Here is a 110,429-nt window from a genome sequence, read left to right as displayed (position 1 = left end):
CTCTCCTGTCTAATAGTGAAGAGTTGATACGGAAGGGTGTTCCGCTTCACAAACACAGAAGTGTTTTCAATGCACAGTGTTTCACTGAAGCTTTTTCCTGGGTAATTATAGCAGGACTGGCCCACAGCTTTTTCTTTACTGCTTTGGCTCTTTTTTAGTTTATCTTCATTTCAGTGTCTATGACACTGTGGGCTATGGTTATTTTATGAACATTTTTTCTTAAACAATAGTTGCTTTCTGTAACCAATACAGAATTGTGTGGCTTCTAGGTTAGAACTTGGTTGATTTACTTTAAAATTAATCAGATCCTGGCCTAAAGGATAAAGCTAATTCACCACAACTTAGCAAATTTTTTAGCAAGAGATCTTCTGCTTGCTTCACAACCTCTTTGAAATTAAATTCTGCATGCTCAGTTAGGGTATGACACGTATCCTTAGTAGGAACCACATTTTCAAAATAAAAATAAACAAACATTTTATTGTAATGACTGCATCTTCAATTTTTCCCCTAGTAGACTGGTACAATGCTATATTGTCCAAAAATTCAAAGTGAAGTACTGTTTTAGAAAGAGGAACATAAAGGTCAGAGCAAAGGTACCTGTTTATAGCCTTGAGTAATAAATGCAGCTGAGGTCTAAAAAGAAGGTGCATTATTTGGTGATCAGGGAGAAGTGTCTCTCAGTGTCCTGGGTATTCAATTCTGTATTGAAAGCTGGAGTTTCTTGGGCTCTTCAGCAGCTCTTTACAGCCTACAGTATCTCCTCTTCTGCCACCATCCCTCTCTGCTGCAGTCTCGTGTACTTTGTGCTGATGGCAGTTATGAACAAGTGGATGGCACTTGAACATGTGGAAGGAGCATTCTTCTCTGGGAATGTGCTGCAGGTGAAATGAAGCCTACCTCTGGGATAAAAGAGTAATAAAAAAGGAAGAGATCCTCTAACTTATCTCACAGAAAAAGCCAGCTCAGAGCAGTAGCTTCTTGCTGAGAGAAGGAAATGCTGAACTACCTGATGCTGTTGATGTTAACTCTATATGGAAAGCAGGAATGAGAATGCTTACTTAAATCTCAGCAGTAACTCTGCCAAAGTCAGGCTTACTACCAAAGCTTATACAACAGCTTTCTTTCTATGCAATGATTTCTAATGCAATTCAGCTTGTTAAGCCGAATGCTGAAAACAGCATTCTCTCATTGTTCTGTATTTTTCTCTCAGCACTAATGGGATTTCTCTGAAAACAAAGATAGAGGCGTGACCAAGGCATTTCTTCTTACAAAAGGTATTATAAGGGTGCGTAGCATTATACTTACATTATACCCGCAGTGCTGAATCACCCAAACTTTTTAATCTTAGCAGAAAAAGATTATTGCATCACATCTGTGCCTAGGAAGATCATGGAGCAGAATCTCCCAGAAAAGATGTTAAGGTATGTGCGCGATGTGGAGGTAATACAAGACAGCTGGCACAACTTCACCAAGGGCAGATCATGCCTGACTAATGTGGTGGCCTTCTGTGACAGAGTGATGGCATCGATGGGCAGAAGAAGGGAATTGGTGTAATCTACCTGTACTTGTGCAAAGCCTTTAACATGATCTCGTACCATATCCTTCTCTCTAAATTGGAGAGAAATGGATTTGAAGGCTGGACTGTTAGGTGAATAAAGATTTGGTTTTGTCATCATAGTCAGATAGTTGTCTATGTCTCTAGGTCCAGGTGGAGGCCAGTCATAAGTGGTGTCCCCCAGGAGGTCCATCTTGGGACTGGTGCTCTTCGACATCTTTATCAATGACACAGATTATGGGATTGAGAGTAGCTAACTGTATGCTGAGCTGCTTCAAAAGATGGTGGCCAGGAGGGAGAGGGAGGTGATTGTCCCCCTCTAATCTGCCCTCATGATGTCCTACCTAGAGTACTGTGTCCAAGCCTCGAGTACAAGAAAGATGTGGAGCTGTTGATGCAGATCTAGAGGAGGCCATGAAGATGATCAAAGGGCTTGAGCACCTTTTCTATGAAGATAGGTTGAAGGAGTTGGGCTTGCTTAGCTTGGAGAAGAGAAGACACGGAGGAGACCTCACTGTGGCCTTCCAGTACTTGAAGGGAGTTTATAAGCAGAAGCGGGACTGACTTTTTACATGGTCTGATAGTGATAGGGCAAGGGGAAATGGCTTTAAACTAAACAAGGACAAATTCAGCTTAGATGATACAAATTTTTTTACCCAAAGAGTGTTGAGGCACTGGCATAGTTGCAAGGCTGTGGATTCTCCATCTCTAGAGGTGTTCAAGACGAAGTTGGATGGAGCCTTGAGCATTCCACCCATGGCAAGGGGATTGGAAGTAGATGGTCTTTAAGGTCCCCTCTGACCTAAACCATTCTATGATTCTATGAGCTTTTTCAATTTGAAATGGATATAGTAAACTTTCAAAATTGTTTGAGTCCAACACTCAAACTAGAAACTCTCTTGATCCCTGTTTATAATAAATTTTCATTTGGAAATTTCAGCTAATACTAATACTAATAAGAATACTAACTTAAAATATAAAATTGTTAAAATTGGAAGTGTCTTGAAACAATGAGCAAATTTAAAAGTTGATGATTTTCAGTGCACGCACACTACTGTGTGATTTTGACTTTCTGCTGTCTGAATAATAAGAATTTTTTAAAGATGTTGCCACACAGGGAATGCTATCATTTCCTTAATTCTCTTTATAAATGGTAAACAATTGCAATTAATATTTGCAATCAATTGATTAATTTGCAATTAATTAATTAAACAGTTACAATTAATGTTTGAATGAAAAGTTCGGCATTGCTCAATGTTCCTTCTACTTCTCTGTGTTTCTCCCATTTGTTTTTCAAAAAGGAAAAATAAATGAATCCTGAGTGCATGCTGACAAACAGGAGACAAGGGCTTGGCAGTCCTCTGCAAAACTAAGAGAGTAAACTATTAATAATCTACCTGGAGCATTAGTCTATATATTTAGTTTGTCTCTGTCTGCAGACAGGGCTGCTTCTAATGTGGTGTTTTCCTTGGAGCTGGAAGGATTACCACTAGGCCATCTGTTCAGTCGGTTAGAAAAAATGTGATTGACAGGCACCACTGACCTAAAACAAGACATCTCCTTTTGGTACTGTCTGCAGAGTACAACCACATAGTGAATTGCTTCTTCCTGTGTGATAGAATGTGTTTCATAGTTGTTACAGCCCGTTTCTCTGACAGATATTTAACCACTACATACCGTTCTTCCTCCTTTTCAACTTGCTAAAACCCACAGAGCAGTAAATCTAATCTCTAAGCTGGTGCAGTGCTCAGGGGATGAGGCATTGCAGATATCTGAGGGCAGATAATCCTGTTTGTCTCCAGAATGTTGGGGACCTCAGGAGGAGCTGGCAAGCTGTGAGAGGCCCTGACATTTGCCCGTTGGTGTAAGGAGAGCCATCTCTATGTTGTTATCATTCAGTCCAATGTCTGGGATTTGGTTTTGTTTCATCGTTAAATAAAATCGGTGCCAAGAAAGGTCACTGCAAGATTGAATTCGAGAAGAGCCTTTTATTTCTCAATGTGGAGGCAACTTCTGCTCTACTTCAGGACTCACAGCTACCATGCAGACAGCTGTCAAGCTAAGGATGCCCTGCAAAGTGAAAATGAAGAGGATATTAAAACAGTACAACAGCTTTTCAAGGTAAGATCTTTTCAAAGGTTGCATCTAGAGGAGGAAGACAAAGGTGGTAAAAAGGCTGGGAGGCATGTCCTGTGAGGAGAGGACAAGGACACTTGGGTCACCTAGCAAGCACAAAGCTGCACCAGGGGAGAATCAGACTGGGCAATAGAGCACTTTGTCAGCAGAGTGGCCATACACTGCCCCAGGCTTCCTAGAGAGGGGGTTCGTGCTCCTTTCCTGTTACTGTTGAGAAGGTATTTGGTCAATACCTTCAAAAACACACTTTACCTTTTTGTTAGCCCTGAGGTGGTCAGGCAGTTGGACTCAATGATTTTTGTAGGTTCCTTGCAATGGAACTATTCTAATTCAGAGATAGAATTCAAGGTTTCTGAATGTTCTAGACAATGGGGTAAATGCTCTATCTGGAAAGAAGCTAAAAGAAACTGTGAATGTCATATATAACAGTTGTAGACAATTTGTCACCAAGACATCAGTAGCTTTCTTCCATTCCTGAGCCCCACCCTCTACCCTCTGTTCCTCAGCATATTATAACTACAAGGACAAAGAAGCTGGTGATCCGCCTTCTCTTTAAGTCTGCTTTCAAACAACAAATTAAATGCATCCATCTAACTCATAAAAATGATTCATACCTCATGGAGCTTATCTGTGGTAAAAGGGTGAGGGAAAACATGCAGTTTCATGGCATTTAGATGCTGAGGAGATCTGCATTTTTACTGATGCTACCTCAAATGTTTTTTAATGATCGTTAACAAAAGAAGATATCTCAAAGAAATCAAATAGTACTAAAATCTACTAGAATGTTATAGAAAAGTCTCTCTAATGAACAGATAAAACATTTTCTTAATTAAAAGCAACTGTTATTTGTCCTCTAGATTTTGTTAAAAGCCTCAAAGCTGTGTGAGGCCTGAACCAACATAATCTATGGTGAATGGCATGCTCCTGTGTACTCAGCAGAGCAAGGGAGGCAGATGTAAGAAACTATCTTATTAAAACTTTGATGCAGAAGTAATACACCCTGGTTCATGGTAGGGAAGAAAATGAAACAGAAAACTCAGACAACTTTGAAATAACATAGTTGGTTAGATTTTTCTCAAATTAATCTGATTTAGCACCAGAGTAGACAGAAAACTAAGGTAACCAGTCAAAAGAGTATATCTCTTTGGTGAAAGGCAAAAAGGGAGAAGAAGCCATTCCCTAGGATCCTTCAAGTTAGAGCAAGAACCGGCTTCTCCATCTCCCCTCCTTAGCCAACATGTCTGTTTCCTGGAGGCCATTTCACTTGAATTATACACAGGAACACACTCTTCAGAAATCCTAAGTGATAGTGCTTTTACCAAGAGGAAATATTCAGCCAGCTTTGCCACTGTCGGTTACCCATTCCTGCTTATCAGCAAAGTGCTTTTAAAATTTCATGTCGTTCTACCTAATTATCTGTCTATTTAGCCTGGTGACTTCTTGGCTTTCTTCAAGGGAATGGGAGTTCTGTCACAGGCACACCTACTTCTTGGTAGTCACTGCTTCTGAACCCTGCATTCTCCACAGCTCATGTCCCCATTCAGGCTTTGTTTTACTGCCCTATTATTCATTGTAGGTGAACTGTTCCTTTCAGCTTGTCTCTTACATGAAACTGTAGTTTATTGATGCACCTTTGAGACTAAGTGGATAGGATGGAGTCAGGGACCTAACAGAGTAGAACATATTTCACTTCTCTGCAAAGGAGTTTACAGATGGACTTAAATGACACTGCAAGGCTTAGGGTTGTTTACTGTCCATGGTTCTTTAAACCAGTGCTGCCAGCTTCCCTTCTCCTACTGGCTACCTGTCCCATTTACTTTACTTTGTGTTTATGTTGCTAAATGCTGCAGCTCCACCAGCATGGATCTGATCTCTGGAAGTAGGGACAGCCTGGGAACTGCTCTCTAACTGCTCCATGAGCTTAGCTGTGGTAAAATTTCTGACCTATCTTGTATGAGACTGCATGTGTTGGGAGAAAGTGCCTACACCACTTCATAAATCATAGCAGCAAATGATTCAGTCTCCATATGCAACCTGAGCATTGCTACTAGTAGTTACCAAGTGTCCAAAGGGACTGTGTTGGTGGTAGAAATTACAAAACATACCCATCTGGGAATGTGTACAGCCCTAATACTGAGAAAATAAAATAAATTGCAAGACTTACTTCATGTAGGAAAGCAATACTTTCCTTTTTTACTGATGGGGAACCAAAGCAGAAACGGTTGGTGTGATTTCCCAGGTCTTAGGAAATGAAATTTGTAAAACTGAAAACCAGTTTGTCACTTACACTCCCAGAATAGACAAGATGATATTAAAACTTTTTTCATGGTGACATTGAAGTCAGCAGAATGTTCAGATTCTATCTAGTTAAGTATTTCTATATGTGATACTGATCACTGTGGGCAAACTATGTCATTAGACCCATATATTTGCTTGACTGACAGGGACTCTGATCAGAATGATTCTGCAGAACTCATTAATTCTGATGTTCCCTTCAGCCTTAGATGAGGTTTTGAATGTGATGCCTCTGAATGTGAGCAGTAGCTGCTTATGAGAGCAACTTGCCTTCTAATTCAACATGGCAAAATGTTGAAACATTAAATAAATTGGGCTAAAAAAAGAATCTTTTAACAAAACACTTGGATTAGATTTATTTATTCCCGAATGTGCTTTCAAAGAGAAACTGAATTACAAGATGAATATTTTTGAAAAATGGGAAGCAGAGTTGAGTCCTTTTAAATTCTCTTTGTGATATTTAAATTAATTCAGTTAGTTATTTCTAAACTTCATTTGCATTGTTGAAAGTACCTTTCCCTCTGACATGTTTTATCTTGTTTTGTAGAAGTGTTAAAAAGCAAAAGCAAATAAACTATTTTGCCAGACTCAGCACAAAGATGCAAAGAGTCATTTTACTCAAAGCTATCATGGGTACATTTTAATGTGCCCCCAGCGTACTTTAACAACAGCCCAGAAACGCTACACTAAGCAGGAGTATAATGAGAGGGTACAAATAGGTCACAGTATTTTTCTAATGGTAACATTTGTCTAAAGTCCTATTAAACACATCTCAATGCCATCACTTCCTCAGAAGAGAAGGAGGCTGTTCTCCGCAGAGATGCCTCATTTTCATTTGTGTCCAGGTTACAGCTGAATAGGATCTTTTCACTTACATAATGTAATTATTTTTTTAAGCACATAGGCCACAGATTCAATTGATTTTACAAAAGTGGTATGCTTATGGACAACACATGACTGAAGAAGTGCAAATGAGATGGCAGTGTCAGTTGTCTGAGGGCACCAATAAGCCTAAGTGCCCCTGACCAACCTCACCTCGGGCTTCCACCCACACCCATGGGCCCAGCTGTTCTATTTAAGATCAACCCTGGGTGCTTATTCCTTGCCTGAGCTGTGTAGGAGGAGCACTTGTCTCTGGCAAAGCTTCAGTCATGTTTAATGTGGTAATGGAATCACCTGATTGAGACCATAACCCCTGGGCTAACTTCCTGTCTTGACCTTTGTTTTCCTGTGACAGTTTGGGTTTGCCAGCTGATTGAGGGACCAGTATTAGTCCCAAACAGGGGATTTAATTCCATACTGCCCTGGTATTATGATGTTGCTTTATGGTCTGGATTCTTGGTTGGACCTGGTCTGTCCTTTTTGCCTTGCCCAGGTACTGTGGCATGGGATGTGGCAGGGGAGGTACTTGTCCTGCTGGCTTCAGGATCTCCTTGGCTTCAAGCTAAACTTTCCATGGGATCAACCCTCTTGCTCTTGCAGCTCCCTGACAAGCAAAAATTTTTCCAGCTTCTCTGAGGTTATCTTACCTGCAGTACTTTCTATCTGCTGTTCCCCAAGTCTGGAACAGAGAAATGAAGGAAGGTGAAGAAAAACATTTTGGTAAATAAGGCATGTGCCAAGGAAAGGCAGAGAGCAGCTCTCCAGCCTCTCCAAACATCCACCTGTAGGCTGAAGCCTTATGAGCACCCAGGTGGCACCTTGGTTACAGTACTTTTGCCTTCTACTTCCCAATTCTCACCAGTCTGAATCACAGAATGGCCAGGGTTGGAAGGGACCTCAAGGATCATGAATCTCCAGCCTCCCTGCCACATGCAGGGCCACCAACCTCCCCATTTAATGCTAGACCAGGCTGCCCAGGGCCCCATCCAATCTGGCCTTGAACACCTCCAGGGATGGGGCATCCACAACCTCTCTGGGCAGCCTGTTCCAGCACCTCACCACTTTTATAGTAAAGAATTTAAGCTGTGCATAGTAAAGAACTTAAGAACTGAGCTGTGTGCAAAACAAGGCTGACATAAGCACACTGGAGCAGCATCCGTTGGGTTTGGAGATGTCGGACATTATTCCATGAACTGCACGTAATGTGGAAATTGCTCATGACCATGCATAGCTCATGTAGATTAGTCAGCAGCTGGTATGAATCATAATTTGTTTGGTGAAATAGGGATCCATTCACAACCCCAGAAAGGTCAGAAATCATAAAAAACTACTATTTGTGAAAGGCAGCACACCATTTTCATGATTGCACTCTTCTGTAAAACACTCTAGTGTCTTCAGGTGATAAGTGCTGTATTAATTACTGTTAACAGTCCTGCTGAAGTCAGATATTGTCACGTCTTTCATAAGAGTAGCATGAGCCCTAATATCAGTAAATAGACTTATCTTCTGCAGTCATTGTAATCTCTGCTGAGCAGATTTTCATTGCAATATTGTTTATTTGGTGATGTCCATTTTTCACACTTAGTTGCAGTAGTACTAGTATGTCATAAAGCTTGTGATTGCATCACAAGATGTTAGAAGCAAGCTGAAGAGTAATTTATACCAAGAAGAAATTATTGCTGTCCTTTTGAACAAGCATTTTGCCTAGTTAAATAGACTGAAATACAGTTTAATCGTCACATTTTATTTAATTCTAATGTTTGAGATGTGCAGGGGGTGCTAACTATATGTGTGTAGATTGAATCACTTGGCAGCTAACACTCTTCATCTTTGCCAAAACAGTTACTTTTACATAGCAGCTGTAAAATTTGAGACATGTTTAGTGCTCTGTTTTATTCATGAGCAGCATTGCTTCAACTGGAGCCAGACTTCTGGGAGGGAAATAGGAGTATTACAGGGTGTTGACACCACCAAATTATGATTATGTAGTCTTACTGACAACTTATTGGAGGATACTCTATTCTTTTAGGGGGAAAAAGGGCTGTTTTGCTGGCTAGCAATAGATAAGATAATCAGGTAAAATAATATGCCATTGTCTGTGCTGTTTAATTTTGTTTTCTTGACATGTATCTTTTATAAGAAGGGTTTATCATGTCCCTGATGTGTTTTTACTAAGGAAATGCTACTTCTGCATAATTTTAGACTATAGATCCTTCTGAGACCTGCACTGTCTATCAAAATATTGGGATCCATCTCTTAAGCAGATCTGTTACGAAGATTAAGACCCCCCCCAGCCTCCTGACCCTATAGAGAAGTCAGACAGAAACTGGCCATATTTTCTATCATTTGCAAGAGAATTCCTCCAAGTAAAAGCTTGTTGCATTAATTTCCACTTTCAGAAAGCACCCTGGGAGTATTTCAGCATTACTCACTCCCAAGTCTAGAGCAGTTATTAGGGTCACTCATGCTGTGAAAAAGACTCTAGTGGTCATTTGGAGGGTGAGAGTTCTGTTTTTCAGCACATTTATCTGAAGTGGGAGTTATTCTAGCTTAACACGCACTGTGGCAAAGACATTTTTCTTTGAAGGTCAGGTAAAGCTCCTATAGTTTTCTGTATTGAGTGAGGGAACTAAAACTAATAACTAGAAATTGAAAGGTACAGGACTGATATGCTGCTGTATGTAAGTGCACTGGTGTCCACTAAAGCCCATGGTTTCAAGGTGAGAACTTGCTATCTCACTAATGAATGAGCAGAACTGGATACATAGGAACAGGATTCAAAAAGCATGCTTCTGAAGAGGTGGCCATCAGCAAAAATACCAAATAATGTTAGAGATGGGCATCTCCTTTCATTTGTGAATCACATACTCAGACGCTGTCCTGAAATTAGGCCTGACACAGGACAGAGGAGTGCTTTCTCATTTGATAGCCCACTACTTACTGCTGTTGCCCAAATTACGGGCAGCCCCACTTGAAAACCTTTCTCTGACGTGACTTTACCAAGTAGAGATGTGAGATTCACTTTTCCTTCTTAATAGGTACTTGTTGAGCCTGAACCAAAATCCATAGGAAATTCCTGGGCAGCCAGAGTGGAAGGTCATCCCCCTCACCTCCACGTTTAGCCACATCCAAATCTGATGGGGCCCTTCTGGAAGCAGAGGCTGATGTAGGCCATCTCCTGCAGCCATGCCACCAGCCTGGGAGATCAGAACTCAAAGTGAAATTCACAGTGGAAAAAAAGATGCACCGCAAACACGTATTCCTCTGTTTGGTAGTTCCCTCTGTCCCAAGGGAGCAGCTCCTTGCTCAGTGCTTTGGAGTTTTCTGGATGGCATGTTTGGATGCCTGCGTACAGGGAGGAAGCCTGGCTCAGACCTATAGGTCCTTGTAGGAGCTCTGCTGTAAACAGTGTACTCTGAAACACTCCGCATATTACACTCAGCTTGTGAAACAAAGAGCTCCTCACAAGGTCCTTTTAAACTGTTCTGTAATTACTGAATCTAGTTGGCGTAATCACTGTTTTTTACTTTATCAAAGATTTTTCTTTGGCATCGATAAACACTGCTCAGAGAATAGATATTTATTGTTCAGTGCTCTCTGTGAGCCAGCAATAGCTGTGCTGACAAAAATCAGAGGGCATTCTTTTGTAAAAGTTGTCAAAATAATAATGTATTACACATTAATGGATGTACTGCTTGCATATTAATGATGTGCTAATTTTCTAGCCCTCGGAGATAATTTGTATTAATTAGCAATCATGTGTTTTTCTAGTTTAGTGATTTACATATTTTACCTGTGAAATAACACTAAAATTCCTTTTTTAGCTATGCACCTTCAACACGCAAAATGCCAAAGCCTGAGCAGGTTGGATATTACTGTCAGAGGAAGAATTCAGTGATCACAAAAGCTAAACTATTGCAGTACTTCTAGAATGTTGTCAGCAAAGCAATCCTAGACTGGCCTGAATTACAGAGTTTGTTTTCATTAACACATGACAACCTTCTTTAAGTGGGATAAAATACTACACTGACTAATATCTTGCCTGCTTAGCTGAACGTTAACCAGTCAATTCAATTTATAGGTAACTTAAAAATATACTCAGGATCTCCTTCTACCAGCTGGGATCAACAGTTTAGCTAAAGGATACAAAGGAAAAACACCAGCTCTTTCTCTCTGGAAAATCTTGGAAGCAGCTTCTTCAAACAGCAGGTAGTTCAGCATCTGTGAGATAGGAGGAACTAATATTTATTCCATGGTATGTCTCTCCGCACCCAGATGGATGAAAACAAATGATTGCCAATTAAAAATAAAAAGTTCAATGACACAGAATAATTAAGAGGAACAGTGGTGGGTTGGGGTTTTGTGAGTTCAGACTTCGTGATTTCTGTGTGTAGGAGGAATCCCTACGGGCTAGAATAAATTGAGCCTGGATCACAGGCGTCAGCCAATCCTCCTTAATTAACACCCCCTTCTAGTGCACAGGTGCAGTACTGCCAAGGGCAGTTTTGGGTGTGAGCTTGATAGTATCACCTGACCCTTGATGCTAGGATCAGCTCTCCTCAAACCCTTCCTCATATGGGTTTCTCTCACCTGCTCTTTAAAACCTCACTAACACAGACCCTACAGTCTAGGCGGACTGCTCCATTGCTTCATGCTCTCACCATTAAAAAACCCATTTTTAACCTAAAGATCCCTGTCTGCAGGTTAAATCCATTATTTGTTGCTGTATGTGTAGTGAGAATGAAGAGGACTTTATTCTTTCCCCATCTGGACACAGCACACGCTGCCTGTTTGCCACAAGTGAGGCAAAGACACAAAATTCATGAATCACAAACATGCTTTTTCACAGTAGTTTCTTTCCACAAAAGAAAAAAAAGGAAAAAAAAAAAAAAAAAAAAAAGACTCCAGGAACAGATAAATGTTTCTTCCAATCTGTTCAAAACTTACCCAGTCTTATGTTTTCTGACCCCTGTCCTGCAAAAGTAGGGCAGCTCTATGCTCATATTTAGTTACATCTCTTTATAAATCACCTTTGTCTAGCCAAAAGCAAGGTGTAAAAGGAAATGATTAAACCCTACCATAAACACCTTTATTTCAAAGCCCATCTCCAGGTTGCTAGGGTTCCTCTGCCAAGCCAGAATATGCAGGGAAGAGCCCATCACACTTTTCTCAGAGTCCACACAGAGAACTGGAGCACAGTGTTGTACCATATAAGGAACTGTATGCTTCATCACAAGCATAACAACTTAACTCTTAAGGCAGGCAGAATGTTGCTTTTCTCTAATAGTTACATCCAAAAGATGTGCTGAAAGCTGCCACCTGTGAAATGGAAAGGATCTGTGAACATGTGCAATGGTGGAGCCTGGCTCCTGGTGGGTGTGTGCCTCTATTCTGACTGATTGTGATTTCCCATGGCCCACCCCTGCACCCAGCACTGATTCCAAAGAAATGTTTGGGCACTTCGATTTTGAGGTCTTGGGGCTCAATAAGGGCAAAGACATCTCTGGCTGATTCTTTCAACTTACCTGTTTCCTTTGGGGGCTATCAGGATAATTAGAGCAAAACCCGTGGATCAGCCTTGGAGATAAGATAAAGTGTTTGTTCTGTAACTGAAGCATTTATTATGAAAAGAAGAGGGTTGTAATATTTTAATGTATCCAATTTCTTCAACTGCAGTGCTTAATTTTGAAATAAAAAGCATAGTCTCATTTGATGACCAAAAATGTTGGTTTAAACACAATTTTGGGAACATCTTTGGGGAAAGGAATATCCTTTCAGGGACTCCTTACCAATCCTGGAGTTGAGAATCGCAAATAAGCTCTGACACCCACACTCCTTGTAGCTTCTGGTACTTGGAACTTGTATTGAAATTCACACAAGTGGTGCTAAATAAGAGCAGTAAGGAGTGTTTCTGCATTTTCATCCAGATCATCTGGATGGTTTGGCATGGAATAGCAGGCTGGCTCTCTGACAAAGACTGATAAATTGAGTCAGAGCCTTTAAATGACAAGGACATTTCTTCAAACTAGAATTACTTGCTGTTCACTGAAATATCTGATTCTGAAGGATGATTGCTGTTCTTATGGCAGACCAGCCTTCCTTGCTGCACTGCCCATTGTGTTGGTACAGGCCCTGTGCAGATGAGTGCATATGCTTCATTTAAGTAACGGAACAGCATCTGCTTGAATGATTTACCTAATCAAGAGCGGCATGCACAGACTGCAAAATTGTTTCAGACTTATAGAAATCTGCGCTCTCTTGAGTATCAGACTGTGTGGTAAGGAGGCACCCTGTAAGCAGAAAAAAAAGCCAAGCTCCACTGGATTTCCACCAGCCTTTTCGAATCATTAGGAGAAATAACATAAAGTTGTTACGGATCATAGAAGAAAGTGCAGGCTGTTGCAGGCTGGACCCTTTTGTCTTTTCAAGTGTTTGGACAGGTTTGAAATGAACAGCAGAAAGGAAGCTGGCAGGGACATTCGGTCTGCCTAGGAGAAGGAGGTGGTCTTTAGAAACAGCAGTATCACAGAGAAACTGCCACCAATCTGATCTCTTAATGAGTTGCTTTGAACAGCAATGTATAAAGGGGAGATATAAAACTGTTTCTACCCATCTGGAGCTTCTGTTGTCCCTCTTTTAAAATATTTCTAGAATTCATAGCAAAGTGTATTGTGTTTTTGACTGTGATTACAGGGAATGGGGCAGACAGCCTATACCCTTAATACAGACGAGGGAACAAGACCGGCCTACAGGAAGGAGTGCCTGTTTCTCTCAGCATCAGATGAGAGAAATGTGACTTCATGGGAAAAATCACATGCCTTCCCCAAAAGCTCAGTCATCTGTGTCCATAACAGTACCTATGGCATTAAAGAAGGCCTGGGAACCAACACTGTTTGTGAGGCTGCCCCTAAGCCTAAATCAAACATGACATTGAAGCAGTAATTTGTGCTATCTGAAGTCACAGTTTGCGTAACCTACACGTGTGTGCTTATGTGGGCAAGTTTACATAGGGCTTCTCTGAGAAAGATTAGTAAGAGATTTTTCAAGGAAGCCACAGGGCTTTCTTCTTAATTTCATAGGAATATCTACTTAATAGGGATAACCCAGCCTCCCCAAATCTGTCCTTGTTATCTGCCATTGATAATTTAGTTTGCTGGGGCAAATACCATGTAAAGTGTTCCATTTGTCAAATAGAATCATAACTGCTGCTCACCATCATTCCTATCAGATCTGCTCCCCTTCCTCAAATGATCATTTGAAGATCTTTTTCAATATTGCAGAATCATGGGGTCATAGAATCCTTAGAGTTGGAAGGGACTTTTAAAGTTCATCTAGTTCAACTATCCTGCAACAAACAAGGACATGCACACCTAGATCATGATGGAGTAACACTAGTAGCCACCACCTCAAACTACCATGCAGTGAAGCAAACACAGGATTTGTTCTTTGTGCCAGCATCTACCAGCCAAGAGTATTCTAGTTTGTGATATGACTTCTTTTAACATCATACTCACTCTTTTGCAGTTTCTTATTGCCCTCTTTTTTTTTCTTCTTTCTTTCTTCTTCATTAAAGGAATTACGGTTTATTTTAGCCATCATGTCTTTTCACATTCTTCCCTCTGGCAAGTGAACGATGTTTTCTCCCATTGGTCTTTTAATCATTCTACATCATTCTCCAAATTCCTCCAGATTTTCTTTGGCCCAAAATTTGATTACAAATCAGTAGCACAAGTCCCGGTGTCTTCCTTAGGAATGTTGCCAAGGCGCAGTATTACAGTGCAGTCACACTGTGCAACCAGGTCTCTAAACGCACTTTGATACTGCTCTGAAAAGCCAAGCTGTTCAGGAGCACTGGTTCTAAATTAATCTATCAATCTTCCTTTCTGAATCAGCTCTGGAATATAATTACAAAGTACTTTTGTAGTTTTCCAGACTGCAGCGTCTGGTGATCGGACTCAGATGTGAATGATCCAAATCATTTATTACAAGTTCTCACATCACTTATATGCCTTCACAAGTTTTCTTTTTCTAGCTTTCCCATCCACCCCTACAACTTTCCCATCCACCTTTACATGCCAACAGAGCATTCTACAAAACATTCTTCAACCGTTCACACAGGTGCTTATCCAATCAGAGCAGTAAGATGTTTTCTTCTTCTAGAGGTGTCCTTGGTTCTCATGCTGTTTATCTTGCTCCACAGCTTCTGCTCTGAACAGTTTTTCTTGCATTCCCACACCAGACCTTAAAATTGCAGTCATGTCACTTTTGGATTCTTCTATAATTTAAACTATATTTAGTATTTTTCAATAGAAAGGAGTCTGCATAACAATTAGTTTACTTACGACACAGAATATTGGGAATACTTCTGAAGGTCATGGCTGGATATGAATCTCTTGAGTGACGTTGATACCTTTTTTTTCCTTTGCTAATCATGAAGAGAGGAAAACATTTTTTGTTCCCAGATCTAGTTTGGTTGCTTTCTACTGTGGGCAGAGAAAAAAAAAGACCCCCAATAGGAATAGCGCTTGGCACGTAACATTATTAATCCTCAACTGATGAGGTTCTCCATTCAAAGCATAGGTGCACAGTGACACCTTCTGGAAGTTTGATATGAGAGTTACTTGAGCAGCTTCCATCATCTGAAAATTCATAGGTTTTACATGTAGAAGCTAATGTTTTGTCAGATCTTTGGCATGTATTCCCTAATGTCAGTGGGATATGTAGCAGCACAGTGTTGTCCTGATGGAAGAGTTTTCCTCAAAAGTCAACTCCATAGTGTAGGGGTTTTAATTATTACAAATAATTCAAATGTTTATGCAAGGAAAAAAAAAAAAGTAGGATAGAATTAGAAATGTATGTTAAGCTCATGTTTAAAAAAAATGCTATTAACATTTCATTGTTAACTACTTATTCACACAGACAAGGGAAGAGGATCAGACAAAATACACTGGGACATCAATTGGCCTAACACAGCAAACTAAATGTTGGCATAGTAAGCTGTTGGCAAGACTAAGGAATGGCATAATTTCTTAATGCAGTCTTACTTCAGCAGAAATTTCATTTTTGTACATGTCATATTGCAATCTGTAATTAGATGCTCTTTGCCCAAGCCACCAGCTCCCTGAGTAGTCTGCCTGTCAATCTGCCAGCAACTCTTGAGTCAACGAGGTTTTTCAGCACATGGGATGTGCCCCAGACCTCAGTACGAGGGCTTGCACACCCTATGGTGCCTGCAAGCATCAGCTGGATGGGAGCCACAACAGGAGCAGAGCCATCCCTGGTTAAATAATGCTGTAAAACACAGCACTCACTGCTATTACTGGAACGCCACTCCTTATTTCTAATAGTCAATTCCGGCTCAAAAATGTTTTCTCCTTAAGCTGCCTCATCCTTAGGAATAACAAAAATGTGATATGTAGGAGTGGAAAAGGAGCAGGGTTGTGAGTGGAGACAGCAGAGGCTGATTTCCAGACTTCCTGAGACTTCAGAGTAGGCGCTGACTGATAGAAATACTCAGAGATCCACAGAACTCAATAGATCTGTGATTCACACCAGCTGTGGATTGACTCTTTAGTTTCCAAAGAGTATCTCTGACATATCTGGAGAAATGTTTTTCACCACTATCTAAAACAAAACAGTCACTATGGGTTCAGATGTAAACTGCATGCAGAGCCACATCTTCAAGTAATGAGGTGCAATTTTGGCAGAAGAGTATGTAAAAATAATCATTATGTAGCAGAAAGAAATGGAGCCTGATCGTTTTGGCAGAACATACACTGAGTCTTAGCCAACCTTGTGACAGCACATCACCCTGTAAAACTACCTTATGGAGCCATAATAATCAGCAAAGTTCTCAGCAGAGCCATCGATAGCAAACAATCCTGGCTGCACTGAGATCTAAGCAAGTGTAACAATCACAATAACTTTTCAAATTAATGCAGTCACCTGACAATGCAACCACAAGTTTTAGCACCAGTAAAAGTGTAAGAGAAACTCCGTGCTTTACATATCTCCTACAGAACACTTACACTTCAACAGTGTAAATGAAATAACCATAGGAGGAATTTCTTCCCAGTGTGAATTTCACAATACAAAATAAATTTGGCTGAAAAATGAATGCATTTCCATTAATGTTTGTGAAAAAATCAAGCACTAACATGAAGGCCCTGCATGTAGGGTATGTTTTCTCTGTGGACTGCTCCATGCAGCTGTATAGCTTGTTTTACATCCTGAAAGACTCTGGTTTATTCTGCCTCCCATCAGCCTTGAACCTAAGTCTTCTGTTTGAAGTCAATTACTAACGGGTTCTTTAAGGAAAGCTGCTTTCACCTGTAACTAATGCTGAAAGAACAATAATAGCTACAAGTTCAAGGAAGTCATTTCCCAGAATATCATTTGCAACATGCTCACTGCAAAATATGGTTAATTCAAATGCATCTTTAAAGATTGTAAATATATATTTACATTTTAAGTTTTCATTAATGAATAAAATAACTTTCATATTTTTATAGAGTATTGCTGATATTAACAAATAAACAAACAAAAAAACTAAGAAGTTCAAGTAAAGTAATTTACTTCTGAAAATATTTCTGCTCCCAAAAAAGCCTCAAAGTAATTTGTGGCAAAGGCACTTTCACGTCAATGAAAACAGGCAAACATGGCTCCTTACCTCTGTTTGAATTGCTCCCTAATGCACTATGAATCAGCTCCACTCAACAGTCTAGAAAATCTCTACTTAACAATCTAAGTGAGCAGGAAACAGCAAAATAGATTGGTATACATAAAGCAACCAGGCTACCTGTTTGTTCACATGAAAATGTGCAAAAGCTCTCTGAGGGCAAGGAGAGGGAATTGAGGAGTGGGGCCCACAGTCTGTCCTAGAACCTGAAAGTAAAGCAAACCAACAAATAAAAGCTTTTGACAATATGTCATTATATGACATTTTGGTCTGGTTGACAGAATGCTGAAATATAATAATGTTATTAAAACATGGATGCACATTCTATATTGCCTTTATTATAACATGATCTCAACATTTTCAATGGTAACAAATTTTTTAAAAGTTACAGTTCAGATTTGTGATAATAATTGCAGGCTCCTTCATTTCCACAAATGTTCATGAGATTCTAATAGGGATGTGTTTATTTATAATGCCTTATATCGTAATAGATAATATCAATATTGAAATGGAGTTGTGATTTAATATTTACCTTGTGTGTTACAAAGAGGTGCAACTATGTGGGATTAGGAGGTGATTTTATGAAATACAGAGTTCATGTGTAAATGGTGAATTTTCTGTGACGCATTTTCCAGCACATAACCAAGACCCAGACCCAGGACTCACAAATAGGTTGACGAGGTGTACACATTATGCCTTCTCTCTGTCCTAGTGAAGTAGAACTAACCTGTAGAAGTGATGCAGCAGTGGGGACTGGGTGTGCAGTCACAGAGGTGGAAATATAGCTCAAGTTTCTCTGATGCCCGAGGGAATTGCCTTCCCATAAGAACATGAAAAATGCATGCTCAAACTCATTTTAGGAAAAGAAAGGGAATGAATCTTTGTATCCCAACTTTTGAAGTTCCTCATCTTTAAGTCTCTTTTCAAAGAAGTTCTGGCTCTCATTTACGCAGTCCTGCCTTATGCAGCCAAACATTAGCCTGCAATCATTAGTCAAGGAGAAAGGAGAGGAAGATGCCTGTTTGTACCAACACTATTCACTATTGCTATTCATGTTGAAGAAACTGGCCATCATTAATTAGGTGCTAGTTGATCATGACCCTCCTCCCCCAAGAGAAACATAGTGAGACCATACCTCCCAAAGGGTTACATTGTGCCCTTGTTGAAATGGCTCTGGGCTTAGCCAGAGGGGTTAAGGGACTCACTCCAGCTTACTGCCCTGAGCCCATCCCTGCAGAACAGCTGAGAGCTGGAGGCAGAGGCCACTGGTGTTAACCAGGTGTCTTGCTGTTGATATCAAGACAGAGGAAGAGCTGGAACCCTCACTGAGTCTTTCTTTTTCTTTGCCAAGGAGTGAGGCAGGGCCATGTAATACTAATTGCCAAGCCTGTGATATCTCCATAGATCCTGACCAGGCCATGACAACTATAATTCAATAGTTAAATGTATTAAACATCCCAGTCACATGCTTTGTGCCACAACAGAAAAGGCAGAGATTTCCAGAAGACCTTCTTGCCACCATGCAGTGGAAATGCTCTTTCTATTGTCTCCTCTCTCCTGGGAACATTGTCCAGCTTCCTAGCTCACCCCTCTCAGCAGACCTAAGGGAGCTCCCTGTGCTGCCAAGCAACAGCAGACTCCATGTGTGCCAGAGTGGAAGCTTCCCTGCAGCCTCAACTCAGGCAAGCCTCTTCTCCTTACACCAACAGTGTTGCGACAATGGTGTAGGCCTTGGGGGAGAACACACCACCGCAGGGAAGGCTGTCTTCACACTAGGCAGGCCTCACTTCCTCTCTTTCTCTCTGATGCCAAGACAAATGGCTGTGGGCCAGAAAAGGGGAAGGTAGAAAGGCTGTAAATAAAATGAGCCCAGAATTGGAAAAGACAGAAATTGCAGCGAGAGAAAAGGGAGGCAGAATCTGAATGGCGTGAGTAATTTCTGCATCTTCCGATTCTGGGCTCGTACTGTAGTAGGATGACTTCCTCCCCTTTGGGACCTTGCAATTCTGCTGGGAAAGGGGAAGATCGTATTGATTTACTGCTGGGAAACAGGAGCGTCTTCGCTGAGCAGCCGGGGCAGCCCCGAGGTGGAGCCGGGCGGGTTCAGCACCCTGGACAGCGTCCTGCCGCGGTGGCTCCTGCCTCAGCGCTCCGGCCGTGCTCACTGTCCCGCTCGGTTTCCTTCTGTTACGCGGGTCACAGAATCATAGAATATCCTGAGCTGGAAGGAACCCCCACGGCTGTTTATTTTATCACGTCTTTTCTCTCTCTTTCTCTCTCTCTCTCTCACCCTCCCGCTCCCACCCCGCCACCCCGCAGCCCCCGCGGACAGCCGGGCTCCTTTCCCCGCTCTCAGCGCTGCTCTCCCGTCCCTTCCTCCGCCCGCAGCTCCCCTCCCACCGGCCCCGCCCGCGCTTCGTCTGCGCGCCCCGTCGAGACGCCCCGGTGCTCCGCCTCGGCCCCCTGGTTCGGGTGGCTCTGCCGGCCCCCGGAGGCACGGCTCCCCGCTGCCCGCTCGCCGCCCTCCTGCGTAGACGCTGGGCTCTGCCTCCCCCGGCAGCCCCCCTCCTCGCTCCACCGCCGCCACAGCCTCGCCGCCGCCCCTCCCCGGAGCGCCGGAGATGCCCGGCGTGCCACGGAGCCGCGCCGCCGCAGCCCCGCGCTGCCCTCCAGCCTCTCGGCGCCGTGAGTACCGCTCGGGGCCGCCTCCGCCCCCTCCTCCTCCTCCTCCTCCCCCTCCGCCGCTGGGAAGCCGCCGTCTTCCCACGTCCCCCATCCGGCTCCGGACTCCGCAGCACCGCGGGCGGGGAAGGAGCGGCCCCTACAGAGCGGCCCCGGGGTAGCCCGCCCGCACAGCGCGCGGGGTGAGGGGGCGGCTCCTGCCCGGCTGCCCCCGGTAGCGCCGTGTCCCGGAGGTGCCGCGCCGTAAGCGACGGGCGGAGGGGGCGGGCGGGAGGACGCATCCCTGCAGGTACTTAACGTGCGGGCGTGCTCCGTTCCCGCTTTGTACAAACGCGGCTCTCATTTAGGGAACCTCTGAAAACCTAAGCAGCCGTGCGAGCCCGGTGGCTGCATCACCTCCCCCTCCGGCCCTTCCCACCTACCTCCCCCGAGCGCATGCACACGCGCAACCGCTCCCTCCGGCACTTCTCCCCGCCGGGCGCCCACTGCCCGCCTCGCTCCGCTCCCCCGTCCTCGCAGAGCGGCTCCGGCCGGCGAGGGGCGCATGCGCAGGGCCGCGGAGCCGCCGTCCCCGGGCGGGGAGAGCGCATCTGCCGGGCCGGCAGCGGGAGTGGGAGCGGGCACGGCAGCCCCACGGGTCCCCGCCGCCGCCGACACCGTAAGTAGCGCTCGGTCCCACGGCGGGACGGGACGGGACGGGACGGGACGGGACAGGGCGGGGGCTGCCTTGCCCCGGAGCCTGCAGTCCTCACGCCGGCATCGCGGGGCTCCCCTCCTAACGCGTGGTAACATCACTCCCCGCCGCTCCTCTGCGGGTCCCGACCTCCGCCGTCATTGGCACCGCCGTCGGGAGGACGCTGCAGGTGGTGAGAGTGAGGCACGGCCGCAAATACTGAATGAGATTATTTCGGCACACGCCGATGGGAATTGCAGTCATTTACTAGCGACGCAATGTGCTTGGCGCGACCGCTCCGTCATTTCATTGTGGCTGTTGAAAAATTCGCGATCCGAACGTTCCGCGCGGTGCCGCGGTGCCCCGTGCAGGTTCCGAACCTGCGGCCGCTCCGTGCGGGGCAGCGGGGCCACAGCGCCGCCCTCAGCTCGGAACAACGAAGGGTGTTTCCGAGCCAATCGCGTGCTGTAGCGGGACGTGCGGGGTGCTGCAGGACGAGAGCATCCCACCTACCCTCCCACCCATCCTTGCCCTCGCTCTGGGTCTCGCATCTCGGGAGCACCACCGCTTAGGTGCTCCCCGTGCCCCGGGCGGAGCACCGCACCCGTTCCCGGCTGTTCGGGTCTTCCCCGGGGCCTGGGGTCCCTCCCCGTGTCTCCGCTTCCAAAAGTCCGTCCCTCTGAACGACCGCCACCTGTTGTCCCGAGCGGGCGGCGGGAAGCACCGCGAGGATCCTTCGCGCCGGGGAGCAGCGCGGTGCCCTCATCTTTCAGAGAGCGTTCTGCCCACGGAGCCGCCGCGTGATGCAAAGGAGTCCCGACAGCGTCCGGGCTGTAGCGGCGGTGCGGGATACCGAGTCCGGTACTCGGAACGGAGCGTCGTAGCGCGACCCGAAGCGAATCGCGACGGCGGGCAGCGATAGGAGCGCAGCGTCAGTCTCTGCCCCCCGGTGACTCACCCCGCGCAGCCCTCAGCGCACCGCACCGCAACCCGCTCCGGCGGGAACCGCGTGAGTCACACCCGCGCCCGGCACCGCGCGGGATGAGTCAGCGGCCGCTCCGGCTGCGCGGCCCCGGCGCAGCGCCGTGAGTCACCGCGGGACGGCAGCGCCGCCCGGGAGGAGCGCTTCCCCGTATCGCCGAGCGGCCCGCGGAGAGTGGTGGCGGAGAGCGGAGTGTGCGCTGTTTGCGTGGGGGAGGGGGTTTGTAAAGCACGGAGCTGAATGAACTCGGTGTGCGTGTGCGTGCCGGAATATCAGCACAAGCAGTAGTTGAAGCAATACTCGCTCCGGCGATAAAGCTGGAGGTGTGGCGGTTGGGGCCCGGTGTTGGCTGAGCTGGAGCTCACGATGATCCGGTTTGTGAAGGGGCTCAGTGTTGGGCAAACTTCACCCATACTCACTTTTATACCGCTCGTCTGCCATGGCACCCATACATGTAGCTGGGTGCTTTTGCTGTGTAGAAGATGTAAAATTCTCTCATCTTTCCAAATTTACAGGAGAAATAGTGACAGAGTGACTCTGCTAAGTGTATTTTAGGGCAACTTTTTCAGTCAAGCCTTACAGGATGGAGTCCAAATCAGAGGTATCATAGAATCGCAGAATGGTTTGGATTGGAAGGGACCTCAGAGATCATCCAATCCCAACCCCCTGCCTATGGACTGGGATGCCCCCCCACCAGCTCAGCTGCCCAGGGCCCCATCCAACCTGGACTTGAACACCTCCAGGGATGGGGCACCCATAGCTTCTCTGAGCAGCTGTGCCAGTGAAGGAGGAGCAGAGCACATTTAAGCCCCTGGCAGAAAACCTGTACTGAAGTGACACGATGGAGGCAGTGGCACCTGTTATTACGTGGGTGTGATGCATTTTTCAGCTGTTTCTTTTGAAATGTAAAGCAATGCTTTGATCTGGAGAGATGAACCCAGCTCTTCTGAGCTGCTCATCTGAAAAAATAAAGGAAATACACCAGGTAAAGACACTAGGTTTCTGGACCCAAAAGCACCTCATAATTGTTACTTACACTCAGGGAAATGTCCTGCTGTCCACTGTCATCTGCTGAGGCCTTTAGCAGGCCCAAGTACAGCCATGGCACACAAAGCTGCATTATGTGGTGTGGCTGCCAGCATCCCCTTACTGACAGCCATCCCTCGCTCGTACATTCTCAAAAATTGCCATCATCCCACTTCTGCTGCAAGATGCCAAATCTCTGCTAACACAAAATCTCCAAAGAGCTCTTACTAGGTACTCACTCAGCAGGTAACACAATAACTATGCCTAAAGCATGTGCGTGTGTGGGGATGTGTTCATTAACATGCATTTAATTCTTCTATATTTAAAACAGCACACTGCTTAGTGCAGGAAACCTGTGTCACTTTCCTCAATGAAGAGGAAGAAACACGACTATCAAACTTGCTGTTCATATTCCAGTTGACAACACACTGCCATAGCCTACAGTTCTCATGAAGAACTTCAAATATTCAAATATTTCTGAATTAATAAAATAAAGATTTGTGGAATCGTAGAATCACCAAGGTTGGAAAAGACATCCAAAATCACCCAGTCCAACCATCCACATACCACCAATATTTCCCCTCTAAACCATGTCCCTCAGTACAACAAATGTCTCTTGGACACCTCCAGGGACGGTGACCCAACCACCTTCCTGGCCATCCCACTCCAGCATCTAACCACTCTTTTTGGAGAAGAAATTTTTCCTATTATCCAATCTGAATCTTCCCTGCACAAGTTGAGGCCATTCCCTCTTGTCCTATTGCTAGTAACATGGGAGAAGAGGCCAACCCCCACTTCATCACTACCTCATTTCAGGTCATTGTAGAGAGCAGTGGGGTCTCCCCTGACCCTCCTCTTCTCCAGACTGAACAATCCCAGCTCTCTCAGCCGTTCCCCGTAAGACCTGTGCTCCAGACCCCTCACAGCTTGAAATTTACTGTGATCCCAGCCCCAACAGCAAGCCGTGTGAGGCATAAGTGGGCAACAACAGAATTCTTCTTCCAGTTCTGACTATCACTGTTGGGGGAGGTCTGAAGAATAAGCAGAAATTGCAATATGGATATAACTTCACTTGGAGCTACTGAAGTTGAGTGCTTCTCATTGGTTTCATGGAATTTAGCACTGCCCAAGGTGTTTACTGACAAAGGACAGCACCACTGTGTTGGCAGCACGTGGCTCCATGCTCCGTGTTCCCCCTGCAAGTCATCAGGCTGTAGCCATGTAGGTGGGCCTTAACACGTCAGGGCTGTGCTGTATATGGGGGTGAGACTATTATTTTTGTGCTTAACAGCATCTGTGTGCTTCAGTAGGCTGAGAAAATCTCGTGCTCTAGCATAAACTGAAGAAGGTGTAAAAGTTTTGTCTGCTGTCTTTTATTTTGTTTTCTGGGTATTCCTGTGACATTTTTTTTTAATATCTGACCTTCTTAGTTTATATTTTAAATATTTCTCCTTTGGGAAGGCTGTTTTCTTGGTAGGTAGATCACCTTTCTGCCGAGAGAGAAGCAAATAATATAAATGTTACGTATCAGTCCAATAGTTCTTGAGGTGCTTTCAACCAGGGAAAGAATTTTAATTCCTGACCTTCATTTACGTTCCTGACCTCCTCTTTTACGTTCATAAAGTCACACACAGAAATGCTTCCCCATCTGAGAGGTGTGCCAGGGAGTGAGATGAGTACAACAGCCATATTTTTAGGGTGAGAGGTAACAGCCTGAAGTTTCATCATGGGATTTCAGGTTGGGTATTAGGAAAAAATTCTTTTCAGGATGTGGTGAGGCAGTGGCACAGGCTACCCAGGGAGTGGTGGAGTCACTGTCCCTGGAGGTGTTCAAGAGCCATGGAGATGTGGCACTGGAGGACGTGGTTAGTGGACATGGCGGGGGTGGGATAATAGTTAGAATAGATAATCTTAGAGATCTTGTCCAGCTTTAACGACTCTATGATCTATTCCAGTACCTCAGCATTTCTCTTACAGCAGACGTTACAGTTTTTCCACTAATGTAAAAAGTAGTTTTTAAAAATGCTTCTTTAAATCCGCTGAGGTTTGGATTTGTTATTCTGTTTTTGTTCGTTTGTTTAAATTGCTCATTAGCATTCAGTAACCTGAGTGTGTACTTTTTGTTAAGAATCTCAGATGCTATCTAGCTGGATAAGAAGTAAGATAATATGATATATTTTTCTTTATTTTTGGTTCATTGCTTTTTAGGCATATTTTTATAACAGATAAAGTTTGTTGTTGTCATTAAATGGAGGAGAACATCTCTCTCCCTGGGAGATCTGGAAATTTCACATCTAGAGGCCTGTAGGATGTTACATTAGAGGAACTTGTAACGCTGAGCCAACCACAGGCAAGCCAATTATCTTGACAAATACATCCTTTCCTCAGTTAAATACTTGACTGATGTGGGAATGGGACAGTTTTGTGGATGTCTCCAAACAGATCCTTGTGTGCCCAGCCCAGTGTCTGTATGTTTCTCTGCGCTGTTTAACATCCTGGATCTGATCTTTCCAGACTCCAAGACTGCAAAAGTGACCAAACTCTTGCAAGTAGATAGAAGAAACGTGTTGCTAGTCTCTACTTGAAAGTGGTAAGAAGACACCTCCTGCAAATGCAGAAAGGCTGTTGATGTAGTCTACCTAGACTTCAGCAAAGCCTTTGACACTGTCTCCCACAGTATTCTCCTGGAGAAGCTGGCAGCCTGTGGCTTGGACAGGTACACCAAGTACACTCTTTGCTGGGTCGTGAATTGGCTGGATGGCTGGGCCCAGGGTATGAATGGAGTTAAATCCAGCTGGCAGCCAGTCATTTCTGGTGTTCCACAGGTGTCAGTGTTCAGGCATGCCCTTTTCAATATCTTTACTGATGATCTGGATGAGGGCATTGAGTGCACCCTCAATAAGTCTGCAGATGACACCAATTTGCGAGGAAGTGTCAATACAGAAGGACCTACAGAGGGATCTGAACATTCTGGATGGCTGGGCTGAGGCCAACGGGATGAAGTTCAACAAGACCAAGTGCTGGATCGTGCTCTTTGGCCATAACAACCCCAGGCAAAACTACAGGCTTGGGGCAGGAAGGCTGCAAATACTGTGTAGAAGAAATGGACCTGGGGATGTCAGCTGAAATGAGCCAGCAGTGTGCCCAGGAAGTGTAAGGAAGTGAGCATCCCTCTGTACTCAGTGCTGGTCAGGCCACATCTCAAGTACTGTGTCCAGTTTTGAGTCCCTCACTACAAGATATCGAGGCCTTGGAGCATGTCCAGAGAGGGGCAACAAGGCTGTGAGGGGTCTGGAGCACAAGTCTCATGGGAGTAGCTGAGGGAGCTAGGAGTCTGGAGGAGGCTCAGGGGAGACCTCACTGCTCTCTACAACTCCAAGAAGGTAGGTTGTGGCGAGACAGGGGTTGGTCTCTTCTCCCATGTTACTAGCAATAGGACAAGAGAGAATGGCCTCAACTTCTGCAGGGAAGACTCAGGTTGGATAATAGGAAAAATTTCTTCTCCAAAAGAGTGGTTAGATGCTGAAATGGGATGGCCAGGAGGTGAAGTTACTGTCCCTGGAGGTGTTCAACAAACGTTTAGGTGTTGTACTGAGAGACATGATTTAGTGGGGAAAATATTGGTGATATGTCAATAGTTGGACTGGGTGATTTTGGATGTCTCTTCCAACCTTGGTAATTCTTTGATTCTATGAAGTGCCTATGTGCAAAAGACTGTCCTATAGGATATAGGTAGCTGAAAAGTGCCCTATGTGTAGCTAATGATCATCCCTAGGGATGGATCAGGAATGTCTGCAGAAGTCCCATAGAGCACAAGGCAGTTGGATGCAGAACTCCACAGGAAAGCATGATCCAGGGAGACTCATCTGGTCCAGCCAACAGCACAGCAAGGAGTTTTACACCTCGTGTTACCTGGACATGACTCCTCGTGTCACCTGGGCATCAAGCAACTGTCTTGTTCAAGAGATTTTATTCCCCATACAAAGAGCAACTCAGGCAATGATAGCTTATTTTTTATTATTATTTTATGCGGTGTTTGAAGTCTCTCAGACTCAGTGCGGATGGGTCACAACTGGTGTTGCTGATGCAGCGCTCTTAAGTTCTTTCAGCTGGGACTGAATGATGACAAAAATTTGAGCATGCCATCTCCCACCACAATGACTTGATTTTAACTAACTCAGATCCCACTGACCACCCAACAGCCCACAGAATAGCGCCTTTTAGTCCTTCCCTATTCATATGAACTAGAAAGACTTCTATTAACCTGTGGCTACCCACGCTCTCACCAAATAAGTAAAGGTGTCTTTGATAGTGGGCAAACTAACAGAACTGGACACAGAGATTTATTTCATGCTATATCCAGCAGTTGGCTAAACCTGTACCCAGACTAATAATAATAATGCTGGAGATAGTAAAGTTAAACTACTTTGTTCAAGGTATCTTACCTCATTCCATCACAAATCTGAATGAATTTTTAGATCTGTTTCAGAACACATAATATGAACAATCCATCACCAGTTGTTAAATCTTTTTCCCCACTGTTTTCTTCTGAAATCCATGTCAAGCCAGGCAGATTTCTGCTGCATATGGTAGGGGACAGAGGAAATGGACCCCGATTCTCAAGATCAAGCAGCATCCAATACAGAGGCTTCCTCTATAGTTTGTTCTTGCTTTATAGCACCTCCTAAGGGGCCTGGAAATCTGAGAAGATGAAGGAGCTCACAGCACAGGGAGTTTACAGCAATGGCAATTCCATTTTGGTATAAAGAGACTATCTAGAGGAAGATAAGCAATTTCTGATTGTGTTATTTTTTCCCATCAGACCAACTTTTGAACACAGATCCCTCTTGCAGCACAGCAACCTAGTAAGGGAATTTTAGGTGACAGGGAATTAAAAAAGCATGAGAGAGTAAGGAGCATCTGAGTTTGATGGGATGCTGGCATACTGAGGATAACACATCTCTCACAATCTAGTTTGATGAATGTCCCCCTGAGCTCTCTTCACGGACCTTTCTTCCCTTACCTTGAAGAAGCGATACAGCCTTGCCCAAGATCTTCAAAAAACAAAGCTCAGCTCAGTGTGACTGCCCAAGGGACTTTCAAAATCAACAGGCCAGTAATCTGGACTTGTACCTGCGAGAGGTTGGTCATCATAAAGATTACAAAATTTCTCTGTGAGGATAAACCAGTCTGATCTATAAACTATCAGTCTGATCACTGGTTCTTTCCCACCTCAATGCCATACTGACTGAAAAGCAGGCTCCTGTCTGATGTAGGTGATCTGGATGCACCAGGTGTAGGAGGAAGCTCTGTACCTTATTTTCATCAGCAATGGACCCTCTTCTTCTACAGCCAAGTAATAGCTCCAAGGCACCCCTTACCCTTGGACACACTGATACACACTTCATCTCTCAGAGCTCCTCAAGCTCCAAAATCTTCCAGCTGATTTCTACAGCTAATGCTTTCCCTGCCCAGCATTTCTCCACAACATCACATTTGCGGTTTAGGAAAACATGGATCATTCTTTCAGTTTAAAACAAAACAGCAAAGCAAATCATTAATCAGGCTGTAAGCCACCTCTTCTGCTATGTGTGAAAAGCAGCAGCTGGAGGGGAGCAGTGCACCTGTGCCTCTTCCTCTGCTTCCTTGTGCCACTGCCTGCGAGTCTGCAAAGCGTATTCTCAGCTGGACTAGGAAGGAAACATAGTTAGCTAAATATATGTGTATCAACATCTGTACTTCCCTTTACCAACTTTATAAGTATGCTATTGGCTTGTTATGCCATTGATAATTGCCATTTTTCAGCATTAAAACAACCTGATTGCCTGCATTGTTGGTCTGGAAAATAAGGAAAGCCCTCTCGTGGCATTTAGCAGTCACACTTTTGTTTTGATTACAGGTGGTTTAAGCCCTTCAGCCTCATCATGCGGAATGATAAGTCTGCAGAGATAACATTGCTAATACTATGTACTATAGCAGTAGAATCCATGGGGCAGTAAGCAGAGCCTAGTAACTTACAGTGGGTTCAGGCCTCACGTTTGGCACTTACATGGTCTCAGTTTGATCACAGTTTCATGTTGCAAGCATGAATTTTTAGCTGTATTTCACAGTTGTGCTTAGATGAAACCACAAGATGTAGATGTTTTATACAAGACATCTGGTTCTTCTGCGTATTAATAATTCTTACGTGACCAAAGGGAGTTAGTCCCACTGAAACAGAATAGGTAACGATGTACCTGTGGGTTGGCTTAGAGCCAGAGGTTAGGAGAGTGGTGCTGCCTGGATCACTGGCTCATTGCTTGTTCTGTGAACCTGGACCAGCAGATGGATTTTTTCTTAATACGATCTGCCAAAGGAGTTTCACCTACTTGTAATAATGTGCTACACCCACACAGCACATGATACCCGCAGGTACTCACACAGAGGGGTACAGGATACTTCCTGTATCTTAACACGGTATTCCTGCTAACACAGCAGGGAAAGTCACATCCTGTTCAGTTTGTGATCCACTCCAAACCTCTATCACATGTCTCATACGGAAAAAAAATGAATTTATTCTGCTCAGTCCTTTCTTTTCCATAATATATGTGGGAAGAGATGGACATTCATAAACGTGTGTAATACCAGAAAACTAGAGTGGTGAGGCAGTGGCACAACTGTCCAGAGAAGCTGTGGGTGCCCCATCTCTGGAGGCACTCAAGGCTATGTTGGATGGGGCCCTGGGCAGCTGAGCTGGTGGGAGGCAGCCCTGCCCACAGCAAAGGGTTGGAACGGGGTGTTCTTTGAGGTCCCTTCGAACCCAAACCATTCTGTGATTCTATGAAATCTTCTAGGTGAATATTCACAAATGAACCAAAGAACTCACTGCTACCAGGTAGTTTTTACTGAACAGCTACGTCTTCATCAAAAATGTCAAAGGATAACTGTGAAGAATAAACTGAAATGGCAACAGTGGAATCCAAAAACTTTTTTTTGAGTTAAGATATAGCAGGAAGAAGTGGGGTGAAAGAGCATATTCCTCCTACACCCACCAGTCTCTATCTCTTCCCTTGAATAAAAGCACCAGCTTTTCCATACAGCACTGTCAGTTAACAGAATGGATTATTAGGGAGATGAATGTGTGAACTACCCATGTAAAACATCTCAAAAAGGAAGCCTGGATAGGTTAGGCAACATAAACAGCACATCTCTGACCCCAAGTTACTCTTCTCTTGTCAATAATAACTGTTTACTGTCCAAGGAAGCCTGAAAAACTGTTAGATGTATTATCAATCCCTCTGTGTGTGACAGTTTTTACATTCTAATTGAAACACAAAGACTGTTTTAAAAACAGGAGAGGTACCTGCAGGGAAGTTAATATTTAGTCTTTTATTCTATTACTATGAAATCTGAATTTCCAGATGTGATCTACATTTCACATTTACACTTCCACACTTTGAAATGAGTGATGCTGTGGGTTTTTTGGAAGCTGTGTTTTTTTTTCCTCATTTTCTATTTCTAGGCATTTAGTTATTGCTGCTGAGATTAGGCCTACAGATTTACAAATGGGCTATCATTTCTGTCTGCACTGTTCTTGTGCTTCATTCCTCCTGCAAAACAGGTGCATCTTCTGCTCAGCATGTCATATGTATTTTCTTTGTCAGAGTGGGTGGTTCTCACAAAAAAAAGCAAAATAGAAACTCTTAAGATCTATAAAAAGAAATTGAGCAGAAAAAAAAATAATAATAATCCAGCAGAACTGAGTGCTGTGCTCTGCTAAAATAATGCACTTATTTGTGACTCTCCTTCAGTCTGCAACGTCTCTGCATTCCTCCTCCACCTCAGAACAGCATTTCCTAAACTTGACCTAACATTTTAAACAGGCAACTTTTAACCATCTGCTCTTTGACTCTCAGATTATATTTCAAATATGGTATTAAATTATCAACACAAAACTAACCCCGAATCTGTAACTACTAATTTTAGTTTCCCCTACAGTCATCATGGCCTCGAGAGATCTCATAGAATGGCCTGGGTTGAAAAGGACCACGGTGATCACTGAGTTTCTACCCCCGTGCTGTGTGCAGGGTCACCAACCACCAGACCAGGCTGCCCAGAGCCACATCCAGCGTGGCCTTGAATGCCTCCAGGGCTGGAGCATCCACAACCTCTCCAGGCAACCTGTTCCAGTGCGTCACCACCCTCTGAATGAAAAACTTCCTCCTAATATCTAACCTAAACCTCCCCTGTCTCAGTTTAAACCTGTTCCCCCTTGTCCTATCACTATCCACCCTTGTAAACAGCCATTTCCCCTCCCGTTTATACACTCCCTTCAAGTACTGGAAGGCCACAGTGAGCCCCCCTACTGGAGCTTTTTCTTCTCCAAGCTAAATAAGCCCAGTTCCCTCAGTGTTTCCTCACAGGAGAGGTGCTCCAGCCCACTGATCATCTTAGTGGCCATCATCTAGACCCATTCCAAGAGTTCCACATCTTTCTTGCACTGGAGACCCCAGGCCTGGACGCAGTACTGCAGATGGGGCCTCACAAGAGCCAAGTAGAGGGGGACAATCACCTCCCTCTCCCAGCTGGCCACTATTCTTTTAATGCAGCCCAGAACACAGTTGGCCTTCTGGGCTGCAAGCGCACACTGCTGGCTCATGTCCAGCTTCTTGTCCACAAGGACCCTCAAGTCCTTCTCTGCAGGGCTGCTCTCAAGGTGTTCTTCCCCCAGCCTGTGTAAACAGGACTGCCCTGGCCCAAGTGCAACACCTTTGCACTTGGCCTTGTTGAACCTCATTAGGTTTACATGGGCCCACTTCTCCAGACTGTCCACGTCCCTCTGGAAGGCTTAGCTACCTGAAAAAAAACCTTACATGCAGAGGTATCATTTGGTATAGGAGTATGACTGTTACGTATCCAAGGATCAAACACAATCCAACTGAAGCATTGGAGCACTGGCACAAGGTGCACAGAAAGGCTGGCAGCCTCCTTCGCTGGAAGTGTTCAAAGACACGTTTGGATGCTTTCCTGTGTAACCTGCTATAGGGAACTTGCTTTAGCAGGGGTTCGGGCTAAATGGTCACAAGACGTCCCTTCCAACCCCTGCGACTCTGTGAAGGTGCACTCACTTTTCTACAAGCTGGTAATTCATCTACAAACACATCAGGCACTAAGACACAGCACAACCCTCTGAGTAAGAGAGCACATACTGAGTGCTGCAGAGCAAGGCTGAAGCTCACACAGGTCAGAAAGGGACAGTGCCCGCAGCACAGCTTGTCATTTCACTGACATCTTTTTTTTTGTTTTGTTTTGTTTTTAAACAATCAGCAGAACTTGGGCTCCACCAATAACTGTCGCATTGTTTGTTTGCAGGCTTGAAGCTGTAGCTTTCAATAGCTTTTGGTAGCTTTCTGTGACAGAACTAAAATGATAAAACCCAGATGTGCCTTACTTTCCCCTTGTCCTGCTCTCTTGCAGCCCATGGGATCGGAGCGGACGGAGATGCGCAAGCGGCAGATGGCAGCAACCCAGGAGACCCCAGGCACGGTGCAGACTCAGCACAGCGTAGGGAACCGCGGGCCCAACGCCTGCTGCTTCTGCTGGTGCTGCTGCTGCAGCTGCTCCTGGTACGACCCTTACCCAGCACAGAAGGGGAGGGAGATAACAGCCAGCACGTGGGACAGCAGGAAGCAAAAAAAAACACCTGGGGCATTCAGCAAGCCTGCAACTAGGAGACACTGCTTTCTGCTGCAGTGCCACTGAAATAACATTATATGCATATTTAATCTCTATGCAGTACCTTCAGAAGAGGATAAGTAGGAAAGCATTTTAAGAGATGTTTTAGTCGTTGCCTTAGCCTTTCTCTAAGCTTTGAAGGTGCGCACACACATGATCACCTTCTTAGTGAAGCCCCAGCAACACATTCCACTGAAGTTAGAAACAGAACAACAAAAAAAAAGGCAGCAAGAACATTAACTCTTACATACCTCCTTTTAGAAATCCTTATCATTGCCCCTCTGCTTACTCTTGTCAGTGAGCATCTAAGTCTATTTCAATTTCTGTAGCCATTTACCCTTAGACAGAAAGCTGTGGTACCAGGCAGCCCTCAGCTCAGGGAAACCCCTGCTTTCTGTTGTCTCAATCAGTACTCATCGTCAGAGCTTAGAACATCTCAACAGCTGAAGCAATAGGCCCAAGCCTTGCCCTTCCCTACAGAACTGCAGGTGTGATTCAAGTGAAATGTTTTGTCTAGCTCCTCCTCCCCACCCCTTTTACTTCCTTTTTCTTTATTTTTCTTCCTTAGTAGGCTTTGTTACCTGCAAGCTAAGAACTGGTTGTTCTTGGCCTTTTCCTTGAACTGGTGTATCACCTACTAAATGAACACTTAATGTATATCATGTACTAATACTGATTCTCTTCAAATTTGAGCTTCACTGGGACTCCCAGTAAAAAGCAAAAGCAATACCATAATGTGTAACAGTTCTAGATGGAGGATTGCACCTTAGAAGGAACACAGATTGCTACAGGGAGTTAAGAGTACATGTAAGGATGTGTAGGTCAGAAAGATAACAGCCAAGTGTCTGGCACTGCTTCTTTGCTGCAAAGGCGAGCAGATTTGTTGTCATTAATTAGGTGTCAACTCATGGCACCTGCAATTCATATCAAGCTAACTCTTGGGATCAGAGACTTTAAACACTGAAGTGTTCAATGCTCACTGCTCACCTTCAGTAAATAGTGGAGCAGAACATATTTTCAAAGAGCTCCTATTACAAGCTGTTGAAGAGGAAAATTTATCAGGGAAGATATCAAGACAGGAAGAGGAGTCACTGGGTTCCTTAAAAACAAACAAACAAACAATTTGTCCACCTTTACTCTCATATCAAATGCAGTTTTAAATGCATTTAAAATTCAAGCAAAGCTTGCCATATTCTAAAGTCCTGTTCCTGTCTGGGGTGCATTACTAATTTAATGGGTTAGACAAGAATTTGCACTGAAATAAAGAAAAAAAAAATCTAAGTCATAAGAATTAAACCAAAACACTGACAGCACGCTGAGTACTTCTTGTAAATACACTATCTACCATATGAACACTTCAGAGCAAGCAAACCTGGGACTGAGGTGGAAGAAAGAAGTGATAAAACAACCTGATTGACCAGACAAGAAATCCGTTCCACCATTACTTTTTCCCAACAGCAGCTGGTAGCAAATGCTTTGGAGAACATAAATTAGGGAACAGCAGGCTCATCATTCCTTTGCTATTAGTATGCAGCTTGTCAGAGCCTATACACACCCAACCCTGTCCACCCTGATGGAAACAGAAAACATTTGGTAAGGACAAAAGGCTTCTTTTTTTGCAGGATGCCAAGGACTCTAGCTCTATCCTACAGAGCCTTGCAGCAGGTGCTTAGAGATAAACTATGGTAACGCTGAGACAGAAATACCATGCTGGTCAGGATCAGAGTTTGCTTCCTTGCAGAATGGTGCCTATACTCAACCATCACTGTACAAACATCAGTATCATCCGAGCAGTTATCCAGTAAAATCTCACGTGGGTCATTTGGAACCTGCATTATTACACTTACAAATACATTTGTACACATAGAATGAAATCCCAGACATTTACCTATGAAGTCAGAGTACATAAAACTTGCATTGTCTTGGAAACTATTGATAAGCTGTTTTTTTTTTGTTTTGTTTTGTTTTAACTTTTTATCTGATATTCCTGAGGATGCTGATTATCTGTTGTAATTCACTATTCAAACAATTCAAAGAAAACAATTTACTCAATAGATGGAATTATATTACCCACATTTCACAATGTTGAAAATTCTTACTTGCACTTTAGAATAAAATAAGAATCCAATATAGGTTCCAAAACAGAGTTGCTCATTTTAGCTTTAAAATAATCCTTGATTTCTTTGAGAACAATTGTTTTCTAGTAGCAAGAAATGCAAAACAAACCATAATTAAGCTATTTTTATTCCCTGTTCATAAAGCCTTTCCTCTAAATAGCTCATGTACTTTGAACAGAAAAATTATGAATAGGAATAAAAATAACAGTCTGCATGAGTCATGCAGCTGATTTGCAGAACAGCCAATACCCAGCATACACTTAATAGTAGATTTAGAATGAAATGGTAAAATGAGTCTCTCAGCCAGATTCCCACAGCCCATGTTCATTCTGCAGCTAAAACTGAAGCCTCCAGCACACTACTCTTTGGAAACCTGAAAATATGCATTTTGAATCTTAGCTCTTTTACCCATACGTTTCTAGGAAATGAGCTAATCTGCAAGGGCATCTTGTGAGGCACGGCATGACCTCTGAAGGAAACTTAATTTCTTTTGGGTTTATTTGTCTTCTTCCCCTTTCTGCTGGATATGTTTGTTCCCCTCAATCTAAAAACAACTCTGACGAGCACATCAGTTCTTGTGTGAGGAATACATACCACTTCTCTTATTAAAAAAAGGCCAGAACCACTGGTAAAAAGAATACTTAATGTAGACACAAAAATAATATAGAAAAGCACGATATTTTCTAAAAACACAAACTCCAGTAGTTCATTGGTTTGAATGTATGGTTCGGATTGTTGCAGAGAAAAGATGTGCTTGCAATAGGTGATGTGCTTGCTCACAAATCTCACAACAGGAAAGCTTCCTTATCTCTTCAGTTTTTCTCTCCTCTATTGCCAAACCTCCAGCCACTCTTCCCAAGCCTTAAAATATTACCATTCTCCATCCTCCCACCAGGTCCCTGCAGATGATGGACCACCCGTGGAGACAGCAAGAGAAAGAATAAGTGGTAAATAGTAAGGCTGCAAATAAGGCAAAGAGCTTAAAAGGAAGAAGAAGAAGAAAAAAATTGGTTGGTTTAACAAAAAGCCTTGCTAGAGACAAATGAGATTCTTAGAGATTAAAGCAAACTGTTACATTGAGGGAAAGAAAGATACAAGTGAAGAAATAGAGTTTGGTATTTTCCTAGAAGTTGTAGCAACTGTACCACTTTATCTCAGCTGAAGTACAGATTTAATATAAATTACTGGTTGTAAGTCACTGGGATTTTTTTTTTTTTTTTTTTTTTTTGACAAACTGTTAGCAGCTTTACAGATCACAAGAGTTTGTGTGCACATACATTTCTCACTGAAATGCAATAACCTCAGAATTCAATTCCTGTTTGCTAAAAGGAGACATGCTGAAAGTCAGCGTCAAAAGAATCATCAGCAAAGAAAAGAGAACACTCAAGTCTAAGTGACATAAAATACTTGCATCAAGGGTAACTTAGGTAAAAAAAAACAATGCAGTATAATAAACCTCAATGGAGTACATATAGACTTTGTTGCAGATATAGGTTACTTTCTATCCAAGGACATACCTGATATTGTATAGTTCTGCTGCATGAACGTTTGCTAAGCTTACACAACTGAGGAGCTAGCATCAGAGTATAACTATGGTTCCTGTTAGCACTTTTTCATTCAACCTTTCCTTTCATAAAATTGGCAAAACTTTTGCTTGCTACCTTGCAGTCTTACTGTTAGAAACCAGGAAGAAGAGAGAGCAAGGAGAACGTCCCATGAACTCCAACCAGAGGGAATTCCGAACTGTGAGGAAAGGTATGGCTTTTATCATGCGCTCTATCAAACAAGAAATGAAACAAAAATTCAAATCTTACTAAATAATGAAAATCAATTATCTGACATATGCAAACAAATGACAAATAATCATAAAGCTGAATTTGCAAGTCATCCATCTCTTGCTCCTCAAAGAACCAAGAGTCTGATGTACAGCCCATTCTTTCATCCCATTCATATGCAGTGCGTAATCACATTCCAATTTTCAATGCTTTCTGATAAAATAAATAAAAACAAAGAAACACACATAGTAAGTCATAGAATCATAAAAATCATAGAATGGTTTGGGTTGGAAGGAACCTCGAAGATCATGAAGCTCCAAACCGCTCCCCCCTCCCCCCCCAAGGGGGTAGGGCCACCAACCTCCCCATTTAATACCAGACCAGGCTGCCCAGGGCCCCATCCAACCTGGCCTTGAACACCTCCAGGGATGGGGCATCCACAGCCTCTCTGGGTAGCCTGACTGTAAATATCATCTATCCTTTATCTGAAAAAAAATTAATATTTTCCCCACTCAGTTAATACATAACTGGAGCTAACTGGCAGAGCTCAGCCTTAGAAAAGGAATAAACACAAAAGGAAACTCAGATACTCTTAAGAATCAGGCATTTATCTCTTAAGAGTTGCCCAAGCAGGTAGGAGGACCTGTGAAGCTGCTGTAGACTGGAAGGTGTCTGCTGTGGTATTTGGATTGTTGCTGCTTCTTACATATTTTCATTCACTTTGTAACTCAGTGATTCAATAAGGACTATTACAAATAATAAAAGGCTTAGTTATTGCCGAGGGTTTCTTTTTCTACTGCAATTACTCTGAGCAGTAAAGTGCAATTTCTCCATCAATGTACAGGTAATCACCTTATCAAAAACGCATCTGTTTACTGCAGTTTGCACGTGGGTAGTTCCAGTGAGGAGTAAAGATGTTCATGAACTTTGCATTTTTGTTCCATCATGATGGCAGACGCCTTCTACCAGATGAAAATAGTTTGAGTAACAATTGTTCATTTCTCTCTTGTCCTCTTGTCCTACCTCCACAGCCCCGCTCCTACTCTTGAAGAAGTGAATGCTTGGGCTCAGTCATTTGACAAGTTGATGCTTACGCCAGCTGGTCGAAATGCTTTTCGTGAATTTCTACGAACAGAATTCAGTGAAGAAAACATGCTTTTCTGGATGGCCTGTGAGGAACTGAAACAGGAATCCAACAAAAGCGTCATCGAAGAAAAAGCAAGACTGATTTATGAAGATTATATTTCTATCCTTTCTCCAAAGGAGGTATATTGCTTTCCCCATTCTTTGATGCTGTTTTGCATGGTTGATGTGTTCATAGCTAGAAGAATACCTGGGGATAACTCTCTTTCCCCACATTCCACTGCTAAGAAGTAGAGATTTAAGGGTAAAATACAAACCCAGCACTGAGGTGAGATGGTCAGAACTACTTTCACCATCTGTAAGAAAATTCTTCCTATGCTGCTTTGGCACGCTGATGTGAAGGCTTCAGTTTGAGGCACAACTAACACAGAATGCTGAGTTGGGAAGGACCATAAAGATCATGGAGTTCAACATAGAGATGAAGATTTTATTCTTGCTCAACTTAAAATTTATTTGTTGGACGAATCAGTGGGGGGTTTTCTTTTGCAGTGCACGTAGATCAGGTCTCCAAAAGCACAGTAACCACAAATGAAGTGTTATTTGCACAGCACAAATTGCCTTTGTGCAAAAAGCAGCTCTCAAAATATGGCACACAACAAGAACGCTAAGTTGAGAATTTTTCAAACCTACCTGTCACTTTGCTGGTAAAAAAATGCCCCAAGTTTCAAGCAGGTCTTGGTTCATAATTTGAGTATAATTCTAGAAGAAAGCAGGAATTTTAAACTTTCTTATGTTCTTGCAAAATTTGTACACTTCATTATTTGTGGTTCCAAGTGCATGCAGATAAAAACACTGTTTAAATCTAGTCGGTCCATAGTAATGCTAACACCTTTCTACAGACTGGTGCTTGCAAGAAAAAAAAAACAAAAAACATCACTTGGATGCATGTGGAATTGTTCTATAATTATGCCTGTGGTCCACATCAATTCATCCCGCTTTTTAAGAGGGATTTGATTGAGCATCATCTTTCCAGGTTGCAGTTTGCGTCTGCATCATCCTGCTTACTCCAAAGTCAGTCTCTTTACCACAGCACTACTTCCCAAGGAAATCAGCTGTCACAAAACATTACCAATCCTCTCTGCTACAGAGCAGGAAGTCGGTCTGGAAATAATCTTCTAGTCCTTCAGGTTTTAGTAGCAACAGGGTTGCAGGCAGCCTTGTTCAAGTAATACTGCTTCTATGAGGAACTTTCTCTGATGATATTCAATACATTTTTATTGCCAAATTTCAACACATTCATTCTTGGTGTAAATATACGCATATTTAACAGTCCTTATACTCATAAAGGACACCAACTGAAACAATAAAAAATATGTACATTTTTAAGCCAACAGAACAAAAAGCAAAGAAACTGGCTACTGTACACCACTATTACTTACATGATTCTTTATTTTAACATGCAGGTCAGCTTGGACTCCAGAGTAAGGGAAGTGATTAACCGAAATATGCTGGAACCCTCACAACACACCTTCGATGATGCACAGCTTCAAATCTATACCTTAATGCACAGAGACTCCTACCCACGGTTCATGAACTCTGCTATTTATAAGGACTTGCTTCGGTCCTTATCTGAAAAATCCATCGAAGCATAGGATTCCTTTTTTCTTATGTGTATTTATTTTAAAACAAATGGGACTCTGGGCTACCCTGATCAACAGGGAATTTAGTATTCATTTACCTGAAAACAACTCAGGCAAGTTTTACTACAGACTGAATGCTTGGAACCCGCACAAGGCTCTGATACGATCAGCTAACTACAGTTTCTGATCAAATGAAGTATTACTTTGCAGAAGAGAATGAAGAACAAACACTTATGTTAAAAAAAAAAAAAAAAAAAAAAAAAAGCAGTATTTTTACATTGCAGCATACAACTTGGACACAAGTCTCTTATAATGTATATCTGAAGTACTGAGCATGAAAACTAATTTTAAGTGGACTGTCACAGTTTTCTTGAAAGTCAAACCAGTTGCTCCATCCACACTACGACCAAAGTAAAAACAGTTGTACCGTCACTCTCTGGGTTACATGAGACCAAGTTTCACCTCCTGTATGAATTGTGCTCAGTGCAGGTAAACCCCACTTGTCTTATCTGATGTGTATACAGTGTGATAATGGAAATCACTATGATCTCAAGTTTCCAAGACCTAATTGTTGAAATAATTAATGCTGCCTATAAAAACCTTTTGCTGAAAAATTGTTATTTTACTACTGGAGTCCACTGAGAGCATTTTTAAGTTCAGATTGTTCATGTTTATAATGTTAAATTATTTACTTAGTAGGAAGAAGAGTCTGGGGATTGGAATTCTTAAATAAAGCACAATTCTCACATATTTTTAACTTCCCTCTGCAGGTAGGTGTAAAAAGCATTTCATCGTTTGTTCCTGAAAGAGTAGCACTATCAGCCATCTTGGTTTTGTACACACTAATTTGACTTGTTCACTGACAGAGCTTGTAAGGCTTAGATAATGAATACTCATACCTTACACTGACAAAAGATGGAAGCCAGAACTATCTCATTCCATTGCACTTTTTCAGACTGTCCAAAAGAAAAGCAACAGCTTTATCAGCTAATAAACTTACGTTCATTACACTTCACCCAAGGCATTACACTACCCCTAATTCTAGCAGCATGAAAAGAGCACTTTCAGAAAAAAAAGAAAGGGAATAGCAAAGCAGAATTTAGGATATTGATTTGTCTGCCTCAGTGCACTAGGTAGGAGACGTGATCTCCCGATCTCCCCTAACCGTATTCACATCATCAAACAAATAAGGAGCTTTTTCATTGCAGGAGAAGACCTAATACAAGGTAAGTTTACAATAGCTGTGGACTAGTTTCTACAGTCTCCTTCCAAAGCTGAAACATGATTCAACACACCAACTTAAAAACAACAACAACTCATAAAACTAAGCACCTTGAAAGACTAGAAAGCAATGTTCTTTTTTCCTTCAGTACAAAACTGGATGACCCAGAGCACCAAGTCAAGAGGAATTCATTCTATCTACTTCTACTGCACACATGCAGCTGCTTCATTTTCAAACGCACGTTCTCTCAACTGACTTTGGCATATCCCAAAGCACTACCACTAACTACTACTTGGTTATATAAAGTATAGCATGATAGGCAACAAAGGAACAAACTAGATCTGCTGGTAAGGCAGCATTCAGGGGAGCTTGCAGTCAAACTGAGAATGCCATTGGTGCTGTTTTAATCAGACTGGGTAATGCTGCTCTAAAACTCTAAGCTGACAAAGTAAGTTTAACTAGGTCAGATTCTGCTTGCTGGAAAGATCAGACACACACATCAAAAAAAGTTCAAAGTGTGTCATTTCACTGAAATGGCCTGTTTCATTTCTTTTAAGCGTTCTCCCTTCCCTGCAAAGATACCTCATTAAAAGCTGGAAGACAGCTGGAACACTCATACTTTACAGTAGACAATGCATTCTATTATCCTGTGGGGAAAAAAAAAAGATACACTGAAATTAAAGGGGAGACAAGATGATACTGGATTGGGCAGTTCTGTGGCTAACAATCAGAGTACTAAAAGAAAAAGTAGCTATTTCTAAACTTATTTCCCATTTTCCATATCCAAATAATTAAAATACTCAAGGTAATTTTCACTTTATTTCTGCATTACAGTGTGCTGATATTTGCAGTGCTCATCTTTCTTGGAAAACCTTAAATTTTAATGCTGAGTTTTAGATTTAAGCTCACATTCAATACTGGTCCCTAGGCACCCTGAGAGTATCTCATACAAAATAAATCACTTCTCCCCTAAACAATGTTATTTTGAGGCTGTTCAAAGCTGGATTTAATTGAAGGAAAAAGAAAAGAAAAAAAAAAAAAAAAAAAAAGGCAAAACAAAACTCACACAGAAGGCAAGTTTTTAACTACACTTCATTACGATGTACTTGCTAATTGTGCACAAATCCTTTTCACAGCAAATGTGAATTATAAGTTACTATAAGCAAGATGTTATAGAAATGAGAAAACAATGATATTGACACAAGATATTATTTATAATTCATAAAGTAAAAAATTACCAGAAAGTCAACTTATCCTAGCTTGAAATTAAGCATGGGTGGTTTGCCTTGGCCTTTATTTAACCACAGGATATCATTAAGCTATAACAAGTATCCAGCCCACTGGTATTTTCTTCAATGTCTGTACTTTACAAACCAATAACTGTCACAGAACATGCATATTGTTAAAGACTGCTTTTTTCCAAGAGCCTGCTAAGTAGTATTAAAATTGTATGGCCTCCTTCAGTCAACACACTGTGCTTTATACTGACCTTTAAAAGCAATTAGCACAGTACAAATGGAGGGGATAAAAAAAAAAAACAAACATCTAAACATACACAGGCTGAAAGGTTCTACTGTATCAATTAAAATTGATCAGAGAAACATTAAGCACGCCTCCCGATTAATAACAGCTGAAACAGAAAATGTGATCAGAGTCCAACTCAATGTAATTTAAAGTATGTGATCACAAGGCGAATCCAGAACTCCAAATTAAAAAAAAAAAGGCAGTTCTTGACAATATCTGGGAAATGCCATGTGACTTCAAAATGGGATTCATAAAAGCTTAGGTCACTGAGCAGCTGTTTACCTTCTGTTTAGTGCAAGCCAATAAGCTGTAGAAACTTCAGCTTATGCTATGGGACAACTATGTTCCAGACTCCTCTTCGTTAAAAAAGTGTGCATGAAAAGCTCACTGCTGAGCACTTCTATTTTTGGATTTGGATAACCAAAATGAAGCACAACTAGAATTTAGGCACCTATGCTTTTTTTTTTAAGTCAATTTCTTGGACTTTGCTCTTCCGCTATGACAGCTCTTTATTCTGAAGTCAGAGGAGTAAAAAGTTGAGGCAGCTACCACAGCCACAAAGCTGGAGCAGGACCAAAGAAGGGCAACAAGGCTTGTGAAGGGCTTGGAGAATATGCCCTATGAGAAGTGGCTAAAGTAACTGGGGCTGTTTAGTCTGGGGAAAAGGAGGCTGAGGGGAGACCTTATTGCTCCCTTCACACACCTGAAAGGTGATTGCAGTGAGAGTGGGTTTGGGCTCTTCTCACTGGTGATGTGTGACAGGATGAGGAGAAACAGCCTCAAATTGTGGTAGGGTAAGTTTAGGTTGGATATCAGGAAAAACTTCTTTAGAAAAAGGGTTGTTAAGCACTGGAATAGGCTCCCCTGGGAGGTGGTTGAGTCACCATCCCTGTGTGTGTTTAAAATTGTTTGGATGTGGTACTCAGGGACATGATTTAGCAGAGGGTTCTTAGAGTTAGGGTAGTATGGTTAGGTCATGGTTGGACTTGATGATATTTAAGGTCTTTTCCAACCTGAGCAATTCTACAACAGAGAAAACATTACCACAGGTTTAGCTCTTTTAATTATTTTCTTACATGTGGCAGTCAGGCAGAAAGATTGAAGAACAAATAGCATTAGGAAGGTTGCATAAACAAACACTGCCTGTCCTGTATGTGTTTTGAACAGCAATGGAAATTTAGGTCTACTTGCCATCCAATTTGTGATCTTTTTTAAGTTTTTTTTTTTCCTCATTCCTCTAGAAATACACTAAAACACAGCACTCTCCTCGATAGCAAACATCTATATAATTAGTTTGCTGCTGCCTAAAGTAAATTAAATGAAAAATCTATTATGAACCTGTAAATAATTTCTAAGAAGCAATTCTGCCAAAGGACTCACACATAGGCAAAAAATATATCAAATATATCTATTCTTCTAATAGAAAAAGGAAGGCTTTCTGAATTACAGCCTTACTATCAAGTAAGTTGAATTTAAAATGTTTTTATGCAAAGTTATGCAAGAAACCTTGAAATGCTGAGCTATTTTGTGCCTAAGTGTTTAGATATGTAACTCAGCTTCTTTGATTTAAGCATTTTTCTTTCCACCATAAAAGCCACTTTTTTTTTCTATGTATAATAATAAAATAATGATAAAATACATTATGGGAATAGGATGCATATTTCAGACTTAAAAATACAATAGACGATTCGCATACTTAGGGAAAAAAAACAAACAAATTATCAAAATACTTCATTGGTAAAAGTTTAATTTCAACTTACTTACAAAAATGAAAAAATATTTTAACATTCACCATACAATCGAGCAACCTGGCCCTACTGACTATCAGCTATAGGAAGGCATTTAAGGAAATGATGGTTGTGTCAAAATGAAGGCTAACTTCAGGCATGTATGCTGCATTAAAAAAAAAAAAAAAGAAGAAAGGAAAAAAGAAAACCAAATAACCTCTTGTTCACAGGAAGCTAGCTGCTTAGCCTAGTTTTTAAAGCTAATTACAAAATCCTCTTTCATACTGGTCCAGATGTCTTGATAATTTCTTCCTCTAACAGAACTGTGAAAAGAAAAGAAATTTTATGAGGTCTCCATAAAACTTAATTCTAAATCTTTGCAAGAAGAAACAGCAATATGACACTATACTTTGGATATGGAAATTAGTATTCAAAGCATTTGCTTATATCATACAAGTATGCTGTCACTCAAGCATTTTTATATAGAGACTTTTATAACTACTACCTCAGTAGGGGATTTAAGGACAAATCAACTTTTTCATTGTGCCATATCAAACAACTTCTAAGCTTTATAAATTAGTTAGATATCTTGTATCTGTATTGAGTAACAGGAAACATAAAGCAAGACACATAAAAGAACTCCTAAGGCAGTAATCCTAATATATGCTTTGCAGCGTTATTCAGAGAAAAAAACTAACAAAACGAAGATAGCACACAATATTAAACTTAATATTATATCTTAAATAGTAAATTATGCAGGCCTTCATTTCAGTGTTTCTCTACTTCATTACAATCGTTCCCGAGACAACTTCTGTTGTTGTTTTAACATTTTTTAACTCCCATTTCTTGAAGTCTTTTTTTGTTGTTTTTTTTTTTGTTGTTGTTGTTTTTTTAAGAAATGAAAGCAAATTATCACTGTATTACACTTAGCCCAACACAGGAATATGGCAGCAGTTTCCTCTTTTTTATATTCCGCTTTTTTTTAGAGTAGAAAATAAAAGGGAAAAGAAACCTACCAAAATGCCTAAAGGAACCTATTCTACCCATCAAAGCAGAGATTAAAAATGGTTAGAAAATCCTCAGGAGAAGACTGAGAAAATCCAGTGGCTATCTTGCAACCACTTTTTAAGACAAAGCATAATATTGTACCTGGATGTCACAAGGTCTAAGTCAACGTCCTGACTTTTACCCTCAGCCAGAACTTGTGCATTCTCAACACCTTTGGCCACAGATAGCTTCATATTAGAAAACTATTTCAGAATATCAATGTACAGTATCATTTTTGGGTTAAGAAATAACAGTCAACAGAAACTCAACTGTCATTTATGGTAAAACATGAAATTAAGCACAGAGCCTGGTTGTCTGCTGTCAGGTATACAGAACAGTTGAATAGCCTTACCTTCCATCTGTTTCCACACTCATTACAAACAACAAATGTTGTCATAGGTTCATCAGCACTGCGGGTTTGAACCTTTGACAAAGGCAAAAGCCAGAGCAGGAAAGGAAAATTAGTACGTTCAACTTTTGTTAGCATGTGTTCAATGTAAAGGTTTAAAATCAAAGTTTAATGTCAAGTAACTACATTTGGATAAGAATATAAGTTAACTTTGCATCCCAGTTGAAACCACTTTATTTTGTTTGGACTATACAGTGATTATAAGCTTATGTTTTGACAACTTTAGAAGCAGTAAAATACCAATTTCATATAGGAACTATATACATATATATATACATATATATATACATATATATATACACTATATACAGTATAGGAACTGTTTGTATATTTCTAGGAAAAAAAATCTGTGGTGAAACTACACTTTAAAGCTACAACATAGGATACAGACACAAAGGCTTAAAGTCTCATGACTCAAACACAGCTTTCTGTTTGAAGTACCTAACAGACAACAATAAACCATAAACATAGCTAATCTTGTGATAAATACTACATGTCCTGCAGCACCACTACAGTTCTTGGACGTATATTATAATAAGAAAAAATTCTAAGTCAGAATCCTGCATCAGTCCAATGGTAGATGATAATATATACATACTCACTACCTCCATTAAAAAAAGGCTTACACATTGCAAACAGTGAACTAGTTCTCTTCCATGTAAAACTGTATTATTACAATTAAACCAGAAGAATTAGCAAAAACTCAGCATCACAAACTAGAATTTCAGGCAACATAACTACTATGCTTGAATTTAGATAAAATATTTGGTAAATTAATACAATTAATACAACAAACATTCTTTACATAAGCACACCTATGTAGACCCAACTGTCTCCATGTTTTGTATTTTGTTAGCATTTTGTAACACGCCATTTTGTAATGAACTCTTTTTTTCTCTGACCATGTTTATACAGGGCTTCTGCTATGAGAAAGGAAAATGAACGTCCCGAATAACCACATACCTGGGTATATGTACAGTTCTTCTTTTTGCACTTGCCACACGTAAACAGATCGGTTTGGGTACCTCCTGTTTTGGCCATCTGGTGCTCTCTGATAGCCTCTTTGGTCAGATTTTTGCGCATTTCTTTCAACTCATCACTTGCCATTTCCTGTCACAGACAAAATTTGGCAGAATTTAGTAGGAAGTTCTTGTTTTAAAGAAAATGAAGTGTGAACCATAGCTCCAATGTGCAGGATCTCAAAAATACATAGTAAGCATTATGCGCACAGTTAAAAAAAAAAAAATTGTTTCTTTTTTTTCAATAGCATTTTACTCTGCATTCTGCCTTGACGTGGAATGCAAAATTTTCTATTAATGCCATTTCCCTTAAGACATCATCTGCCTGATATAATTATATAATAAGGTTTTATAGCCATTAAATTTGAGACCTTGATCCAATATAGTAATTAAAACAAATAAGGAGCACTGGACAACACGAAACATGTTTCTGCATTTGTACTTAAACACACGTAGAATAAAAACACTGAAAAAATACACTTCAGATACAACCTACTTTTCTTTCCCCATTCCTTTGCCATCATCAATTTTTTCCTGGCCTCTATATAAACTACAAAAAAAGCCACTCCTTGATATCAAAGCTAGTCATGATTTTTGTTACTCCTAGATACAACTTTATACCTATCTGGGGCTGGGTACAGGGGAGGGTGAGAAGTAGCAGAACCCAACACATAAGCAGAACTACAAACTGAAATCAAATGCTATCCATGCTTTTATTTTTCTTTCCTATAACATTTTATTTTTCACTTCTACTTTCTTTATAAATCAAAACAAATCTAGACAGTGAGCATCTGTTTGAATGGGAGCTTCTGTTAAAGTGCTCAAAATGTTCTTTCAATAACAAACCTAATTTGATTCAAAGGCCAATTCTCCTAGCTTCCTTCCCATATCATTTATGTCTTCTATTTACTGTAAAGTGTTTCCTTCAAAATCATTTGACATAATCTGTCAAATTTCAGATAAGCTTTAAATCAACACTAAAAATGCCAACAGGACATGCACTTCAAAAGCACAGTGCTACATCTTTCATAGGAGAATAACAGCAGAGGCTAGTATTTGAAAAGCAAATGGCAAGACAGGCTAATGTGGATGGTAGTGTTTCATATCCAGAAGGGTGAATGGCTTAGCAGCTTGAAGTCAGTCACTACCCTGAGCATAAACCATCACTAACAGACCACAGAATCATAAAATCCTTAGGATTGGAAGGGAGCTCTAAAGGCCATCTAGTCCAACTCCCCTGCAATGAACAGGGGCACTATAGTTAGACTAGGTTGCAAAGAGCTTATCCAGTCTCACCCTTCAAAGTCTCCAGGGACAGGGTGTCAATCACATCACTAGGCAACCTGTTCCAGTGCCTCACCACCCTCAGTGAAAGAATTTTTTTCCTTATATCTAACCTAAGTCTACCCTCTTTGAGCTTGAGGCCCATTGTTCTGTATTTCAGAGATTCTGGCAGAAAGCTTACCTGACTCACAGAGAAATTACATTTTCAGGAACCACTAAAATACACCACTTTCATTTCCTCTGCTCTCTATAATTCAGACTGTGCAAACCATGAAAAAGTCTTATTCCTTCAATAGTACAGGCATTTTTTATTAGTTAGTTAGCAGCCAGGACATAAGTCCAGTAGGGAACCAATTCAAGAGCTATGCTTTACTTACCTCCGCAGTCATTTTGGCAAATTTGTCAGGAGGTATGTTCCCACATAACACATTTTTTCTTAGGTTTGGATTCTTTGCATCCTTGAGATTCGCTATCCTACTTCGTACCCTATTTTTGTATTTCATATCAGTGTTTTTTAATTCTTGAAAAATAGGTGCTTTGGATTTAAGGAACAAAACGAGTAAAACAGAGCACTGTGCATTGTTTTTTTTTGGAGGGGAGCAACTATTTTAAAGAAAAGTCTTTCCCCACTCTCCCATCTCCAAACAGCAGTTACTCTCTGCTCAACACAGCAGACAGTACTTCACATCTTGCCAAAGCCTAATCACTGTTTAGCACATAGCTGGCAAAACATGAATTTGGGGATAATAGGATTTTAACAAAAATTCACAAAAATCACCCAAGGACATAAGCCCAGTTCCTTGTTCTCATTTAATTTCTAACATAATTTCTGTATTAAAAGTAAAAATAGAAATCACACATACACAGATCCCTCTGTTTAGTTTGTGGTACTTTTCTAAATACTGAATTTCAGTACTGACACGTTGAACACAGTTTGCTTGTTTTTGTTTTAAATGAAATGAAATACTCAATCTACAGATTAAGTGAACTATTTTTTTTAAAACAGTATCAATGTTCTTAAATACTCTCATCCTAAAGCACAGAGATGCCCAGCAAAGGATATCTTCTTCGATCTGAGAACCCAATTCTTCCTCATCAGCACCAATAGCAATGTAATCATCTGAGGAAAACAAAAATTAGAATATTAGCACTCTGATGATCTCAGCAGTATTTTATATCACTGAGATCCAAGCTGGAACATGAAACAAATCATAAATAACTAAAATGAATTTCATTTGCTAAGGATTGGTTGACTTATAAAGTTTGTTAACAAGACTTTGAAGAAAAATCAGTGTAATGAAGAGCAATAAGAGTTGTAAAAAAAAAAAAAAAAAAGTAGAATTACCTTAAATCTTTCAGACAAAATTATCTCTAGCTGAAATACATTAAAGACAACTTTGCTGTACAGAAAAAAAACATTGTCTTCTATTATGCTTGGCAATTACCCATCTCTAAACACAGTGCATCTGTGTTTAGAATAGGCTGTTATAATGAGAAAACATTCTTTATCAAGTTTTATCAATTCTTTCAGCCCACACAACACAGCTATGTTTTGTATGCATGCAAGAGAAAGATTTCTCTAGAAATACAGTAATTAAAATATTATTGTTAAAAACATGCCAAGTAGGGAATGGTCATAAAATGTGCAAATTAGAAGAAATGAACCATAGCAATATTGAAGACAACACAACACAACCTAAAACATCTCCAGATAATTGTTTAGTGTTTCTAACCCAAACCCTTCTTCATAAAGACAGCTGCCTTTCCAACACAGCCAGGGACAAATTAGACACAATATGTGTTTTCCTCCTCCTCATTCTAACATGGGTGCACTTTGATGAGTAATAAAAACGTAGTTTCTTCTTCATCTCATGCAGAAGGCCATAGAACCAGAAAACAACCATATATTTTGTGACTGGCGTTAGACCTATGGATGAACAACTTACACATCAAACAGGAGGTGACACTACAAAAAGATTTCTTGGAAACCTAGTGAAAGTTTCAACTACACACAATTACAAAACATAAGAAGCCATATGCATCTTTCTAAAAATCTGTTTGTTTGTCCTCTGAATTACATATCTGCAGGATCAAAAGTCTATGGCCTTTAGTCAGCTCTGATTTCTGCCTGTGTCAGAATTCATGTGAATTAAAAGTGAAGTACAGAGTGAAATGAATAAAACACATAATTTCGGAAGTCTGCTTACATTGAGTCAGGTTACACTAAGCTAAGAACAGAGAAAAGTTCTTGCAGATGAGAACAACGCATAAGAAAGAATTCAGGTCACTGAGTACAACAGTTGATTTGCTCACTATCTAGCATATCATTCATCAGTTTAAAGACACACAAGTGTACAGGATGGGGAAAAGCAAAACAACAACAAAAAAAGTCAAGCAATTCACAGATGCCTCAAAGGCAGGAAGATGAAGCAGTTTAAGACTAACTGTGACTATATCCATGAAACTTCAAGGTTAAATCAAAACAGAAAGGCATCCTTCGAGATCTAGAATCTGAAGGCTCACAGGACCTCTAGAGTAAGAAAGGCAGTCATGTTTATGGTGACGTTCTCACTCAGAGATGAGACAAAAAATAGCAGTTTCCATTAATAGAGTCAAATGAGGAATTACAGAGGTAATAACTTCCTGTAATGAAGGTTCTCTGTAGACAAGATATCAGATGATTAGAAGCCACAAAATGTCCCATATCACCAGCAACAAAAAAGTAGTTCAGTACACTCTCATCTTGCCGAGATTACTCAGTTTATCGCATCTTGAGTGAACTGACCTATGGGTATGCACACACAATTGGGCATAAGAAAGGGTACAGTAAACAGAGACAGGAAAAGAACAGAAGGAAGAAACAGTTAAACCTTAAAATATTGTCTACGGAGCTCACCTCCTGTTCTGAGAGCTGCAGAGAGCATTTCTCTACATTTCACTCGTACAGAATCCGAAGTGCTTGGAGCCCGAGGAAAAGAAGGGATGAAAGAATTTGAGGGAGCGCTACCCTCCTCCTTCCTGCTGCTGGAATTGCTACTTGAACAGCTAAAAAAAAAGAAAGTAAAAAAACAAAAAACCTAATAATAAATGTTTTTTGCATTCTTCAAATCACTTTGTTTGAGGGGAACCCACAGATCTTTTGCTATAACTGTTTAATGATATTAATAGAAGAACACAAGACGCTGTCTAAAGTCAATACAAGACACCACTCCAGAGTCAAAACAATTTTAAGAGTGTCTTCAGAATATTTACCAGGGTATTCCACACAACAGAGACAACAGCAAGTATTTAATCCCACTATGTGGTTACTTATATAGTAAGTTTTTACTCTCAGTTCTCTACATTAACATGAAACCATTTTTCCCTTCAAGGAACTTTACTTTAAAAAATAGTAAAGAAATATCACACTAATGTGCAGTCTGCTTACTGTACTGAAGTGGTACTATGGTTTAAGAAAGCTTTTGCATAGTCTGAAAGTGTTCTCTTACACAAGGGACAAATAATTAGAGGTTATATTCTAATTTGAAAATGGCTGTTGTAAACAGATTTGCTACAAGCAGAAATTCGTAGAGAAACCAGACTTGCTGATACTATGCAAATATTTTCAGCGCCTCAAGTGCCATGTAGATGGGCTCATCTTTCTGACAACATATATTTTGTCTTTGCCAAAAAAAGGTGCTGAACAAGACTGTTTATCAAACATAAAAGCTAACAGACAAAAGAAGTATTCTAAACCTCTAACGTATATAATTACCACAAAGTTGTAACTGAAAGCTACACTTCTCAAAGCTCAGTACTAGTATCGAGAGAGGAAGGAGTCTCTGACAGATAAGACAGAATAAACAAAAGCTAGACTGTCCATATCTTGTCCTGTGGCTTTCATCTTTTCTTAATGCATCAGCAGCAGTCGGATCTTCTTTCTTAGCAACATATCATTTTTTGTACAATGTACATATTTCACAAAATAACATGGAAGATGTCTAATATTTAAAATTTTGGCCCAAGTGTATGTATAAATTGGTTGATTTTTCAGGTTAATCCTAATTTATAGTGAACGAGGCTACCTGTCCTCAAGGTTTAAGTACCTTTCCTCTCTTGCTTCAGGGCTGTTTTGTGAGGAAGATGCAGGCTCCTTTTTCTTTTCTTCAGAATCCTTATCAGTTGAAGGTCCATCTGGGAATACAAAACATGAGAAACTTTCACTCAGTAATCGATTTAAAGCAGTGGTACAATATCTCTGATAATTTCTTCCGAGCCAGTTAGACGTGCTGTTAGCTCCTACTCTCTGATTTGTCTCTCTCTTGCACTACAGTTTTCACCTCTCACACCCTTGCCAACCCAGCAAAGAAAATCTACGTCAGCACTTCAAATCCTTCGGGTCAAGTCCAGCATCTGCTTTAACTGGCAGTGAAGATACAATAAAAAAGATTCTAAAGAAGCTTGACACTAAATCAGCCGCCTGCTTTGGCTTGCTTTCTCCACTACCTACAGAGAGCACCCAGTGACACTGCCATCCTGCCATCACTCACCTAATTTTTGTGAATTTCTCCTTCCATAGAAGGAGATGGAGAAAGAGATTCCTCATAGATCTGCCATTACATATCTAACTCTGTATGCTGTTATTACTTGGATGAGCTTATTACAAATTTTAAAAGAGAACTAAATTCAAAGAAAAATAGAGAAAAGCCTCAGTCATGAACTGGGTATCAAAAAGGAACCTCATTTCCTGAAGGATCCTATCCCCATGTTTCTCATGGGAACTTGTGGTATAAAACACACAGATTCAGGTCTCTTCTTACTCAAGCACTTAAAGCACACATCAAGAATTCCATCTCCAGATGTAACCAAAAATTAATGCTTACAAAACAATCTGAGATCCAGGCAAGTCCACAAAATTCTCCAGAATATTCTCTACAGGGGAGTGCATATCTATACTCCCCTTATATATTACTATTATATATATTACCTTATATATTCTGAGTGATTGCCTTTAATAAACTAAAAGTGTTATTTAAAAAATCCTAATAAAGATACTGGTTCAATCAAAGTATTTATTTAAAAAAAAAAAAAAAAATCACTAAAAAAGCAAAGTGTAAGCAGAATGGACTGTAGAAGATTTTTGCTATGACACCCAAAGACAGAGAAAGGAAAGAAACCCACAATCCATTTTTAACACACACATTCACAACTAGTCTCTATGGCTACAAACACTTACATGATAAATACATTTTTAAATATTCTATTTATGCACGTTACCTCATCTACTCACATCTTAAGCACATGACAATTTTTGCCAGAGGTTTTTAGACAGATATATCAGTATGTATCTTAGGGTAAACACTTGTGAACATTTACTGATACCCTGACTGCATCTTTCACTTACGTAGGGCAGAGTATAGATGAGACCAGAGGGTAAAGTAGGAGGTAAAATCATGGCTCTTTCTAACCTGAGCAGTCTATGCAAGCATGTCTCAAACAAAAGGTCAAACTTCAGCAGCTGAGACAATTGAACCATCTTCAGCAAATACGCGTTCAAAACTATGCTACCTTTAATCTCTCAGAGAAGAGTTTATATATATTTCTCTTAAATCCAGCTTCATAAATCTGAAAATAAAAACATTCTCTGCTTAGTAGAAATACTCTTACTAAGTCACTCACTTTTATGCATCATACATTGAAAGTATCAAGAAGGTTCAGTGCCAAGCAGTAATTACTCTTAAACTCACACACGAACACGGATTACTTATTTTATTAATTACATACTGTTCTTTTGTCAACACAGTGTTTAACAGGGGAAAAAAATATTTATCTTTGAGAAATGAAAGTCTCTTGTCTCCTCCAATTAGCTTTTTTACATCCAGTGGCCAGACTCTGGAGCAAAGGAAGAATGACAGCTAATGGGAACTACAAACCACCATAAAATACAACAAAGAAAGATGGAAAAGTGGCTTGTGACATATACTTAAAAATTCAAATAAACAAGTGATTCACATCAGGAAACACACAGAAGCAGATAAATATTTAGAATTAAAATTTAAACTATCTAAGTTCCTCTGAAGAGTCATGATTTTTTTTTTTTTTTTTTTTTTTTTTTTTTTTAATTGTACAGCTATTATAACTTACAAAACCTTTTTTTTTTTTCCAGGAACAAACTGAAATTATCATCAATTTTAGAAATGAAAAATTTAACTTCAGTTTTAGCCACTACTGCTTCAGAAGCCCATTAACAACAAACTAACACAGACACTTGAGGCTTTTGCTTCCTTTTAAATAACAGAAGTTAATTTAAAATAATATCCAGTTGACTGAAGGTTTGCAAACACAACTCCAGTCTACCAGAAGGGCAGGAAGGAGGATCCAGAGAATTATAGGCTTGTATGTCTGACCTCAGTACCAGGGAATGCCATGGAGCAGACCATCTTGAATATCATCGTACAGCACATACAGGACAACTGAATGATCAGACGCAGTCAGCACAGATATATGAAAAACAAGTTCTGCCTGACTAACCTGATCTCCCATAACAAGATGACCTGCTTAAAAGATGAGAGAACATGTGCCAATATTGTATATCTTGACTTCAGTGAAGTATTTGACAGTTTCCCATATCTACTGGAGAAACTGGCCTCTCATTGCTTGGACAGTTGTACAATATGTTGGGTGAAGAACTGGCTAGATGGCCAGGTTCAAAGAGTCACAGCAAATGGAGCTCAGTCCAGTTGGTGACCGGTCACCAGTGGTGTCCCCTATGAGCAAGCACTGGATCAGTTTTGTTTAACATTTTTATTACCAATCTGGATGAGGGAATGGAGTGCACACTGTCATCCAGCGTGACAGACAAAAACATATTAGGCAGGACTGTCAATTTACTTGAGGGTAGGAAGGCTGTGCAGAGGGACCAGTTGCATCCAATTATCTAACATTCAACAAGACCCAGTGTCGAGTCCTGTACTTGGGTCATAGCAACTTCACACAGCAGTGTGAACAGGAGAAGAGGGGCTGGAAAGTTGCTCAGCAGGAAAAGACTTGAGGCTGCTAGTCAGCAGCCGGCTGAATGTGAACTAGTCATGTGCTGAGATAGCCTAGAAGGCCAATAGCTCCTTGCTTGCATGAGATAAAGTGTGACCTAAACCAGGGTAGTTATTGTGTCCTTGTACACCACATCATTGAGACTGAACCTTGAGTATTGCAGTCGGTTGGGAGCTCCTCACTACGTGAAGGATACTATGTTGCTCAAGCAGGGGCAGAGAAGAGCAGCAATGTCAGTGAAGGACTAGAAAACAAGGTTTAATGAGGAGTGACTGAGGGTACTGAGCTCCAGTTTAGTTTAGAGATGAGATGGCTGAGGGGAGACCTCTTTACTCTCTAAAAATCCCTGTAAGGGAGTTATAAGGAGGAGGATGTTGCTCTCTTTTTCACATGCCTAATAATTGGACATGAGAAAACAGTCTCAAGTTCTGCTATGGGAGGTTTAGATTGTATATCAGGAAGAATTTCTTCAAACAGAGGAGCTAATCGTTGAAACAGGCTGACTAAAGCAGAGGCATTTAAGAGATGTGTGGGCAGGGCACTAAGGGATGTGGTTTAGCAATGGGACTCAGCTTGTCAACCTGATGGCCGGACATGATGATCTTGATTTTTTTTTTTTTTTTTCTTTTTTGGAACATGCTGCCCAGAGAGGTTGTGGATGCCCCATCCTTGGAGGTGTACAAGGCCAGGTTGGATGGGGCCCTGGGAAGCCTGGTTTAGCATTAAACGTGGAGGTTGTTGGCCCTGCATGTGGCAGGGGGATGGAGATTCATGATCTTTGAGGTCCCTTCCAACCCTGGCCATTCTGTGATCTTTTCCAAATCAGATGATTCTACAGCTCACACATGACATGTAAAAGAAGAGGTATTCTAAAAGTACTTTTGCACTTGCTATCTTATAAATAGACATATTATACTTAACAGTAAACACTATTTCTGCACACGGACTGTAATTTAGGAGCTTATTTTCCTCAATAAAAATTTGAATTCGGCCAGTAAGTTTTTAGATGTACATGAATAACTAAACCTAATGACAGCATTACCATATCTGTAAGATAGTCTTAGACTGTACCAGATTTGCTCCAGCAGAATCAAAACTAAGCTTGAAATAACAGAGGATCATATACGCAAACTCAACTGAATAAAAGACTTCTGCATAGTCTGGCTAGTGTTAACTTGGTAACATTGAAACAAAATTGCTCAGGCATGCTTAAGACAGACTTTTTTGATTTTAAATTGACATTTCAAAGTGCACTTGACACATTTGTATTGTGGTTGGTTTTTGGGTGGTTTTTTTTTTTTTTTTTTTCCCTGGCAATACAGGATCAGACTTACACTTAAGATTATTGTCCAATAATTCTGCATTTCCAACCCAGTACATAAGCTGACTGAGGTTAAATCTACTTAAAGGTCTAGACATTCTTTTTCACTGTATACCCTTAGATTTTAGTAAGAAATTAGTGATTTTTCTACACATATATATAAAATTTTGGTTATGAGGAGTTCTTCAAATATATATACACACACACATATTTGAATTGATACCAATTGATATCCAAAAAATTGATATCCATTGATTCATCTGTATAACAATCTACATACTCAAGTACTTGGCAAAATAGTAACTCCTTGCAAACTCCATGTTATGACACAGTGTTATTTTATTCTGAGAACAGAATTTGCTTCTTCATGTAAATTGCGACCAACTAGGATGTGTGGTTTAACGTTTTTATAGCAACATCTGAAAGCAATCTTTCACTATAGCTCACGCAGTGACTCACTCCAGATATTGCCTAGGAGCCCTCTGCTGGGCAGCTTCTGACCTCACTTGAAAAACCATTTGTAACCCAGCATAGTTTTAAGCAAGCCAAAAAATCTGTTAAAACTCTGGTGATTCACAACCTTATTTTGATTTCTAGTTTCCCATGCACCCTTGAAACATAAATTCCGAAAGCATTCAACTTAGTACGTGCAGCCTGAACAAAGATTCTTTCCTAAATTCAAAATATCATTTATAAAAATAACTCACAAAGATTTCAGATCTGAGTACAATGCTTGGTATGATTAACAGCTGTCCGCTTCTGTTGCCATCTTTGATCCATACCATTTTACATGCACTATAAACAGCATAATCGAAACTGATTTCTCAAGCAGCTCAACATAGGGTATTTCGTATTCTTCTGAGAAAGTCAAAACTAATGATAAAACAGAATAAGATTACTTCGTAAAATTCCCACCCAGTAAGTCATGCAGCCCAAATAAGTCTTGTAATTCTGGAAGTTCTAATTACCAACCAATGAAACAAGAGGTGAAACATTTGACCTACCGTGCTTTATTATACACTCTACATTGTCATCAACAAGAATGTAATTATGTCAGATTTTAATACAAAGAGTGCTGTATTTTCAAAAATAGTTTGATTTTGTTCTGTACATGCATAACCATAAGTGTAACAGACCTGGCACAATCGTGTACATGCAGCAGTGTCTGCCCCGTAACAAAATTTAGAGTAAGATAAAGGTAACAAACTCTCTGTCCCAGGAAGAACATACACAGTTCTGACTGTAGTCAAATATTTGCTATTTACTTTCCAGTTCTTCACACATTTGAGATCACCTGATGTACGCGGCCTAAAGGTAGATTCTCACAATTGTCTTAAAACAATCTGAATGTAGCAAACCATTAAAAGGGGCACCTTTTAAAGTTCCACCTTTCCCCAGCTGTGTGCTACTGCTACAATCCGTTTGCAAGAACTGCAAAAGAGCTGGATCAAGAAACCAACAGTTGAAAAGAACTCAGAAGAAATAAACAAAATGTTTAGTTTACAACTCCTGAGTTCCCTTTTCTGACCTCTTCAGTACAGGAATGAGCAAGAAGGCCCCTCTGCAGAAGGGAAGGAAAACCTTTTTCAGCTGCAATCTATACTTTGATGAACCTACCATTACCATCAGACACCACAGACTTATTCCAGTTTTCCATAGCAAGAACACACTCAGAGGTTGAGGAATTGTTTCACAGTGTTTGAACAGTTAAATATCAGTCGGCCACAGCTAACAATATATTAACACAAATTTGCCTGACTTCAGACATTACAGAAAATCAAGCAGAAGACTATTTCTGTTATCTTAAACAAATAGTAATCCCTTTGTTCAATGGGTAGTGACACCAAGAAGAGTTACTATTACTCGCCTAATTAGAATTATCTAATGTTTAAAAGTGTTAAAAAATATCTCCGGTACAGAAGCTGTCGCTTACGAGGATGTACAAATTATTGAAAAGCAGATTATAAGAACTCTCACAATTTCTCCTTTTTTTACATATCAAGGCACTGTCTAATTGAAACAAAGACATTTCTATGCCATTTACAAAAGGAGTCATAAAATATTTGCTAATGCTTCATGACTGATAACACAGCTAACTGGGATAAAATGAGGCTAACAAAATGGATAAATTGAGGTTGACTGAGGCTGGCAATGAAATGGGAGGCATGTATTTAGCACATTTATCTAGAGAATATCAAACATTTAAATCAGTAGAAAAATCATACAAACTGTTTCCTATTTCAAAACCTTAAGCCTCCTGAAGCTTAATTTATCTAAACTGGGATACAAATAAACACAATTGAGTACAATACTATGCTGTATTAGATACAACTATCTAGAAGACAGCTTAAGATTTAAGTCATTTCAAATACAGTAAGTGCTACAAGATATCCTCATACAAAACCCTGTTAACAGAAAGCTTTTGGTAACTGCATTCATTGCAGTAATGGAAATGAAAGAATTTTCTAAAACTATTAAGGTTTTACAAAGTACAGTTTTAATTAGAGAAACATTCACTATCTCTAACAGTATTTTAAACTTTTTTTTTTTAGTTTCTTCTCTTTACAAACGAGTTTATAACCAAGCTTCAAAGGGTACACACTTTCACATGAGGTTCTGCATGAATTCTTCAGAGTACCTTTTACGTTTGACAGAGGAAATAGTCAAGAAAAGGCTTTTTAGCTTTTAATACTGCAGTACAATACTGCTCACTCAACAGCATGCAGCAAGGTTTGAGAAATGAGTCATGTTGCAGAAGCTGGTTTCCTACTGTTTGTCAGCACTAGTCAATGCATATTAACTTTGCTTCTGACTGTATTTTCACAGTAATCATCTGTGGCAGTCAAAGAGGTTAAAAAAAAAAAAACCAAAAACCTACCTCAGCACAGATAGATTCAATACTTAAGCAACAGCACAACTGTTTCTGAAGAATGGAAGCGTAAGGATTTTTATCAAGTCCACACATAGTTGTAATACACAAAATCAGGTCTTTTTTTCCTTAAAGAAAAAAGAAAAGGTTGTGCCATACCTAACAGTTTCTTCCAAGATTTGATCAAAGATTTTGCTAAAGAAGTAACTTCTTCATCTGTGCTTTGCTTGCGTATTGCATTCACTGACATTCCAATTCTGGTAGTCTGCAACAGAAATGAAATACACGCTATAAAAAGTGGCATGAAGATAATTGATCAAATTAACATTTCTAAAACTGCTTTTTAGACAATTTTATTTTAAAAAGATGTATTTTTATTTATCTTCATGACTATCAGGATGAAATGCTGCAAGCCTTTACAGAACATTTTTTAAAAACACACAGTGCATTTTACGAAGAAATACAACACTACCATTTGTCTCCATCACAGAAGTTCAGAGTTAAGGGAAATTGGACCAAGTATTTCTGTCCTTAAACCACTTCAAAGAAACTCTACAAACTACTGACCTAAACTAAGTGTGGCATCCAGACTACCTAAGAACGTGAAAGTCTTTTACACATTTTAAAGTTTAAAAAAAAAAAAAAAAAACTTTAGTAAAGGTTATAATCACAAAATCTTATTTTCCTGTGACACAATGACTGCAGTTATATTTGGCATGACCAGAAACTTGCTAAATGTTTCAGTAACTTCATATTTTTCAAATTCCCATTTTCTGACTATGGAAGAAGCTGTACCTGTCATGTTGGGAGTGATCGTGTTTTAGGTCCCAGTCATTTTAGCAATACTGACACTTATTAAAATTTTAAGCACAGAGGTTTCTGCGTTTAGGTAGAAACAATAAGAAAAGCTTATCCTTCTCAAAAGGCCAAGCTGACAATGGGCTTTAAAGCTTTGGCTCTACTGCCACCTATAGAGTGAAGATGATATTTATGAGCTACTCAAGATTTTTTTTTTTTTTCCTCCCTCCTTTTAAGATCTATAACTTATGTCCTCATGGACATAAATTTAGATAAACAGCAGTAAAAGTATCATTTTACAATATTTTCAGCAAGCATCTTAATATAAAAAAATAGAACACTTCCACACTTTCAGTTTTGGGAAAGAAGTATTTTGCACAAGTATTGTACTATAATATCATATCTTGACTGATTACTACATTTTTACATTGTTCTTAAGATGCCTAGCTTTGCTGCATTTATTAATGGCCAGACTCACTAAGTATGATTTATTCTATTTATTTTTGCAGTGGTTTGTCATAAATATCTTCTCCTTTAAAGGAGAAGTTAAATCTAAGCATTACACTAAAAAAGGAAATAATTTGTTTCTGAAAATTACCCCTTACAGCCCACACAGAACACTTCTCTAGGCACTCTGGATGTGCTAAACGACTGGAAACATACTGAAATCTTCAGTAGATATTTCAGCAAAGGAGGTACATCAAAATCCCAGGTCTGAACATAGTTCTGAACATATTTTAGACTGAAGAAAACAGATGGCTACTCACTTGTAACTAAGGTTTCTCAAGATGTTCTTTGTGCACATCCACACTAACAGAAAGCGCCAAACAGATGCAGAAGTTCTTCCCCATTTCACCTTCCCCCCTCGTGGCTGAGCAGTGAGCACAGGCCAAGGACTTCACTCATGGGCAGCTATTTGGCATTTCTTTATAGCTGCCTACACGCTCTTTTCATGATATGCTGTATGGGAACTGCTGAATCATGGCCTGAACCTCTGATTGATCACCCGAGACAAGCAATGAGTGAGCCCTGGGAGCACAGGTGAAGGCAATTCACCTGTGCTGCTAGAAGGGGTGGAGCCTGGCTCCACCTCTCCTAGACCTATTTAAGAGCTGGCTACCAGTGGGGAAGGATCTCTTCTGGAGATCCCTCCTTTGGAATTTTACAGCTAGCCCAGGACAAGGGTAAGCCCTTTATCTATTCTTTTTGGTATAATAACCTGCTTAGCCAAACTCTCTTGTGTATTTCTTAATTACAACATCTGTATATTCATTGATTATACATATGCTTTAGCAACTAGTTAAGTATCACACAAAGACCTAAACAGAGCAGAATTGATCAACTGCTGGATATTATCCACAAAAATAATTAGAGGGCTGGAGCACCTCCCATATGAAGACAGGCTGAGGAGCTGGGCTTGTTCCTTCTGGAGAAGAGAAGGATGTGGGGTGACCTCACTGCAGCCTTCCTGTACCTAACAGGAGCTTATAAACAGGAGGGGAGTCAACTCTTTGAAAGGGTTGATAACTGCAGGACAAGGGAAAATGGTTTTAATTTGAAGGAGGGAAGATTTAGGTTGGATATCAGGGGAAGTTCTTTACTATGACAATGGTGAGGGGCTGGCACAGGCTGCCCAGAGGCTGTAGATGCCCCATCCCTGGAGGTGTTCAAGGCCAGGTTGGATGGGACCCTGGGCAGCCTGGTCTGGTATTAAATGGGGAGGTTGGTGGCCCTGCATGTGGTAGGGGGGTTGGAGATTCATGATCCTTGAGGTCCCTTCCAGTCCAAACCATTCTATGATCCTATGATTAATTTTAGATTAGGAAAGTAACATTTTGAACTCCATAAAACTGTTGTTTGAATGAGAAAAATATACCTAACAACAACAACAAAAAAAAACTTACCCTTTACTGGTAACTGGGAATGATCCTCTAATTTATTTACCTGAAAACTCATGTAAGCAATCACAAAAGGTCATTGTTAGAGCAGTCATTTGGTGAATACAACTACACATCAGCTATCAGCATTTGAAGTTTCCTCAGTCTTCCAGCCTAGAGAACTGCTACTGTAAGAATCATTTCAAGTCAAAGACTCTTGTATTTCTGTCTAGTCCAATTTAACACCTGAAACTCTTTTTTATAAGTTTATAATGTGCAGGTATTTAAAAAACTCTCCTCTGTTCAAGTCAATCACTCTTCCCTACTTCATATTTCTCAGCACTTGTTTGCATTTACTGTGTTCTATTTTTGAATAGTAAAGAAACTCAGACTTGCATAAACACCTGTTTTCTCTCTCCACCAAATCATTCAGGCTGGAGGCTTAACAGCTAGGCCAAGCAGCTGAGGAAGAACAGCAATCACTAAAGCAAGCAGAGATGTTACCAACTTCAAATTGCAATGAGGTAATAAGACAGAATTTGGAAAACTTGGCCCAAAAGATTGACAAATAAAGCTCTTGAGAATAACCACATCAAGCTTCCCAGGTCTCCATGGCTTGCCAGTGAACTGGCAAGTAACTAACAAGGACTGCATTTCACAGCTCAGTTTCATGTAGGGGTGTGCACCTGCACATGTGCAATTTCCAGTAAAATCTGCTGGTTCAAATGAAGACATCTACCTCACTCACTGTCTAGCTGTGCACTACCTACAATAAGGATCTGAAGACCAATGTACTTATTATTATGCAGCTGCTAATAAATCCCATGATAATAAATACATGAGCTACTGGCTGTTCACACAGGTAAGCAAGCTTACACATAACTTGTATGTGAAACAGATTGTGTTGTGTGTAACTGCTTCATCTTACTGTGACAAAAGTCCAATAAGACAGACTCATGCCACAAGCACTAGCCCAAACTGCTGAAGTGCACTTTCCCACCCCATGCACCTGTAAATTGTCCCCAGTTCAGACTAAAGTGACAGTCATGCTATGAGATGAGATGTCACTTCTCTTACTGCAAAGGAATAATGAAGCTATCATTCAGAAGTGCTCTTCTCTGTGTAAACAATTTTGAAATGGTTTTCCCTCATGTCCATTTGAATATATCAGTCAATACCTCCATCTACACAGAGGAAGTTAGTGCTCCAATTCTCTCACTGTCATCCCCCTTGACATTAGCACACAAATGACCACCAACTAGCAGAGCCGAGAGTGTGATCACTCCACATTTGAATCATTCTTCCAAATCCTCCATTGCTTAAGCAATTTTAGGAGACTACTGGAAAACATACAGCAGACTTCACATATTTATTGAACTCAGCAAAAATAACACAAATTTCAGTCTAAATGAAATCTTATGCAGCCAAACAAGTGTTTTGGATACAGGAATGGATGCTTCAGAAAAACTTGACTAAGCTACAGTTAGTCTACCAAGTAAGAGTAGACAAAAAACAGTTGATCCCTTTAGACCTACTGTAACAGAGAAATTTTCTTTAATCTGCCAATACAGATTAAAACCAATCCTTTATTAGAACATTTTACGTTTAAAATAGATCTATGTGATGTAGATGGGAATAAATAAGCTTATTTCAAATAGAACAGAAAACAGGACAGAATTAGTATGCAACCCCATATAAACTGAGCTAGTGTGACACAAGTACCCTAAAACACAGACAGCTAAATTGAAATTTATCAAGATTAAGAGTCATCTCTGTTTATAGCATTACTAAGAAAAGTTTACACAGCAACTGAATAAGAATCAATTACCTACTTTATTCAGACCCTCAAGGTCTGAAGGGGAAAAGAGTACAGGGTCATGAGATACACTAATTCATGCAAAAAGGTGAAATTTTAATTAAAATTGCAAATATTAAATGGCAATCACTAGTACTAATAATGTGCTGAAATACATTATACAAAAACATAGGCAACACTGACACTGCTTAGATCTTTCCAGATAATCCTGCATCTGCAAATTAAATGTCACTTAAGACAAAATTACTTTTCAGTCTTTTCCAGTTTAAGTGCCTACCACAGCAAAAAAAACCCTGAACTTTTGCTAACCTCTGCTATTTGCAAATTTTCAGAAATGGGTAATCTCCAGTTAGTTTGGGACAAAGATTGATCACTGCAGAACTATATAATCAACTCTAAAACTTTACATGTAAATAAAGATCACTGATATGCTTTTTTGAAAGGATTTGTAAAAGTAATGTTAGAGATGTAAGAGATAAGCAGAATGAGATTGTAATGCATGTAAGAGAGAGAGATTGTCCCACACCACCACACCCCATACAAAGGATGCAGAATTGGTACTGTAATTAACTATAGAATTACACTACTGGCAAGTACATGTTTAAACGGGCAATGAAGAAACACAAACCTACCAGAAGGTATGAACGATGGTTCTCCTCAATTACAGTCCAGAAACAGAACTAACTACATAAAAGAAGGACCTCTTACCAGGTGCATAATCCTTCATCAAATAAGGAAACATATCACACTTGTATTAACAAGAAATTAAGAGTGCACGTAAGGGAAATCTATGAACAGTGCTCCACCATGACAACATCCACTATTTTCAAATCAAAGGTCAACTTCAATAACTTGCTGCTGGAAGAAAGCACTTCAGAGCCCTAAATCATAGTGAAATAATACTATTTAGCCAAAATAGCAACAATTCTTCAAGACCTTTCTCCACATGAATCTATTTAAATAATGCAACCTTCCAAATTTGCTGGCTTCACTTTCATTATTATGGAGTTAATTTTTGCAACATAAAAACAAAAGAAGTTGTACCTGTAATAACTCAAGGGTCATGGGAATATTCTTAAGTTCCTTTAATAAATCAAGAGCTCCAGCCTGCAAAATCAAAAAAAAAAAAAAAAAAAAAGTCAAGTCAGTAGGAATCAAGAACTTCAAATATAGTACCAACAGCATATTCTTAGTCTTAAAGTCCCAGATTGGATCCATACCATCAGCTTTCAACTTACCCACAGAAAAATCCCAGGAAAAGTAACATTCTGATTCACCAACTCTAAAAATTAACCAACATGAATTCAGAATTCACAGTTTCCACTGAAAGACCAGAGAAGTTTAATCCTGTATAATTCAAATGCCAGTCACTGTATTCTGTAAGTTGCTTCTTAACCACCACACATCCTCTCAATGATGTCCTCAGGTGCATGTCACTTATCATAAATTAAACAACAGCACACTACAGTGACGAACCTCACGTGTTTGAGAACAAGAACTTGGAATTAAGAAACTCTGCAGAGTCTATCAGTAACACAGCTTGTTATGACTAACTTCCCTATCTGTATTTAGAGTGGTTAGTGTGTCTGTTTTACTAGACACCGGTTTAATGTCCACCACAGAAAGAGACATCCATGTAAGCAGGTTTACTAACAAGTGCTCCAGTAACAAAGCTGCACAAGACTTGCTTAGAAGGCTTATTTTCAACTACTCACTTTAATTCAGTGAAATTACGTATATTAAATCACATAGGTTGGTGCAGACGGATAACAGTATTCATTCTACATCACACTGGCCAAGCATCAACTTTTTCCAAAATGGAAGCCAGAGACCATCCCAACACACTACAACATCTGAACCAATACATTTGTTTATTATATGACTCCCACGTGGCTCTTTATTCCTTTTGCACTGCTATGACAAGGAAAGGTACAAACAAATACTGTATGAGCAGCAATCTTCAAGATAGATGAGTCCATTTCAGAGACTGCAATTAATAGTAATTAATTAGTAGCAGATTAGCTATCTATACACACAACTACTTTAACAAGTCATTCATTTGCCATGCTGGCCTTACTTAAAAGTTTTCAAATATGTGAGCAACATGCTTCAGAATTTACTCATCTATTTCAGCAAAGCTCTGCAGCACCCACTCCTCACCACACACAGGGCTGCCCAGCAGAGGACAGCAGCCTCACAAAAACTAAGTCACACCTGCTATTCAAATGCATCTGGTTCTCAACCTGTGACTTAAGGAGAGCAAGGCAGCAAAGGACTTCTCTCACAAGAGGCCACTGTACCTGAGCTAACTTCATCACATCTCTGCCTTTTTTTTTTTCCTTTAATTTAAATTTGTTTGGAAACAAACCCCCAAATCCCCTTCTTTCAGTTCATTAAAATTCAATTCCCTTATTTTTCTTTACCTGTCACTCAACATATCCCATATCACCATATTTGCTTTTCCATACTTAAAATATACATTTTGCATATCTTCATTTGCATTTGTCCTTCCTTTTAAGTTCTCCCCAATCAGCTTCTCACACTTGTTGCAAGGGAACTCAAGTAATCTGCTGCTGCACCCGCACCATTTTACAATTTAACCACTAAAGATAACACACAAAACAACCACTAAGAGGCTGAGAAAAACAAAAGTTTCAGGTTTGTTTTTTTTTTCAGCATCACATTCAAACAGACACAGATTGGAATGCTTTCAAGTTCTGCTACAACTTCTTGCGAGTGACAAGCAGCTAAAACCAAAAATGTAATTAATTCCCACCTTACACAAACCCAATTCACTCATGAAACCAAAGCTCTTCTATTTCACCGTTACAGAAAAAAGTCTTAACTTCTGTCCACAAAATACAAGGCTTCTCCAAACTGAACTACCATGCTAATCCATATCCTTCTCTTTCCACTCACATGCATGCTTTCCGTTTTTTTCCCCTACGCAACCACTGATTAAAACAAGTTCATTAGCTTTAAGAACACAAAATAAAATCAAATTCAAGAAAATTTTCTTAGCCAAAAATAAGCACTGTATTACAAAAAAAAAAAAAAAAAGAAAGAAAAAAAAGATGTCCTTCTCCAAAAGACAATCCAGTAACACTTACCTCCAAAGTAATTCACTTATTAGCAAACTGCACAGTACATGATTTCAAAATAAACTCAGGATATTGGTATAGCACAGCAGTGATACTGTAATGCAAAGTAGGAATTACAGCACGATTCTCATCTCATCTTAGAAATACATTCCATTCAAAATTTCCCTTTAATTTTTTTTTTTAACTGCAGGTACCAGAACAATTTTATTATTTCCAACCTAAACACCTTCCAAAACAGCTTGACATACAGCAGGTGAGCAAGCCACACAACTAGCAATAAGAAAAAAGAAATGAAGCACTCTTTACACAGTAGTTCTCTACATGTTATGCCCTCACATTCTCAAAATTTGTAATGCATTGATGCTTTCTAATCCTTAACTCTTCTCTAGTCAATTACATTAAATGTACTAAATAATAGATGCTTTACAATCAAATCTGAATTAAAAACTGCACCACCAATAAATGTACAATCAATAGGTATGCAGATGTTAGGCTTAGTAAAATCATAACAGAGAAAAGTTAATCAAAATAAATGGAAACAGCTCACCAGTATCATAGGCTCACAGTAAACTCTGCAAGGAACAATTGCCAGGAAGAAATTCCTGCTCAGTGGCAGTCAGCCCTTAAATGGGGTCTAGGAGAGGTGGAGCCAGGCTCCACCCCTTCCAGTAGCACAGGTGAATTGCCTTCACCTGTTCTCCCACGGCTGATTCATTGCTCGCCTCAGGTGGTCAATCAGAGGTGCAGGCTGTGATCAACAGTCCCCATACAAAAACACACTACAAAGATGATTATAAATCTTTTTTTGCAAAGCATTTCTGTAATTTTATAGGAATTGAAAGACAGGGTCCCATTGCAGGTGGTTTCCAGCTTACCTTAACTTTCATCTACGCATTTAGCAGATTATCCTTCTCAGCCTCCCTTAGATGATCAAATCATAACAACAGAAACGTGCTCTACGTGTATAGTTTAAAGTTAGGCTTCAGGCTACAGAAAATGTAATATATTTATGAATATGGCAGACTTACACAGTTATACATCTGATCTACTCCAGGAAACAAACATTTATTGACACAGACAACTTCTTGTTTTCTTTTCTGAACTTACTCAACTGTTTTATCATCCAACCTCATTGTTTATACTTATTCATCAAAGTAACTTAGTGGAAGAAGTGTACCTACACACAAACGAGAGCTACAGGAGGGTACAATATGCATTTTAACCATATCCCAATAATTCTGAAGAAGTAGTGACATGTATCTCAAAAATGTAGGCACCTGAAGTAATAGCAGAATATGTATCTACTGTGTATTATACACAAAATTGCATCGTTATTTTGTCCTAAAAAAAAAAAACTCTGTGCACCACATCAGTAAAATAGTTATGAAATCTGCCCAGATACAATTAAACCCTTCATTAAAGCAAGTCACAAAGAACGTGACTCAGGATGGATGTCTGCTCTGACTGCCTTTTCATCCCATCAAAAGAAACGCCGCACAGCTCTCTGTCACAGGCACAGAGCCTCCCTGTGTAGCAGACTGTTTCCTGCCATCGGGCTCTTGACAACTTCAGAGAGAAATGGCATCAAAGCCTTTTTTATTGATGGGTGTCATCAAATCATTCTCAAAGACACACACTAAATGTATAGTGAAACACAAAAAAAGTGTTTCAGACTAAAATGCATGTTGGCAGCATAAAGAAAGGTTTCCTGTTCATTTTAGAATCATAGGATCATTAAGGTTGGAAAAGACCTCTAAGATCATCTAGTTCGATCATCAGCCTACCCCCACCATGCCCACCAACCATATCCCTCAGTACCACATCTCCACATTCCCTGAACACCTGCAGGGATGATGACTCCACCACTCCCCTGGGCAGCCTGATCCAATGTGTCAACACACATTTAGGAAATTTTTCCTAATATCCAAGCTGAACCTCCCTGGCAGCGTCCCACTGAGGCTTGCCCCATGGACATGGTACCACTCTCTGCAGCTGTGAGATAATTTGCTTACACACATCAGAGCATGGGCATGTCCCCGGCTGCTGTTAGGAGTTATAGCCCTAAGCCTCCCAAATCCCCAAGAAATACATGATGGTCAGTCACCAGGAGCATCCATGGGATCAGTGCCCTGGTGGCCATTCCCATGTTGTCTGACAGTGTCACTTGCCTTCTGTTGCCAGAGGCCTCCTAGATAACACTGAATTGACTGTATCTCACTATTCTCGCTATCATGGTATTCAAACATTCAACATGTTTTGACAAGCAGTCAACATGTTTTTCTCGGAATCACAGAAGGTTTGAGTTCAAATGGACCTTAAAGCCCATCTAGTTCCATTTGCCTGCTGTGGGCAGGGTTGCCACTACCAGCTCAGACTGTCCAGGGCCCCATCCAACCTGGCCACCAGGGATGAGGCACCACAGCTTCTCTGGGCAGCCTGTACCAGTGCCTCACTACCTCTGAGTAAAGAGCTTGCCCCTAACATCTAATCTAAAGCTACACTCCTTTAATGTAAAATCATTAACCCTTGTCCCTTCTCAACACAGAGAGTCCAGTCCCAGCTTTCCTGTATCCAGCGTCCTGACTGGATGTCCTCTGATACACTACTCCAACATCAGAGCTGGGAAAGCGAAACAATGAATCCTTTTGTGCTTAGAAGTTCAAGGGGGGAAGGGGAAAGGAAGAAACTGAGTGTTACTGTATCACGAGGAGCTTGCAGATTAGTTTTCTAAGAGCAAAGGGATGTGAGCCTCCGCTTGTGAGGAGACTGCTGCCAGAACTTCAGCACCTAGGTGCAAGTGCTGCAAGCTGCCGTCCCTCCTCTACCAACCTTACTTAAAGTATCTGGTGCTGCTGTTGGCTATACAAAACTCGGTCCAGTCAGTGGGAACCAGATAAGTTTCATTGCTTTACTGCAACCAGTAATGCTACAAATATGCAAGCCTTAGTAAGTACTTGATTTTTTTTCTTTTGCAGGAAAAATAAATATTGCTGAAGCATCACACAGTTTTTAACTGTCACTTGTATGCTACTTTGTGTGTCACCGTATCAGGCACTTGGCCTGATAAAGGGGGGAGGGAGGTTTGGTGCTCAGCCCACGTGTGCTTCAGAACTCTGCCCACACAGACGTGGCCAGCAGGACCAGGGCTGCTCAGCCACCTTCACGGCTTTGAAGCCTCACCGTCAGTGCTCCTACACGAAAACAATGTATTCGGAGGAGAAACCCGCCCGCGCCTTTCCCACCCAGCTGCCGGCCGCGTACCCGAGCCGGCCGCCGCCTGCTCCGCCGGGCTCAGCGCGGACACCTCTGCGGGCCGGCACACCGAGCCCGCCTCTCCCGGCGGCGGGACGCGAGGAGCCGGGCCGGGGGAAGCTACCCCGACCCCGCCGCCAGGCTGAGGGCTCCCGGGGCCGCCCCCGAACGCCGCGTGGCCGCTCAGAGCTTCCCGGACGGCGGCAGCCCCCGTGGGCCGAGCGGGGCCCGCTAAGAGAAGGCAGTGCGGAGCCGGCCGGGGACCGCGCCTCGCCCCGCCCTGGCTCACCGCGTTCTTCTTCTGCACCATCTTGTCCATCTTCTTGGCGATGCGGATGATCTCGTCCTCCGTCGTCATGGCTGCCGGGGCCGGCGTGGCGGCGGCACCCCCAGCACCGAGACGCGACGGCGGAGCCGGGCTGGAGGGCGGGACGGCGGCAAGGCCGGGACGGAGGCGGGCCGCGGCGCAGCGCCCCAACCCAGCAGCCCCAGCGGCGGCGCCAGGCAGCGCCCGCCGAGCGCCGGCCGCGGGAGCCACAGGCAGCGCTGCGGCGCGCCGACAGCAGGCGGGGGCGGGGCGGGCCTCGAGCAGGGGGCGGGCCGCGGGAACGCCGCTCGTACCCGCCTCGGCTCGTGATCGAGAGGGAAATAGCGCTGAGGGCACGGCAGTGGCTGCCAGGCAGAACAAAGTGCAATTGAATGAGCTGCTCACTGCGTTATCCTCTCCAGTTCGCGGTGCTCGTCAGCCCTGAGAGAAACACACCTTCCACGCACAGTTACAGCCCTGCCTCTCGGCATGCCGCCAGGAATCAGTCATTTTGTTTTCGACTGCAAGTAACAGCACTTCTCATTAAGCAGGGGGAAAATCCCTTCTTCCCTAGAGCCTGAAAGGTCTTTCAGAAGGTCTGCCTCGTGTAGTGTGTAGAGTGTGGAGGATTGTATCGTGGAGGATTTCAGATGGCAATTTTAGATGAGGTTCAGGACTCAGCTCTAATACAAAAGCAACGGAGACACAGCAGAAACCTTTACCTGAGCCCCACATTACACTGCAGGGTGCTAAATGGCTCCTGGTCTCCACGGTAGCCCAAGCCATGTCTGTGTTCAATTGGGATACAAACTGGTGAAATTTGATGTAAATCTATGATGTGCACCATCAGTTAACTTGTCCGTTAATTTATCTCCCTTAATTTTGTTGTTGAGAGAATAACAAACAAACAACAACACAGCTTCATTTAACTACTTTCACTGCATTTACTTCAAGAAAGCAGTCAGTATATCTGCAGGTTACATAAAGATGATATGCAGATTATCCACTGCTGAGATTCAGGAGGGTGTTCATACATGCCTCTAGACTCTATTATTAGGAAGCTTGCAATGCTGCAGATGTCTGTGTTGTAAACCAAGGGCTGGAAAACATGAACACTTTGGAGAAGAGGTAAGATGGGCACATCTTACACAAGACTCAGGAAAACAATGAGAACAAGGAGCCACTGCCATTGCAGCCACGTGCCATGTGCTTTGCAGCAAGACTGCTTTCAATTATGAAACTACATACAGACAGTTGCCTTTAAGGCACTTCTGCACAGCACTCAGTGCATATGATGGTCGCAGCATCTGCCACTAAAAGGCCTAGGCATACAAAGATATTATAGAAGTGATAAAATGTATTTGGGAGCTATGTGGCATCTTCCCAGAGGGTAGATCTAGTCCATGAACAGGACTAGCATAAAGAAACATTTTTCATTTGTTATGCACCCAAACAGGAAAACTAAGGCACATTCCTTTAGGAAAAACAAACAAACAAAAAAAAAAAAACACCACATATAAAGGACTACAACAATTCAGGTTTGGACAATTTTGTCTAGAGACAGTAACCTTGTACTCGTAATGATGAATTCAGGTTAAATTTTATGTTAACCTAAAATGAAATTTATCTTTTTTTTTTTTTTTTCCCTCACTACCAGATCAATGATAAAAGCAGTGCAGTGTATGCTATCAGCTGAGAGCTTTTGCTACACTGCACATCAAGTAAGTTCATCTGTGTTCTACAGTAGGTGCAAATTAGGTCAGGGATAACACTCAGAGATCTAGTCAGTATCATCAGATCTAGTCTAGACCTGTCAGTATGCTTACATTGAACATTTTAAGTTCTGAAATGAAGTCATCAAATATATTTTAGAAGAATACCTTATTCTATGGAAATATGTGGAAAACGTTCAAAAATGCAGATGAAATCTTAACACTCAAACTGTGTTAGATAAGGAAATTATGATTATAAATCAAATGCTACATAGCACTTATAAGAGGCAGCAGCAGGACTGTAAGGAGAAAACAAATCATACATTTAGCATCTAAAGTAAAAAAGTAGCAACAGGGAAATATAAGAATAACCAGATGGGAATGCATATGCTTTTCTTCAAACATCTGCATTAAAAGAAAACAAAATACAGCTCACATAACGGACTACCATTTTGATTCTGTAGCACACAAAACCACAGGTACTCCTACAATACTGGCATTTATGAGATAGCTTTCCTAACAGGGTGCACATATGAAAGGCTGTAGAAATCTACTGTATTCCTTTGTTATGAAACAGCATACTGAGAAATCAAGGGAAGATCAAACAGTAGCACACACAAAAAAACTTGTAATGAAGGATCTTTATGATGCACTTTAAATCTTCCATTTTCAAACTAGCAATCTGTATGGAAAAGCTCCTCTAATTAACTGTTAATGTAAGCATGCAAAATATAAAATTAACAGCATTCCACAGGATATTACAGAACAACAAATTATGTTCACTGTGCATCACCTTTTTATTTTAGCGCTGCCTGTAACAATGATTTAAGTCTATCAAAACAGAATTGTAACAGGTCTACATCAGTCAACAGATTTAGATCCTTGCTCTGCACAGAGGATGAACAATTAGTCCAATATTAGACACATCAGGGGATCTGTATCAAATTGAGTTTTGATGCCTCCTAAATGCAAGACTTTCCTCAAAACTTTCTGAAATGGTAACTTTTGTGTTGATTAGTTGTTTTTATTGTACTTCAGCAGATAGGATCCTTAATTTCCTTGTATAAGCTGTAGATTATAACGGTATGGCCTGAAGTTAGACCACGTTTTCAAATACAGGTGCTAGCAGTATCATTTAAAAATGCTATTCTCACTTTTCCCAACTGAAACCTGTAACTGGAGGCATTTATGTGTGAAAGTTTAAAATATTTAAGAAAACCTGTTGTATATATTTTTAAGGTTTTGTTATTAGACTGTCACTCAGATGAACTAGACTGTAAACCACTGACAGCCCTGCTCTCTGTTCTGGAGACTATTCTTTGCTAGAGATTCAAAATACTCCAGTCTTTTAAAGACTTTTCACCCCATGCTCTCATCATTTTAAGCACTACTTAGCAAAGCATTCCAAGTATAAGGTAATTCAAGAGTTTGCTCACATTCACAACCAGTGAACATTCACACTCTGACTTTCAAAGTCCATAATCTTTTTCTGTTATGTACAGAAGAAGCCTTTCAGAAATGCTGAACTGCCTTGAGGGAAAGCTAACTTGTCTACACAGAAAAGCTAAACCTCACACTTCGATGTCCGAAGTGAAGTTGACTACACCTGTGCAAACTGGCCAGGAGTTTTTAGAGATAAAAGGAGGTAACGTGTTGCTCTCTTCCAGTAACTAGAGCTGAAAGAAAACCATTACTTACTGATTTATTTTGTGGATGTCAAATTATGTTAGCACTTCAATTAAATCAGTTTTAATGAGTTACATCAAAGGTACGTTTCACTAAAAAGAGAATTAATAAAGCCTGTTGTTCCAAAGGCAAATGGCAATAATGTGAGCAGAAAGCAAAGAAAAAAGAAATCTTTTCTTCTACATCTATTCTTCTTCAAAGAATCCCATTTGCAAATGAGTTAACATTATGAAAATGATGTCACTTTCTTCATTTACTACACCTGTGGTCTCATACCATACTGGATAAAGTTTAATACATAAATTACACAGAATTGTAGGGGTTAGAAGGGACCTCTGGAGACCACGGAGTCCAACTTCCTTCCTAAAGCAGGTTCCCCACTTGTATAATCAATGGATATCAAGATGTTACAATCACAAAATAAACAAGAGAGTTAGGCAAAATGGACTATGATAACAAAAGAGAATAAATGGAAGGCTTACGCTTATGCTGGGCTCACCCACAAAACACCAGGAGGGATCTCCAGACGAGATCCTTCCCCACTGGTAGCCAGCTCTTAAATAGGTCTGGGAGGGGTGCAGCCAGGCTCCACCCCTTCCGGCAGCACAGCTGAATTGCCTTCATCTGTGCTCCTCTGGCTGGCTCATGGCTCGCCTCAGGTGATCAATCAGAGGTTCAGGCCATGACTCAGTAGTTCCCATACACCACTGTAGGTTGAACAGGAAAGCACCCAGGCAGATTTTGAGCATCTCCTGAGAAGCAGACTTCACAGCCTCTCTGGGCAGCCTGTTCCAGAGTGTTCTGTCACTCTCACAGTAAATTAGTGCTTTCTCACGTTCACATTAAACTTCCCGTGTTCCAGTTTGTGCCTATTTCCCCTTGTCCTGGCACTGGGCAGCACTGAAGAGTCTGACCCCACCATCTTGACACCCACTCTTCAGATATTATCAACATGGCCAACCTGTAGTCCACCTGAACACCCAGATCTTTCTCAGAGCTCCCCTCCAGTAGGTCAGCTGCCTACCCCATATCGATGCAGTCATTATTCTTCCCCAGGTGCAAGACTCTACATTCGCTCTTGTTGAACCTAAAGGTTCCTCTCTGCACAACTCTCCAGTCTGTCCAGGTCTCATTGAAAGGCAGTGCAGCCTTCTAATGTCAGGCACTCCTCCCAGCTTCCAATTACAAAGTAATAATAATAATAATTATTATTTACTATTATGCTAATTGTAGGCAACTTTTCTCCTCATGATTACTTAACTACAGAAAAGGATGTCAGGACTAAGAGTAAATGGACATTGAAAAATATCCCAAAAGTTTTCCATAAACATGAACTGACAAATTACTCTGTGCATTGTTACATCTTTACTGTTACTAGCTATGTTCTCATGTTGCCATTATATATTCACATATAGCACCGCATCTAATATGCATTTGCATACATTCATTAACTTCATAAATGTACTCCACTACGTTCTAGACATCAGTTTATGCAGACAAGCAGACTTTAATTAAAGTGCTGGTGGGTGAAGGTCAACTTTTACCACATGAAGGCCCTACTTCCTCTCAAGTTTCATCAAACGATCACTTCACAGCACGTCTTCCCAGATAATCTCCATGTTTTCTGTTGAGTTTACTTCATACTACATATACCACCAATCTGCCTCAAATATTAGTTAACCTGAAGAGCGTGTAACCCCAACTCCAACCTTAAATATGCTTCTTTAACAAAAATATTAAGTATATTAAGTATATACTTAATATTACATATGCTAAACCAAACAGAATTTCAGAAGCCTCCCTAACACTACAGAACCCCCCCAGAAAGGTCTAAAAGTACACAGTGAGAAGACTTTGCTATTTAGTGTCCTACTGTAAGAGTACTAAAAGATTTCTTTAATTTCCTCCATCTTTCAGCAAGCCAAATAAAAATTAACCTGGAATATGAAAAGTTTTTAAGTATTTAACATTCTCTCAAGGTAGCAAATAATAAACTAGCATTCTTTTTACTTTTGATAACTATAAATCATCATGCTTTTGTATTACATTATAGAATCACTCACACACTACTATGCAGTACATTTGCAATAGGCCTCTGAAGCACCTGCATGACAGCACATGAAAGCTCAGCTTCTGTCAAGTATGCATCGAAACAGTTGTAAACACTTGCCCACACCATCTTTATTTCACAAATGATAAAAACTGAAACATTTTACATTTTCCCTACTAAAGAAGTAATTTTCCAAGTTAGGATTCCTTGTCATAGATGAGCAAATTAAATTACATCTTAAATGTTTACATTAAATATAAATGGCTTATGCTTGATAACATAAAGAGCAAGTGCTCAGTATTTCTTCACAAAAACTTAAGATACACAGTGACACACTGGAACAAGTTGCCCAGTGAGGTTGTGGATGCCCCATCCCTGGAGGCATTCAAAACCAGGCTGGATATGGATCTGGGTAGCCTGGTCTAGTGGTTGGTGACCCTGCCCATGGCAGGTGGGTTGAAACAAGATGATCTTTGAGGTCCTTTTCAACCCAGGCCATTCTGTGATTCTATGATATGGCTTCATTAACACCTTCAAGATTGTTCTTAGTCACATCTGTTAACATAAATAGCATCCCTACATGAAAGATGCATCCTAATAACTTTAATGAAGTTCAGTGTAGCCCATCAGAGAGAACATGTTTTAATCAACAATTCTAGTATCAGCTACAGTATACAGTACCTTTTTTAATCAATCTACTGTGTTGTAATCATACAAGGCAGGAATAAGAAACCAAAGCACACAGCCCTCACCACAGCTGTACTTCAAGACTGGCTGAAAGACTTGGCTTATAATACATAACTTGATGCACTTATTTAAAAAATGAGCAACATATTCTAACAAGAAGTCAGACTTCTGACTTCACAAACCTGCAGCTGAATGTAAGTACCAGCTGAACTTGAAATGCGGTAGGGAGTTAGAAAACCCCAGAAAAAAACACTGACACTTTCATATCAAATGCTTTAACAGGTTAGACAGACATCATACCCTTTGGGGGAAGTTCAGTACTGCACAAATAAAATTAATTCTTGGCCAGTTTTAAATTGTAGCTTCTGAGAATGGGATCTTTATATTTAGAACACTGACAGCCCAACATCTCTGTTTTAATAGAAATCATAGAAATAAATACACTGGGCCAAGCTATCATTATACACACCAGTTATGACAACTGTCCCAGCATCAAATCACATCAGGCAGTGGTTAAGTTCAGCTACAGGATCATACACAGCTTTCCAAGTAGGTGGGAAATTAATAAAGTCAAGCCAGTAACTCTGGACACTGTATTATGGGAAGAGACAGGAGAGGCTTCAAATACATCCACAAAGTTTTCTCTAGTTTCTGAATTATTTAGGAACTTCTAAGTACAACATACACATCTTCCCCTGCAACACAAACATGAGGAAGGACTCTTCTTAGAAGACAGAAATTCAAATAAGTCATGACATTTACTTACATACATTTTGGTAACACAGCTCTTTGCGGTTTAAGTAAGCAGCAAAACAACGGTATAACAAGAAATCTTGTTATGATAGCCAGGTATAAGAATGCAATTACAATATTAAGCATTTATAGAAGAACATTTGAAAGCATCATGAAGAAAACAATTGAAGCTGACAGCTGAAAATGCAGAAGTACTAGAAACTGACTGCAAACTACGAACACAGTGCCTCAGAGAAAAGTGTTAAGATAGAATAAAGCTAGGAGTGATCTCACTTTAGCATCTTAAAAGTATTTTTTAAAATTATTCCAACAGAAGAAAAAAATGTCAAACAAGCAGACAGTTAGAAGATAAACAAGAGCAGAATGATGTTACTGAACAACTTACAAACAGCACAAGAAAACAGTACAGGAAAAAAAATCAGAAGCTCATATAGAACTTTGGAAACATGCCAATATTCAGGACATAGTTTAGACACAGAGGAATGAGTGGCCTTCTAAAATGTAGGGGCAACATACAGCTATGTTACCATGTTTGCAATTCAGCAGGACTGGAATATTAGCTAATGCAATTTGGGAATGACTCCAAGCTAGAAAATACTATTTTCTCAACAGAACATTGGCACAACTGCAATAACACTATGTTTCCTTCTGTGAAAAAAATTAGCTGAAAGACAAATTGGCAAATATATAGAACACAGTGACCAAGTAAAAAGACTAATTAAACTTCAAACTTGATACTTTCCTCAGCCACAGACAGAATTTCTAGAATTTTTCCAGTACAGTGAAAATAAATCATTTTTTAAGTTTTACATATTAAGAGATATTCAGTATATCAGAGAAGCTGGATTAGGAAAGTAAATTGGCTTCCTAAAAATGAAGTTCGATATATATGAAGAAAAGTACTAAAATCTCAGACATAGTGAATGTGTCAGGTTTCTGGCAGCAGCTATGTTAGAGACTGCAGTTCCCAATGTATATATATTTGTACTGGCAGATGCCTCTGATATAAATCCAAATGTTCTGTAAGAAGACCACTGATTAATTTGGCTGAGGAGTAAGTACCTTTTATGTAGGTATGAATCACAATGCTGACAAAACAGATCATCACGGATGCACTCAAGACAGGAACATTCTTTGCTTGCAAACATATTTTAGTATAGAACATTGTTATGCACCATATTATGTAGTAAAAACCATGGTGTCTTTTTTAAACATTAGGCACATGGTGATGGTCTATAAACTCTAAAGAACATCTACTTCAGAAAGTATATTACAAAATAAAATAAAAAAAAAAAAAAAGCTGTCCCACTGATTTCTGTAATCCAGAGCACTTTAGAATTGTAAGCTTCTGAAAGAAGAGACATTTTTTTATCTTGAAGATTTTTTCCCCCAATAGTAGTTCAGCATATTTTTAGGCTACAATAATGTAGGGAAATGCAAAATCATACAGTTGAAAATAAAGTAGTGTTCTTTTCCAGACAAATCTCAAGTGTCAGTATAAAGAAAAGAAAGTAGTAGATGGTAAGAATGTGTTACAGATGAGATTCAACAATATACAAAACTAAAAACTACACAGCTGCACTGTTTTCATTTAGTTACTCCAAAGCAGGCAGTAAAGTCAAAACTATATGCTGGAATAGCTCATGTAAAATACATCATCAACATTTCTATATAAATGAAAGCTACAATTTTGAAGTGTGAGGTGACTATTCAATATGAAAATAGGAATTTTAACCAAAACTCAAATTATTCCTATGCACTTCTTCAGAATTCTGTTCGAGTCAGCATTTGGCATAAATTTATAGTAATCCAAACTAAATGACAGCAGCATAGCAACAAATGATGGTCTAATGAGGAATGAGTGCCTTCATAATTTCCACAGTATCTACCTGTATGAAAACATTTAAAACTGAGGTGTTTTAAATGCAGGAAATATTTCTGCTGACTATAATAGTCATTCTAGAAGAAAAACCCTATTTGGAGCAACAATTAATGTTTAACATTTAAAGCTTTGTCCTCAGTAACATTTATTCTACAATCATATGCTCACTTTGTTACATGTTGTGCACTTTATACATCCATTACATACACAAAATGTTTTAATTTGTTTTCAACGAGTACTAACAAATCATGTCTCAAGTATACCAAACTGGTCACATTTATGTTGCTCACATAAGTTTAGTCTTTGATTGTACAAATAGTTTAAAATTCTGCAATCAAAAGTCTTAAAATAGTTACATTCAGGTTACATTCTATCACTGTTACCTAGCTGCATCATTTTTCAATCCCATCAGAGGATGATCAATACTACAAAGATTATCATTTCTCACATATGTGTACAATTTACTCCTTGTCTTAAGTATAAATTTGCAACACAGTAGTAACACTGCAGGTACAGAAGTAATGCTTTCTTATCAGGCATGTGAAAAGACTAACTCTACCACAGTTGATGCTGGTGTTTGTGTAGAAGGCTTCTCACGTGTCATTTCAGTCTATGGGAGGTAGATGTTTGTCTATGAACTGTTTTATATCCATCATCTCCTGCTCAAAGATAAAGGTACATATTAGTTAAGTTCCTTGCTAAATACATTCACTAAATAATGTTTCAAAATTTCAGTTCTTGTGGGCAGCTGGGCAAAGAATATTGAGTGTTTCATTAGTTATTTGACATGATTTAATTACTTGGCACACAACAAGTCAGTGCTGTTAACTCTTCAAGGCACTAAACGTATCTTTACTCACAAATGCTTAAAATACAAAAAAAAAGAGCAAAGGTCACCTTCTCTGACTTTCTCTATTACATATTAATCATGTGCACTGAATAGCACCAGGTTGAGGCTGGATTGGATTTGAAGGTAGCTAAAGCTGTAGCTTCATGAAAAGCCAGCAGCTCCTCCTCTTAGCCAAACTGCTTTACCTGCCTGATGCTTCTTCCTTCAGTTCAGAGAAGCAATTAAGTGAATTAGGCTGCAAAACCAATCCACGTTAAAAAATAATTTATTTTCTGGAAGTTTTGTAACTACATCAGCTCCTTCATCAGAACACACAATAGGAGTACGTGATAATAGATATTTACGCAAGTGTAGAAAATACATGAGGTTATGGCCCCAAAATTATAAATTATGAAAAAAATAGATCACATGGTACTAAGTGTTGTAAAAAAGAGCACATATTTACACATTTGCATGACAACTCCATGTTTTTACTGCCTAAATGCAATAAAACTGCATAAATATCCCAAAAACTTTCTTCAAGAGATGCAGCAATCCAAATTAAGAAAGTTACTGCTACAGACAAGTGGAAGACCTGTTCCTTGTCACCTCTTCTAACTCCTATCATTTACTTTGTGTACATTCAGATGTTTCAACTCACTAAAGCAGCAAAACTTATGCCAGTAATCTTTACTATTTTTGCAAATTAAAATAGTTCAAAGAAATCTCTCATCAGCTCCAGAGCTAGTATTGGAGGAGAGCACCAAAAAGTCATGAGCAGAAGGAACTAGTCCACCTTTTTCTGGCAGTTGCAAGCTATTATTAAATCAGCTCAATTGTTTGCTGAGCCAGAGCCATAAACACATGTTTTGTGGCTGCCACTTCCCTACTATCAACCCTCCTTGAACATTTTTCTGATGTCTCCATTCAAAACCACACAAAATTCTCCTCAAAATATCAAGTTGCACTGGTGCTGTGAGAATTCAGTCTGCCTTCTAATTCAGTAATTATTAATGTGATTAATACAGCTTAGGAAAAAAAAAAAAAATTGTTTTACAGTTCAGCCAGCCCAGTCCCAAAAATACAGTCCTCTGAGGAATTTCCCACTGGTCATATAAACTTTTCCCTTGGATGTTTTTTCAGACAGGCATTCAATATTATAGCTATTCAGTAAAATAAGTCAGTAGCATTATGTGCTTTTAATTGATAAAGATAAAATTTGAAAGCCCTAGAATTGTTTTGAGGAAAAAATAAAACCATACTTAGCTAAAATATTTATATTAAGAACATTACCTCAATACATGAACTATGCATCATGCCAGAGTAAGTTCTGAAGGTTATATTGGCTGGATTTATCATACTCTTTAGCTTCTCAACAGTAAGAGAACCAAACATTAAAGGAACAAGTGGGTCACAGTCCCCATGGCACTGAAGAACAGGAATCTCCTTATTGACACCAACAGCACCCTGTCAGGGGTGAGAAGAGAAGGAGGAGAAAGTAAGCAGGGTAACTTCAATATCTCTGGGAGAAAATAATCCCAGGGCACTACTCCTTATGGTGTGACAAAGTGAATTCTGAAGGGGGAATAAAAAACAATGAACAAGAAGTCCTGCAAAACAAAATTGACACTGATTTCAGAACAGTTCTTAAAACATATGATTTCATATGAAAGTCATGTTAAGCAAAAGTAAACTGCTGAGTACTTCTTCAATTCCCCTTCTTGCTAGAATTTAAACCCCCAGTGCCCTACTCTGAGAATTGCTGAGTTATCCAGCTGCAGCTAATACTCAGTAATACTAATTCCTGCACAAGACACAATCTTCAGGTATACTCATTCTGCCAGTGCTAAACTGCTTCAGAAAGAATAAATAAATACCTGAACAAAAGAGGAACGCAGAGGAAGCCAACAGCTGAGAGCTACAACACCTGCTAACTTTTGATGCGTTGTAAGAGCTGTATACAATGATAAAGCTCCACCCTAAAATAAACAGATTCGTATTAGAATGGTGAAGGTAATGTTATTTGTAAGCTTTGTTTCACAATCTTTGGTTTCTCCTTTAAAGAACTTTTTCTATTCCAATTTATTCTTCCTTAGAATCAATACTAAAAGCAGTATTCTTATATGCACTTGTTGTGCTTTTTTTTTTTCCCTTCAAGCTCATGTGATCAATTCACAAGTAAAACAGAAAATGTACCACAACTGACAGCTGAAACCCAAGCAAGAAATAAAGCAGTGTCACTCATGACAGCATCATCTCAAGTTTAATATTTCAATTCACTTCAACACAGACTACAGAGTTGATCTACGGACCTAATAGGTCTGTAGAATATTGGCCAATTAGGATATTTTAGAAGTACAAATGATGGAAATATATTTCCCTAACAAATCCAGACCATGAAATATCTATCACATTAAAAGTAGATTAAAATGCTAGCAAGATGTTAAAGAAAAAAGATTTTCATACAGCACTACAGAAGGTACATACATAACTAATAACTTGCTATTAATTTCAGTAACTTTTTTCCACAAGTTCATTTGTCAGTGAAAATTAATTATTTACATAAACTTTGGTTATTCAGGCAAAGAGAAACTGACACCTCAAAATGTCAGAAGCAACAGACACCCATTCAACTTTGGATTTCCCACATTAGGAAAGCTAAGCTGTTCCCCTAGAAGAAGATGGTTCTAACTATACCTTACCTGAGAAAAGCCTCCCAGAATAATTCGATTGGAAGGAATTCCATTTTTCACTTCTTGATCTATGAGAGCTTTAACTGCAACACAAAGGCCAGTAATTAAAATGCACTCTGTTCTGTAGAAAGTCTAGGAGAGGAGAGAGACCACCTCCCTGTCTGGATGAGGAGCTGTGAGATATGGTTTAGTAGTTTGTGGTAGCAGTGGTAATGAGAAGACAGTTGGACGAGATGATCTTACAGGTCATTTCCAACCTTGTGATTCTATGATTCTCTAATGCCAACATAAAGCTCATGAGAGAAAAACCTTGTCTGCTATACAATAACAAAGTACCAAAAATCTAGGATGCAATCAAAAATTCCAGTACCACTATATAACTTCTAACCAGGAAAACATGCAAGGAAGTCTTCTACTGCCTGGAAAATGGTATTGTGTTCTAACTATCCAGCATGACAAATGAATGCCCATATACCTCTAAATTGCTATGCTATCCAGAAGGATATCTTAAAAGGGAAGAACAAAAATAAGCATACAGGCTTCCTTGTCTGTTTCATCTTTGAAGGTTTAAAATGTATGAAGTGTTTTCACTCATGAACTGCCTACTTAGTCATGAAGCTTAAAAAAAAAAAAAAAAAAAAAAAAGCTAAATTTAGATACAGTGCATCCATATTACCTTTCCTAACAATTTTGTCTTCTTTAATCTAATAGGCTCTTCCAGACTAATCACTAGCTCCTAACAATACGTGGAAGTACTTTCAAGACTGAAAAAGTATTCCTAAACATACCATTCTCTGCTGCCTTTTTGATCCCAACTTCATCTTCCTGCGAATCTGGAGAAAGTCCAACGATATCAAACCTTACAAAAATATCAACAAGAGCATTACTCATTAGAGCATCCATTCCACTACTTTAAAGCACAACACTGAGATACTTTCCAAACTAGAATGCTTGCTGGCTGACATAGTTCAGATCAATTACCCACAATTTCCAAGAAATCAGGAACAATAAAATGCTTGACCTAAAATGTTTGCTAATTTGCTAAAATACTTGAGGCAACAAAGTTTTTGAGAGCTTTGCTTTCTTCTGTCATTTACTGCAGATTAAACAGCACGGTTTTGATATTTGCTCCAAAAACATCAGCAGGGACTTAAATTTAACCATCACGCATGCAAAATTAAAATACTGTTTGAAGAAACAAACTCAAGTTACTTCAAGAGCAGAAAAAAATCACGAGGGCTTGCTTAAGAACGCTGAAACTACTATATTTTTCCTTCTTCAGAATGGATGTTCTAAAGAACAGTTGCTAGACATCCTAATTCTACTGATGCACTAAATATTGCTCACTTAGTAGCAATGGCATTTATATTCAAACCTCTGCTACTACTGACCACAAATCCATATACAACGCAGACTATAGATTATAGATGTAAAATTAGATTATTTTTTTCATGTAGTTTAATACATGCAGATTAGAACTGAGAATAACCATTACCACACATACACAGAAAACTGCAGTATACTTTGAGAGCCCTTTTATAGAAGGAAACTGAAGCAAAAAGCTTTTAATACTTCCATCCAATTAAAAGAAGCCATTCAGAATGTTCCAGATTTTTAATTAAGAACAGTGAGCTCAGACTTCTAGATATCTTTTGAATCAAACTGTTTGCAGCTTAATAAATACTCACCATGATGGCATAGCCATGTTCATGTTTAAAGTAACCGGCATAAATGGCCTAAGAATGAGAATGAACAACATTGATGTAAGGTACATGCTGAAATTTAATTATGCAGATGCAGTTATGTCATTGAATTACATCTCTCTTTTTCTTCCAAACCATAATTAACACTAGCTACCCTGTAGTGTGTCTTCAACTAATCTCCCTTGAAATCAGTCTCTCCAAACACATTTATTATTCAGGGCTGACCTTTGCTTGGAGATCAGGCAAAACATTAACGGGCTGTTTCATATATACACCCACACATGGAAAATACAAGCATATATATGTTCCATGTAGCTATTTCTAAATAAGACTTGTATATCACAGTTCCACAGACAGGCTCAGTGGATGAAGGCAACATACACAGCATCAGCAAACCTAACAATCAGCAAAATGCAGCATAATGGCAGAGCCTAGCCACACCTGTTCCCCTCAGCAGCAGAAGATGCTTAAGCAATGCCTGACTCCATTCAAAGACTCATTCCCACCCTCATGCTGCTGCTGTACGGCATCTTCTCAGATAACTTCACTTGACTGCATGAGGAATCAAATGTGGCAGTTTTAATCAACTGAAACAGAGGAACATAAAGTCTGCAGGGAAGACTGAAAGGAGACAAAGGGCAATTAAAGAGAACAGCTTGCTTTCTTATTGCTGTTAGAGAAGAAGAAAATCTGATTTTTGTATTAAAGTAAACTAAAAGCATTAAGATTCATTATAGATTCATTATATATTCAGATAGATTCATAATACATCTAGGATTATTTACTGACTCCTCACCCTGCTCAGTACTTCAGTTCCCAAATTGCAAAGAGAGCCCCAAAATGCATTATTTGCAGAAGATATAAGAATATCCTGTGAAACTCTGAAATGCTCTATATGTAACATGGAAATTGCAACTACTATACACACTCAGGTTTAAGACATGTATGTGCATAATGCAAAGTTTATTTAATGGTGAATAAAACAAAACATTATTCCTTGTTAAGAATGGCTTGTAATGAGTGACAGGGGGTGAGGAGATACCTCAATCAGGTGAAAGCATAAAGTCAAAACAATCTAACTTTATATCTAGAGATTTTCAATTTGTTTTCAGCCTGAATGAGTAAAAAAAGCAAAAATGAATGCAATTTTGTCCAAACGTTCCTAAAAAGCAACAAAATATTTAATAGAATCAAAACTGTTTTCAGCGTCTTTTTAGTTAAAAGTTATAGCCATCCCAAATTCCATGCAATTCATCATCCGCACAAGTACCTCAGTATTGAACTACAGAAAAGATGAAACAAGAAAAGTTACAAACTTACGCGTGTGGGCAAATGTATTTTACATGGGGGCTTTTGATACCTGCAAGTGCTTCTGACCATCCATGCCTGTTAACAAAAAACACATTGTACGTCGTTTATGTACTAGCTCAGCTCCTGTGTTTATCTTGCTGAAACTACACAGCACATATAAAAATGCTGAATAAGGTCAATATTTCTAGAACTGTACAGATAGTCCAATATGCTATGAATACATTACTAAATGTAAAGGTTTATCCTGCTTCTGAGTATTTGTTGCGTATATACAGCCAGGGACACTTTATCTAATTTTATCTAGACTATCACAGTTGTGTCACAGCTGCAGAAATACCGCTTAGGCTCTGTTTAAAGCCTGCTCTTTACCTGGCTGGATTTAACAGCTTCGGCACTACAACATATGAACATATGAATGTGTACTGCTTCCAGACTCAGCACTGGCACAGAGTTCACTGTGCTGCTTCTGCAGAGTTAAGGCAGCTTTTTTCCACAGGCAGCCTTCTCATTTTTGACTGCATCTATTGATGTCGGAGAGAAGAAAACCAACACCTAAGCACGGACCATGTAGAGCCAACTCAATCAAACCAGGCATGCTGACTTCGGATAGCCTGCATGCTCTCAGAATCAGGCAGTTTTTCAAATCTCAAGCATATGCTGCATGAAAGCACAGAGCCCAAGGTTTGCCCAGGACATGGGCCATCAAGCTTCCTAGAAACCAGGTAATTGGAATCACTATTTAAATTAAGAGCTCAGTGAGATTCACGCTAGGGCTGAACTACACTTGTACACAACTGGACCCAAAGCCGAATCTGCGCATAACTGCTGGCTGTGTCTGTACTTTTCTTCAAACATTCAACAGTCACTGGATTTCCTGACTTCTCTCATTATTCAGCACCCCTAACTCACTCAGCACACTGGATAACAAAGAGACATTTCTAAAGAGAAGACACCTGTAACAAACTCAGTGACATAGCTGAATTTACTCAACCAACAGCAGACCAGCCATAACACCCTGTTTTCAGTATCATCCTAAAAAGTTAATGCATACTGCATGAAGTGAAGGCGGTTTCAAACACATAGAGTGCACAGGCATTTGAAATCCAGGCTGGAGATGGCAACCTGCTTCCTACCAGTACAAAATATGTTACTAACAAAGAGTGGGTGATCTGACTCGCAGAGTGTTAATAATAAAGCACAAAAGACCAAAGAAGGATCTAAAGGAAAAAGATGACTGAGAAGACCTGGTTAGATTTAAAAAATCGGATATTTTTTTTCTTTTAGCCACGTGTAAAGACTAATTTGACAAACGGCAAAAACCACATCGCATAAACATGCACGCTGACTCTCTGTGTTGCACGCTTTCTTCAGATTTTGACAATCGTGCAGTCAGCCGAGCGGATGCAGCAAAGTACGAAGTTTAAGCAACTTTCAGCGGCTCCCATCTCTAAGGCACGCAACCTCACACCCGGAACCCTTCACAGCTACAGGCAGGCATTAACACATCGATATACACACCCGGTATCTCCCAGTCCGTGAAGAAAAATCACCTAGGAAAAATAAAATCGCGCTATAAGACAACTTCAAGAAAGCGAGAGCCCCGGGCTGCAGCCCCCGCCCCACCGCCCGCAGGAGGCACCCAAAGCGCCGCGCGGCACCACGCCCGCTTTCCACCGCGACCTTTCCAGCACCAGGCGAAGGGGACCCGTGGCGCTGCGCGGGCCTTTCACCGCCCGCTCTCAGCAGGGCCCGGCCTCGCCGCGGCGTCACCCCCAGGCCGCCGCCGCCCCCGGCCCGGCGGAGAACAAAGCGGGGCGGGGGCCGCCGCCCGTCAGGGTTCCCGAAACCTTCGTTGTCTCGCCCACTTCCCGCCCGGACTCACGGCGGCCGTCGCCTTCCTGGCGGCCGGGACGATGGCGGGGAGCGGCGCCGACATGTTGTTGCCGCACATACACCGGACTGCCGGGCGGCCGCGGGACTACGGCCAGCGGCGGGAGGCGGGGCGGGGCGGGGCGGTGGCCGGGGGCGGGGCTGTTCCCGCCGTCACCGCCCCGATTGGCTGCGGTGGGGTTGGCGGGAGACCGGGGCGGCGCAGGGGAAGCGCTGCTGGGTGCTGGCAGCTCGGAGGGAAGGCAGCGCTGGGCTTCTTCAGATTCTACACAGCTGCTTCTGCTTTGGGGTTTGCAGCAATTACGAAGGGATTTTGCATGGAGGAAAGGGTGTTAGCCGATGTTTGGCTGAACGTGAGCCAGCAGTATGCCCAAGTGGCCAAGAAGGCCAATGGCATCTTGGAGTGTGTCAGAAGTAGTGCAGCTAGCACGAGCAGGGAAGTGATTGTAGTCAGCTTTGGTGAGGCTATGTGTCGAGTACTGTGTTCGGTTTTGGGCCCCTCACTACATGACACCGAGGCCCTGGAGTGTGTCCAGAGAAGGGCAGTGAAGCTGTGAAGGACCTGGAGCACAAGTCTGATGGGGAGCAGCTGATAGAACTGGGGTTGTTCAGTCTGGAGAAGAGAGGACTCAGAGGAGACCTTATCCACTCTCTACAACTCCCTGAAAGGAGGTTATGGTGAGGTGGAGGTCGGCCTTTTCTCCCAGGTAGCAGTGAGTGGATGAGAGGGAATGGCCTCATGTTGCACAGGGGAGGTTCGTGTTGGATATTAGAAACAACTTATTTTCAGAAAGAGTGCTGAGGTATTGGAACATGCTGCCCATGGAGTGGTGGAGTCACCGTCCTTGGAGGTATTCAAGGCACTGAGGGACATGGTTAGTGGGCATGGTGTGGATGGCTTGATGGTTGGATTACATGTTCTTAGTGGTCTTTTCCAACCTTAATAATTCTATGACTGAACTGTCTTTCACCTTTAAAACTAGCTTTCAATGGGCTTTCAAATCTGAGTGTCTGCCAGATTACGCTATCATGTCTGCCACTTGACTATTTCTTATAAAAATCCATTTTTGTGCTTTGAAAGGCTTGGGGAGAAAGGAAATCTCAATGTTCTTTAGTGGAGTAATAGCAAATACTAAGTCACGGGAACCAGGAAAAACAGCAAAAAACAAAACAAAACAAAAACCCCGAAACAACAGCAGGCAACACTGTTGGACAGAACTCATTTGTCCCTGTCAGATCAGATGCTTGCATCAGTGAATTGTGGTTTATGGCCAAAGAGTGAATGCCTCTTATTCATTTGTTCATTCCAAGAACTCATACAAGCTCCGAATTAGTATGGTTAACACACTGCTGCAAGAATGAAATGTTTTGTCTTCTGTTTCATGCATCTTTGTCAGATACTTCCTCCCAGGGAGTCAATCTGCTCATTGTATTTTGCTGGGTGGTATCTGTCGGAGCTCAGTCACTGTTTGGCAACTCAAACAGCAACTGAATGTGCACTGTGTCGTGTGAAAGCACACCCATCCTGCTGGCATGTTCCATACCAGGCTGGTGTAGTTTTCTACTACGTAAATTCTTCTCGTGTCTTACTATCTTTGTCAGCGTGGCTGCATAAATTATGTTGGAGAGGTCTTTGCACCAACTGTATAACTTCAAGTACGCAACCTCTTTTGCCATGACTGGTGATGCTGTTTTGATATCTAGTATCTATGGTAGGGGGTTTCTACTGTTGCCATATTGTTATTTTTAACAAGGCCCCTGTTTTATCTTTGTGCTTTAGTTCTTGTAACACGTATGATACCCAACTCAAATCTGCTACAATGATGTTTACCAGATTGTCTTCTTTATTCAACAAAGGTAACCCTCCTGAGGTGACCTGATGCAACTTCTGCTGTGCAGGGCCTGATGCCTGCTGACAGCTGGGCCAAGTGGTTGATCACTGCATCTGGACTGACCTCAGCTGAACTGCCAGCCCTGCCAGTGCTGCTCAGAGCTGCTGGAGGAATGCAGCTCTGTGCACACAGGGTGGCTGGGAATTGCACAACAGCAGAAGGGCAGTGGGGCACAGGGCAGCCTGCTGCCTGCAGGCAAACAGCACAAGGCTCGTCTTCCTGAGGGAGCCACTATTAGCTTCCAAATTGTGAATCTTTCAAAGCTTCATAAGTTGGATGTCTTTAGAGTGAGTTATCTGCATACGAATATTTTTCTACAAAATTTATGGTAATGAGAATTTTACAAGGGAGAACGTGTCTGAACTGCGTATTTTCCCCTATCCTAGTGGCTGAAATTGACACAGATGGTTTCCCATACCAGCATTTTATGTACATTGCTGGATAGTTGGTGTTTCTGAACACCAGGAGAAGCAATACAGACTTCAGCCTGTAACTCGATTTCCAAATGTCCCTCTCACCTGTTGCTTACTGGCAGAACAGTAAAGGTTACCAGGCTAAGCTGCATGCTAACTTCTATGAGATCGATGTGCTGCGTGCCCTATGTCACTCCTGTTCATAAGCAGCCTGTCGGTTTTAAAAGCTTGGCTTTAAAACACGGGGCTGAGGGCAGTGCGAATAACATAGGAGTGAAGAACTAAACCCAGTTTGGGTCCAAAGCCATTGGCACTGTCTGCTGAGAGGACTACCTGACGCTTCACTCGCGCTTCCCCGTTTTCGCAGCACGTAGCCCACTCGCAGCTATCCGGGGGAGCGGAAAGCTGACCTACGCCATCTTGTGCCACCTCCTCCACGCTCCCTTCCTCTTAGGCTGTGGCATTGCGCGACAGTGCTGGGAGGCGCGGTTTACGGCTCTTGCCGTAAAGCAGCTCTGTCTGCGGAGCGCCGCAGTCGTCCTTGGGAGGGCAGTGGCGATGAGCGGGACTGGCGTGCATGGGGCTCTGCAGCTACTGCGGTCGCTGCCTAAGGTCAGCTTGGCCAACCTGAGGCCCAGCCCGGGTTCAAAAAAGCCGGTGAGTGCCTGTGGCTGGTCGGGTGGGTCTCGGGCTCCCTGTTGCTCTCAAGGGCCGTCGCAAGGTCTCTGGGAGACCGCGGCAGGCCTGGGAGAGCTGCCCAGTTGGAACGAGGTGGGGTGGCCCCATATCCCTTAAACCTGTGTGCATGTGGCCATCTCCACGGACAGCTGGCTGATGGGCGGCCCTAACTAGGCCTTAGGGCTACTGTAGTGGTTGAGCTACATTAAAAAAATATATGAAATACCAAACATTTATGATTGGGAGTAACAGTACGCATGAAAAAGGAGAGGCTAGACAGAAAGTCATTCCAGCCAGCATTTGTTATTAGCAGTGATTGTTCCAGAACAAAACTGAATTCTCTCTTCTCATCCCTCCTTACAAAACAATAGAGAAATAAGAAAAAGAAGCCCAGCTGGAGGCAAGAAGAGTCATAGGAATAGAGAACAAACAGAACACCAGGCATCCCTGGCAGTGTTCCCCAGAGATGCTAACAGACCTATTGAGTTCTGCATGTTTGTAATCCCACAGGTCCATGCCATGGCAGGAGAACCGATATTCTTTCCCACTGTGGTTATCAGGGGTTCTACTTTCAAGCTGCTTCTCTAGATGCAGCTTTGTCAAGGTCATAACGACCTGGAAGGGAGACCCTGTGTGGGGCTGGTGTCCTTTTTTTTTTCTTTTTTCTTTTTTTTTTCTTTTTTTTTTTTTCCAAGCTAATCACACCCATGTTGTCTAAACTTGAGGTTTAAAGGAACTAATGTAATCAGTTCAAATGAGTGTATTTAAGTGCATGTTACATCACTAACAGATGTTGTGAAAAGAACCAAAATGTTTTGATTAGCCCCACTGACAATCTAAAATGTGGTTAATATACCAGTTGCTTCCTATTTTTGACCACAAATTGGTGTGTGTGCAGGCAGCTGCCAGAAAAGATGGGCCAGTAATGCCCTCCGTCTGCCTCCAAGTACTTTCACTCCTGCTTTGTATTTGTGCTGATGCTAAAGGTTCTGTGGTGAGCCAGATCAAGGAATGAAATCCCTGAAAACTAATTAGACAAAAAATAATTTTCATCCGGTTTAATTTCCTGATTTATCTAATGCAGAGCTATGCAGCACAAGAGATTCTGTAAATTAAGCAGCACAGTGTGTGGCTTAGGGATGAGACAGCTTCCATTAGTGGCAGTAGTGTAGTCTAGCATGAACTTGCACTGGAACTCTGTGCTATTTAATATTAATACGGATAAGCCTTGCCTTGTTTCAAGTATGTTAATGATTTTTTTTAAAGTTATTTATAGCCACATTGGCTTTTTTCTTAATATGCCAGTGTACATTAACTTTTCCATAACTTAATAAAAAACATTTTAAAAAACAACAGATTTTTTGTCTTTGTGGCAGTTCTCAAATCCTAGTTTTACTAAATATTCCCTGCTGCAGTATAACTGCATTGCATGATTTACAGTATTAGGAGTGCCCGCAGTTTGCCTGAGTTGGATGCGAAAAATTAGAATGTGGAGAGACTTAATGAAATCTTTTTACTAATGACTTATTTAAATTATTTTTGAATCAACAGTGATTATGGAGTGACTTAGGATATCAAAGGTTGCTTGTTAATGTTACAAATCATGTTTAAAATATGTTGCTTTACATATTTCCCAGTATGACTGATTCAGATTGAAGAATACAGTGGAAAACAGCAAATACTTGTGGAGACACGAGAGTGTAAGCAAATTAAATGGAAAAAAACTTTGTAGAATCAAATGCATTTATCAAAGTGATGTGCAGATGTGGTTGTGCCTCTTGGAGCTCAGTAGCAAACTCTTAACTGTGCAGCACAGTGGTGAGGAATCTGAGGCTTGTGGTTTATCCCTGACAAAGCATGAGGAAATCAAAGCGACCTTTAGTTCCACAAAATCTTTGGTATGTGAGATAAAGTAATCTTACACAGTGGATTTTTAATAGCTAGGTCAGTGTGGGCTGACACTGCTTCATTTCAAGTTGGTACAACCAGATGCTCTTTTCCACCATTGTTTAATGCCTGTCTTGTGATTATGTAGATAATTGCATACTTGTCTTCTGCTAAATGATGTAACTCATCTTTTCTGATACCTTTTTTTTCCATTTGCTGTTTGCCACTTAGCTGTGCAAATGCTGTTGCAAGAGGGTTGCTAACATGCTACTTGTGACTGTGGTGCTAAGTTGAAGTTCAGCTTAGTTTCACAGCCTTAGTTTAAGCACTAATAAAAGATTGAAATATAATCCTCTTCAGATTTGTAGTCAGTAGTTACAGACTTTCCAAAAAATCTTGGTCCCTGGAAAAGAATTACGTGTATGCATTGCAGATGTTTTCTATTCCTCTGCGTCTTGAAATGTTTTGATTACCATTGTTAGTATTCATAAACTGCTGAGCACTAAGCAACTTTTTCATTAAACAGGAGGGAATATCAACAGTTAATTCAGCAAAATTGTTTAACTTGGAGAGTGCAGAATGTGTAACAGGCAGGATTAAGTACTACTATTCCTTTTATTGCAGTATGTGTTCATGTAAACTTCTGACAATTTGTGATGCTTACCAAGAACTGACTGTCAAAAAAGCCCACATTAACTGCTTTACGGAGCATTTTTCTCCTTATAAAAGAGCTGCTTTTAACTCTTTTTCCCCCTCTAAGAATTGGCATTTTGTTGTGTTGGTTATGTCTCAGAAATCTTATATTTTAAAGATTCTTCTCTAGAAAGTAGTTAACTAAATGTATCATTTATTATTTTCAAGGAGAGAAGACGTGGCCGTGGACGATACAGAGGTATAAAGTGTGGTCGAGGTCACAAAGGGGAAAGACAAAGAGGAAATCGCCCCCGGTTAGGCTTTGAGGGTGGCCAGACTCCGTTTTATTTGTCTATACCAAAATACGGGTTTAATGAGGGACATAGGTAAGTTCTTTCATAGTAGCACACAGATTAATCAGTCTGCTTTCTCATGAAGCCAGAATGTCTACTACGCCAAAGCATGTTATCGACTAGTTATGTCTGACAGTTACCTTGCCTACAAGCAGAATCTCCTGTTTCTCATGAGATACTTATTTAGTTTAATAAATTATTTCATTTTGCTTTGCAGTTTTTCTTGTTTGCCCTTTTCTTTGCATAATATCTCATTTGTAGCAGTCTATCCCCTGCAATTAGGCCTGTTTCTCTTCTGAGAACCCTCCTCCAAACTTCCTTGTTTTTCTCCATGCCTGTTGTCACAGCAGATAGCCAATTGAGCTGAGTGGAAGTGGGCACTTTGCCTTTAATGAACTCCTGTGAAGATGTTAGGCTTTAAAGTGTAGCTTTTCTTTGTTATTTCAGTTTGCTTTGTTCACCTGGAGCTCCGATGTCTGCTAGCCAAGCAATTCTGCTTTTCTTCATTGCTCTTCTTGCTTAGCCCTGCAGTGGTGCCATTTATGTCTATCTGTGCTCCATCTGTTCTGCCCAGTATCTTAAAAAGCTCATTAATAACAAATCTGCCAGACATTAAATTGTCCTTTGCTACTGTTTTCATCAGGTGCTCTCCCTATGTCTAATACTTCTGTCCCCTTTTCACGTTGTGCTCATTTGTGCCGTTGTCCCTCTTCCAACTTATTAACATTATTCATCCAACCTGTTTTTTCTTCCGTCTCTTTTCTTAGTGGTGGATCTGTGTGCTGGTCTTTATATTCATTTTCTTAATTATATTGACACATGGAAAACTGTTAGGTTTTTGTTATCTGTTTTTGTTCCTTTTACTGTGGTCACAAAAATGTCTATGTCCATACAGTGCTGTTATAGGTACTAGTAACTTCTGTTACATGCCACATGCAGACAGTTTAAGAATGAAAAGACTGATGTCTTTGTTTGTTAGTTGTTAAACTTGCAGTTTGATTTAATGTTTCATTTGCTGATATAACTTCAGCAAATAGCTGTTCAGTTTTATATTTTCAATTTATACATGAATTTATACAGACCTGTCCTCATTACTAAAGTCTATTTCAACAAGTCTTATTAGTTTTGAAGTGTTTTAAATTATATTTCCATTTACTGTCATTTCTTCCTCTTTGATTAATTTACAATAAGAGTAAATGAGAAGCAGTTTTCATCCACAGAGGACATGCTACAGAATGCAAACATCGAGCTTCTCACGTTAGCAGTTTGTTACTAAACAATAACAGTAAAAATCCAAGCTTCTGCAGTGACAAAAATAAAAGGATCCTACTGCTTTGTAATCGTATTAAGTACACATAGAAACAATAACAAAAGGTTCTTCTTCAACCTAACTGCTCTCCAGAGACAACAATGTCTCTAGGGTTTATCTTTACTTCTTTTTTTTTTTTTTTCCTCCTGTCTGCAGTGCTAATCCTCTTCTTTTTCAACTTTTGCTCTGTTAGGAGCTATCTGATGAGACTAATTCTGTTGCTTTTTTTTTTTTTTTTTTTCCCCCCCACAGCTTAATTTAGATAAACTTCTCGGTTTTTCTACAAGCGTTCACAGATTTCCAGTAGCAGTAAATTGATTGTAAGAGGATAGTTTTGAGCATCAGCAGGAATCCTGTGCAGTAGGCAGAGAGACTGGAACTGGGGAAACTACTCTGAGGATTGGATTGTGTAGTTAAGTTACAACTTTATAAAAGGCAACAGAAGATTCTGCTGAAGGTGACTGCTATTGGCAGAATACTTAATTTTCCTTGGTGATAGTTTGTCTTGATTTATTTTTTTTGTCAGATTTTCCAAAGGTATTACAGTGATGTTACCCAGCTGGATTCACTTTCATGTGGTGGTTATTCAGAATCTTGTTGAATTAGCAAGAAATGCTTATACTTAACTCATAAGGTTTTGCTGCTTCCTTAAACCAACCAGCTTGTCAACAGCAAAAGGATCAATGTCATATTGGAGGGTGGAAATTGAACACATAGTGCAATCTTGATCTGTAACTGGGACTTGTAATAAGACTCAATCTGGCTTATGGATGGGTCTTTTGCAATCATTCACTTGGTTGTTTTAAGACTGGGTAGAAAACTGAAGATGTACTGTGTATCATTGACCAGCTCTATTAAAGTTTGAATTTTGTACATTTATTTTTGTTCCTTTTTTTTTCCCCTCATTCTGTGCCAGCTGCCGACGTCAGTATCATCCGCTCAGTCTTCAGAGGCTGCAGTACCTGATTGATTTGGGTAGAGTTGACCCTACACAGCCAATTGACTTAACACAGCTTACTAATGCCAGAGGTGTCACAGTGCAACCTCTCAAACGGGATTATGGTGTCCAGCTGGTGGAGGAGGTAGGCATGCATTACAGATATATTGTTTCAGGCAGCGTAAAGCCTTGGGTTTCCAGTTTTTTCACACTAGACTGTCCACTTGTCCTGCTTTGGAAGCATCCTTGCTTTTTTTAAATTACTTTTCTGTAGAATTCATGATATCAAATCCACTAGAGGGCAGCATGTGCAAGCAAAATATTAGGGAGATCTTTTAAGACCAGACAAAAGTAATAGTTACGGAAAACATAACGATAGGTCAAAAATTATTTTGGGACAGAAGATCAGAACATACAAAAATAAATGTATGAACATTTTTAATTGAACCCATGTGACTGAAAGGGGAGCAATTTGGGACAGTAAACAGACAAATCATAGGGGTTTTTTCAGGATAAAATGTTTCTTATAACTTTGCAGAGAAGAATGTATGTATGCCTTAAAATACTCCTGTTAATGTTACTCTAATATGTATTGAAACTTACAGGGTGCTGATATCTTTGCAGCAAAAATAAATATTGAAGTGCAGAGGGCATCTGAATTAGCAATTGCAGCTATAGAAAAAAATGGAGGTGTTGTTACAACATCGTTCTACGATCCAAGGAGTTTGGGTAAGAATTTCTGTTGACTTCTGACTTATTAAAATATGAAGATTAAGAGTCCAAATTTCAAATGTAGAGTTTTTATTGGAAAATTGTCTACTTCATCCATTCTAAAAGCATAAGCAAAAGATATGTTATAAAAATGTTGACCTGCAGTGTCTCCTCCATTTTCTTTTTTCTTAAAATGTTCATCTCTTTAGCCCTACTGGTGTCAATGGTTATTTACCTGTCAGCCAGTTTAAGAAATGTCAGTTGCTGTGTAAACAAAGGAACTAATAAAGGATTGATTCCTTGAAATTTTGTCTTTTCCACACATTTAATAACCCTTGGGAAATTCAGGGGAAGATTGATTTAAATGACTCTTGGTTGATGATATTTTTAATTTAAAATTGCTTTCCAGTTAAAATGAGGAAATAACTAAGTTAGAGAAGGTCAGAATCATTCCAATAAAAATGGCTATTGTTTTAGAACACTTTCACTGAAGAATGTGGCTTTGCTTTGCTTGAGGCTGCATCCTGCCTGGTATTCATTCATGCCATTTTTATTGACAATAGTGGAGCTTTCATGTGTGAATGAGGCTGAGGACAAGAAGAGTAAGCTTCTTTTGTACAAAATATGTTGTCCTAGACTAATATAAGCAATTCTTTTTTTTCCTAATCCAGGAAATGATCAAATATTTAGTTTAAAAACATCTGAAATGTATTTTGTTAACTGTAGATAAAAATGAGGTGAGGACAGTTTCCCAAATGTCCAGACAGACTCATAGAATGGCTCAGAAGGGGCCTTGAAGATTCTCTAGTTCTATCTCCCTGTCCCCCACTGTGGGCAGAGTTGCCACCCGCTCAATCAGACTTTGAATAGGGCCAGTGAATGCACAGCTTCTCTGGGCAATCTGTTACAGTGCCTTTGAGTAAAGAATTTGTTCCTTATGTCCAATCTAAATAAACTTCCTATTGACTTTTTGTTTAAAATACTTAAGGAAACACTGAAGTTGCCACTCGTTGACTGTGTAAATAGTGATTTTTAACGTCTTAGCCAGTGCTTTAAGCCAGAAGATGCCATCTTCCTCAGTGTTATCTTTCCAATGAAGGCATTATAAATGTATTGCAAATGATAACTCATCTAGACTGTTCTGATATTTGTGATGAAACACGTCTTTGTTTGGATAGGAAAATGGCATTTCATTCTGAATAAGAATATTCCTAAGATTTGTTTTTTGCTTGGTATGTTTTTATTAAGTTAGCTTAAAATGTTATTTAGCACAAAATACTAAGTGAGTGTAATTTATTGTCCCTAAATAATGATTATAAAAGATCGTATGTGATCTCTTTTCTTTGCAGAGATTTTAATTAAGCCAGTCCCATTTTTCCTGCGTGGCCGGCCTATTCCAAAGCGAATGCTTCCCCCTGAAGACCTTGTGCGTTACTACACAGATGCCAATAATCGTGGGTACCTGGCAGATCCATCTAAGGTTGCAGAAGCCAGACTTGAACTTGCCAAGAAGTATGGTTATACCCTACCAGACATAACTAAGGATGAGCTCTTCAAAATGTTAAGTATGCGCAAAGACCCTAGGCAGATATTTTTTGGTCTTGCTCCAGGATGGATCGTAAACATGGCAGACAAGAAAATTCTGAAGCCAACTGATGAGAGGCTGCTAAAATACTATAGCTCGTGATTTCAGGACTGGAGACAACTGCAGGTGTACAGGAAACATCTGGATATGAAATAATGGATACAAAGTGGTGTTTGTTTTTTTTTAAGACTCCTGTTACACCAGACAAAACAGAAGTTTTTGTTTATGTAATCTACTGGCATAGCTTTTGCTCTTTTTGATTGTCGTAAGACCATGTATGAAAAATCTGAACATTTGGAAGCAGTATGGAGTCTGAAATAAAGCATGTATTTGGGCATTTTCTCTTGCTATTATTTGCCTATTATATTTTTTGCAGAAAAAATAGTTTGGCACTGTACGTTTCAGTGGATGTTTCTGAAGAGTAGCTTGACTTAATAATTAGTTTATATTTGGATTTCCCTTCAATCCAAAAATCTGAAATATTTTAAATTGTTATACAGCATTCCAATTAATGTTATAGAAAATATTGCCTTGAACACTTCCAACACATAAACCATCAGTTTTTCTTGGATGGCGAAAATAAAATAACACTGGAAACCATCAAAGTACAGAAGAATTCGTTAACCTCTTCAAGTTCATAGCAATGTTCTGGATTTTGCCACTGCCAAAAAAATCACAATTTGCTTTTTTTTTTTTTTTTTTTTTTTTTTTTTTTTTTTTTTGTCTTGTAGTCATTGCTTCAGATGGAATTTACAAAAGCCACAGTGTGTAGTTTGAAAGAACTTCATCTGAATTCCAAAAACAAAAGATAACTGTCTTAACAACTGCTTTTATTCAAATGGAACTTAAAAGTTGTCCAGGTGCAGATATAATGTCATTTCTGAACGTGCACAGAATTCAGTGACAATGAATATTAGTAGTGCATCCAGTGACGTTAGATTATGAAGGATGAATGAAGAACATATGTGATGGACAAAACATACAATAAGGATTCAGTTTTCAACTTGGTCATACTGTGTGGTAGGAGACTAATTCAGGTGTTTTAAAAAAAGCCTGCAAATTATTTTTGTAGAACACAGTATGTAGCAAGAACAGCTTGATACAAAGTGGGTAAATATTTTCCAACAACTGCAATACTGAAGTATTACAATCCTAAGTTTTATGTGGATGCTTAGGATTGGGCATTTTGGGATGACAAACCACGCAGTAAATCAAAAGGAGAATCTTAAGTTAGTTTGTGAGTGATTGATCTGACTCTTCACAAGTTAGTGAGATGTTTCATAATTACTTGAACTTTTAATGGAAGCTGAGTTTGGCATTAAAGTAGGGATAATTTGGATATCAAGATGCAGGAAGCAGTCCGGAAGACCAGAACATAAGAATAACGCTTGCTTTCCAATTTTTTATGTGCCTTTGGAAATGCTGCTTATAGTTTCCTGTAGCAGACAAACCACCCCATCACCTAGGGAAAGCCTTCCAAGTGCCAGAATCTGCTTCTAATTTGTAACACCTGCAGTTTCATTTGTGTGCTTCAGTAAGAAAAGCATTCGCTTTTTCTCTCAGAGAATAAAAGAAGTAGCAATTTTTTTTTTCTTGCTGGTGTTTGTCAACTCAGATTTCTGCTTTGCTCAGCAAGTGGTGTTGGCAATCTGTATGAACATCTGTAATTACAAGACAAAGTGAAATGTTCTCATGCAGAATAACTAGCACAGAATGCAGAGATTAGCAATGGAAAGTAATTTTTTTTTCTTTGACAATTTACAGTTCAGTTTCTATTGTCTGTTAATGTGTGTGAGATGCTATTAATAATGGGTGTTCTCCTGATTTATAGCTGAAGTATAGGTGAAGCATAGCAAAACAACACCAATATAAAACTGGATTGTGAATAGCAGGAATTTGCTCTCACTGGTGTTAACACCAGTTTTTTATAAGGTGCACAACACTTTTCTGGCACCTCAAAAGTAACAGTGCTTGCCAAAACAAGTATAGCGAGTGTTAACTTGAACGTGAAGTAAATAACTTTCTCACTTTAGATGTATCCTGTTCTGCATCCTGATGATTGTAGGTTTGGAAACTTAAATGACAAGCAATACTTATTTTTACTTTTTTTTTCCTTGCTGTTGTTACAATGCTGCCACCTCCATTTGGGAAGGAGTTGGAGGGGGAAGAGTATTTATTGCCTTCCCTTATTTGTGCCATAATGTTTCTGTTTTTATGAATCAATTCACAATTGTATTATGTGGAGGTGGTGGTACTCAACAGGAAAGCTACTTAACTGGAAGCAAAGAAGGAAGTTAGTCATATTAGTGAAGACCAGAAGACAAAAGTGTTTATGTATCATTGTGTATTTTTGGGAGGAGGAGAGGGGGGAAGGCAACTTTGTTTCTGCTCCTACTCTTTGTATTAAAATGAACAAATTGCTTTCAGAGATTTTTTTCCTAAGTCAACTTCTTTGATACCCGCACGCGTGTGCACGCACTGCTTGCTATAGGTTTCCAAGTGGTTTTCAGGTGAAAGGGTAACTTGGATAAAATGATAACAGTGAAAGAAAGAATGAAAACAGGAAACAGATGTCTGGTGACGTCGAGTGATTGGATAGCACTTATTCAAGTGAACGACATCTTAGTCACAAGGCAGCTGTATCCTGGCTCTGATACTATAATGCTACAAATACCTTGGAGCCAAAACAGCCACGTTCCACAAAATCCGGTCATTCTACTTTATAAAGGTGATCTTTTATCATCTTATAATTGGAGAGGGCAAAGGGGGCTGTATGTTGCTTTATTTAAAATATGCAGTGCTCATCTTTTTTTTCCTGCTTATAGTACTTAGCATTTTATAACACTTGTTCTGATTTTATTTACTAGTGAAAAAAGTGAGAAAGCTATAGAGGATATCCTGTTCATTTTATCTCATCAGGAGCACAAGTCTCCTGGCAACTGAATACAGAATTATCTAAAGCACATGTAAGTTATTGACAAGGTTTCCAATAAATCTGTTACATAAACAGCCTCTCAGTGGGCTGTCATTTATCAGGCCCTTCAATGCAGGACTGCAAGCCAGCATTGGCATCTAAGGGCAACCTCTACGTAGGAGTCTGTACCATGTTTTCATGTTTGTAAGATAAAAGATTGGTTTCGATATCCTGTTTTGATAGCGTTTTGTTTTTCATATGCAATAATTAATTACACTGCAAGAAGCACCGAATCTTCTGTAACTGAAAAGTGTTACCAGTTAGCGGAGAAAAAGCACGTTAGTGCCATAAGATACCAAAAGTGGCGTTCATTTTTTGTCAACATCAGGTTTGAATGGTTCCTTGATAAAACGGGTCACATATGTGAGACTGGAATGAAAAAGGCCTTTGAACAACTATCTAGCTCCATAATTATTAAGTCTTGGTCTATTGTACCTGCAAGTGGCTGCAGGCTTGAAGTGGAGCTAGTTAAAATGAATGTCTATTCCTTTTTACTTATACGTACAACAAGACAGTTCTTAGAAGAGCTACTGACTTGTCATTCATTATGCTGCCTATTAAATTATTAGCATTTAACAGTTAGAAATTGACCAAACCACTCACTGATTTCTGGAGATACAAAGACATAAATTATTGGCCCTGGCCTGAATCTTCTCTGGCAGAGTGCCAACATTGTTTTGACATATGAGCATAATTGATGTCAGTGCTCCAGGAAGTCATATAATAGTGATCAATTATGAAGATAGCTTCCCATTGCTATTTTATTGGGTTTTATTTCACTACTTAATTAAAAGGCTACTTCAAAGCTAATTTTGTGCTGCTGAGCACTCAAAAGTTCTGTAAGATTTGCCTACACTAATTTGAAATAGTTGCACAAATTGTTATTTTAAGTATGAAATATTAATATTATTCTTACATATCTCTAGAACAAGTGAGATGGAATGTCTGCCCAAAACAGACAATTTTGTGTAGTGGGTGCAGATTTCTCTCTTAAAATTTCCTGATCGGAGATCAGATGGGATTAGTTTTACTGAACTCATGGTCTGTATTTCAGTTTATTGTGTTGTCATTCAATATGTGGAAAGATGTACTTGGAAGTCTTGGTGTGGCAGAATCTTTGCCCATCAGAGGAAAATTGTGAATGTTGAGCTCCTTTATCTTAACCCATGCGACCATCGTTGTCTTCCTTAGCAGAAAAGTGTGGCATTGTCTAACAAGCTGTCTGTTCCTTGGTGGAAGTGAGCTCTCCTCAGATCTGTCTCCTCTGTTCCATCTGTGTCTTTCCGCGGTCTCTTCTCACTTCTCCTGTTGTAGTTGTGGGAACTGCAGGGCTCAATCATTCTCACAGTGTCATCCTGTCTGGCCCACTCTGAGTTTGAAAATCTGGTTGTTTAATGTGCCTCTGGAGCAGGAAAAGTGTTGATCATTCCTGCATCTGTTTATATGAGGGGGTTTTTCGTGGCTTGAGTTTCCTGGACTGGTGTTGCTTTTTTTGTTAAAAATGTCAACAGCAGAGTTGTTTACTTGTTAACCTCATAGATTCCAAGACACATGCTGACCACTGTGGAGAGCTCTTCGAGCAATGGATTCAGAGCTCATTCAGAGTCAACGAGAACTGCTGGAAGGTTTTCTGTGCACTGAGTTCAGAATTATACACCCTAGATCCAAGTCTCAACAGACATTCCTGCATATCGTGCCCAAACCAGTATGTGCTTGGACTTCTGAAGACCCAGCCTCCAGGAGGATTCATGATAGTCTGCTAATGGGATCACCCTGACTGATTTCTTATCTATAAACATAGGCAAGTTTGCATTAGCATATCAAACACTAGCATATAATTTCCCTTTGAAGTTAATATCATTTCTTTTTTAATTTTCGAATCAATGGAAGAACAGTCTACATTGCTCACAAGCAGACAACACAAACTAACTTTGTAGTCTGCAGAAATCCAATTGTCAGTCAGTAGAGCCTGGATGCTCACTGCATTTAGCCTGGAGTAGGCACCTGAGCAGCTGAAGTGCTCTCCAGGCTCCACTATCTCTATCAGTAGTTTTAACATATAGCACATTTGTGCTATAAAATACTGGAGCTGAATCTCAATCTCTGTGTCTTCAGTGACTTGTAAGTGTGAGCTGGGATGGTATTAAGGATCTGCATGTCACCCTGCTGAACATTAGAAACTTCTGAAGTTTGATGCACCAAGTCCTTGAAAGTTAGTATGCTGGTGCAGTAAAAAACAAGCCAGAGGTCATAATGTCACAAGAGATGAAGCTCTGGCAATTAGATGATGACCGTTACCTTGCAGCTATTGGAGACAGCAGCTTTTCTGAGGTACAGAGATCAGTGGCACCCCCTCCTAGCAGCTTCTGTGGCTCTTTCCAGGTGGATGGCTCCCATTTCCCAGCTCTGCTCTGATACTGTCATTCAGAACCTGCTTATCATCTTGACCCTCTTGGTGCAATCAGCTGCTGTTGTTTGTACTAACTCTAAAGTATGTGTTTCCTCTGTTTGCAAAACATGGAAACATGCAACTCAGAAAAATGGGAGAAGAGGTCTGAAGTGTGTGCTTCAGCATGCAACCATCAGAGCAGGTGACAGATATTTAAACATAGGTGTTGTCTCACAGGTCTCTGAGATATGTAGTCAGTGTGTCTCTTAGGTTCACCCTGTGACCGCAGGGATGAGTTCTGATGGTCTGATGTATAGAAGACTTATTTTGGGACTGCTCCTTTACAGATTTTGACTTGCCATACCTCTTAATGTCAGCTATTCCTGAGTCCTCAACACCCCGCTGACAAATTTGTTTTTCAGTGTGCAATCTTTTTTTTTTTCCCTAAGTAAATAATACTTATCACCACAGCAAGCAGTCTGGGTATGGGCCATGCACTAGACTTGAAACTGCTCCAGCCAAAATATTATTCTACTGTTTTTATGTTAGCCTTGGCTTACATGACACTGCTGCTGCCCTGACTTCTAGGACTTGAGGAATGTTTGGGCTTATTGAGCCTTTGCTGTTGTTTTTTTTTTTGCTTGTTTGTTTTCCTTTTTGTTGTTGTAAAGCTCCAGCCAAGTGTTTGCTATCAAGAAATGAATAACTGTAACAAGGATGTGAACATGTAGCACATTTCTGCCCATGTCAGTTCTTCTGAACTTATTTGTATGCATCTGAAGGAACCAAAGCACAGGGATGTGTTGTCTATTAACTGTGAAAAACATAATCTGTCCACTAAGAGAGCCCAAGAAGAAAATGTAGGGAAGAGAGCTGTCAAGACATTTTTGCTGCCCCTTGTGAAAGTGCATGTTTTCCCACTTCAGACTGTTGCTCTCAACAAAGCCGGATGGCTTGGCTTGCAGCATATTAAGAAGCCATGCACAGAATCTGGAATACTACCAGACACTATGGGCACTGACAGGCAGCTCTGCCACTGCAGTTGGCCCCAGTGAAATAAAATATAATTTTCACAGACTTGAGAACATGAAAAACAAAGTATGAAATTCTCCATTTGAGGGGATTCCAAAAGCAGAAAACTTCTGAGTGTAGTGCAAACGCTGTTCAAACTCTGCCACATACTTAATTGCTCTGTGTTTTTTGCTGACTGTACTGTTGTGGACCATAAATGTTCAAGAAATCATTTAAAGAACACATTTTAGGTTTTCTTTGTTGTTCTTAGTGCTTTCAGCCCCGCAGGAATCTTGTTTCCAAGCATTGTTCCTGCATCCAACAGGGCTAGAAACAAATCTAAGAAGCGGGTGCCAGCATTTTCATGTGGTGGCATTGCTCCAGGAATTTGTTCTTTAGGATAAATTGTAAATATTGTAAGGCTTGCAGAACAGTTACTGATTCATATCTTATACCAGTGCTGGGTTTTATTCATTGTTTGAGAGTATAACTCCTCTGCAGTACTTACAGCAACCTTCAGTCATGTCTTCCCATCATGAAAGTAACATTCAACACTCACCTATAATATTCAACAAAACACTGCATTACCTGGTGCATAACCATCCCATGCAGACAGCACTCTTTCCCCAAATTCTAAGCCTGCTCTGATGGTTTGTAATGCTGAGAGCTGTGCCTACTTACCGGGCTAAGCAGGTCTACCGTCCTTCTGGTACAGACAATGCTGACACCTAGTGACCAGATGCATTTATTCCTAAGGGAATTCACCCAGCCCCGATTTGGTCACTCATCAGTTCGTCTCAATCTGGAAAATTTAAACTCCAAAGTGAATTGTTCTTCTAAAAGTCGAATTAAGGTGGCTTGAAATCTTGTTCAAATATTGGATGGAGCCATGCAGATTTTGCACACACTCTCACTGGAGCTGCATCTTACAGCTGCTATAAGCAAACTGAGTTGACTGATAGCACAGTGCTCCTGTGCTCTTTTCCACAGTGAAATCGTGCTTTTTGGATTCTCTTTGCTCCTCTTCTTTTGATGGATCCAAAATCAAGATGGGATGTTCTCTGAGCTGCAAAATTTTCTGTCAATTGAGCAAGGACATCTCACCATGACACTGCCACCTGGAAAGCACTGCCTGTTTTGTTGTCACTTTGGGATCTATGCCCTCACATCAAAGACAAAGAGTAAAATCTAGGTAAAAGACACTTCCTGAATGCTTGTTACCAAATTCCAAGAGCATAACATATTTCTGTATTTCTATGTGTGACCTTAGTTAAAAGAAGTAGCCACATGAAGTTAAGGAAAGAATCACCCAGTTGTGAACAAAATTATCATTTTCCTTGCAAGAAAAATGGCTGCCTCCAAAAGTAGACTGCAGATATTCTCAGTAGTTCCCCAACTTAATAGATTTCATGTTGAACCATAAACTGTAGCCCTGAAGTAACCAGAGTTGGAGGAATCCTCATGGCTGGAGAAATGTTTACCTTTTAATATCTTTTAAAAATTTCTTCAAATGTTGGAAATAATCATTTTGGTTGATTCAACATTACCCATTGCTATTAGCACTGTATTTGGCTATACAGAGTCAGACCTCAATGCTTTTCTGTAGCTGAAAGGAAACTTTGATTCTTCCTGAATGAAATAACTAGGAACTTGCACAAGCCCTGTGTTGCTGAAAGCAAAAAGCAGGCTTCTTTTCCTTCACATAATATCCTATCTCTGACTCAGAACGTTATAGGCAGCTCAGGTTCTGTACCTGTAGTGTGTTTCTAATTAGCTCATGAAAAAAAAAAAAAAAAAAAAAAAAAGGAAGGTTCTGCATTTTAAAGACCACATCCACATCCTCTGATAGGATGTGTTAACAAATTCCCCAAGCAAAAATCTTTGCCAAAGGCAGCAGAGTCCAGTCCCCAAGGAATACTTACCTCCAAACTGTCCAAATGGAACCCTACGGTTGTTCAGAGAGAGAAAGGAACAGTGTTGTAGATGTTTGTTAGTGTAGGTTTGATGTTTGTCTTCTTCATGTCAGGGCACTGCTGGTGCAATTTGTCAAATGTCTCTGGGCTGTCACCCAGCAATGTGTGCCTGAATGAAAGCCTGATTTTTGTTTTCACTGCTGTATACAGCTGCCCTTGGTTTTTCTTCAAAAGGAGCTCGCAAAGAAGGAGGGCTAAAAGATAATTCATTTGCATCATTGATTTGATGAACTATTTTTAAAATAATTGAAAATAAGCTCTAAACTTATAATAGTATCTTTCATACTGAAGAGCTAATGATCTATTCTGAGCCATGATTCATAGAACAGGTAAAAGGTAACTTCAATCAGTTATAAGTAATTCTCAGTTTTGAAATCTAAATAGTGGTGACACTGAGAGCCTTGAATGAAATCTTTGTATTTAGGAGAAATGCAGCATTTGGTGAATCCTCTAACTTGTTCTTTCTTGTTCCCCCCACCCCCCTACTGTTTGGAGGTAATGGGAGTTCCATTAATCAGCCATACTAAGCCAATTGTTTTCATAATTTCATATTGCTAGAGCAGGATTCCTGTCTTTGTTCAAAGCATCGTTGAAAAGTAAAGTTTTCCACTATCAAAGAAATGGAAAGGACCACCTACGGTCGCTTCTCTATGGGTAGGTACAGGTCACTGAACCCTCGCAGTACTACCCACAGAGCAGGGGACCTAATGAAGAGTCAGATCCATTCCTAAAATACCACCTAGCACAGAGCTCCAGCAGTGGGGATGCAGGAGCATATGCAGAAGTGAATGGAGAACCCATGACCTCAGTACATGGTACCACATCATCCTCTCTGCTGTTATGATCTGAAAGGGGAGAAGCTAAACAAACCTGCTGCTTGCACGGTTGCAAGCCAAAGGAACGGCCTTCCCCTGGGGTGAAGGTAGCAGCAGACAGGTCTTGTGTATGTTTGGCATGGAAGTGCTCATCCTACTGTTCCGCCTGAAAGTCTGTGAGTTCAGTAGTTGAGAGATTGTTCTCTTTCTGGAGGAAAGCTGTATGACTAGAACTAGGGCAGATTCTGAGAAGGGGTACCTTTCAAAGAGAGTTAGCTCTCTCTTTTACTGTTTTCCAGTTACTTACTGAAGAAAGTTGTTCTGTGGGCCCATGCACTGTTTGCCCACCTCTGTCTGAAGCCTGCAACTCCTGCAAGTGGAGGACATTTTCCTCATTCATTTCCCTGAGGCCACTTGCATATTTCTCCTCCAACAAAGCTTACCTGCAAGGCCCTGACTATCAGCTGTCACACCCCCGTGGGAAATAATTAATTTTATTTCTTCAAATAACATCAAATCTCACCTGAACCATCACAAGCCTCACAGGCCTACCTCCGCCTGCTAACGTGGTGAACTAATGGCATAGCAAAGAGTTTCAACTTTCAGACTCAAATAACTTTGTAGGATCCTTATGTGCAGTAGTGCTGGAATCAACAAGTAAGGCACGTACTGCTGGGGCTTTTCTTCTGTTATGCTTGTATCCAAAGTTGTTAGTGATACTTCTGTCCAAGGAGCTGGGCCATTTATATGCATACTTCCCGTTCTACTTCCCAAACTTTCCTGGCGGTTCACTTGGATTTACCCATATTTCAATTGCAGTGTAACTGGATTCATCGTACACTTGCAAATACAAAGTACAAAGGCATATCCAAATTTCTATCACATCTAAAATTAAGGTTAAATGAAAGTCAAACCTAAACATTCCTGCTTGATCTTAGTTCCTCCTAAGTCTCAGGATGTCTCCCCATTGAACGTTCACTGAATTGCACAGAGCTGTGTTCTAAAAACACCAACTGATGAAACTTAAGGCATAGGATTTTTATATTGTTAAGACTGTAGCGTGTTTTTTTCTTTTATTAATAGAAAAACCATCAGGAAGGACATAATTCAACATTGAAACTTGTTAAGGAAGAGATCTTTGTGTTATATCTCTTCCATTAGTATTCTTTATTAGAAGAAGGCAACATGATTATTTCTGCTTATCATATTTGTTGACTGCTTATTGGTGTTTTTGACTCCTTTTTGAAACAGAAGTTTTTGAAAATTCATAATTCCACTTTTCTATAAAGGCTTAACAGTTGGACTTGATTGTCATGGGTCCCTTCCAACTCAGGATATACAGTATACAAGCTATGCAGTACAGCACTATTTAAAAATAATGTATCTTTTTTGCTTACCAAGGAATGACTGAGTATCTTTTTGTATATTTGAGCAACTTGTTAAAATTACTAACATCAACAGAAAACACTAAAAGACAGTAATGTCAAAGGGAGAATATAAAGGTCTCATGTAAGTGAAAAATATTTGCTGTGACATGGAAAGAAAATTAGAAGCTTTTTGGTATTGCTAGAAGGTGTCTATTTTCTTCACCCATTTCCACCTCTTCTGTGCCATCCTTACTAAGAAGCTAAAGCCTCTGGCCATGTGAGAGAGATGTCTGTGGCTCCTGCAGGACAGAAATCTTCTGACTCATGACACAGTTCTGTTCTGATAACCCCTCTATACTAGTTTGTTTGGAGAAATTAGATTACATATCTTCGTCAAGTTTTATTTTTTTCTTCTTTTCTTCCGTCCATATCCAATCTGAAAACAAACATACAACATCTCTTATTTACTACAAAAATATCACCCTTTTTTTAAGCTTTGTCTGGTGATCAAAGTCCATCAGCAAGCTACTCTGTGGCTGTGGATTTATTTTAGCAAAAGCACAGTGCACAAACACATTTAGAAAATGTAACTTGGAGAGTGTAAATATCACTCGTTTAATTTTCATGGAATCATAGAATGATAGAATTGCCTGGGTAGAAAAGGACCATAATGATCATCTAGTTTCAACCCCCCCCAACTTTACAGACTTTTCAAATAAAACTATGACCTAGATGCCTGATAGTCTCCAGTATTTCTGGAAAACTGTCAGAGATGCATTGGTCACAGCATTCGGGATGCACAGGCAAAGCAAGAGACACTGGAGTCTGCAGAGCCCTTTGTTCAGCAGGCAGCAGCATTCTTAGCTGCAGATGCACTCACAGTACGTGAAAGGAAACATGCTTTGATAGTGTACACTGACACCAGCTGACATTTCTAAGGCTTCTTATCAGAGCCTCTTACAGGCAGAAGCTGAAGCCCTTAATCAGTTTTAGGGAGTGCTGCAGTAAAGTTTTTCTTTGTTTTAGTCTGTCATCCTAAGGAAAGGAGTGTTGTGCAACAGAACATGCTTGTCTGCTGGCTCATCCTTTTTGCTTGCTCTCCATTTCTTTTAAACCTTTTGAACAGGTTCTGTGTGCCAGAGGAATGGAGGTTCTTATCTGCAGAGAGGGACTTGGGTGGACAGCAGGTTGGTCACAAGTCAGCCTTGTGGCCAATGGTTTCCTGGGGTGCATTAAAAAGATCATGGAGATTTGGTCAAGGGAGGTGATCCTGCTCTTCTGCTCTGCCTTGGTGAGGCCACATCAGGATTACTGTGTCCAGTTCTGGGCTCCTTAGTTCAAGAAAGACAGGGATCTCCAAGAAGGAGGGACACAGAGATGATTAAGGGCCTAGAGCATCTGCTGTATGAGAAAAGCTGAGAGACCTGGATCTGTTTAGCCTTGAGAAAGCTGAGGGGTTATCTTATGAATGCTTGTAAATACCTAAAGAGTGAGAGTCAAGTGGATGAGACTGGGCTTTTTTCTGTTGTGTGTAGTGACAGGACAAGGAACAGCAGGCACAAAGTGGAACACAGAAAATTCTATATGATCATGAGGAAGAACTTATTTATTTTGAGGGTAACAGGCTGCCCAGAGAGGCTGTAGAGTCTCCTTCTATGGAGATATTCAAAACTCACGTGGACACTTTCCCATGCAACGTGCTGTAAGGAACCTGCTTTAGCAGGAGGTTAAATAAGATGATCTGCAGAAGACCTTTCCAACCCCTCCAATTCTGTGATACTCTAGATGTCAAAGACAGAATGTTCCCCCAGGCCCCATGTAGCCAAGCAGCCAGACAGGAGAAGAAGCTGGCATGCCTGGGAGAGACAGGCTGGGATGGGAACTCCTCTTGCAGACATCATCAGGTGCAATCCCTGGGCTGGGATGCCCAGGATGATGGAGCTCTGTAAAGGACACACACAAACAGCCTAGCTGGAGAGGGAAGCAATGAAATCAAATCCAGAAATCATTCCATCAGAAGTTAATGAGAAACATCTTTGTTTTTCCCTTCATATCTGCCAGTCGTACAATCTTACTATTGCTTGTACCAGTATTGAGAGCAACGCTTTTGTTTGCCGTATGGTAGATATAAAACGGGCTACCCTTCGAGGTTAAAAAAAAAAAAAAAAAGAAAAAGAAAAGAAAGAAAGATAGCCGGAATGCGCTGCTCTCACAGCGCGGAGCCCTCTACTTTCTTAGCTGCTCAACGTGTGTTCAAACACCAACTCGGTTGAGTACATCGCGTGCTTCTTTCCCCGTTCCGAAGCTCCCTGAGGCACGGCCGTAGCCGGGCCGCTGGGGGGAGGTGTGGGGCCGCGCTCCGGCCCGGCGCTGCCCGCGGCCTCCGCTTCGCTCGGGGCCGGGGGGGTGGGAGGTGCCCCCGGGGGCTCCCCGAAGAGCCCGGTGCTGCTCACAGCCCTCGGCAGC

The 110,429-nt window shown here is 40.4% G+C and overlaps 4 protein-coding genes across 7 annotated transcripts; 2 read left to right on the top strand and 2 right to left on the bottom strand.

Moving 5' to 3' along the window:
- Positions 1-3,553: 3,553 nt before the first annotated feature.
- RGS20 (regulator of G protein signaling 20) lies at positions 3,554-39,250 on the top strand (the record flags this gene model as incomplete). Its single annotated transcript, XM_079533246.1, has 5 exons — positions 3,554-3,676; positions 32,366-32,514; positions 36,409-36,495; positions 37,547-37,781; positions 39,062-39,250. The coding sequence occupies 5 exons, from the start codon at positions 3,554-3,556 to the stop codon at positions 39,248-39,250; spliced, it is 783 nt and encodes a 260-aa protein (XP_079389372.1).
- A 5,041-nt stretch (positions 39,251-44,291) lies between these two features.
- Positions 44,292-69,891, bottom strand: LOC306945162 (transcription elongation factor A protein 1; the record flags this gene model as incomplete). Its single annotated transcript, XM_079533867.1, has 10 exons — positions 44,292-44,306; positions 45,111-45,182; positions 46,131-46,277; positions 47,848-48,005; positions 48,534-48,590; positions 50,367-50,515; positions 51,556-51,643; positions 58,849-58,954; positions 64,225-64,287; positions 69,823-69,891. 10 exons carry the CDS (start codon positions 69,889-69,891, stop codon positions 44,292-44,294), a joined length of 924 nt encoding a protein of 307 aa, XP_079389993.1.
- A 9,324-nt stretch (positions 69,892-79,215) lies between these two features.
- Positions 79,216-87,097, bottom strand: LYPLA1 (lysophospholipase 1; the record flags this gene model as incomplete). 4 transcript variants are annotated; one of them, XM_079533946.1, is made up of 9 exons in its annotated part: positions 79,216-79,269; positions 80,733-80,906; positions 81,317-81,418; positions 82,142-82,215; positions 82,921-82,991; positions 83,821-83,868; positions 85,156-85,221; positions 86,665-86,696; positions 87,029-87,097. In XM_079533946.1, 9 exons carry the CDS (start codon positions 87,095-87,097, stop codon positions 79,216-79,218), a joined length of 690 nt encoding a protein of 229 aa, XP_079390072.1. The 4 variants fall into 4 exon arrangements, with proteins under 4 accessions (XP_079390072.1, XP_079390073.1, XP_079390075.1 ...); XM_079533947.1 differs by having other exon boundaries at positions 80,733-80,867; XM_079533949.1 differs by lacking the exon at positions 81,317-81,418.
- A 2,802-nt stretch (positions 87,098-89,899) lies between these two features.
- Positions 89,900-97,536, top strand: MRPL15 (mitochondrial ribosomal protein L15; the record flags this gene model as incomplete). Its single annotated transcript, XM_079533978.1, has 5 exons — positions 89,900-89,998; positions 92,768-92,925; positions 95,118-95,283; positions 95,744-95,867; positions 97,199-97,536. The coding sequence occupies 5 exons, from the start codon at positions 89,900-89,902 to the stop codon at positions 97,534-97,536; spliced, it is 885 nt and encodes a 294-aa protein (XP_079390104.1).
- Positions 97,537-110,429: the final 12,893 nt, after the last annotated feature.

Source organism: Tetrao urogallus, assembly GCF_951394365.1.
Source record: "Tetrao urogallus genome assembly, chromosome: 3".
NCBI classification, from domain to species: Eukaryota; Metazoa; Chordata; class Aves; order Galliformes; family Phasianidae; genus Tetrao; species Tetrao urogallus.
Note: the sequence above shows the minus strand (reverse complement) of the source record. Positions and strands in the feature narration are given on the sequence as shown.